The sequence below is a fragment of the Cajanus cajan genome, chromosome 4, assembly GCF_000230855.2.
Source record: "Cajanus cajan strain Asha chromosome 4, NIPB_CcT2T_4, whole genome shotgun sequence".
NCBI classification, from domain to species: Eukaryota; Viridiplantae; Streptophyta; class Magnoliopsida; order Fabales; family Fabaceae; genus Cajanus; species Cajanus cajan.
Window position 1 is genome coordinate 73,093,131 of NC_138520.1, and position 144,179 is coordinate 73,237,309.

At 32.7% G+C, this 144,179-nt stretch overlaps 9 protein-coding genes, 1 long non-coding RNA gene and 1 other non-coding gene across 15 annotated transcripts; 10 read left to right on the forward strand and 1 right to left on the reverse strand.

Annotated features, from left to right (window-relative positions):
• The first annotated feature begins 9,096 nt into the window (after positions 1-9,096).
• On the forward strand, positions 9,097-18,036 carry LOC114916499 (uncharacterized). Of its 2 annotated transcripts, XR_003804934.2 has the most exons (4): positions 9,097-12,071; positions 15,404-15,452; positions 16,761-17,169; positions 17,265-18,036. XR_003804934.2 is itself a non-coding variant. In XM_020370088.3 (2 exons), the coding sequence occupies exons 1-2, from the start codon at positions 9,188-9,190 to the stop codon at positions 12,709-12,711; spliced, it is 3,240 nt and encodes a 1,079-aa protein (XP_020225677.2). In that variant the 5' UTR covers positions 9,099-9,187; the 3' UTR covers positions 12,712-12,834. The 2 variants fall into 2 exon arrangements, 1 of the variants encoding a protein (XP_020225677.2); XM_020370088.3 differs by lacking the exons at positions 15,404-15,452; positions 16,761-17,169; positions 17,265-18,036 and adding an exon at positions 12,356-12,834 and having other exon boundaries at positions 9,099-12,071.
• Positions 18,037-22,701: 4,665 nt separating this feature from the next.
• LOC109807643 (flavanone 3-dioxygenase 3) lies at positions 22,702-25,322 on the forward strand. Its single transcript, XM_020370212.3, has 3 exons — positions 22,702-22,944; positions 23,957-24,204; positions 24,749-25,322. Exons 1-3 carry the CDS (start codon positions 22,702-22,704, stop codon positions 25,320-25,322), a joined length of 1,065 nt encoding a protein of 354 aa, XP_020225801.1.
• A 14,146-nt stretch (positions 25,323-39,468) lies between these two features.
• Positions 39,469-41,145, forward strand: LOC145957514 (uncharacterized). The gene has a single exon (XM_083073787.1). It carries the CDS (start codon positions 39,469-39,471, stop codon positions 41,143-41,145), a length of 1,677 nt encoding a protein of 558 aa, XP_082929913.1.
• Positions 41,146-50,669: 9,524 nt separating this feature from the next.
• LOC145956957 (uncharacterized) lies at positions 50,670-56,769 on the forward strand. Of its 4 annotated transcripts, none has more exons than XR_014433382.1 (2): positions 50,670-54,795; positions 54,872-56,769. XR_014433382.1 is itself a non-coding variant. In XM_083073017.1 (2 exons), exons 1-2 carry the CDS (start codon positions 54,582-54,584, stop codon positions 55,720-55,722), a joined length of 1,020 nt encoding a protein of 339 aa, XP_082929143.1. In that variant the 5' UTR covers positions 50,678-54,581; the 3' UTR covers positions 55,723-56,769. The 4 variants fall into 4 exon arrangements, 2 of the variants coding, with proteins under 2 accessions (XP_082929143.1, XP_082929142.1); XR_014433383.1 differs by having other exon boundaries at positions 50,670-54,750; XM_083073017.1 differs by having other exon boundaries at positions 50,678-54,750.
• Positions 56,770-61,250: 4,481 nt separating this feature from the next.
• Positions 61,251-61,928, forward strand: LOC109807299 (uncharacterized). Its single transcript, XM_020369820.1, has one exon. It carries the CDS (start codon positions 61,251-61,253, stop codon positions 61,926-61,928), a length of 678 nt encoding a protein of 225 aa, XP_020225409.1.
• Positions 61,929-64,975: 3,047 nt separating this feature from the next.
• Positions 64,976-65,374, forward strand: LOC145957515 (uncharacterized). Its single transcript, XM_083073788.1, has one exon. It carries the CDS (start codon positions 64,976-64,978, stop codon positions 65,372-65,374), a length of 399 nt encoding a protein of 132 aa, XP_082929914.1.
• Positions 65,375-70,698: 5,324 nt separating this feature from the next.
• LOC114916536 (uncharacterized) lies at positions 70,699-73,252 on the forward strand. Its single transcript, XR_003805077.2, has 2 exons — positions 70,699-72,982; positions 73,086-73,252. It is a non-coding gene; the product is annotated as an uncharacterized LOC114916536 (long non-coding RNA).
• A 14,929-nt stretch (positions 73,253-88,181) lies between these two features.
• On the forward strand, positions 88,182-93,110 carry LOC109807737 (ras-related protein RABD2a). The gene is made up of 8 exons (XM_020370335.3): positions 88,182-88,374; positions 89,074-89,146; positions 90,989-91,036; positions 91,117-91,164; positions 91,366-91,437; positions 91,540-91,695; positions 91,962-92,065; positions 92,799-93,110. The coding sequence occupies exons 1-8, from the start codon at positions 88,361-88,363 to the stop codon at positions 92,890-92,892; spliced, it is 609 nt and encodes a 202-aa protein (XP_020225924.1). The 5' UTR covers positions 88,182-88,360; the 3' UTR covers positions 92,893-93,110.
• A 4,456-nt stretch (positions 93,111-97,566) lies between these two features.
• Positions 97,567-102,988, reverse strand: LOC109808323 (RGG repeats nuclear RNA binding protein B). The gene is made up of 7 exons (XM_020371264.3): positions 102,551-102,988; positions 101,283-101,601; positions 101,133-101,198; positions 100,877-101,006; positions 99,865-100,020; positions 99,698-99,754; positions 97,567-98,056 (listed from the first exon to the last, which is right to left on the reverse strand). Exons 1-7 carry the CDS (start codon positions 102,735-102,737, stop codon positions 97,874-97,876), a joined length of 1,098 nt encoding a protein of 365 aa, XP_020226853.1. The 5' UTR covers positions 102,738-102,988; the 3' UTR covers positions 97,567-97,873.
• An 18,986-nt stretch (positions 102,989-121,974) lies between these two features.
• Positions 121,975-125,917, forward strand: LOC109807300 (phospholipase A(1) DAD1, chloroplastic). Its single transcript, XM_020369821.3, has one exon. The coding sequence runs from the start codon at positions 123,816-123,818 to the stop codon at positions 125,313-125,315; it is 1,500 nt and encodes a 499-aa protein (XP_020225410.2). The 5' UTR covers positions 121,975-123,815; the 3' UTR covers positions 125,316-125,917.
• Positions 125,918-132,235: 6,318 nt separating this feature from the next.
• Positions 132,236-132,307, forward strand: TRNAK-UUU (transfer RNA lysine (anticodon UUU)). The gene has a single exon. It is a non-coding gene; the product is annotated as a tRNA-Lys (tRNA).
• The last annotated feature ends 11,872 nt before the right edge of the window (positions 132,308-144,179 follow it).

Below are 144,179 nucleotides of genomic sequence, written 5' to 3' on the forward strand. Positions count from 1 at the left end.
CGGGGTCGAGTGGTGAGTCGGAGGGACGATCGGGGTACCGCCATTAGGTTTGAGCGCGGGCAGTTGTGCTCTTTAGGATTGTCAGGTTGGTGACGCGGGTCGAGTCTCCTGAAGTTGTATGTTCGTTGCTCATTTTGCTTGGGTGCTCGTCTGATACGGTTCCTGGTATGGACCGTGCGGGTAGCCGATAAGAGCTTGGTCTGATCGGCCCCACGGTGGGCGCCAGATGTTCTTACCGGAAATCTGCTGTGGAGCTGATCCGCCAGGTAAGATTAATGAGCCTCCTTCACTGGTACGCTGATGCTCCAAGATGGGGGTGGTACCTGCAAAAGAGACTCCGATGCCAAAGTTAGGGTTTGCACGAATAATAGTCTCATATATAATGCACGTACCTTGAGGTGGTTTTCGAGTTGTATTGGGCCCTGGGCCTGAGATGAGATCCCCGGGTTCGGGTGTGATCTGTCCAGGCTCCGGGCTGTTATTGTTCAGCGCGTGCCTGGTATGACTTTTGTCTCGCTAATCCAGGCTTAGAGCCCGGATGCGGGATGCGGCCAGTACACAATGTTTTTGGTAATTTTTTTTTTGAAAAAAATCATTGAAATGAAAGATTATAATCTCTCATAAATACCCTCTAATACGGGTTGTGATTCTCTACACTTTTAAGTTTAACCTCATGAAATGTCAATTTGTTTTTTATTATATCATACATTATAATTAATTAATTAATTATTTTATTTTATTTTTTACATTCTGATCCTCTAGTACTCCATCAGTCCATCTCACCATTCATTCCTGTCAATTGGTCTTTGGGATTTGTGTCAAATGAAGGATGAGAACGTGGTGGGGCCTGTACCTTAGAATGTCCCTACTCCCATAAAAGTTGTCGAATAAATACTTATATTTGTTTAATATTAATTTATATGTTTGAGTGAGTATTTATTAAATAAATATATATAAACTTTTTAATATTTATGAATATTCATGAATATATATGAATACTAATTATAATCTCTTTTGTGAAGGACGTCAATAAGTGGTATACATTATTAGATTCGTGCCACTCATGTGATCATATCAAACATCTGACCTCCCTGATTTTTTCTTTTGTTTTTTTCCTCTCTCAGAGGTACACAGCTTTTAATTATGTCCATCACTTAATTTTTTTTATTTTTATTTTATTTCATTTTTTAGTTCACAACTTTGCCCTTTGCCAAATTGACACATATTTACGGTTGATGCAATTTTCCACTTTTACCTTCTTTTTTTTTTCTTTTCATATTTTGAGTTAACAATAAAAATATACATGTCGAATAAAAGTGTCCGGAATCAAATCTGAATCCTCACCGGTCACTACCAACATTGCTGGCATAACAGATAAAGATGTGTATTTCTTCATTAAAATGTCTTAAAGTATAAATCTTGATTTTGAATATAAAATAAATTATATTAATTTTTTTATTTTATATATATTTATAATTTTTAATAGAGATTAATTATTATTTTTAATGATAAATAATATTATGATTTAAAATAAATAAATATAAATTATATTTAAAATTTATGTAAATAAATATTTTTAAATATAAATTATGTTTAAAATTTATGATAAATAATTTATATTATATCACAATAGTATTTTAAAAAAGTCATTTTTAATATATGAGATGATTTATAAACATTTTTATTATAATACTACAAAAAAATTATCAAAATATCATATTTTAAAATATATTTATCAAAATGTTATGGTTATTATTCAAATTGAGAAATTGGTGACAAATTTCTCACCTTAAATTTTTTTTAATTTTAAATTTTAAATTTTTGCATTGAAAAATTGGTTATTGAATAATCAATTTTTCAGATGCAATTTTTTTTACAATTTCATTTTTAAATTTTTTTATATAATTATATTTTCTATTTAATTTATTAACTTAAAAATTAGTTAAAATTAGTTAATATATAAATAAATTCATAATTTTTTGTTTTATAACAAAAAATTTTGTAAGAAGGGATTATAAATAATTTAAAAATGAATAAATTCATTATGGAATATAAATTAAAGAGTATGCATATACTATCGAGAGAAAAATTTTAAGAGTTCAGTTACATTGCAAAAATATAGAAAAAAAAAAAAAAAAAACTTTCACACGTACTTTGGAATCAAAATTTATATTGCACACCACTCATAAGTCAAAATAAAAATAAAAACAAATAAATAAATAAATAACTTTCACACATACTTTCAAAATCAAATTTATAGACAACAACTAATTACACCGATATCATAATGACTTGTCACAATCTCTACAGTTAACAAAATCACTTACTAGTAATGGAACAACTAAAATACATAAGATTAATATATTCACACCCTTTACATATGTGTGTGACTAGACTTACTCCATTCAATAACTCATGTTCTATATCAAATTTCAACGATCCAACCGTTAAATTTAAAGTTCTTAATGCATATATTAAATCTGCAAATTTTTAAAAAATTTAAAAAATTATTTGATACTTCATTTCCTTTTATTAATCAAACTCAAGATGAAGAGATAATGTATTTAGTTTTGATATTTACAAATATAAGCCTTTTGAAAGATAAAAGTGCAAATTGTATTTTGTGTGTTTAAGCATTGTTACTTGTATGCTTTGTGCTTTGTGCTTTGTAGGTAACTTAGTCTCGTATCTTGATCTATATGATGTTTGATGATGAAAGGAAATTTTAAAAATGATTTGAAAAGAGAATTGGCATGAAAAATTAAGATATTAAATTTTCACTTAAAAGAATCGATTATCTTGAGTATTAACAAATTATTTGCTTTGGTTTTTAATAATCTAAGAAGCTTTGCTGTAATAATATATTATTTAGCAAAATAATTAATTATTTCAGAAATAGGTTTCTGAAATAATTGATTATCACTTAAAATCACTAATACGTTTTAATTCTTTAGCAACATTTTCTTCCTTACATTTGTTAAAATGTTACTATATATTAAATAGATAATTTATTTTGTAACCTTTTTTTTTTTGAAAAATGTTATTATAGATAGAGTAACATTTTTTATTTTAATATTATTCTTTCTAATTCTTTTTAAAATTAAAGTCTCATATCGAATAAAAAAAATGTCACGTAAGTTATTTTGCAACATTTTTTTTAAAAAAAATGTTTCTACTAATAAGTAACATTTTTTTATCTTAACATTATTTTTTCTAATTACTTATAAAATCAAAGTCCCACATCGAGTAAAAAAAATATATTTCTCTCATCTCTAACTGTTATCCATAATTATAGTCTCACATCGAATAAATAATTGACTCATAAAGAGTATGTATAATCATATAGTCATACTTGAGATAAATGAACTTTGATATTTGATATATAATTAGTGATAACTAATTAAGAATATCTTTAACCTTCTCTTGAAAAACTCCTAAGAGTTTAGGAGACATAAAAATATAATAATTGATAGTAATATCTAAATTAAAATTAATTAACCACTAGGGTTAGCCTAGTAGTCGGGTAGAGAGGGGATGAGATTGTTAGAAGCATGGGAACCTAGGTTCAATCCTCATTGCAACTATTTTTGTAATCTTTCATATCTTTACAAAAAAAACAAATTATTATTTTATAAAGTTAACAAAAACATAGCAACATCATTAAAACGTTACACAAATATCACTTTGATAACATTTGAAAAATGTTGCCTACTCGTGTAAAAATGTTATTAAAAATCTTTAGCAACATGAACTATGTACAACATTTGATAATATGTTGCAAAAGAAAATTAGGTAACATTTTTCAAATATTGCTAAACATTTTTCAAATATTGCTAAAAACTCTTTGTATTGTAGTGAAGATTCGGTTAAACTGTTATTGGTTGATTTCCAAATCTACGAATAATAGAATAGTCGATTTTTCCATGTAAATAATCAATTATTTCTGTCAGAAAACTTCATATATCATTTTTCACATTCAAAACTTTATATATATCAATTATTACTTGTAAATTGAATCTTTGTGATATTGTTTTCAAAAATACTCTCTAAGAAAAATATTTCTTTTACAAGACGAGGTTTGATACCCTTTACGAGAACGTAAAAAAAAAAAGAATTAAATTGATTATCATCTTCATAGAGTTATGGACTAGGCTACATTGGTTTGATTCACCTAGTCTGATATATTATGTACATCAGATAAATTTGTTCTTTAATCTATATGACTTGTTTTCTTAAGTAGGTTTCTTAGGAAAAGAAAATCTTACAGTGGAGTGCTACAAGTAAGTGCTTATTGGGATGCAATAAGTGATTTCTTTAATGGTGTAGAAGTGTACTGCATGTGGTATTGTGATTGTAAAACTTATGACATTACAGATTAGTGAAAAATCTCATTCGAATTGATTGGGGACTGAATGTAAATCATAAGTGGATGTGGTTGAATTAATATAAATTGGTTGTTCATTTTTCTCTATTCCTACACCTGTCTTTACATTCTTCCAAATCTGATTATATGATTGATGTTGTATGATATGAAATATGAGCATTGCATATAAGACTAATCGAAATTGAATTTGCATGTAAGTTCAACATCATACCCTATATACAATTTATATATCAATATACTTCTTTGGAAAGTTTCAGAAAATTTTTTTTCAAAACCAAAAAGATTCAAAAATAAATTTTAATAACAAATTCACCCCCCTCTTGGTTAAGCCATATTTTCTAACACATGTCAACACAACAAAATACCTCAACATGACATCAACAAATTTGAAAGACAAACAACTCAAGCATATCAATGCTTACACCACACCAATGCCATTCAAAAATATAATTACCAAAGCATATGAACAACACCGACCCACATCACATCATATGCATACACCTCAACTAATGCGTCATCACACATTCACTTACAAAGATCTCTTACAATAGGATGAATAATTTAAGTGGTTTGACCCTATCAAACCAACATGACCTTTTTACACCTGCTAGGTTAGCATCCAAATTGGGATACCAATCCCTAACAACATGATTTCTCTTATGTCGTTACTTAAACTATGAAGTCTAGTATTCTTGACAAGGTAGAACAGATTAGATATGAGATTATCACAACATTAGCTTGCAAAACTATGCCTACTATGAAATTAGCCAACCAACTACCCTTCAAATAGTATGTCATTCCAATACTTAGTTAGGAACTAAGTCCCTGGCCTCATACTTTACTCATTTGGTCTCTTTATACATGTATGCATCGATCTCTCTCACATTCAGATCAATGATGGTCACTTGTAATCAGTATAGTTCGACGTTATCCATATACTATGGTCACTTATATCTGGTGTGTCTCGACCTGGCTCACATATACTGTATCAAATAAGGTCCTAGAGGAGACTTAACCTTCCATTTCAAGAGATAACACCTACTCAAGGAGGGTTTTTCAATAACTAAGCTCGTAGAACACCACAACAATATCCACATAATGAGATATCCAACTTTTGAAAATAACATTTCCTTTGGTCCTAAGTCAATCAACATGCTTAAATGCCTATAACATTCTCAGCATCACAACTAAATAATATACATATATCATCCCAAATTAATATACATAGACTATAGTTTCATATCAACCCTAATCCTTAATTATCCAACGCATAACAAAGTTTAATTTGTCATCTCAAATCCACTAAAATCACATTAGTTATCATCATACTAAAACATAAATCATATAATATCAGTTATTTCATCAAACACATACCATTACAAATCATAAGGAGGCTTAAGGATACTACTCATGCCCCTTGTACTTATGTACCCACAATATAAGACATTCTTAGTACCTTTCTTATCTCAAATGATGATCTCTAAGGCAACAAGCATGATCCTTGGAATCCAAAGTTATCTTACGCATTTCTTGGATTGTCCTCTAGAGTTTTCTTTGTGGACACTCTTTAGATTTCAGAAAAAACTTATGCATATGACTTAACACGTATTTCTCTCTCTTATTTAAAAGACTTTGGATTGGACTCTAAAGTCCAAATCTAAATGTTAACCCACAAACACATATTCTATCTCTATTTTATTTTAATTAATAAAAACATCTTTTAACTTTTATCATAAACCTAATTAATTAATTAATTAATTAAATGATATAAATATTATTTAAATGCTTTATCATATTTAATTAATTTTCAAAACAATAAGTATCATGTTAAAAAAACCTTTACAAAAGTTCTATAGTTGGATAGAAATGACTTTTTCAATGCCTTTATATTCGTTTTGCATGATATCATATATTTCTTCCACCTTTTTATAACAAGAATTCTTGTATAAACGTCTTAATTTGCTCAATCTTTGTTGAATATAGTGAAGGGTAATCATATCTTTCTTCACAATTTCTTTATATTGATTCAATTGATTCTCTTGTAAAGCCATTGGTTGTGGTTGTTATTGAGATCCTTCTTCTACAAAATCCCGAATTCTAAGAAGTTTCTTCTACAATATCCAAAAAATCTAAGTAAGCAAAATAAAAATCTTCATTTAATCACTCGAATAGTCATAGTATTCACAAAGATGCGTATTTGACTCTTGAAATATTGAAAGAGATTGGGGCCATAATTAATATTCTAATAGTCAGGACCGACTCAACATATTTTGAAGTTTAAAATGAGTTTTGAAGTTGAATCTTTTTAAAGATGAGAGAATGAAAAAAATCAATAATCACCCATAAAAAAAGAAATTTTTAACAAAAAAATTACAATATTAAAATTTATAAACTAATTATGGTCACACCACTATTAGAAATTCTAAAAGGTAAATGAAAATAGATACAAAATTTTAGAGGAAGGACACAAAAAGAAAATACCTGAAATATTTTTTTCTTCTGATTATGGAAGTATAACTCAGTTAAATAATAAATGCAGTTTATAATTTAAATATTAATCAGTGAGGTCCCCTGTTAAAAAGAATGAATTAATTGTTATAAACTTTGTTTAATTTCCACAGATAAAAAAATTAGTGAAATGCATTATTTTTATAAAATAGTGTTGTATCATCGACAACTAAACACCGGAAATTTTAAATTAATTTCTAACACCTCTCCTAAAATAACCCAAAAGGTACTTTGTATTTTTTTCTCAATAAATAATAATAATAATAATAAAATTTAAACTTAAAATCTTACACATACTATTTAAATCCAACACTACTATCATCACTCAGCTTAATTATGTCGTGGTTCATAAATTACTTGCTCTAATCATTGGTAAGCCTTGCACATATTATATCTTATGAATTTATTAACAATATTAATTAGGTCATGCAATATATCTTATGGATATGTTTTAATTTTATGTCCTATTAAAAGCATCAAATAATAACCTGCGTAAATAATATTTTTGGATGTAAGCAGGTAAGTAAAATACAGCTCGAAACAACAATTTTTTTTAAAAGAAATAATTTCAGCAACCACTAAACTGTTCTTTCAATAATATCAAACGGGTTCAAGTATATTATACAACTTTACTTTCTTTTGATGTACAAAATATAACTAGTGAAACTAAATATAAATTGAATTTAGTGCTATTTGTTGTAAGAGATCACAAATATATGTACATATTTATAGAGGGTGATTGGGAGAGATTAAATCCATTTATTTTAGCTGTTTTTTTTAATTGAAAAAAATGCTATCTGTAAAAGGAAACTGTGTTTAGAATAATAGTTTAAATTCGTAAACAACTTATGTTTTAGAAAAATAAGTTATTTTTATAAAGATGAAAATTGGAAAATTATGATTATTTCTCAAAAGTTTTTTTTAAACTAATTTACTATATCAAAAAAATGATTTTTTTTTCTGTAATCAAACAAAATTAAATATTTTAAAATTGTTTTTCATCTAACTTATCAATTTTTTTTCATTTTGATTATAATCGATTATACAAATAATCAATTATTAAAATAATTTATTTTTACATTTTTCTCAAATACACCCTATATAATAATTTGTGATTAAATGACATTGTAACAAAATTTTGGCTTAAATATGTTTATACTCTTTGCAAAATAAGCGAGTTTTGATGTTGGTTCTTGTAAATTTTTTATTTGTTTTTCATATCCTTCTAAAATCTTAAACTATGTTTTTAGTCTATATTATTAAGTGATCTTTTTTAAGTACTTATTTGTTTATTAGACAATTAAACTACCATATAAAAACTTACAATTGTCTGTAATACTTTCTTAATGTACGACTCCTTTAAAACTTTTTATAGATCTTTATAACCTTAAAATGCAATAGGGACAAAAAATATAACTTTCAATTTTAGAGGGATGAAAAATAAATTTTTTTTTTCAGAAATCAAAATCAAAATTTATTTATTTTACAAGGATTAAAAATAATATTTATAAATTTTAAAAAAATAAATTTTTTTTTACAATAATCAAAATCAAAACTCCTTCATTTTTACCGAACTTAAAATATATTTAAACAAAATATTTTACATTATCATAACAGCCTATTTTCATATGAAAATAAGTATTTTTTATAACTACTAATCCACAGGTCGGATTATACCTAACTGAAACTTCATACCTAAAAAAAATAAAAATCCACAAGTCGGATCTTTCAAACCGGTCGTGCTGTCTGTAGCCAGATCTGAACCGTTAAGTTAATCCAGCGACTAACGAAATTTACCCAGATAATTGTTGGAGTAATCCAACGGCCAAGTAGAGGGCATGACAATTGCAGAGGATCTGAGTTTATGAACAAGCTCATAATATTAAAGAGAATATAGCAATATATAGGCAAGATAGAAAGATTCACCAGAAATTAAATATATATCTCGAAATTTTGAAATAAATAAAAATTTTCAACTAAGTCTTGCCATCGTTTTGGAATTTTTTTTTGAATATTTCATTTAATAAAAGAAAAATGAATTTTTTTTATATTATGTGTATCTCTAGAATTCTATCTTTATTGGGTATTTCTTTATGGTCCGTTTTTTTGTTAATTTCTATTTTACCATTCAAATGAAACAATAATGTCATGTTCGTTGAAATTTAAAACGTGAAAAATGAGTTTAGTTGGTGAAGTACATGTTAATCACTCATAATTTCCTTCATAAGCTTAACCCAACTCAAGAATCCATATACTAAAATCTGATAGTATTGTTGATCCTTTTATTCTGGAACCATGGTATCCATCAAAATTCTAGCATTCTGGCGGTTACTTTTCTCCTTTCTCTTGGTCTTTCTAGCATATTCTTCACCCCAAGTGGCTTTTTTTCCTAGAATGGTTTCTGCTGCCAGCACAGTTACTGTAGCTGTGAACAGTGAAGCAGAGGCACTGTTGAAGTGGAAAGACAGCCTTTACATGCCCACCAATGATCTTTTGTCAACATGGAGCGGTAATAGTCCTTGCAAATGGGAAGGAATTCAGTGTGACAAATCCAACTCTGTCTCCACCATAAATCTTGCAAATTATGGACTCAAAGGTACACTCCACACTCTCAACTTCTCCTCATTCCCCAACCTCCTCACCCTAGATATCAACAACAACTCCTTTTATGGAACCATTCCCCCACAAATTGGTTACATATTCAAAGTTCACACTTTCAACTTCTCTGTAAATTCATTTAATGGTTCCATCCCTCAAGAAATGTGGACATTAAGGAGTTTACGTAGCCTAGATCTTTCCATATGTTATCTAAGTGGAGCGATTCCTAATTCCATAGCAAACTTGTCCAACCTGTTATATCTAGATTTAGGTAGCAACAGTTTTTCTTGTCACATTCCTCCAGATATTGGAAAGTTGAACAAGTTGAAGCATCTAGTTCTTGCTGATAGTAAGCTTTTCGGTTCCATTCCTAAAGAAATTGGAATGTTGACAAGCCTCCGATATATTGATCTGTCAAGAAATTCTCTCTCTGGTACTATCCCTAAAACGATAGGTAACTTGAGTAGTTTAAACATTCTTTCCCTTTCCGAAAACTCCCTGTCTGGACCAATCCCAAACTCCTTATGGAATCTGTCAAGCTTGAACTTGTTATACCTTAATATCAATAGGCTTTCTGGATCAATCTCCACTTCCATACAAAACTTGGTTAGTTTAGAAGTACTTTTACTTCGTGACAACCAACTTTCGGGATTCATTCCTTACACCATTGGAAACTTGACAAATCTCACCTATTTGTATTTAGGCTTTAACAAACTTTCAGGGTCAATTCCTCCTTCTATAGGAAATTTGGTCAATTTGCAGGCACTTAGTTTCCAAAAAAACAATCTCTCTGGAACAATTCCCGCAACAATAGGAAATTTGAAAAGCCTCACCATTTTAGAATTGTCTACCAACAAATTTTATGGAAGCATTCCACAAGTCTTGTATAACAATACCGAATGGTATTCCCTGTTACTGTCTGAGAATGATTTCACAGGCCATTTACCACCTCAAATTTGCTCTGCTGGGAACCTAAGGTACTTTAATGTTCAACACAATCGTTTCACGGGACAAGTGCCAAGTAGCTTAAAAAATTGCTCTAGTATTGCTAGACTCAGGCTGGAAGGAAACCAATTGGAAGGAGATATAGCACAAGACTTTGGTGTCTATCCAAATTTGGAATACATTGATTTGAGTGACAATAAGTTTTATGGCCAAATTTCACCAAACTGGGGGAAGTGCCCCAATCTTGGTAGCTTGATGATATCCAACAATAATCTCTCTGGTGGTATACCAATTGAGCTTTCTGAGGCAACTAAGTTAGGCAGGTTACACCTTTCTCTGAATCACTTGACTGGAAAGCTACCAAAAGAGCTAAGTAAGCTAAAATCATTAGTTGAATTGAAGATCAACAACAATCATCTTTCAGGAAACATTCCCACTGAAATAGGATTGTTGCAGAATCTTCAAATCTTGGATCTTGGGAAAAACAAGTTGAGTGGCACAATACCAAAACAAGCTATAACGTTGCCCAATTTAATAAAATTGAATTTGAGCAATAATAAAATAAATGGAAGGATTCCCCTTGAGTTTAGCCAATTACAATCACTTCAAACACTTGATCTTAGTGGGAATTTGTTGAATGGAACAATACCAGGAGTGCTCGGAGAGTTGAAGCTATTGCAATGGTTAGATCTCTCTCACAATAATCTTTCTGGAAGTATTCCTTCCAGTTTTGATCACACGTCAAGTTTGATTTCGGTGAACATATCATACAACGAGTTAGAAGGGCCACTTCCAAATAATCAAGCCTTTCTGAAGGCTTCCATTGAATCGTTGAAAAATAACAAAGGCTTATGTGGCAATGTTACTGGCTTGATGATTTGCGCAACCAACCATATTCAAAAAAGGCACAAGGTTAATCTACTGATATTATTTCTTATCTTGGGTGCTCTTATGCTATTTTTGTGTGGGGTGGCTGTTTCAATGTATATTCTTTGTCGAAAAGCAAAGAAGAAAGAAACCCATGCTAAAGAAAAAGAAGAGGCTGGAGAAGTGTTTTCCATATGGGGTCATGATGGAAAAATTATGTTCGAAAAAATCATTCAAGCTACCAATAACTTCGATGACAAAAATCTCATTGGAGTCGGAAGGCAAGGATATGTTTACAGGGCTGAGTTTCCTTTAGGTCAGGTTTATGCAGTGAAGAAACTTCATTTGGAAACAGATGGAGAGAAACCCAATTTTAAAGCTTTTGAAAATGAAATTCGAGCTTTGACTGAAATCAAGCACCGTAACATTATTAAGCTCTATGGATTTTGCTCACATCCACAGGTTTCATTTTTGATTTATAAGTTCTTGGAAGGGGGTAACTTGGATCAAATACTGAGCAATGACACAAAAGCAACTGCATTTGATTGGGAAATGAGGGTGAATGCTATTAAAGGTGTGGCCAATGCTTTATCCTATATGCATCATGGTTGTTCGCCTCCAATAATTCATCGTGACATATCAAGCAAGAATGTTCTTTTGGATTTACAATATGAAGCTTATGTTTCTGATTTTGGGACAGCTAAGATTCTAAAGCCTGGTTCACACACTTGGACCTCATTTGCAGGCACCTTTGGGTATGCAGCTCCAGGTTGGGACCCTTTTCATCATTCCTACATTCTTAGAAATATAGACAAAAATTATCACATTTTTGCGATTACTTTACACCACTTTTATATTCAATTTTCGTTTAAACACTGTTTACTTGTAGAGGAATTAGACTAATCCCTAAGTAAGAATTTGTGTGAAAAAATTGAAGTAAAAATATATATATGTGACAATACAAAATCCATTTAGAACATATAAGTTATTGAACTTGTATCTTATACAAAAACCTATAGTTTAGGTGTAACTTCAAATTTGAATTTATTGTAGAGCTTGCCCAGACTATGGAAGTGACCGAGAAATGTGATGTATTCAGTTTTGGTGTGCTTTCTCTAGAAATCATGATGGGAAAGCATCCAGGAGATCTTATTTCTTCATTGTTGTATTCATCTTCATCAACAGTAGCATATAATTTGCTACTAATTGATGTGTTAGACCAAAGACCACCTCAACCTCTAAGATCAATTTTTGGAGATATCATTTTGGTTGCAAGCATGGCATTTTCTTGCTTGAGAGAAAATCCATGTTCTCGCCCAACCATGAATCAAGTGGCGAAAAACCTAATGATGGAGAAATCACCCATAGCAAAACAGTTGCCTGTGATTAAACTTGGACAACTCCTCTAAAGCACTAAAGCACTTAAATATTTTTTATTTTCTTGTTCATAAACCATTTATCCTTTAGATTATGTTGCAAGATTGTTTGTTTTGTATTGTAACGAGATTTATATATAAATTATTTATTATTAATTAATATACATATTATATATGCAAATATATCCTTTTGAATTTCTTATAAAATAATATAGTGCTGGCACTTATGTGTTTTTGTGTCAAATGATTAATTTAATAATTAATGTAAAATAACATTTGCTAGTAAAAATGATTTTTTTATTTAGTTAAATTATACTTTTGTCCCTTTATTTTAAAATAGATATTAATTATTTTAACTTTAAAAATATAAAATTTTGACTGTTAAATTGATATTTATTAATTGTTAAATTTTAATGTTTATTCATAGTTAATTAATGTGACTTTTAAGGACATGAAAAATAAAATTAAATAAGATTTTTTTTAATAAAATAAATATTAATTATTTGTTATAATATATACAAGTAAATATTTTTTGTTATTTTTAAATTTTTAACTTTACATGTTACATCGTTAAATATACGTCACTTAAGAGGTGACATGTCACTAAATGTTAAAATTGATCTATTAAATAACATCAAATTGATTGTATAATCAAAATTTTTATTATTACAAATAAAAAGATTAAATATATCTATTTTAAAATTAAAAAAAAATTAAAATTGTGGATTAACAAAATAGAAGGACCGAATATACAATTATTATTTTTTTAAATAAGTCTTTGTCATGATAAAATATAAATTAAAAATAATTTAAATATAATTACATGGAAATAACTCTAAACTTGCTTTTTTATCAACAATTTATAGATTTTAAAAACTTTTTTTTAATCTTTTATCTCGCGCTCTTTTATTATATTCATACCTAATTCTTTATTTATTTATTTATTTTGTTGTTTATATCGAATGTAAAATAGAAAAATGAAAAGATGGATAGAAATTAAAGATAGAATATATGAAAAAGAAAAAGAGTAGTTACTAAGTGAAGTAAGTAATTGAATTTATAAATATATTATCTAAAATAATTTCTTTTATTATATGTTCTAGATGTTGTGGTTCTTATTATTTTTATCAACATCTTATAGGTCAGGATTTAGAGTTAGTGTCAGCATAAAACTTTTGCAAGGCAACTGAATTTCCATTTTTGCTGAGCTCTTCATATATTCACCAACTTAATCAAACACAATTACCATATGTTTTGATCCCTTTTTATCTTTAATGTTAGACATGATGCAACTCAACTTAAACTCTCAAGCAAAGAACTTTCACACAACACACTCAAAAAAGGATCGGTGTTTTACCTCTTTATGCAATCCAACTTGTGAGACGGGGGTTGAGCCCATTTTCCAAGCTTTTTAACTAAAGTGGGGTTGTTTTAAAACTTTATTACGTAAATGAGGCTGTTTTGAAAGTACTTACGCCTTTGAGACTGTTTACAACGGTGTCGCTATGGGCCATAGAGACACCAGTGATACGTGGCATTTTTTTTACTCCAGGTAAGTCATGAAAGTCATATTACTAATGTCGCTACAGTCTATAGTGACACAAAACGGCTCCAATAAAGCCGCTATAGCCTACACCACCCCATTTTCAATATAAAATAATAAATTTTAAAAAAAATAAGTAAACATTTTTAAAAAATACGAAATTGTTAAAGTGGCGCTGTGGCCTATAGCGACACTACGTCGCTATAGGCCATAGCACCACCGGTTAGAAAAATAAAAAACATAAAAACCAAAAAAAAATATTAAAAATAGAAATAAAATACAAAAAACATAAATATATAAATATAAATTATCAGAACTTAATAAAATAAATTAAAATCTGGAAAAAAGAAATTAAGTAAATAAAAACAAAAAAAACGTAAAAAATGGTGGCGCTATGGCCTATAGCGACATTGCTATAGGCCATAGTGCCAGTGTTATAAATATTTAAATACATATTTAATTCGTAATATAAATATTTAAAGGAAAAAAAATATATAAAGTAAACAAATTACATAAAAAATAAGTTTATAAATAGAAATTAATATTTAATTGGTAATATGAAAGAAAATATGTTTAAAAATAATTTAGTTAATATGTAAAAAAAAATAGAAAAACAAAGTAGCGCTATAGGGCATAGCGCCACTTTGATAAATAATTAAATACATATTTAATTCGTAATATAAATATTTAGAGGAAAAAAATATATATAAAGTAACCAAATTACATAAAAAATAAGTTTATAAATAGAAATTAATATTTAATTGGTAATATAAAAGAAAATATTTTTAAAAATAATTTAGTTAATATTTAAAAAAAATGAAAAACATAGTGGCGCTATGGCCTATAGCGACACAGCGTCGCTATAGCCCATAGCGACACTGGTGGTGGTTGAAAGAATTTATTAACGCTAGCCACGTGTCAAATTATCGCGGATTTACTTAATGGTAGCTTGACACGTGGCGCTTAACAGTAAAAACAAAAAAAAATTAACCTCTATATAAACCGAAAATCACCTCTGGTCCCCACTCCCCACTCTTTCACCTCTCCTTTTTCACTCAGCCACTTCCGAGAATCAAGCAGTCCCAGGTTTCAAAAATTTTTTTTTCTGTTAAATTTAATTTTAATTTATTTGTTTATTTTTAAATTGATTGTAACGTTAATTTATTTTAATTATTATTTCAGGTTATTTCTGTTTTTTTTAAGGATATTTGCGGAGGTTTTTCTGTTTGAGGTATTTTTAATTTTTTTAGTTTCAGTAGTTTAAATTGTTATATTTATTTTTCTAGTTTCTGTAATTTAATTAGTTATATTGATATAATTTTTTTTCTGTAATTATTATAAAGTCGCTATTGGCTATATCATTTTAAGTAAAATATGTAAAATCTGATTTTATTTAAATTAGACATTTTATAATTTGATTGTGTGTAATTATTTTTTTCTGTAATTATTATAAAGTCGTTATGGACTATATCATTTTAAATAAATTATGTACCAACAGATTTTATTTAAATTTTATATTTTATAATTTGATTCTGTGTAATTATTTTTTTTTGTAATTATTATAAAGTCGCTATGGACTATATCATTTTAAATAAATTATGTACCAACAACTTTTATTTAAAATTTATATTTTATAATTTGATTCTTTGTAATTATTTAAGTATATTTTTTTTCTGTAATGATTTTGAAGTTGCTGTAGCCTATACCATTATAAATAATTTATTTGAAAAAAAAAATATATTTAAATGTTAAATTTGTTTATTTTAATTTTGTGTAACTTATTTAGTTATATTTATATTTTGTTCGTGTAATAATTCGAAAATAGTTATAGAGTATATAATTTTAATTTATTTATTTAATATAAAAATTTATTTAAATTGTTTAATTTTTAATTCAATTTTTTTTGTATAATTTAGTTATATTTATATAATGTTTATAATTTTCTGTAATGATTTTAAAGTCGTTAGAAAATAATTTAATAAATAATTAAATTTTTAAAATTTATTTAAAAAAGGATTTTATTTAAAATTAAAATTTATTTAATTTAATTATGTGTAATTTATTTAGTTATATTTATATTTTTTTCGTGTAATGATTCTAAAATTGTTACAGGCTATATCATTTTAATTTATTTATTTTATATATATAATTATTTAAATTGTTTAATTATTAATTTGATTTTGTATAATTTAGTTATATTTAATTTAACAATTAATTATATTTTGAAAATATTTTGTATAATGATTTTAAAGTCGTTATAAATTAATTTAACAATTAATTATATTTTGAAAATTTATTTAAAAATGGATTTTATTTAAATTTAAATTTGATTTAATTTATTTCTGTGTAATGTAATTAGTTACATTTATATTTTTTCCTGTAATGTTTGTAAAGTTGTTATAGGGTATATCATTTTAATTTATTAGTTTAATATATAAATAAATTTAAATTATTTATTTATTAATTTCATTCTGTATAATTTAGTTTAGGTTTATTTTTTATAATGTATGAAATAATGTGTTGTTATATTTTGTTATAGATGGCATCATCTTCTACAACTATGCGTGTGACATGTGGACCCATTGAGGATGATTTATTGACATTGCAAAATTTACAAGTTTCACAACATGTTTGGAATAGAGAAGATGATAGGAGATTAATAGCACGACGTGCTGCTCCAACGCGTAATGGAATTGACGAAGTTCCATATCAAATAGTTCCGTTATTAGATCAGGCAGGATTTGGATGGATTGCTCGTTTGAGTTATATCAAAGTTAGTCCTGGTTTGTTAACTGCTTTGGTAGAACGATGGAGACTAGAGACACATACATTTCACATGCCATTTGGAGAATGCACAATTACTCTTCAAGATGTTGGTATGCTTGCTGGTCTTCCAGTTGACGATGAAGCACTGTTAAGTCGAGGCAGTGCTCATATATTGGAATTAGGTACTAAAATAACTATACTTTAAGTTTTTTTTTGTTATACTAATTGTCTTTTATAATATTAATAATCGGTAAATAATTTGTGTTATTTTATGCAGCTCATGATTTTTTAGGTGTTGTTCCACCTCAATCAGAAATTAAAGGACATCGAGTTAAGTTATCTTGGTTGGCAACAAACTTTAATGAGATTGTAGCTGACATAAATGAGCAACATCAGTTGCTTCCTTATATGCTAGAGCTTGGATACTACATTTTATAGGTGGACTTCTTTTTCCTGATAGATCTTCAAGCTATGTCTCATTAAGGTGGTTGGCGTTTTTAGGTGGACTTCTTTTGTTTAAGTTTCACATCCTTGAATCGAGTATTAAAATTACTTGCAATGTGCCTAATGCAGTACTTGTGATATGCATTTGGCGGTCTCCAACCAATTGCCTCATTGTCAATGGCTGATTTAATGCTACGATATCGATTAGATATTAAACATATCCCTTCTTTGTTTGTAACATGTAACCGCAAATGAAACAAGAATCACGACCACGCAAGTAATGTTTCTCCTTCAACCACAACAAATGCAAGAGGAAGAACGTTGTTATTACCATCTTGTGTTGTAGCAATGAGCAATGTACCTCGATACTTGCCATATAGATGAGTGCCATCAACTTGTATCAACAGTTTACAAAAATTAAAGGCATCACAACACGGCTTGAATACCAACAAAAAACTCATCATGACACAGATCATAAAATGACCCTGGAGCAATTTCTTTCATGTATTAGAGCCATCGAGGTAAATAAGCATATGATTCTTCCCAATCTCTAAAAATGTTAACAATTGCTTTTTGTTTCGCCATCCAAGCCTTTCTATAAGATATTTTGAACCCAGTTTGAGATGTTATTCTCTCTTAGATAAGGCTAATCTTGATTGATGGATCTTGGTTAACCATTCCTACATATTAAATATTAGTAATCACTAAGATAAATTATTATTAATATAAACTATAAACTTTGCAGAACTTACCTTGTATAAATGTTGCAATTAACTCAGAATCTAACTTATCATGATCTTGGGACAAAGACATGTTCAAACACGTATGACGTCCACCCCACTGAGTCACTTTCCACTTATCAGATTTCTTTGACTCAATGGCTCTCATGTACAATTCACATCCATCATGTGCATTTGGACAACTAACAACCCACTTAGTCTTTTTCGACTCAACCACATAAAAACTTTGATGCATTCTCATTGCATTTTACTTTACTGCATTTTAACCGCATCTTTATTCTCAAACTCCAACCCCACATATAAATCTTGGCCAATTGACCAAGTATTACGCAGATCCATCCTTGGGATATCTTCTTCATCGGGATGATTCCAATTGATGTTAGTGTAGTGGGGTAAATTACCCCAAAATTGACTTCCACCTATTTTAATAATAATGAATTTAGTAATTTCAATACAATCAATTTCAACAATTTATTTTAAACAAATAACAAATTATTGACAAATTTAATTTTCAGATGTTACCTTCAGTAGATGGATATATTGAAATTGGTTAACCATTGGACTATTAACAATAACATCCGACTGCACCTCATCATCAGATGGTTCACAATCATCAATTTCATCTTCATTGGATTCATCAATGCTTTCATATGATAATGAAACATGATAGTTTTCATCTGCTTCGTCATCTTCATCTTCGTCTCTTGTAATCAAAGGTGATCGTTCAATTGACAAATTTTCTAATGAAAAAGTTGAAGATTCTTGCATACTTATTTCAGCATATAATTCTATTATTGGCATCACATTCTGGCTCTGAAATGCTTTTATCATGCATTGTACATCATCATCGTCACTCAATTCCAATAAAGCATATATGTTGTTATCACCTTGTGAAACTAAAATTCTGTAACTTATAGATAATATCACTTGATTTGACTTAAGACCAAATTTGTTGTGAATCCTTCTCTTTAATATATCCAAAGTTATACCTCGTTTAATATACATTCCTTTTCTTGGTCCATCAATTGTTACACCTTCAGGACCTTCATACATTTTTCCAGTATAAATATAAGCAATGATTTGATCCATAATATCTGCAAAAAAAAAAATAGTACAAAAAGCTACAATTTATATTTTAAGAACAATAAAATTTTACTTACCAATTTCAATTAGAACAAAACGTAACTGGTAGGAGGGGTTTATAAGATTTCAAATGATGACTGAAAATGTGCACAAAACGTGACTGCCGGGAAGGGGTATATATACTGTAATTGGCGCTATGAGCCATAGCGACATAGTGACACTATGTCCCATAGCGACATCATTTTTTATTAATTTTCTAATATAAATTCTAATTAATTCAAATAAATCATTAAAACATGAAAATATATTCAATATGAAACAGTGAAAATACAATTAATAAAACATATATTATAATCAATTTATATAATATAAGTTAATAATTATTCTATAAAAAAAAAAGAGAAAATAGTGGCGCTATGGCCCATAGTGACACTGTGTCGCTATGGGCTATAAGGCCACTATTTTAACTATTTAATACATAAAAATACATTAAATTAACTGAACCATAAATATATAAAATAATATTTATATTAAACAAATATACAAATAAACTAATTTCAGAAATTTATAATAAAATGTAAATATTTATAAATTAAAAAAAAACAAAACTGGTGTCGCTGCCCATAGCGACACCAGTTTTTATTTTTTTTCTTCTATTTTTTTAATTACGTTTTTGTGGCCCAGTTTATTTTAATATTTAATTATATTATATTAAAAAATTATATATAAATACTGAATTTATTATATTTAATTATATTAAACAAATTACTGATAATTTAAATTTAATTAAATTTGTTTATTTCTACAAAAATTATATTAAAAATATATAAATTAAGTTTTTATAATTAAATGTTAATATATAACAAATAAATAATTAATAAATGGTGTCGCTGCCCATAGCGACACCTATTTTTCCATTTTTACGTTTTTATTTATTTACTTATTTTTTCCACAATTTTTTTTAAAATTTAACATAATATAATATAACTTTATTTTAATTATTTAGTTTGTTTACTTTGAATTAAAAATACAAAAATGAATAATTATAAATAAAACGTGATTATTTTGCAAAAATAAAAAATAAAAAATGCAAGGTGCTATGGCCCATAGCGACACAGTGTCGTTATGGCCCATAGCGCCTCTCTTAAAAAATACGTAAAATTTATTTTAAAATTACTTTTTTAAAGAACTTAATTTTATTTTTATAAATATATAATAAATAACTCAGTTTATTATTTTTATTTTACATTTCTATTATTTTTGTTTTTTCTTTTTTTTTCTTAGAGGGTGTCGCTATAGGTTACATCATTTTGTCCATCAACTGCGTTGACCCAGCCTATAGCGACACTGATGTGGCTCTTTCCAGCCCACCATAGACCAAAAAAAAATTTACCACGTGTCATGAATGTCGCTATGGGTCATAGCGACACTGTTATAAATGACCTCAAAGGCGTAATTAGTTACAAAACAGTCCCAATTGTGTAATAAACTTTTAAAAGGACCTCACTTTAGTCAAAAAGCCCATTTTCCATTTTTGTGACCACCCTTAAACAAACGCATAACACACTTGAAAAAAGATCTTCCATTTGTAATATTATCACCTAACTTAAACAAAAAAATTGATTAAACGAACTAACTCTTTTCACACACCACTCCTATAACCGGAACCTTGTATATAGAAATTTCCCCCTCCACAATTTGAAAATAAATTCAAGTTTGAAATTCAAAATAAGGCAAAAAATTTATAAGACATTTTGATATATGATGAAAAGTAAAGTCATAAGTCCAAAATGAAGAATATCATACCAATATAAAAATATGTCTGTGTATGTAAACCTTAAGTATCCAATAATGGTATTTGACCATTAGATCATGGTCCTTTAAAGTAGGGAAGAAATAAAGATGATTACACATCCACATTTACTCATCTTATCTACTTTAGCTTTTATCTTATTCAACAAAGGCAGAATAAAAAACTTTAGCCAACACTTGATAATTAGGTGTACCCTGTCCCTCAACACCTTCCATAAATCTAACTGCTACATATCTTACAATCCAGAATAATATACTCGCCAAAGCATATCTCCATTGACATTCACTTCGTTTGTGATCTGGTACAACAAGGAAAGCTCCAAGTTCAATATCTTAGCACTTAGCACCACTGATCAACTTGTAAATTGTCTCACCAAAGCTCATCATCACTACCTAATAACAAGATTGGCGTTTCTAATGACACTCCAATTTTGCAGTGGCTTATTAGACAATTATCTCCGGTTAAGGAAATCAAATAAATTTGTTGCAAAAATCCTTATTCTTTGTAACAGGATTAGCACATATATAACCATAATCCTTGCTAACAAATTATATATCTACATATCTCCAGTAAATCAAATAATTTAATTCAAAATTCAATTTCTTACAATAGTCCTTCTAAAAAAAAGTTGGTGTATATTAGAAACTCCACAAACATTTGTTTACAGTTTTTTAGAATGAATAAATTAGTAAGCTACATCTAGATGTATTTAAAAATGAAAAAAAAAATGTAGTTATAACTTGTATACATGAAAAAGCGAATAATGGAACAAATTAAGTAAAAAAAAATAATTAAAAAATACCATAATAATGCTTCAAAACAATATTCTATTATTCATGTACCAAAGAAATAAAAAAGCAAAATTCAAACCAGCCGCAACAACTATTATTATTTTAGTCCAACGTAGTTGTGTCATTAGTCATCAGATACGTTGTCCATGACCTCTTTTTTGGGCCAAATGGGAAGAAACTCTGAACTAGGATCGGTGTAGCTGGTTCTTGGAAAATTTCGAGGACAAATACAAGATTCAAATTCATCTCCAAATTAATATTCTTCCATATTTTAATGAACTCATCTTATGTATCTCTATGATTCAATACAAACCACAAACACTCCCCCACACTCATCGCATAAAGATTATTACACCTACACGCAGGACGCTCCACGTGGCACCTGCTGAACTGCTGATTTTTGTACAAAGTCAAAAACACTATACTATGGCGTTTGTGCCACAGGCAACTAACATGTACTTGTACTTCTTATAGCATATGAAACATTAATTTATGCAATTAAAAAAAGTCGCAAACAACCATCCCCACTAGCACCACCGGCGTAAGAATGTTGGATCAATTCAACAATTCTTTCATCACTTTATTTGCTCTTCTTTTCTTCGTCGTTTGACTTCATCATTTAATCCACACTCGTTTCTGAACGAAAATCTCTCTTTTGTACTTTCTTGCATGTACATTGTAAGTGAACAACTTAATGAACTGTGGATAGAGGACTACATCGTGCATGTAACATAAACATATCCACTAGGAATCTAGGATGCTTATAAATAGATCTGGGTGATTAGCTCAACCATCTCAAATCAACAACATTGAAGGTAAGATTGATGATAAGATTTGGCCACAATGGAGGGAAAGGGAGATAGTGTTTTTTCGTTTACTAGTGCTATGAGTCTTGACCAGCTTGGAGTGTCTTCTATACCTCAACGTTATGTTCTTCCACCATCACAACGCCCAAGCCCTCGTGATGATGTTCCCAACTCCGCCACTCTTCCCATTATAGATTTGTCTACTGTGCGAGATCAATCTCTTATATCTAGAACGATCAATCAAATTCGAATTGCCTGCAAGGAAATTGGTTGCTTTCAGGTATAACACATGTTCAATTTGCATATATCATGCAACTTTTCTAAAGTACGTGCATATATGCATGCACATTTATAATTTTTAATAAATTTTAAAAATACAAAAGTATAGATGTTAAAAATATAATATTAGCAATCTTGATTTAATCATTACTTATAGGAACTAATTAAGTTATGCATATAATTTTGTTTTTGTACATAGTTATGCACATGTATTTAGCAAGAATGTGATTTTAACACGAGTGAATCTACAATTACACTTAAATAACCAATATCAGAAATCAAAAACCACTTTAAAGAATCATAAAACTTTTAGATTTTAATCTTCGATCACATTTATAATAATAATTAATATCCATTCCTTTTACGCAAAATTAATTATTTTAGTTGATATTTATAATGAATAAGTAGTTTAGAAAAGTAACAAGAGAAATATTTTAAATAAAATATTATCTGAATCAATTAATATATATGATTCGAGTATTTTTCTTTATATGGTTTCTGGTATAACACATGCCAGATTCGCAAAAGAAAATAATTCATGGACATATACTAGATATATAAACACCTATAAAACAAAAAAAAAAAAAAAAAACAAAAAAAAAGTGAAAAAGAAGTGTAAATATAAGCGATGATACGGTGTGAGATTTATAAAAAGGAGTTTTGATATATGAGTATCTATGTCATGCGCATTTACAAATCATGTGTCTTTGTCCATGAACACCAATCATACTCATGTACGTGCATATGCACAAATACATTTAGAAATATATTTAAATCATAAGAGTTGACTGGATTTTGTGGATAAATAGTTTTTGAAAAGTAACGACAAAACCCTGCTTAGAAGTGAGCAGAATTTAGGGGAGACAATTATATTTTATTTTCCAATAAGTACTCTTCATTTTTTCTCCGAATGGAATTGTATTTGGATCTTGCTATTTACACATGTGCAGCATCAAAATTATGGTGAATTTTATTATACTCGTTAAATTTACATAATACTTAAATTTTTGTAGGTAATCAACCATGGGATTGATCAAATAGTAATGGATGAAGCCCTAGAAGTCGCATCAGAGTTCTTCAACCTCCCTAATGAGGAAAAGATGCGTTTATTTTCTGAAGATGTTCACAAACCTGTGAGGTATGGAACAAGCCTTAACCAAGCTAGGGATGAAGTTTACTGCTGGAGAGATTTCATCAAACACTACTCTCATCCAATATCGGATTGGATTCACATGTGGCCTTCAAATCCCTCCAATTACAGGTACTATCATAAAAAATGGAAAAGTATATATATATATTTCTCTCACAACCCTCTCTAAGGTTAAAAACATGAGAAATTCAACCTTCTTTTATGATAAAATGATATTTCTATAGAGCATACCTCTCCTCCTTTTCTACCATAAAAGGGAGAAGTGAAGAGATAATGTAAAAGTTAAATGGTGTGATTTGTTGAAAAATAATGCTTTCATATTCAAACTGCTATAGTTTTCTTTCATATTCAAAATGCCAAAGTGCCAAAATTTTATCCAGGAACAATAGTATTAAATCATTTTCCAAATAGATTTATCTTAATTCAAGCATTTTTGCTGCCGCCAAAGTTGTATACAGGAACAATAGTACTAAATCATTTTCCAAAGTCTTATACAGTAATATGAAAGAAACAAGTTCTACAAATTAGAAGTATGTATAAACTAATTTTAATTTTAAAAAAAATTCTTCTTATTTTTATCTCCTAGGAATATTAGCCATAGTCTCTATCATTTTCCTACAATTAAAACATACACAACACATGCATGAGTTGACAGGGAGAAGATGGAAAAGTATGTAAAAGCTGTGCAAGTTCTACAAAATCAACTATTGGAAATAATTTTCGAAAGCCTGGGGTTAAACCCTACTTACTTACATGAAGAAATCAGTGGAGGCTCTCAAACCCTTGCTGTGAACTGCTACCCTGCATGTCCACAACCTGCACTCACCTTAGGCATCCACCCTCACTCAGATTACGGGTCCATAACAGTGTTGCTCCAAACCCGTTCAGGCCTAGAAATCAAGGATAAAAACAACAACTGGGTACCTGTCCCTTTTGTTGAAGGTGCACTTGTGGTGCAGTTGGGTGACCAAATGGAAGTCATGAGCAATGGACAATACAAGAGTGTGATTCACCGTGCAACGGTTAATGGAGATGAGAAGAGGTTTTCCATTGTGAGTCTTCACAGCTTTGCGATGGATAGAAAGATGGGTCCTGCACTTGAACTTGTTGATGAACAAAACCCTAAGTCCTACAAAGAGTTCTGCTTCAGGGAGTTTCTGGACTTCATCTCCACCAATGATATTACAAAGGATAGGTTTCTTGACACTTTGAAGATGAAGAAACCTTAATTAGGTTTATATATAGGGTTTAAGGAAATGGTTTAACCTATGATGATCAATAACATGATGTTTGTGCCTGTTAGTTTTAGGAAGTGGTCTAAGAAATGGGGCACCTAGAAGTATTTTTTTTTTCTTTCCCTTTATTTCTCTACTATTAGTGTGTGTGGCTTTGGATATTATAATATGTAATTGAAATAAAGAAATGCAATAAAGTTCAGCTCTTGTCAATTGAAGACTAAGATCACACACATAAGTTTTAAAAGTCTTGTGCTTTCAACGATTGAACAATTAACTTATGACAATATTATTGCATATATTCTAAGAGCATTAATTCACTATATATTCTCATTCTAGTCACATCCCTGACATGCATACAAATTAACATAAACTAATATTATTAAAATAATAAATAAATAAAAAAACTTGAGTTTCCACTTAATTTTAAGTACTTATAACAAATTGTAACATTGAAAGGAGATCCAATTACATTATACCTATGTAGATTAATTAAAGTTCAAACCACATTGAGTATGAAAAATGATTACTTCCTACCGAAGGCATATAGCTAGTGATCAATGAAGATGATCCATGGTTCATGCCAACTTACCTGAGCCTGTCTTCAATAATTTAAAGGCGAGATTTCCATCATATGAAAGTCCTGGATCTACACTCAATAAAAATATTACCTGGATTTTCCCTTCGTTTTTACTCTTATTTTCTTGATTTCCTAAAGCCATTATCCTATGGCTTGAAAGATGAACATTCCACGAGGTTCATTATGCCTAATATATAGCATTCTTCAATACTTTACACGTGGAGAAGAAGAAAATCGTGGAGGCTCCTCTACTCGACGCGTAGGGGCCATGTTTTTTGTTCTTTTTCTTTCGTTTCTCGTGGAGACTCCTCGTCTCAACACGTAAATGTCCCTGTTCATTTTATTTTATTTTATTTTTCCAAAAGGTTTCCATATTCTCTTTCATTCTATCTACCATTGTTAATTGTTATCTTATAAGCTTTCCGGATGACTTTGCAGTAGCCCTTGAAGCCAGATCAGTCTGGTGCTTCAGGTTCCTCTAATTTAGGAGTAAACAAACAAATGCTTATCTATCTTAATTTGTTTTTGGGTAGTTTATATTAATGAGATAATTATGGGATCGGTATACATTCGTTCACGTTATAACATTTCTTTTTATAAGCCACATATTATTAATATTATTGAGATTATTACGATACTGATACATGGAGTCATATTAGTTTAGATAATTATGGGATCAGATATATTCGTTCACCTATTAAATTTTGTCACTCTAATTTTTAATATAATATTTTTTAATTATATAATTTTAAAAATTATACAATTTTAATCTAATTTATTAATTAACAGTTTTATAAGAATTATAACTTATAATCCTTACTATAAACTTTAATAAACAATTGAGTCGTTTATCTTTTTAATTTTATTATATATATTTAGATTAGTTTTTTTATAAATAAAAAAAAACTGCTTAATTAGGAACATTTTAATATTTTTTTCTCAAAAAAAAGTTAAAGCACGATTTTGTCTTATTATATATAATAACTTAATAAGATTCAAAATACGTGTAAGGTAGTACTAATTCAAGTGAAGGTATAAATATATATTGCATTATCTTTAAAATAGTAAAATATATATTGAACTTTAATTACGGCAAAGTTTAATTTTATATATTCTATTTAATGTAAATTGTAAAAAAAATTCGACAGTCAAGTTAAATGTACGAACAATAGGGTTTTAAATAGAGCTCGAAAAGTAACTCTTGTAAATTCGGTGTTAGCAGCAATCCCTACTTATATCATATAAATGCAATGGATACCGCAACAGACATGTCATACTTTAGATCAGTTGATGAGGCCTTGTAAGTTTGGAGGCCTGGAAGTGCATATCGTCCGATTTCAGAATAAAACATTACTTGGAAAGCTAATTTGGGATTTTCATAATATAATAATGAGGAGTTGTGGGTCAAGTTGGTTCAGACTAAGTATCCAGGGAGGTCCTTGTAACGACCCGCTTTAAGCCGTCACATCAACAACCAATATAACAATTAAAATGAAATAATATATTTTAAAGAGAATAGAGCAGAGACCAGCTACACTAGAGTGTAATTATGTAACAACGTACAAATTTTTTTTTGCATATAAAACAATTTTATAAAAGAGTCATCACTCATAAAGTTATACAGTCATCCAAAATATATAATAACATTAACCATCAAAAGAGACACCCTAGGTGCTGGTCAAGCTCTAAGCCTAGCCACTCTCTCAAAGCAGCTAACCAAAAAGATTCTTTGTTATCCCAAGGCCTCACACCTGATCTGCTCCCCACATAGTGAGATCATCACAATCCATATCATGCAAATATAAGGGTTAGCACGTATAAAACCAACCATAGTAAAATATAATGAAATATCATTAAACTAGATATTCATCAATAGTATATATCCATACCAAAGAAATGAACATTATAAACAGTTATTTCCATGCCAAATATAAACCAATCCAGAATCTAATGTATACACATCCATGCCAATGCATACATATTTTATGATAATCAAGAATCCATAACCAATGTATACAATCCATACCATATGTATACATATTCCACATCCAAAACAAAGTCACACCACTGTATAATCCATGATGTAACCAACACATCCAAACCAAATGTTGGCCTCAACACATCCAAACCAAGTGTTGATACGGTGAAACATGTCATCAACCCATGTCTCATGCCTAACCTCTCATGGAAAATATACAGTTGGATTACGTCGTCACGTAACCCTGGTGATCGTGGCCACCTCATCCATCGGTATGACTCGGCCTGGACCCATACCGGTAGCAAATAGAATACTTAGAGGAGTACTTCAGAATCCACCTAACATCTGAAGTGGTTTATTATATAACCTTTGGAAAAGTTCCATATTGGAATCCTCACCATGGGACTCCTAATTCCATATTTTTTCCAAAGATTATATCCTGATCTCACCAAAAGATCTCCTAATTCATACCATAACCTTACTCCTCTAAGTTCTATTAGCTTGTCCAAACCAAACAAACATAGCATATTCCATAATTACATACAAAATATTTCCATAACCATGCCAAATTACTCAATATAACAACATAAATAATTAAACACCCAAAACAACTATCAACTTAACCAAATTACCCTTTGTTAAATGACAATCTTCACATAAAATAGCATATTAAGAGTTATACTACTCCTATCATGCTCATACTTATCTCATATGAAATATAAGAAGATTTCCTACAACTCTTATGAAGACATCAAGTCCTAATTCCATTATATACTTTGTTAAAAATTCTAAAAACCGCAACAGCTATAACCAATGCTGGCAGCTTGACCCCTGTTCACTAAAACAGTCATATATGGAGTTCTAGACCTCCTTTTTGGGTGATTCCAACGCCATTGGAAAGCTAACATCCAAGGCTACAACTTTCATGAAGACCTCAAGACCAAAATACTCACGCACGCAGCACTAATATCCCGCCCGGCGCAAAACACAAACAGAGACCTCGATTTTAAATTGAGCCCGGCGCGACTAGCCTTACGCCCGGCGTGATTTGGCAATGATGGTCTCTGGTGAATTCAAGCCCGGCGCGAAGAACTGCGCCCGGCGCACTCGCTACCAGAAACCCTCGAAAACCTCAAAAATTCCTTCCAATCATGAATCTAATCCAAATTACACGAGTTTGAACCATTACAAAGCATAAACACTATCCAAAAACAACATATTAAGTGATAAAATCAAGTATTAACCATTAATCCATGGAAATCATAGGGAAACCCTACCAAAACCCTTTCCACTCAATCCAACCTTAATCATGCATAAAACATGAAATCAATGTGATATTTCAAACCCATACATACTAGGTTAAGTCTTATAAGTACTACCCTTACCTTAGAAACCTCAGAAATGCAAGATTTGGACAAAACCCTCAAATCCCAACTCAAACTTTAATCCCCCTTTTCAAGGCTTTAGAGACCAAATCTCTTGAAACTCCAGTTGTAAAGATTGATCCTGGCTTGATAAGCTTCCCAAATATGTCCTCAGCTTCCCTCCGGACCAGAGCCCCTCTCTCTACTTTCTCTCTCTAAAAACTGTCTCTGTCTGACAAATGAGACCCTCCAGTCCTAAGTCCCTATATATAGCTATTTTCCAAAATTTCCAAATTTCACCCTTAGCACCTATTCACCTCAAATATCCTATTTCTTGAAGTATTTCAACTCCTTAAGCTCTAAAATAACCTCAAATTCACTCAGAAAGACCAGATTTATCTTATGTTCCTATCCTTCAATCTCCTACCCATCCTATTCCTTTCCATGCAATACTCACAACTCACCACCATAAGAAATGCAACATGTATCAACACACAAACAAACATCACTTTCAGATACATATTCTTGGAATAATGAGTTGCGCATGCCATAATACTTCACTTGACCAAGATGAGAAGGAAGGTGATCAGTCTTCTTCCCTCTTAGTACCAGTTCAGTATAATGGTGTACAATGCATCATTCACCAAATTCATGCACACACATGCCTATACAAACTTCTCAAAACATCAACCTCTCATCTCATACTATAAAATCACTACCATGCTTAAACAACTAATCAAAACCACATCAACATACAAAATGCACAGAGGTAAGTACATTTCAAATCCACATCTTCATAATCCAATCCAAATCCATATAAACAACATATACATACATGCATACACACACACACACACACACACACACACACACACACACACACACACACACATATATATATATATATATATATATATATATATATATATATAAAGTATATCTACCAAATAGCTTTGTATTTCCATGGTGTTACAGTCCTTATGGGACAAGTTGCAGGTGAAGGGTCATTCTTTTGGACTTCTCTTTGCAAGATATATGAATCATTAAAAGAAGGTTTCCGTCTACAAGTTGGAAGATATGAAGTTCTCTTTTGGTATGACCATTGGTTGGCTGACTCACTTTTGTACTTGGAGGTGTCATATGTTCATTATCAGAATGTTGAACTTCATGTGTGTGACGTTGTGCAAGGAAACCAGTGGCAACTACACCAAATTTACACTCCCATATTGGAGGGATTGTGTAATCAAATTCATGAATACCACATAACTCCGCTCACCCTTCGTTACCGAACATAATGGTGTAGGGGACGAGCATTTGTGGTAAGTACTATGCTCGAGTAGGATACCTTTGGCTCTTGGAATGTGCAGGAAGGTATTATGGAACTTCATGGATGTGGTTATGAAAAAATAGAAAAAGAATTACAAGACCCTTTAGTTATTAAAAATATTCCAAGAAATTGAACGAGTTTTTCTAAAAGAAGTTTGTGTTGAAATTCCAAATACTTTTAGAATAGAAATTCCTTTACAATTAGTCTACCTTATGTGGAAGACTTTCATTAAAGTCAAATTCCCACCTAGGTCATACAAGTGCAAATGAATAACGAAACTCTTGAATATTGTAAAAAAAAACAAATACAAGGATTTTTAGATAATAAATTAATAAGGTCAAGCAAATCACCTTGGAGTTGTGTAGTCTTTTATGCGAGAAATGCTTTAGAAATAGAGCGAGTATGGTTATTAATTACAAACCCTTAAATAGTATTTTAAAATGGATCAGATGACCTCTTCCTAATAAACAAGATTTGATAAATAGACTTTATCATGAGATCGGCCAGGCTGTCCTCGGCCAGGGTATGCACGGCCATGGTGAGATCGACCAGGGTGTGCTCGGCCAGGGTACGGTCGGCCAAAGTCCAAGTGGGTCTCATCCTTTGGACTGGTCCGAGAATCACGGATGAAAAGCCTATCTTTGATAATCAAATATTCTCAAGGAAAATTGTTATGGAAATCCTCGCGCTCACAAGGCCCAGGTGGCCCATGAACAGAAAAGTATAAAACCTAAAACCCTATAGTTAAGACGACAGATTACACTTTTGAATGCTCTGGCTCTAAGGCTTAACCTAGGAAGAAACCCTAGTCCACCCTTTGGCCAGAACATTTTGGCGCCCACCATGGGGCTACGGTAAAACTTTTCCTACGCCCCAAGCAATACGAAAAACCTACACTCTACTATGGCGAGAGGTGGCACATCCAACCACGACCCACAACACCCTACCATGGAGGAGATGATGGAATTAATCAATGGCTTGATAGGAGCACGATCCAGAGAGAGAGGAGGCCATTCAGCGAGAGAACGAGGAGATCAGATGACGAGCCGACGAGATGCAGGCCATGATAGCGGCTAATATGAGGACAGCGAAAGAAGATAGTATGACAGAAGTTTTGAGGGACCTTAGACCGTTTTCAGAGGCGATTGAATATGAGGCCATCCTAAGAGATCATAGGATACCTCAGGTGGAATCGTTTGACGGGACATAGATCCTAGTCAACATCTAATGGACTTTCGTGCTCAAATTTTAATTTGTGGAGGAAGCTAAGGGTTCGCTGCGAGGGTTTTATGCTAAAAAGGTTTTTAATGAGGTACCATCAAATAATAAAAATCATTATTTTCAAATTGATTGACTCGCAGGAAAACTCGTGATTGATCGATAAAAATCCGACTGGGCGAGTATAAACAACTCGAAGACAAAACTCGTGATTGATCGGTTCCATTCCGACTGGGAGAGTATAAATAACTCGAAGACAAACTCGTGATTGATCGATAAAAATCTGACTGGGCGAGTATAAATAACTCGAAGACCAAAACTCGTGATTGATCGGTAAAATTCTGACTGGGCGAGTATAAATAACTCGAAGATCTAACTCGTGATTGATCGGTAAAAATCCGACTGGGCGAGTATAAATAACTCAAAGACAAACTCGTGATTGATAGGTAAAAATCCGATTGGGGAGTATAAATAATTTGAAGACCAAAACTCGTGATTGATCGGTAAAAGTCTGACTAGGCGAGTATAAATAACTCGAAGACCTAACTCTTGATTGATCGGTAAAAATCTGACTGGGCGAGTATAAATAACTCGAAGACAAACTCGTGATTGATCGGTTAAAATCCGACTGGGCGAGTATAAATAAATCTAAGACAAACTCGTGATTGATCGGTAAAAATCCGACTGGGTGAGTATAAATAACTCGAAGACCTAACTCGTGATTGATCGGTAAAAATCTGACTGGGCGAGTATAAATAACTCGAAGACAAACTCATGATTGATCGGTAAAAATCTGACTGGGCGAGTATAAATAACTCGAAGACCTAACTCGTGATTGATCGGTAAAAATTCGACTAGGCGAGTATATATAAATAACTCGAAGACCAAAACTCGTGATTGATCGGTAAAAATACGACTGGGCAAACATACATAACTCGAAGATCAAAACTCATGATTGATCGGTAAAAATATGACTGGGCGAGTATAAATAACTCAAATTATTTTCTCTCATTTTACAACAGATCAGAATCTAGACGATGTGTCTCTCCGTTTTACGCGAGGTTGGCATTTTGGAGACCTGATCTGCATTTTGGAGACCTGATCGGCATTTTGGAGACCTGATCAGCATTTGGGAGACTTGGTCGGCATTTTGGAGACCTGATCAGCATTTTGGAGACTTGATATGCATTTTGGAGACCTGATCGGCATTTTGGAGACCTGATCTGCATTTTGGAGACCTGATTGGCATTTTGGAGACCTGATCAACATTTGGGAGACTTGGTCAGCATTTTGGAGACCTGATCGGCATTTTGGAGACTTGATCTGCATTTTGGAGACCTGGTCGGCATTTTGGAGACCTGATCGACATTTTGGAGACCTGATCGGCATTTGGGAGACCTGGTTGGCATTTTGGAGACCTGATATGCATTTTGGAGACATGATCGGCATTTTGGAGACCTGATCGACATTTGGGAGACATGGTCGACATTTTGGAGACCTGATCGGTATTTTGGAGACTTGATCGGCATTTTGGAGACCTGATCGACATTTGGGAGACCTGGTCGATATTATATACTAAGAAAAAAGTTTTTAACTTGGTTTTTAATTTCTTCATACATCGTCAGGTCGGCATTTTGGAGACCTGGTGTTATATACCAAGAAAAAAGTTTTTAACTTGGTTTTATTTCTTCATTAATCATGAGGTCGGCATTTTGGAGACCTGGTCTTATATACCAAGAAAAAAGTTTTTAACTCAGTTTTATTTCTTCATTAATCATGATGTCAGCATTTTGGGGACCTGGTGTTGTATACCAAGAAAGAAGTTTTTAACTTGGTTTTAATTTCTTCATACATTGGAGGTCGGCATTTTGGAGACCTGGTCTTATATACCAAGAAAAAAGTTTTTAACTCAGTTTTATTTCTATTCATTAATCATGATGTCGGCATTTTGAGGACCTGGTGTTGTATACCAAGAAAGAAGTTTTTAACTTGGTTTTAATTTCTTCATACATTGTGAGGTCGACATTTTGGTGACATAGTTGTATATACCGAGAATGAAAGGGGATCGAATTTCAAACAGCTAGTGATTCTGTACAAAAACAAAGTTTGAACTTATATTATTTTTCCTCATATGAGATCGGAATTTGGACGAGAGGTATATTTGTTCCAAAAACATGTTTAACTTGGTCATTTTTTCTTTGCCTTGTCGTCAGAATTTGGATGAGAGACGCGTTTGCTCAAAACGTTATAATTTAAATAACCAAAAACATTCAAGTCAACAAGTAGCATTCATCTAAAAGATAAAAGTAGTGCATAGTTCATACAAAAATAAAGAGCCAACTCTGAAGGAGAATCACTCGGTTGTAATCCGACCTCACCCCCAACATAGGTGCTGATCGGATGCCTATCTAACCAAGCCCTCTAGCCTTATAGGCTTAGGGCTGAAAAGCAAGTGTACCGTAAGGTCGGTAGGATTCTGATCTCGCCCCACATCTCAGGGGAGTTCGGTCGGAATCTGATCTGGACTCGATCTCATGGACAGTTAAGCCCTTGCGCCTTATAGGCTTAGGACTGGAAGGCAAGTGTACCGTCCCAGTCGAATCCTGATCTGATACCCTTTACAGGTTTCGATCCGATGAATCTTGAATATGGGTTTTCTCGGTCGGCAGGCGATCTAACCTCTCACATGGGTAAGATCAGTCGAACCGCGATCTCACCCACCCCCTGGACGAGCTCGGCTTGGGTGAGCTCGGCCAGGGTGTGCTCGACCATGGTGAGATCGGCCAGGGTGTGCTCAGCCATGGTGAGATCGGCCAGGCTATCCTCGGCCATGGTAAGATCGGCCATGGTGATATCGGCCAGGGTGTGCTCGGCCATGGTGAGCTCGGCCAGGGTACGGTCGGCCAAAGTCCAAGTGGGTCTCACCCTTTGGACTGGTCCGAGAATCACGGATGAAAAGCTTATCTTTGATAATCAAATATTCCCAAAGAAAACCGTTATGGAAATCCTCGCGCTCACAAGGTCCATGTGGCTCATGAATAGAAAAGTATAAAACCTAAAACCCTAGAGTTAAGACGGCAGATTACACTTTTGAATGTTCTGGCTCTAAGGCTTAACCTAGGAAGAAACCTTAGTCCACCCTTTGGCCGGAACAGAATTTATTAAACGAAAAAAATAATTCAATTCCATATTTTTTTAACTACAAATTTTTACAAGGAAATGAGACCGGTCACACCACAACCATCTAAACCATCTTAGGGTTTATCCTTAGATGATTTTGCCTCATCATTCTCAAAAATTACCTCATAAACTACCCCAAAACTCATCACCTTAAAAACTAGAAAACTACTAAATACCTTAACTACCTAGGGTTCTATCATAGGAATTTCCAATAAATTCACCCTCCTCAATAATCCTTAATTATCAACCTAACATATAGCCCCAAATGAATCTCTAGTAGAATTCATTCTTAAAGAGCAATGCTAGAAAATTATATCAATAGAAAAGGAATTTGAAGGATTGGAGTCATACAAATTGATCTTTAAATTATCTCTAAAAGGATGAGGATGAATACCAAAAGACCAATCCCTAAAGAAAAATAACACACACACACACACACACACATATATATATATATATATATATATATATATATCAATTTATCTTGATAGATACCCAATTTGCAGAAAATACCCCATAATTTGATAGGAAAGACTCCAAAAAGGTTTGTTACTCTAAGCTAAAAATTTCCAAGGTTCTAACCTGGAAAGCTTGGAATTAAAACCCCTTAACTGAAAAGGAATTAAAACCCCTTATCATTCTTGGTATATTTCCTTCAAAATTGAATTACCTACAAAAATTTCAACCTAATTTCAAGATTGGTTCCATGTTAATGGACCAGTCAAAATCATTCTCCCTCCAAAAAATAGTTAAGATTTATGATATGTTCAAATAAACAACACCTAACTTGAAATTTCACCTCAAACTAATTACCTTTTGTTCAACCATGGATGTTGGTTGGTTAATGCAGTATAAGTATGAATCTCATCAGCATTTGACAGCTCTTTATCCTAAGTTCTTATGCCTTAAAGCTAAGGTATACTGATGGGGAAAAAATTAATATTTCATACTTAGAAGAAAAATTCAAGAATTGGAAGAACAAATCAATTATAAGCCCGCAACACCCAAAAAAGAAAGTCCCTAAATTATTTCCATTGAACGAATTAAAATTAAAAGGATTGTCTAAGACATAATTAAAAGCGAAACTAAAGGCAACTTTATCATCGTTAGGTTCTGATGAAGAAAAAAAATATCTCAAAGAAGAAGAAACTAGTCATCCCAACCATTATCTTCAAAATGGGGATGATTTTTTAAAATAAAGTTCATCCAAAATTTGGATGATTAAAGGTGGATCCTAAGAAATATTTAAATTTGTCTATATAATTATTGTCAAACAAATCAACCTTATAAAATATCTTTCACTATGAATAAAATACAAGCAATATTATAAAAAATAAAAAAAAATAAAAATATAAAGAAAGAGAAAAAGAAAAATGAAAAAGACAAAGAAAAGAAAAAGTGAAAGTCCTTTTGCAGCACTAATAAATACAAAGCAACAAAAACTCCACTCAAAAGAAAATAATTCAAAATTGTCGAAAGATAAAAGTCACTTTATCAAGAATTGTCTATCAATAAAAACAAAGGACATAAGATATCTTAGACAAAGGAATCTTATATCTTTATAGTGCAATTCTTGATGAAGAATTAATTTGAATTTTGTTTACTTATAATTATAAATACCCTCTTTGATGTAAAAAATAAAAATAAAAAAAATAAAAAAAATAAAAAAATAAAAACTGATCAGTTCATCTATTATCGAGTCTTTACTCTCTCTATTTCTAAAAGCTCTTCAAAAAAGAAGTAAAACTAACAAATTCACGCACGCACCCATGAAGAAATCACCCATCAAAAAAGAAAAATGAGGAAGAAACAACTTATTCCTATACACTCATACATTTAAAAATTTATATAATTTAATTTAATTTTATTAATAATTTCAAAATTAAAAAATAATATTTCATATGTGTATGCACGTGTGAAGTATTAAACATTTATTTTATCTCATCTAATTTTATATTTAAAAAATGATGTACAACTAATTTTTTTATTGTTACTTTTAAAAATACCATTCATTTTGAAATGATAAAATTATATATTTTTTACTTTATCATAAAATAAATTAATAATATAATATAACTATTTTATTTTATTTATTCCATTAAATACATCGAAACAAAAGTAGAAATTGTGTGGCAATTAATACACCCTCATCTTGTAGTAAGGGCCCACAACAATCTCCTACCTACATGGCTAAATCATAGCCCACGTTTGATGGAATCCTTGGAGGGAAATTGTCTTCTAAGTTGTCAACATCTGATCATGTCCTTGCCTCCTCAAGCAAGGAAATAGTTCTGTGGGGATCATAGCTCACTATGGCTACATTGCCTCCTTCGAGTCACTTATTCAGACTACTCGTGAGTTTTGGAAGGTGGACCATTGGCATTGGCCCCTCTTCTAGTTAGACCTTGTTTGTATGTAATTTTTTTTTAAGTTTAATATTCATTATTGTTGTTGTCATTTTTTTTACTGTTATAAAAAATCTTCCTTATATTTTGTGGCTGTAATTCTTCATTGGTCCCTCTTCCTGTTTAGACCATCATGTTTTGCAGATCCCAATTCCATCCATTAACATGTTCACCCAATCATAAATTCACGTTGTTTTGTCAATTCTAATTTTCTAGTTTTAGATTCGTAGTAAAAAAGCTATTTACCCACATAAAATATAGCTGATCAGTCTTTATCGGGTAATTTTTATTATTGGATTGATTGTGTGGAATTTCTTAAATCCTTAACAACGATGAATCAGAATCCCTTGTTTACTTATCAATTGTTATCCACATGTCTGTTATCCACATGTATAGATGTATATATGTATTTATTTTATTTAAGTATAAATTTTGATAGATTTATTTTATTTAATATATAATTTATATTTTATATTAAATTTTAACAATTTAATCTTTAAATTAAAAGTTTTTAACTTATAAATTAAGTTTATAAAATTTTTAAAAATTTATAAATTATTTAATATTTTATTTCATTAAATCAAATTAACAGGTAATTATAAAAGTATTTTAAATATTAATTTGAATTTATATAATACAGTATCATATTTTTTTCAATTTTGTTAAAAATTTGTAAACTTGATTTATACATTGAGAGAACTTTTAATTTAATGATTTGATTGTTAAAATTTAATATAAAATATGAGTTATTGGGTGAAATAAATCTATTAATACTTACTCTTAAGGTAAGTGGATGAAAACCATGAGAATTAAAAGTTTGTAGACTTGATCATATTGTTTTCAATTTTTTTAAAAATTTGTAGACTTGATTTATACATTAAAAGAGCTTTTAATTTAATGATTTGATTGTTAAAATTTAATATAAAATATGAGTTATTGGGTAAAATAAATCTATCAATACTTACTCTTAAGGTAAGTGGATAAAAATCATGAGAATTATCATCATGAACATCTACAATCAAAGAGGTACTAAGAAAATTCACACGCAATAGAAGAGTATGTATGTATTGGTTGGATATATTTATAACAATAGAGAAATGGGACACATTCCTCGATAACAATTTTTAGTCATTTTTAATGAAACCATTTTATTCTTCAAAATTTTTGTCAAATAATTGTACTAACCGTACTTCGCACCCGGGCTCCTAGCCCGGATTAGTGTTGCAAATAAGTAACCTCCGGCACGCGGTGCATGACGTCAGCCCGGCATTTGAGCGAATCATACCTGATTCCAAGGATCTCGTCCCAGACCAGATCCGCCCTTCAATTATATCATATCATATCATGATATATCTTATCTCAAGCCCAAAAGCCCAAGGCAAACCTAGATCACCTCAAGGTACGTGCATTATATATATGAGACTATTACTCATGCAAACCCTAACTTTGGCATCGGAGTCTCTTTTGCAGGTACCACCCCCATCTTGGAACATCAGCGTACCAGTGAAGGAGGCTCACCGATCTTACCCGGCGAATCAGCTCTACAGCAGATTTCCGGTAAGAACATTTGGCGCCCACCGTGGGGCCGATCAGACCAAGCTCTCATCGGCCACCTGCATGGTTTCTACCAGAAGCCACATTAGACGAGCAACATATAACACAAGCAATTCAACTACCATGGACAGCGACACCGCGACCCTGAGGCGATTGGTCGAACAAGTCGAGTAGATGCGGCGACAGCACGACGCCGACCTCCAGAATATGCGTGACCAGCATGAGAATGACCTCGTGGCGATGCGCACTGCTAACGAAGCAGACCTAGCGACGCTACGCGCCGAGAACGAGCGCATTCGCGCCCAGATCCCCCAGCATCGCCCCGGCCAACCACCGCACGACAGCGGTGACCATGAGGGGGAGGCGCATTCAGCCTCCCATTCCCAAGCAACCACCAAGGCACCACATTCACGGCCCGCCACGCACTGATCTCATGCATCAACGCACAGATCAGGACAGCGCACCAGCAAGGCCCCCACTCATGTCTCCGAGGGCCAAGAACCTTTCCGCCGTCATCCCTTTGTGGACGGCATCATGGAGACACCGTTACCCCGCGGGTGGAAGCCCCTCCACCTTGACCGCTACGACGGCACTACGGACCCCGATGAGCACGTCGACGCGTACACGACTCAGGTAAACCTTTACACTAACAGTGACATTATACTGTGCAGGGTTTTCCCGACCTCGCTTAAAGGACCCGCGCTCCATTGGTACACCCAACTGCCGGCAGGGTCCATCGACAGTTTCGCCACCCTGGTGCGGTGGTTCACGGCACAGTACGCCACCAGCCGACCTCACCACACAACCTCGGCCACCTTGGCCAACCTCAGACAGAACGACGACGAGCCCCTCCGGGCCTTCATGGAGCGCTTCTCTAACATATCAGTCCGAATCCGGAATCTAAACCCGGAAGTCGCTCTACACGCCATGCTCGTGGCACTAAAACCCGGATCGTTCGTCGACAGCCTGTGTCGCGACGCCCCCCGCGATATGGACGAACTGCGCGCCCGCGCCGCCGGCTTCATTCAAATGGAGGAGCACGCGACCTTCCGCGACCAGGTTTGCGGTAAGGGCCCCGCCAAACCAGAACAGGGCCACAAAGACAAGGTTAAAGTCAACAACGACAGCCAATTCAAGAAGTCGGCCAGGACAAACAGAGCCGGGAGGTACGACTTCTACACCCCTCTGAACGCCCCAAGAGTCCACATTCTGGAGGAAGCCAGTAACAGCAACCTGCTAGACCTCCCACCACCCGGCCACACACCAAACAGTGCTGACAAGTCCAAGCACTGCCGGTACCACAGGAACTATGGCCACACCACGGATGAGTGCCGCACGCTCCGAGACCGCATCAAAGAACTTATCCAGGCGGGCCACCTTGGCCACTACGTCCAGCGACAGCCAGGTCCCCGAGCTGGCTCTGGAGGCCGGGGACGCGGGAGAGGTCGCGTGTCAGGACCTCGCACAGACTTACCCACAAGGTCCCAACAAAATGCTAACGGCGCAGTACAGGCCGAAATAAGTCAGGAGACAGAAGCAGCCCCCTTGCGGGGAATCATTAACACAATCGCAGGCGGCTTCGACGGAGGAGGCGCTAGCAGCTCGGCCCGGAAAAGACACCTGCGAACCATCAACTGCGCCCACTCCACCGCCTCGATCTTGCACAAGAGCTCTCCACCGATCTCTTTTTCCGATGAGGACTATGCGGGAATCAGCCCTAACCAAGATGACCCCATGGTCATCGTGGTAGAGATCGCCAACTGGGAAGTACAAAAGACACTCATCGACCAAGGGAGCTCGGCCGACGTCCTGTATTGGCCAACATTCCTCAGGCTCGACGTCCCTCATTCTCTAATCCAGCCACACACCGAGCCCCTATTCGGCTTTGCCGGCGAATGGGTCCACACCCGCGGATACGTGGACCTTCTGACAACCTTTGGAACACCTCCGGATACAAGGAGGATCGTGGTCCAATACCTCCTCGTGGAGGCCAACACCTCCTACAACATCATCATCGGGAGGCCGACCCTAAACCACCTCGGTGCGGTGGTATCCACTCCGCACCTCACCATGAAGTTCCTAGGGAATGACGGAAAGATCATCTCCGTTAGAGCAAACCAGAAGACAGCTCGGCAATGCTACGTCGAAAGCCTGAGGATTTCCTCATCCGACAAGGAAAGCAAGGGGAGTCCCTCCACCGCTCCCCATTAGATTCTGTTCCCCCACTTGTACAAACGAAACCGTGCACTCTTTTCCCGCCTCAGCTCCAACTGAGAGGGTTTTTAACGAGGCACGCAAAATCATTTAATAACATTCTCCATTTTGCTCACCTATTGCTTTCTCAACTACTGCTTTCTTACCTATTGTAAAAATCGAAATTGAAACACCATCATTCGCGAAAATCCGAGGTCGAGAACGAACCCCGGTATTCTCGGTAAAGGTCGAGTACGAACCTTAATCCAATCATTCGCGCGAATCCGAGGTCGAGTACGAACCCCAGTATTCTCGTTGAAGGTCGAGTACGAACCTTAATCCAATCATTCACGCAGATCCGAGGTCGAGAACGAACCCCGGTATCCTCGTTGAAGGTCGAGTACGAACCTCAAGACAATTAAGTCACATAAATTCGAGGTCGAGAACGAACCCCGGTATTCTCGGTAAAGGTCGAGTACGAACCTTAATCCAATCATTCGCGCGAATCCGAGGTCGAGTACGAACCCCGGTATTCTCGTTGAAGGTCGAGTACGAACCTTAATCCAATCATTCACGCAGATCCGAGGTCGAGAACGAACCCCGGTATCCTCGTTGAAGGTCGAGTACGAACCTCAAGACAATTAAGTCACATAAATCCGAGGTCGAGAACGAACCCCAGTATTCTCGGTAAAGGTCGAGTACGAACCTTAATCCAATCATCCGCGCGAATCCGAGGTCGAGTACGAACCCCGGTATTCTCGTTGAAGGTCGAATACGAACCTTAATCCAATCATTCATGAAAATCCGAGGTCGAGTGCGAACCCCGATATTCTCGTTGAAGGTCGAGCACGTACCTTAATCCAATCATTCACGCGGATCCGAGGTCGGGAACGAACCCCGGTATCCTCATTGAAGGTCAAGTACGAACCTCAAGCTAATTAAGTCACATAAATCCGAGGTCGAGAACGAACTTTAGTATTCTCGTTAAAGGTTCCACCATCGAACCAGTATCCTTGGTAAAGGTCGAGAACGAACCTTAACCTAACCGAATCCGAGGTCAAGAACGAACCTCGGTATTCTCATCAAATACGAACCTTAATCTAATTATTCACACAAACCCGAGGTCGAAAACGAACCCCGGTATTCTCGTTGATGGTCGAGTTCGAACCTTAACCCAATTATTCGCATGAACCCCCAACATACAAATTCAAGGTCGAACGCAAACCTCGATATCCCCACAAGGTCGAGTTCGAACCTTAGTAACTCATTCGGAGGCCGAGTCCCGACTACATATCCGAGATCGAGTTCGATCCATGACGAAACATACATGACCCTAAACTTAAGGGCGGACATGGACCACTTATCCAATTTACTACACTCCGGCTTGAGGTCGGCTCAGAACCTCGACGCTAATAAATCAAGGTCATCGAACCTTCACAGAAACACTCACCCAAACGGAAGTTCGAGGTCGCGCCCGAACCTCCTTTAGCATATAAGGTCGAGTATGAGCCTCGATGTCCCCGCTTAAAGGTCGAGTCCGAACCTAACCAAATCGCCTAATTCAAATCCGAGGTCGAATATGAACCTCAACACAGAATACGAACCTTAATCCAATCATTCACTTAAGTAGGGCTGGGCAAAATTAATTAAACTGAACTAAAACTGTTAAATAACTGATTTATTTTAAACTAAAAAACTAAAACTGATTAAAATAAAACTGAATTAAACTATTTTTTAATTCAGTTTTAAATAACTGTACTTGTTTAAGTTACAGTTTAGTTAACTGTAAATAACTATTAATTAAAAAATAAAAGAAGGCATCGCACAGATTGGTTCTTTACGCTAGCCGCTAGGAATCCTAACTCACATCACATTCACACGACTCACACCAGCGACAGCCACAGCCCACCACAAGGTAAATGTAAAAAATCTTCCTTCACGGCTTCACGAATCACAGGCACGGGTTGAGAAGGTGAAACCAATTTGAAGATAAGGAAAGCATTCGAGAAGTATCTTCCTGGGTATCCCTTTTTCCCTAAAATTTTATGTGGGTATCCCTTTTTCCCTAAAATATTTGTTCTTTTTTATTCTTTTGTTGATTCCCAATAATTATCTCTGTTTATAGTCAATGACATTTAAATGTTCTTTTCATTAAAAATAGATTACTCTTTTTTGTTGAAGGATTTTGTTGGATAAATTGGTTATGTTTTGTTGTTTGAATGAGAGGTTTTGTGCCTTTTAGAGGACCAAAGGTGACCCTTCTCCATTTTTCATTGATCACATTCATATTTTTAACCTTTTGTTATATGGATCACTTCATATCTATATGCTACTCTGTAATTTTCTGTTGAGTGTCAACACCTCAGTTTAAGGTTTATAAACAGAAATTGGAAGGATACAGGAGTGGCCATTTGCAACTTTATCAAAATTCAGATAATGATTTCCAAAAGGATAAAGTTGAAGCGGGTAGTCGTGTACTTCGTATTTTTCAAAGTTGAGAAACTTGGTTAAGAATACACACATTTTCAAAATGGTTGTTCAATTGATTTGAAATTTATTTCTTTTAGAATTGCCATCTATTCATCAAGTTCATTGGTTAACTTTTGGAACATGACTAATTATTTGTTTTAAAGTCTGGTGACTGGTCATTATTTCTCTTATTTATTTTTTATGATTGCATTTTCCTTGTTGAATTTAGCTAACATACCAACACCTATGCTGCCAAAAAATGCAATCTTATGAGCAACAGAAATTTTTGTACTGTTCCCACTTCCCAGTACATTAACCTTGCAATTTTTATGTCAACCAAAAATTAAGAGATTGTTTTTAGTTCATTAAATGTCTCAACCGATTGTGAGAGACTACCTTAAGTAATAACGATTTTGTTCGTAAGTGAATAGTAGATGGATGTATGACTTGAATCAACGTGTATCCAACCAGGTGCTTTGAAATTGTAGTTTGTGTCTAAAAATATAAGGTGATCACATTCATATTTTTAACCTTGATTGATGGGCGTTATTTTTTGGATACCTTGATTGATGGGCTTATTTCTTAAGTCTCATTTTTTGTGCTCGTGGAAGAAATAATTTTTGTGATGGTGGAAATAGAACAGGGAAGGAAGAAACAAAAGTCTTATATCATTAAGCATGCTAAGAAATTGAGTGTGTCTTTGCAGTGAATGGGTTCTGGGCAATCGAGAGGTCCTGGTTAAGGATATTATTGCTGAATTACAACCAGAGAGTGCTGAGGTAATATTATATAATTTCAGTTTTGTTATTTGGTTTGTGCACTAAAATTTTGTTATCAGATGGAATTTACATTGCCAAACACCATAGAAACTCTCACATCAGATGTTTCTAGAATTAATGATGTACCCCCTTGTATTGATTCATCATCGACTGGGCAAAGTAAAGGTCGGTCAAACATGTGGGAACATTTTACTAAACAAAAACCTTATTCTGAGAAGAAGGCTAAATGCAATTACTGTGGAGATTTGATTAAATATTTGGCTGGGACAAGTGGCATGAGGAATCATTTGATGAGATGCAAAGAAAATCCTAATAGAGAAGTATTCAAGAGGCAAAAACTTTCATCATCAACTACAGAAGGGGTTAGTGTTGGCCCTTCGCCAACTATTTCTAAATTTGACCAAAATGCATCTCGAATGAAGTTGGTGAAGATGTTTGTGAAATCTGAACTTCCTTTTCGATTTGTGGAGGATGATGACTTTCGTGACTTTGTATGGTCCTTGCAACCACGATTTGAAGTCCCATCCCGCACCACATTGAGGCGTGAAATGTGGGAACTCTATGAAGAAGAAAAAGCAAAGTTAAAATTTTTTCTGTCAAAACAATGTGGGAGGGTTTGCTTAACTACAGACACATGGACTTCAATCCAAAATCTAAACTATATGAGTTTAACAGCGCACTTATGAGTTTAACAGCGCACTTTATTGACAATGACTGGAAGCTTCAAAAGAAAATTTTGAATTTTTCTCAAACAACAGGACATTCAGGAGAGCTCATTGCTAAACATGTTGAGGCTTGTTTGAATAATTGGGAGTTGAAGCGGGTCCTTAGTATCACTGTGGATAATGCTACAGCAAATGATGTTGGGGTTCAATATCTTAAAAGGAGGATGTTATCATGGAATTGTCTTGTCTTAAAGGGAGAATATGTCCATATGCGCTGTTGTGCACATATATTGAGTTTGATTGTGAAGGATGGTTTAAAAGAGATCAAAGATTCAATTTTGAAAATTCGAAATGCAGTTAAATATGTGAAGTCTTCTCCAGCTAGATTTGCTAGATTCAAGGCTTGTGTTGAGCAAGAGGGAATTTCTTACAAAGGTATTATTTGCCTTGATGTTGAAACCAGGTGGAATTCAACTTACTTAATGTTAGAGGCAAGCTTGAAGTACAAAGATGCCTTTGTCTTGCTAGATATGCAAGACAAGAAATTTGGTGTTGAAATGGCCAAAGGTAATGGTAGTGTGCCACTAGAAGAGGATTGGGAATATGCGAGGTCTGTTCTACCATTTTTAAAGATGTTCTATGACTCTACCATGCGCATCTCTGGTACTTCATATGTCACCAGTCATATGTACATGAAGGAGGTGTTTGGAATTGGTAAAAAGATTCGACAATATTCTGAGAGTAGTGATGTGAGCATAAGGTTGATGGCATTGAGGATGAAGGGAAAGTATGACAAATATTGGGGAAATCCTAATGGAATTAATATCTTATTATTGATTGCTGTTGTGCTTGATCCTAGGAGTAAGTTGGATTTTGTTAATTACTTCATTGACTATATATTTGAATCTGATATGGCTAGTCAATTGAAATCAAAATTGTTGTCATCTTTGAAAGCACTTTATGAACAATATCAAGGTGTAGAGGAGGGTTCTCAAAGTAGCCAACAAGAATCACAACTAGATGATGAAGATGATGATCCTCATGGCATGAGTTTCTACCTAAGAGCTACTGGACGTAGAATTGATTATATATCAGAGCTTGATAAATATTTGAGAGAAGATCCTGAACCTTATACAAAGTTAGTTGAGCTTGATGTTTTACATTGGTGGAAAGTCAACTCAACTAGATTTCCTATCCTTGCAAACATGGCTCGCGAGGTGTTAGCCATTCCCATCTCTACTGTAGCATCAGAAAGTGCATTCAGCACAGGCGGAAGGGTGATTAGTCCTTATCGTAGTTGCCTAACGCCTAAAATAGTGGAAGTACTTGTTTGCACCCAAGATTGGTTGAAAGGAACACCTTTCTCTATACTTTTTGATGAGGATCCTAAAGAGCTTGATAAATTTGAGCAAGGTGAGTCTATATTAAAAATCTATATATTTTTTAGTTTATATTTTAAATTTTTGAAAATGATAGAATATTTTATTTTTTTTGTAGAGATAACCTCTCAAGATGAAGTGGGACCTTCAAGTGTTATTCATTTGGATGATTGAAGATGTATTAATTTTTTGATTTTGTTGTTCATGGGAGAACCTACATATTTGAACATACAACTTATAGTTTTATGTTTTTTTTTTGTTGATTAGAAACCTATATTTGATTTTGTTGGTTTCATTCTGTTTAGTAGTAAAATGTCTGGTTATCATGGTTTTCAAAATTTCAATGCTACTGAGAGATTGGATTATATGTTATAATTATGATTATATGTTTTACCTCTTAAATTAAATTATGATTATATGCTATTCCTTTGACACCTTGGCAATAACCGGGGACAGTCGGTAATGATCAAGGTATCTAAAGACTTGAGATTTTCTATTCCTTTGGGCAGTGAAGCCAACCTTTTGCATTCACAAATCACTAGTTTACGAAGTGATGTGAGGTTGCCTATGCTATCCGGCAATGAAGTTAAGGCGTTGCATTCATAAAGGCATGCAATGCAACTCACGGCAGCATTGGACATGTAGTTTAGAAATGCTGATAAATAATGGTCTATCTTTTCCCCCCTTCTCAGTTTCCCACCAGCTTCTGAGTTTTGGGCAGTCAGAGATTGTAAGTTCCTCCAACGATGGAAAAAATGGTTATTATCTTTGGGGTCCAATGAGGCAGAGAACTTCATTTGCTCCAGATGCAAAATTTCCAAGTTCCCTCTAAGGTTATTGAGATCCGCGAGTTCCCTAAGACCTCCCATCTGGTAGTTCTTGCTGGCCCCAAAAAGTGACATTGTCTGTAGATGACTCAACTTGCCTATCCCACGTGGCATGAATAGTACATTGGGATAGTTTCAACGTCTACTAGTGGAAAAGCTTTGTAATTGAACTAGGAAGCTTCTCTATGTTATTATGGGACAGATCGAGATACCTCAAAAATAGTGCATGAATAGTATAGTTATTAATAAGTGGAAGTTTAGGCACAGTTTAGGCACAGTTTAGGCACAGTTTAGGTGAAGTTTAGGCACAGTTCATGAATAGTTCAGTTTAAAAATAGTGCAGTTCAAAAACAGATTAAGGTGTACAACAGTTCAGTTTAGTTTATATTATAGTTCAGTATAGTTCAGTACAGTACAGTTTAATAGAGTAAAAAACAGTTCAGTTCAGTTCGTCTGAACTAATATTTAGTTTAGTTCAGTTCATGAGAACTATTTTTAAGTTTAGTATAGTTTTTATAAGTTAAGTTCAGTTCAGTTCATTTTGCCCACCCCTACACTTAAGGTCTAGTCCAAACCACTAAACCTGAGGACAACTCTGAACCCTGGCAAAGCACACCCCACTCTCGATACCAGGGTCGAATTCGAATCCCGGCACGACCGACTTAGGGTCGAATTCTGACCTTGACTCCAGCCTAGGGTCATTTATGAACTCTCACAACAATTACTTAGTCAAAATTCGAGATCGAATACGAATCTTAACACATTCATTTACGGCCGAGTTCGAACTCCCACGAAAAACCCTACTAAGCAAAAAACTAAGGCCGACCTCGAACCTCGACTTCACCAGCTCAAGGTAGAAGTATCACCCGATACAAAAGCATATAACAGACACCAAACATGTGCCTCAAACAGCGTGAACAGCCAAAATTGAACGCAAAAACGAACAAAATAGAGCAACATACATATATGTATACAAACAAAGTTCACAAAATCCAGTACATCAATTCAAGCCAAAGAAAAAAGAAACAAAAATTACAAAGAAAGCCTAGGCGGAGGCATTTTCACTGGAACTGTCGTTAACATCGTCCTCCGAAACAATCCTCCCACGACGGACCACCTTCTCCACATGCATCGAAGAGAAGTCGAACCCGGGAGCAAGAAGTTGTGCCTGACGAGCAGCCTTCTGAAAGCCCCTCTTATGCTCCGCCACGACGGAGCGCTCCACCTCGGCAAGCCGTCCTTCCACGGCCGCCCTCCCCGCTGCCAGCTCTGCGAGCTCTACTCTCAGCGCAGCAATCTCATCCTCTCGACCGCCCAGAATGGCCTCACTGCAGAGATGCTCCTCAGCCACCGCTGCCAACTCCCCCTTTAGAGAGTCCACAGCATCCTCTAGGACCCGCACCTGGTCACGGCACTACCAGAAAAATTAATATTTGTGACGAATTTTGTGACGAAAAAAATAGAATCGCTAATAGTGACGCATTTTGTGAGGGAATTTTAAGTTTTGTGATGGACAAGAATTTATTGACTTTTGTGACGGATTTTGTGACGGAATATATTCCGTCTCTAAAAATCCGTCACAAATTTCGTCACTGAATCAAAAAAAAATATTTGTGACGGATTTTGTAACGGAAAAATTTTCGTCTCTAAAAATCCGTCACAAATTTCATCATTAAATAAAAAAAAATGTTTGTGACGGATTTTGTGACGGAATGAACTTCGTCTCTAAAAAATCCGTCACAAATTTCGTGACTAAAATGAAAAATTTTAGTGACGGATTGTTCCCTCTCAAAATTCCGTCACAAATAGGTTAAAATATTTTGTGAAAAAATTTGTGACAAATTGTTCCCTCTCAAAATATTAAATTTTATTTATGAAACTTTTATATTTAAGAATTATGCATAATTAAAGAAAATATGTTAAATTTTTTTTAAAAAATAATAAAATTAAATATATTTTATTTCATTAAAGGACTGAAAAAATTATGAAATTCATTTAATTAAATAAAAAATTGTCAATTTTGAACATAAGAAACTAAGACATTCATTAAAAATATTTTAAAAAAACTTGTGAAATTAAAAAAAATATATATTAATTTAATTTTGGCTTAATTACATTTTTGATCCCTCAAGTATTGTAATTGTGCAATTTTGATCCCTAAGATTTTAATTGAATAATTTTAGTCCCTAAAGAATTGTAATTGTGCAATTTTAGTCTTTTAATTTTTAATTGAACAATTTTAGTCTCTCAAAAATCATAATTGTGCAATTTGAATCTCTCCCATTAAAAATTTAATAATTTTAAAATTTTAATATATATATATATAATAATTTAAAATTATACCATTATTTTCTTATTTAAGTTAACATATACTATAATTTTTATTAATGTAACAAATGATATATATTTATTATTACTAAATAAATAAAATTTATATATTATTAATAATTTAATATTGCTAATAAATTAATATCAATAATATTTTTAGTATATTTATAGATAAATTGATAATTTGATAAATATAACTTAGTATATATTAATATACTTTTACAAAAATATAAATATAGTAGATAAGATATGTATATTTATATTTTTGTAAAAGTATATTAATATATAATAAGTTATATTTATCAAATTATTAGTTTATGTATAAATATACTAATAATATTATTGATATTAATTTATGAATAATATTATAAAAATATAATATATATATATATATATATATATATATATATATTTTATGTATTTATTAATAATAAATATATATCATTTGTAACACCCCAGTTTTCAAAAAGGTTATTGTTATTATTATTATTATATGGTATTTAATCATAATTATTTTAATAATTATATAGAAATATTATTTTGTACGTTTTAAATAATTATTATTTTGGACAATTATTTTGTACGTATTAAATAAGTATTTTTATTAGTATTTTTAAATAAATATTTATATGTTTTAAGAGAAGGTTGATTTTATATGATATTTTGTTATTGAAATTTATTATTATATTTTGGGTCAGAAATATATTATTATTATAGAGGAAATATTTTATAATATACATGCATTTATTTTATTTAATTATTTTGAGGAGAAAGAGAAGTGGGTTAAAAGAGAAGGAAAATGGGTTGGGTTGACCCAACCCAATAGATTAATTTTAAGAAAGGAATCATGTTAACCTGATCTGCCTCATTTGCATTCTGAGGGGTTAGGAAAAAAAAGAGAGGAGAAACAAAGAGCTCTAAGGAAGAGTACTCAGAAACGATCTTAGATCACACCAAGACCATCCGTCTTCTGCTCATCCAGGTAAGGGGGGAGTGAGAAATCTCGCTCTGGGTGTGGGATTGTATGCTGGGTAGTGGGATTGGCCCCCAATCCTGTGTTTGTTGCATTTTTTGTGTGCTTATGTATGAGGGGTTTTTCCCAATTGTATCTGTTTTGCCTATTGTTTTCTTATATGTAATTAATCGTATGAATTGAGATTTCTATGGGTTCCTATGGGAAACCCTAAGGGAATGCATTGATAATTGTAAGAGGCAAATTTTAAAGGTTTTCTGTTTTACCTTCTGAGTTTTCTGTTGTATTTCTTGATATTTGCTGAGTGTAAATATGTATATAATCTTGAAAATAAACAAGTTTTGATATGAATTAGAGTGCTCTGTGGGTTCCTGTGGAAACCCTATGAGAAACCGGCAAAATATGAATATTTTCTGTTTTGCTTTCTGATTGTTCTGATGTATTCCTTGTTGAATGAGATGTATAAATATGTGTTTATTTTTGAAAATAGATCAGTTTTGATATGATTTTGAGTGCTCTGTAGACACTATGTGAATATGATGAGATGATGTGAAAATGATGATTATGTGAATATGATGAGATGATGTGAAAAGTGATGACTATGTGAATATGATGAGATGATGTGAAAAGTGATAATGAGACATGATAATGTGATATGGGAATGAGAAATGATAATGAGATATGAGAATGCATAGAGTCTTGAATGACATGCATCATTTGCATAAGTGTTTTAAGGGTACGATATGGAATACACCGCCAGAGAAGGCCCCCTAGTGTAAAAGTTTTGGGGATTAGTCCTTGGGGATAGCTTGGTTTGGAAGTCCCAGTCTCGCCCATTGTGTGCATGGGATGTATCTTGCGCGGCTTAGCTATCCCGACGAGACTCTGGTAGTATATCCTTCTAGTGAGAGTGCGCAGAGGGTGTGACCCGGCATGTACTCCTAGACTACTCTTCGTGTATTGCTAGCGGCAATATGCCATGTGATGTTTTACTGGCGCCACATGCATGATAATATGTAGTCCGTGTCCATGCATATGCATTCTTAATGTTATATGATAAAGTGATGGTTTATGTCTTGGATGAGTGTGATGTTATTATTAATTTATCTATGTTATACTTATTTTGTTTGTGTTTGGCTATTCGGCGTATATTTCTACACTGTGAGCCAGAGTGAGATGTTTCTCACTCCCTTTTCTCGTGTTGTTCTGTTTTGATTGTTATACAGGTGATCATTAGTGTGAGGCTGAGGATGTTGGTGATGAAGCTTAGGCTTCTATGTTGGGTTTTGCTCTGATAGGACATGTGACATCGGGACATAGATAGAATTAGTTTAAAGATGTTCTTATTAAATTATTTTAGAAAATTCAGTTTTATTTCTTTGTAATTTTACCGGCATGTTATTTGGATTAAGTTTATGAATGTGAACTCTTTACCCTTACGTGGCTGGAAATTTGATTTTTAATGATGAAAATTTTTTTATATTTTTTTTTATAATTACTGTATATGTATGTTGGGGTAGAGGGTGTCACATCATTTGTGTGACACCCTCTACCCCACATACCATAACACAAATAACAAAAATTGAATAACATAATCTTTTTCATATTTGAAATACCAAACATGTTTAATTCAAATCAAAACTCATGTATTTGTGAAATTAAATAGATATTCATACATCTCACGCAACAAGGAATACAACAGAACAATCAAAAAGCAAAATATAAACTTGCATAGTTTATTTGTTTCTCTCAGGGTTCTCTTAAGAACCCACAGAGTACTCTAATCTATACAATAAACATCTTACTCATATAATTGTCTCTTACAATTGCATTCCCTTATGGTGTGTTTGGATGAGTAATTTTACAAATTCAAGGGTTAAAGCCTATTGGAGATAGGTTTTATCCTGACGCCTTTGAAGAGGAAATTTCGATCAAGGATACTTCAATTTCTTGGGATAAGAAGACCTATTTGGCCTTTATTAACGCGCATATGGGACAACCTGACACGCCTGTCTCACCTTCAGAGCATATTGCCTTTCTTATGTACTGGTTGTCAGCCTGTGTCTTTTGCACCCCTTCGCTTCAAGTCCCAAAATATTATTACAATTTAGCTCAAGCCCTTCATTTGCAAAGGAAAATCTGCTTAAGCAAATTACTTCTGGCCTCTCTTTATACTTGTCTTGATGAAGCTTCCGAAAGTCTTGCTCGAGAATCTGGGCCTCGAAATCTCTCTGGCCCGTTATGGCTACTTCAACTTTGGCTCAACGCGCTATTGGAGAAGAAACTTCATTTGCCCTCAAAACCCATTCCCATATGTGAACTCGAAGGAGCTCGTTTAACAACCCTTACCCCTCGAAAGCGTCTGGTAGACAATTTCGAGAAATATATTAGAGCCATCCTTAGCTTTACTGACTTCACTGAAGACTTAGCCCCTTTCATTCGACAGAATTTGATAGGTCCTACATGGTTGCGCCAAAATAACCAAGTTGGTAGCATAAGTCCAGCTTCAACTGACCTGTGGTTTGGATTCTTGTCTTGGGATGTGATCATGTCGGGTATGAGGCAAAAAGATGTCAGACTTTATCCTTATCAGCCCCAACTTTTTGCTCGACAGTTTGGGCTTTGCCAAATGAAACCTCTTCCCCTTCGATGTAAAGAAGGCATTGATGCAGATATTTGTGTCGAAAAAGGGAATTATGAAGAAGTCCTTAACTTCATCCTTCGCCCTGATAAAGAACTTAGGCTTACACCGACCACCTTTTCTCCTTTCTTCTTAGTCTCAAAATGCTACCTTCGATGGTGGTGTTACTATATTGTAGATAAACTCACCGATTTTGATGGCTTTCTGAAAAAGCTGATTAGTTCTCCTCTTTCTTGTTCGCAGGGGCCTAAACAACCAGGTACTTTCAAGAATCAACTTATCATTTATCAATTCGAACAATTTTTTAAGGTTTGTTATCGACCTGACAATGCGCACCGAACCATTTTTGACGCTTCTGTCTCATTATCGAAAATGGTACAACGGAACATTCGCTCAAAAAAGGTAATAAATCCTCAAGGTAAAACTGATTTCGAAAAATTTTGTCCAAAGCATATACCTCCTCTTCCAAATGCCCTTTTTGGTCTAGTTAAACATGTATCTCATCCTCCTTGGGTGAAAACACTCGACCCGTTTTACCTTGAGCGCAAAGAAGTTCCTGTAAAGAATAAAGTTACCTACGCGAGATGTTCCGTGTACGATTTTCCTCGAAACAAATGGTGGCCATTATGTTGGGTCAATAACATTAACCCTCCTCCTGGTAAATATTTTTCACCTCCTTCTTCTTCGCGTATACCTTAAACTTGTCTCACTTCTTTGCTCGAACCTTGTAGCTGCCATCCCTCAGCGTGTTCCCCGACATGTTGATCCAATTCCTGATTGGGAGAGTGACGATGACGAGGATAAAGAGACATCTAAAAAGGGTCGAAAGAGAAAGACCGCTGCTGACAAGGTTTCTTTACGTTCTAAGGTATACCTTGTTTGGATTGCAGTTTTTCTCGAAACTAATATTTTATCTTACCTTCTCGAAATTCTACTCTACAGAGTATTGGAAACTCGAAGAAACAAAGAATAGGTTCAGACAGTACCAAAACTGTTAAGTATCTTAACTCAAATATTAAGATTATTTTCTTGCTCGTGTTTCATACCTAATCAATTATTTTCCAATTCAGGTCTCGACCACAAAAAAGCAAGACAAGGGGAAAGGTAAGATGGTCTTGCCTCTTCCCAAGAAACCTCAACAATCCTCTGGCGAGAAGTTGCTTAAAGACGCCATGAAGTTCGTTCCTAAGGTATCTCAATTTCGACGTCTTTCTTCATTTATATTTCTCTTATGCCTTTAACCGTTCTAAAATCCTATTAATAGGATATTGCGATTATCCCACTGGATTCTTCTCAAGGGGTGTCTCAAGAGGTGCAGAAAAGCGTACCCTTTGCCACTGAGGTAACCCAACATGTTCATCTTGTTATACCTTGTGACTCAAATTTCCTCTTGATGTTTAGCCTGACTTCTTCATTTCCTCAGTTGTCTACTCCTCAAGTGGATGTTGCGGCGCTTGCCTCTGCCATGGCTTCGATAGAAGTTCCCCCTCCTGTCGAAGAGGGTAAGATTCCCCAACCCGAACCTTTGACTAATATGGAGACGCGGCAAGACTCCGCTCAAGGTGAACCTTCTTTCGAACTACAACCTCCCTTGGATCCGAACCAGGGTATATTTCTTTCGACTTTAATCTTCGATATGATACCTTGTTAACGGAAGTTTCTTATGTATTTACTTTTGTGCAGGTTCAACTGAGTCCCCTAGACCTTTTACCACTTCTCCTTCAACCCAGGGCGGTGCTACTTCTTCTGTCCAAGGCCTCTCCTTGATTCCCTCTCCAGATTTGGATTTGATGAGTTTCTTTAATGACGAGGACGAAGATATCAATACTATCTTCGAGGTGTTGGACAACTGGACGAGTGGTCCCTCTGAGTCAGAGAAAGACAAATTGAAGGTTGTTGAGCCAGCTTCTGACACACCTTCTTACCAACCCCTACTCGACTCTTTTCGCTCGAAGGCATACGTTAAAGATCTCGATCAAGCCTTCCTCATTCCTGAATTCAAAACGGAAGTGCAACAAATGATTGATGAGTTGCTCAGTTATTCGGACCTTCCTTCTGATATTTCTTTAGAGCTTCAAGCATTTATCAAGCCCTTTAGCCGCGCCTGGGAACTTCGAACTCAGTGGTCTACTGCATATCAAGAAGTGACCCAAATTGAGGTCGAAACTAAAGGAGACCGTGCTAAGGTTGAGAAACTCCGAGACGAGTTGGTTTCTATCAAGAAATCAACGGAAGAAATGATTTCTGCTTTACAAGCATTGCAAAAGGAGGAGGCTGATATCGAACGTACTATCGAAGCCTTAAACCACGAGCTTGACAAAACTCGCTCGAAGAAGGATGGAGTGAAAATTAAGAGTCAAGAGATCAAGCAACATCAAACAGGGCTTAAGGAAGAGGGCAAAGCCATTTCTTCTCGATTAGCAAAGACTTTGGAGCAGAAGAGGCATTTAGAAGCTCAATGTGCGTCTCGCAAAAAGAATCTGGACGAGGCTTACAAAGCTTTCGAGGATTTCAAGAAGCAATTTTTGCAATAATTCATTCTTCTTATCTATTTTTCCAACCTTTCAGTTTATATTTGCCTTGTATTGAACAATTATTCTTCTGCTCTTTTATGGAAATGTTTTAAATATTTCCCATTTATGACTTTGCTTGCACTTGAATTATTTATCTCCTTAATTACATATGCGTTCTTTGAATATACTTGCTCGACTAGAAATGGGCCTTCCCAATTATATGACCACTTCCCCAAACATCGAGATTTTTGATCCATGGGAAGTATAACTTTTAATACCAATTCTCCGACTCGAAAACGTTGCATATTCACTCTCTTATTATAAGTTTTCTCGACTCTTTCTTTCTGTCGAACAATATTCTGTAACGCAATTAATCTTTCTTCCTCTAAAGAGATCAACTCATCATACATCAAGTTCCAATAATCCTCCACGGGTAATTCATTTTGTTTTTGTATATGAATTGATTGTAAGTTAATATCGATAGGAAGAATAGCCTCATGGCCATATACTAATTTATATGGGGTTGTTTTCGTGGCATCTCGAGGTGAGTTCCTATATGCCCATAGTATTTGGACGAGAGTTTCATGCCAATTTCGAGGTTTATTTGATATGTGTTTTTTGATTAAACCAATTACCACTTTATTAGCAGCCTCAACTTGACCATTAGCTTGGGCATAATATGGTGTTGAAGTTACCAACTTAATTCCTCTTGATTCTGCATATCGAGCAATGTTTCGACCCGTGAAAACCGTACCCTGATCAGTAGTAATTGTTTGAGGAATTCCAAACCTTGTAATAATATGGTCTTCGATAAAATCAATTATATCTTTTTGCTCGACTTCTTTTAAAGGAATAGCTTCAACCCATTTTGTAAAATAGTCTATGGCAACTAGTATATACCTGTGGTTCTTCGAGGAAGGTGGGTGTATTTGTCCGATTAAATCCATTGCCCAACCCCGAAATGGCCAAGGTTTGATGATCGAATGCAACTCACTTGCCGGTACCTTTTGTATTGGTCCATGCTTTTGACACTCCACACAACTTTTTGCGAATTCGATACAATCTTTAATCATAGTAGGCCAATATAAGCCTTTCCTTGACAAAACCCATTTCATCTTCTTTCCAGCTTGATGTGCTCCACAAATGCCTTCATGAATTTCTGCCATTGCTATATAACCTTCATGGTCTCCCAAACATTTGAACAAAACTCCGTCGAAGCCTCTTTTGTACAATTCATCGTTCAGTAAGAGATAATTAAGAGCTTGGAGTTTAATCTTCCTTTCGACCTTTATGTTAGGATTTCGCAAGTATTCGATCAATTCGCTCCTCCAATCTTGTTGACCTGCTGAACTTATACTTAGAATTGCTCGATAGTCTAACACTTCACTCTCTGTATGAATCAGATATTCAAGATACTCTTTACTGATTTTATATCCAGAGGCTATTTGGGCCAATTTATTTGCAATATGATTTGAGTCCCGAGGAATGTGTTGTAACTCTACTTCATCAAACGTGTCAAGTAATTGTGTAGCTCGAGTTTTGAATTCAATTAATTTTTCATTTAAACACTTATACTCTCGAGTTAATTGTTTGATGACCAGTTGTGAATCTCCTCGAATTACCACATTTTTAGCGCCTAATTCTTTAAGAATCTCAAGTCCAGTAATCAGTGCTTGGTATTCAGTTTCATTATTCGAGCATCCTGTATTTGTTTTGACTGATAACTTCGTCGGGACCCCTTTGGGAGAGATGATTAAAAGACCTATTCCGGCGCCTAACTCGTGTTTCGAGCCATCGAAATATAATTGCCAAGGCTTGGTGGTTTTGTAATTAACTTCTTCAGTTCCATTCGAATGTTCTGCAAGAAAATCTGCAATTATTTGTCCTTTAGTTGCTTTTAGCGGCTCGAAAGTTAATGGGTATTCGGTTAAGGCAAGTGCCCATTTGCCGACTCGAGAATGTAACACAGGTTTACACAACATATATTTTATCACATTACTTCGACAAAGTATTACAACATTACGAGTCCTAATATAGTACTTCAACTTAGTACACGCAACATAAAGACTTAAACATAATTTCTCTAAAGGGGTGTATCTAAGTTCTGCTCCTACTAACATTCGACTTAAATAGTAAATGACTCTTTCGATGCCATTTTCATCATCTTGCGCCAGCATGCCCGCAATAGTCGAATCATTAGCTGAAATGTACAACTTCAGTTGCTTCCCTTCAGAGATTGGTGCAAGCACTGGAGGATGAGCCAAGTAAGCTTTAATTTCTTCGAATGCTCTCTGGTGCTCTTCATCCCATCGAAATTCTTGCTCCTTTTTTAAACGCAACAAAGGAGAGAATGCTTTAGTTTTACCAGACAAATTCGAAATAAATCTCCTCAAAAAATTTACCTTACCTAAGAGAGATTGAAGCTCTTTCTTGTTCGATGGAGGCTTGGTCTCCATGATAGCCTTGGTTTTGTTCTTGTCTACCTCGATCCCCCTCTGGTGTATAATAAATCCCAGAAATTCGCCTGCTATGACACCAAAAGCACATTTCAGTGGATTCATTTTCAAACCATATTTCCTCATTCTCTCGAAGGCTAGTTTCAAATGATATAAATGGTCTTTCTTTTGTTTTGAGCCAACAATTATGTCATCAATATAAACTTGCACGAACTTACCAATCAAATCATGAAAGATTAAATTCATCGCTCTTTGATAAGTCCCACCAGGCGTGCCAATTTGTTTACGGTGGAATTAACCATCAAATCTTGGGTTCTTTTTATTTAGACTAGCATACGAACGTATTTCAATTTAGGTGTCTTACTATGTGTTATCGTGTTACCGAGAATGGAGAGTAGGATGAAAAAGTCTTAGCAACTACTTGTTTCGAAATGTTCTTCTATTACTACTAACAAGCAATGCTCATGCAAACAAATAATAATATGAACAGAGTGAACAATATATATATTAGCAATGCAAATCATAGTTCATTTCGTACAATGATCAAATTACGTTACACATGCGAACATATTGATCCAAGTATATGAATACACTACGTAATTAAACAAAGAACAAGAAGACTATTCTACTTCTACTCCTAAAAAGAGAAAAAAGTGGCCGAGAGTCAGTCATACCCAAAAACGATCTTGTGCACGAAAGCCATATGTGTGTGTAGGCAGAGAGTGCTTCAGAGTCCAATTCTAGTATGAGTTTTTCGACCCCAGTAAAGGTCCGTACTCCTTGTATTTATAGAGCAATCAAGGGCGGTTAATTCTGTACATGTACGCTTTTGACTCATAACCGCTATCCACTATATTTGCTACGTGGTCTTGACTCAACTTCCTTTAACCGCTCTTCCCACGTTCCTTGTTTTCTCGATTGATTTTTTAGTAACCGTTTTGGCTTAACCTCCATGTTCTGACAGTCTCAACTTTTCAACTATTTTCGAGCAACACTTGTTTTTTCGAGTCCCATAATTTCATCATGTGTTGATTTTACTTCTCAGGCAGCGCTATCAATCTTTTCGAGTCACATGATTTTCGAGTATGCCTAACATTTATATAAGAGATTGTATCCATTTAAAAAGATCTTAAAGGAAGTTTTCACTATAAATATATAAGTAAATAACCTTAGTTTTTTTATTCAAATAAATTACAATAATAACAACATGTTTGTGCATATTATTTCATTATTTTTTCTGTAGATTAACTCTGGTGATTCGGTAGCTTAAACATTTAACCTCTCATACTTCTTTTGTTATTTTCTTTCGGTTGACTTTTTTTTTCAAATTATGAAATTGAATTACTTTAACTTTGTGAGTAAAGACTTTTGTTTTTTTATTCAAATAAATTACAATAATAACAACATGTTTGTGCATATTATTTCATTATTTTTTCTGTAGATTAACTCTGGTGATTCGGTAGCTTAAACATTTAACCTCTCATACTTCTTTTGTTATTTTCTTTCGGCTGACTTTTTTTTTTTCAAATTATGAAATTGAATTACTTTAACTTTGTGAGTAAAGACTTTTGTTTGGATTTATGAAAATCATATATTTTAAGTTATTGTTTACCTTTTTATTATTTTAATATTTAAACAAAAGTAATATTAAATACAAGTTTAAAATTAACGTCAATTATTTATTTTTAATATTACAATAAAATTACCATTAAATATAAGTTCTAAACAATTTTCAACATATATTTTTAATTTAATAAAAAATTATAAATATTTATAAATATCTATAAAAAAAATATGAGTATTAATAAAATTTATGAATATCCACTTAATTAATCCACACAAGTATAAGACAAAATTTTGTTTGATAGACAAGGGATGGAGATCTACTACTCACTCTTAGGTAACTCCATTGTCACTCCTAATTTGAAAATTTAGAGGGTTTTTAAAGATGATTCGGTAGGGTAAGCATGTTTTATTTTACCTGAAATTTGAACATGTTTTTATAATAGAGCTTTTATTATGATATATCTTATTGATAGTTTTCTGTTTTGTTGTTTCTATTATTATGCGATGAAGACTTTATTAATGTACCTATTATTCTAGGTAGCGGGAGATTTTCAAAATTAGTGTACGGGATGACCGACCAGGCCGATAACATTAGTATGACCGACTAGACCGAACCAACCCAGTGCAACTAACCCGGCCGACCCGGTCGTATTGGGGTCGGCCAATTAGGTTCTCATACTCGAGGACACGGAGTTAAGCCAGGTGAATTAGGACGAGATTAATTTACTTGATACACCGATTTATCCCCCTAATTTTTCGGGGCACATTCCCTAATCACGGCCCAACAACAACTAGTATAAATAGACCTTCAACGAGGAACGTAACCAACTTTGAACTACCGCATTTATTACGCCGATCACTTACCTGAGCGTCGGAGTGTCTTTGCAGGCACCCCCCTTTCGGACTACATAGAACGAAACGAGAAGACCTAGACCCAAGACCTAGACTACAATGACTCGGATAACAACATGTGTCTCCTAATACAGGAACATTTGGCGCCCATCGTGGGGCCGAAGACTTTTTCAGCCCCTATAGACTTTACCGACCGAGACAAAGAGATGGTAGTTACGCGCAAAGGACCGTCAACATCAACTCAACCAATCCCTAACCCTGAGCACAATCCCGGCATGACCGGGCAACAACGATACCCATACGGAATGCCTCAAACACAACCGGAGCCTATAACACAAGAGGGTCGACCGAACGTCGAAGCCCAGCCTAACCTCCATGATGACGTGCATATTGCGTGAGGAGATGGCAGCTATATGTAGATAGAGAGAAGCCGACGCCAGGGAGTTGGCCAAGCTTCGTCGACAGAACGTCGAACTCTGGAGTTTGAACCAAACCTATGTGCTGTCCACCCCCACGCTTCTGGAAGAATCCGCCTATCACGCCCTAACCGACCAGGTCAACTGAACACCTATTACCTCCTTGATAAGCGGCAAGGCCGACACCGCTGCCAATTCCTTAAGGCACCCATTCTCCCGGAGGATAATGGAAGCCACCCTTTTGGACCACTAGAAGAGCATGCCAATCGAGAAATATGACGGGTCGACTGACCCAGAGGAGCACCTGAATGTTTTCCTGATGCAAGTCACCCTCTCAACTCAAGATGACTCCACGTTGTGTCGAATATTCCCTACGTCGTTGAAAGGAAGGGCTTTGAGTTGGTTCACGCGATTACCAAACTCCTCCATCGACTTGTTCAGTGAGTTGGTGTCGCAATTCACCCTACAATTTGCAACGAGCAAGCCATACAAGACGACCTCCCTAGCACTGGCAAGGATTCGACAAGAGAAGAAGGAAAGTTTAAGAAGCTTTATGGACCGGTTCAACAAAATCATCATGGAGATCGGTGACCTCAACCCAGCCGTGGCGATGGACCGACCGAATACTTCACTGAGACCGAGACCGTTTGTGAATAGCCTATGCAAGAAATCAGCTGGAGATATGAACGATCTCCAACGTCGAGCCGAAAAGTACATGCAAATGAAAGAATTGGTCGAGACCAGAAATCAGGCCAGGGCCGAAGAGGGTTACAATCGAAGAGAATCTGGTCGAGAGCCGATGAAAAAGGGGAATACTGAGCAGTCGAGCACTCAGCCCCCGAGAGGACCGCGTTATGCGGCGTACACCCCCCTCAACGCGAGTAGGGCCAAGGTAATGGAACAGGCCCTCGCTTCTGAGATCCTCATTATGCCGTAAAGGGCGAACACTCCTCCCAAAGCAGACAAGGCCAAGACGTGCCGATTCCACCGAAATAGAGGGTACTCAACTGAAGAATGCTCAGCACTGAGAGACAAGTTGGAGGACCTCATCAAGCATGGTCACCTCAAGAGCTTCGTCACCCTCCAAGACCACAACCCGACGACCGACTACCACTAAGCAACAAAGGAGAGGTACCATCACTCTCGCGAAGCCCCACAGGCGAGAGATCACCGACGCCGATCCCGCTCAGCCGAGCGAAGGGACCATTCAAGTCGCTCCCTGGAAGATAATGACCAACGAAGGAAAGTGATAAACACTATAGTCGGATGCTTCGCTAGGGGAGGATCCACCTCTTCAACACGAAAAAGACACCTTCGGGCCGTACGATCGGTGAACATTGTGAATCACCCGAAGGCACCCCGAATGCTGCCAATAAAATTTTCTAACTGGGACTTTCGCGGCTCGATTCCATTCAGGATGATCCAATGGTAATTTTTGTTGAAGTGCACAATTGTATTATGATGAAAACCCTAGTCGACCAAGGGAGCTCAGCAGACATCCTATACTAGAACACCTTTGTGCAAATGGGGATTTCGGAGGAGAGCCTAGAACCATATCATGAACCCCTGGTAGGATTCTCAGGGGAAAGAGTGATGACGAGAGGATGCATCGAGTTATACACCCGTTTTGGGTTTGACCAAAAGACATTCCGAGATGTCAAGATCCGCTATATTGTGGTGCACGCCAACACATCCTACAATATCCTGCTAGGGCGACCATCCATCAACGCCCTCAGAGCCATTGTCTCGACCCCTCACCTATGCATGAAGTTCCCATCGAGGGATGGACAAGTGATAACCGTTCACGCCAATCAAAAGACAGCTAGGGAGTGTTAATTCTCTAGTCTGAAGATGTGGCCCATTTCTGACCTCCCTGCATCAAAAGGTGTTAATGTAGTAAGGCAAGAAATGGCCGATGACATCGACCTCGACCCTCGGGTTGGTGAAGAGAAGAGAGTCAAGCCAGTAGAGTACCTTGTTCCATTTCAGCTCGGACGAAAACCCGAACAAGTTACCCACACAGGATCCCAACTGAATCAAACCAAAACAAACTTAATAAAGAGTTTCGTTCGTAACAACAAAGACCTATTTGCATGGACGGCATCTGACATGCCCGGCATAGACCCGAGATTCCTATGCCACCGACTTGTGGTGTGCCGAGATGCCCGACCAGTTGCTCAAAAGAAGTAGAAGATGGGCGACGAGAAGAGAAAGTTCGTGGAAGTGGAAGTTCAAAAGTTGTTACGAGCTAATGTCATAAGGGAAATCACATACACCACGTGGTTGGCCAACATAGTTTTGGTTAAGAAGGCGAATGGGAAATGCAGTATGTGTACCAACTACACCGACCTTAACAAGGCTTTCCCCAAGGACGCCTATCCGCTCCCTTGCATCGACCGCCTCGTTAACGGGGCATCTGAGCACTCAATCTTCAGTTTCCTTGATGCCTACTTCGGCTACAACCAAATCAAGATGCACTCAAGCGATGAAGAGAAAATGGCGTTCATCACCGAGACCGCCAACTTCTGCTACAAGGTCATGCCATTCGGGCAGAAGAATGTCGGGGCAACCTACCAAAGGTTAATGAATAAAGTATTTCAGAGGTAGATTGGAAGAAACATCGAGATTTATGTTAACGACATGGTGGTCAAGTCTAATTCGATGACCGAGCACATGGCCGACCTAGGTGAAATCTTTGGCAAGTTGCGTAAGCATAATATGAGGCTCAACCCCGAGAAGTGTACTTTTAGGGTCAAAGTGGGAAAATTTCTAGGATTCATGCTATCCTCTAGAGGAATTGAAGCTAACCAAGACAAATGCAAAGATATCCTAGATATGAGGAGTCCGACCAACCTCAAGGAGTTGCAACGGTTGTCCGGCAAGTTGGTCGCCCTATCCCGATTCCTCCCCCGTTTGGCTGACAAGATTAGCCCCATGATGAAGCTCTTGCGGAAAAGCTCCACCTTCCTGTGGAATGAATCATGTGAAGTCGCGTTTGTGGCGCTGAAGTCGACCCTGTCGTCGCCACCTATCCTTATGAGACCCGAGCCCTCGAGCCCGCTGGAATTGTACCTAGCTGTTTTCGAGGAGGCAATCAGTTCGGTCTTAGTCTAAGAGAGAGAAGGCAGCCAAATGCCTATATACTTTGTCAGCCGACTGCTACAAGACCCTGAGACCCGATACTAGTTTATAGAAAAGGTTGCACTCGACCTAGTACATACATCGCGACGCCTCCGGCATTATTTTCATAGCCATAAGATCGTTGTACACACCAATTGCCCGATCTCCAAGGTGTTGGGTAAGCCCGAGCTGGCAGGAAGACTGATGAATTGGTCAATCGAGCTATCTCAATTTGATATCGTCTTCAAGCCGAGAGGTCCGATCAAAGCTCAATGTCTCGCAGACTTCGTAAATGAGCTTCATTTACATGGCACGATCGAAGAGCATTGGTAGACCTTTCATGTGGATGACTCTTCGAATAGCTAAGGGAGTGGAGCGGGAGTAATCCTAGAGGGGACGAGAGGGATAATCTTGGAACAATCCTTATGATTCCGGTTCAAGGCTTCGAACAATCAGGCCGAGTATGAAGCTCTGCTGGCAGGATTGAGGCTAGCCGAGGACATGGGTGTTACGAAAGTTAAGTGCTTAATCGACTCCAAAGTAGTAGCCGAGCAAGTGGGTGGTACCTTCCAAGTCAAGGATCACAACATGATGAAATATTACCACGCCTACCAAAAGATAAAGGAGACCTTCCAAGAAGTCTCAGTCGAGCACATCCCGCGTGAGAATAATGCTCGAGCGGCTCAATTGGCCAGATTAGCCGCGAGCAAAAAACTGGGCCAACTGCGAACCATCATTCAGCAAGAGATCGACCACCCTAGCATTGAAGTAGAGACAGTCGGAAGCGTCGAAGTAGATCACACCGGTCCCACCGACTCCCCAGACTGGTGATCCAAGATCAAGTCATTTATCACCCATGGGGTCATGCCGGACGACCCGGTGGAGGCGAAGCGACTAAGAACACAAGCTAGTAGATATGCCATCATTGTAGGTCATTTGTATAGAAGTGGTTTCTCTACCCCACTACTCGAGTGTTTAGACCCCACAGAGGTCAATTATGTAATGCGTGAAGTGCACGAGGGCATTTGTGGAATGCATTCCAGAGCACGAACGACCGTCTCCAAACTCTTGCGCGCTGGGTACTATTGGTCGACCATGAACACCGATTGCTCGACTTTTGTGAAGAAGTGTCAACCATGTCATAAATACGGCAACTTGATTCACCAACCTGCCAAACAACTACATTGCATCCCCCAGCATGGCCTTTCATCACATGGGGGTGGACATACTCGGACATTTCCCGGTTGCCAAAGGCTAATGTAAATTTCTCACTATGGCCATGGATTTATTCACTAAATGGATCGAAGCTGAACCCCTAGCGAACATCTCGGCCCACCAAGTTCAGAAGTTCCTCTAGAAGAACATCATCACACGATTCAGCATCCCATCAACTCTGGTGACCGACAACGGCCTCCAATTCACGGATCAAAAACTGAACGAGTTCTTAGCCGGCCTAGGGATACAACACAAGGTCACCTCTATCGAGCACCCGCAAATGAATGGTCAAGTCGAGTTAGCCAACAAGGTCATCCTAACCGAGTTGAAGAAGCGGCTTGGTGAGGTGAAAGGCGTCTGGGCCGAACAATTACCGAGGTGCTCTGGGCCTACAGATGCATACCTCAATCGACCACACAAGAAACCCCTTTTCGCTTAGTGTATGGATCTTATGCGATGCTTCCGGTGGAAATCGGCGAACCATCTTTTCGCCGAGCCCACATTGTTGAGTGCAACAATAAGGATGAACTCCGCGCAAACCTAGATGTCGTGGAAGAGATTTGAGACCGAGCCCTTATCACAGCCGAAGCATGCAAACAACGTTACAAGAGGAAATTTGATACCAAGGTTAAGCCAAGAGAGTTTCAAGAAGGCGACCTCGTCTGGAGGGTCACAAGTGAGGCAAGAAAAGACCCAAGACATGGAAAGCTCGTCCCAAACTAGGACGGACCCTTTCGCATACAACACAACTTGCAAAACGGAGCGTACAAGCTAGAACACTTATCAGGAGAACCCATTCCTAGAACTTGGAACTCTACTCATTTAAAGATGTATTATAGCTGATGTATAACCATGCACTCTTTTCCTTGACTGACTTTTTTTCCCTAAAGAGGGTTTTGGGTCGGCAAGGTTTTTAATGAGGCACTCAAATTAATATACAAAACTTTACATTTTAATTCGTTTTGTGATATCGTTGCTAACTTCATATATATACTACTGCCCAGATAGGCCCGATCCATAACTATGCATGTTAAGCACTAAACCGAACACTCTAATCGGTCGAGCACTCCATCGCTAAGAACACACGCCGAGCACTCTCCTCGAGCGCGAAACTCGCGCCTATCAGGTTTCCCTCCCGAGTACCCTCCTCGGCTAAGGATGTACTTGGGCCGAGAACTCCCCCGACCACAACACGACAAAACTCGCGCCTAACAGGTTTCCCTCTCGAGTACCCTCCTCGGCTAAGGATGCACCTGGGTCGAACCCCCTACAGGTTTCCCTCCTGAGTACCCTCCTCGGCTAAGGATGTACCTGGGTCAAAGACTCCCTCGACCACAACACGATGAAACTCGCGCCTAACAGGTTTCCCTCCCGAGTACCCTCCTCGGCTAAGGATGCACCTGGGTCGAATCCCCCCACAGGTTTCCCTCCCGAGTACCCTCCTCGGCTAAGGATGCACCTGGGTTGAACCCTCCTACAGGTTTCCCTCCCGAGTACCCTTCCTTGGCTAAGGATGTACCTAGGTTGAACATTAACAGGTCTCCTTGTCGAGCACTATCCTCAGCCGAACACTCCATTCGGAGGTCATTATCCGAGCACTCTCCTCTTCCCTCCCGATTAACCTTCCTCGACTAAGGATGTACCTGGGTCAAACATTAACATGTCTCTTTGCCGAGCACTATCCTCGGCTAAACACTCCGTTTGGAGGTCACTATCTGAGCACTCTCCTCTTCCCTCCCGAGTAACCTACCCCGGCCAAGGATTCTCCTGGGTCGAACACCAAAAAGTCTCCTTATCGAGCACTATACTCGGCCGAGCACTCCGTTTGGAGGTCACTATCCGAGCACTCTCCTTTTCCCTCCCGAGTAAACCTCCCCCGGCCAAGGATTCTCCTGGGTCGAACACCAACAAGTCTCCTAACCGAGCACTATCCTCGGCCGAACACTCCGTTGCCAAACACACACACCGAGCACTCCCATCAATCATGAACCCGAGTCAAACAGGTTTCCTTCCAAACACCCTCCTCAGCTAAGGATGCACCTGAACTTATCACTTTTTGGCCGAGCATACCCTCATCGAAGAGACCCACTAAGCGCCTCGTTCGGTTAGAGGCCCACATATTTCATAATCGCGTCATGCAACCCAATACAAATAATTTACAAGGAAGATAAAGGTAAAATGAACACTTCATTTAGTAAGGGCCGACTAGGTACGACTAATTACAAAAAGTTTTGGTTAATCGACATTAAATGCCGAGACAATTAACAAAATGGCGCTACCGGCCAACATGACAAACATAAATCCTAATCCCTACGGAGCAGCCGAGCCATCAACATTTTTGTTAACGGCCGCCTCGACACTTGCATCTTCATCTCGGCCAATGTCGTCGTCTCGGCCAGTGTTATCTTCGACCTGGGTTAAAATTCCCCGAGTAGGGGCATGGTCGTCAGGCTTTGCCCCGTGAGGGAATTCGACATAACTTATGAACTTTCCACCCAGGAAGTCCCTACGACGTCGAACTCGAATTCGTCCGTAACGTTGCAGAAGTAGAAGGCCTGACGAACGGCAAGTTGAAAGTCAGCGTCATGCTGAGCAAGGATCTTTTCGGTGGCATCGAATTTCAGCTTTGTAGCCGCCTCCTTCAACCGATCAACCTCACCCCCGCCGTAACTGCCTCGGTCTGAAGCTTCTGGACGGCCAACTTCAAGTTGTCCGCTTCTCTTCGGTACGAATCAGCGACCTTCTTCAAGTCCTCAGCTGAAGTGCTGATCCTAGCATTAACAGCCAAGGCCTCCTGCAAATTGCTCTTAGCCTTCTTCAGTCGGCCTTCTAGTCGACCCTCCCTGATTGTCGACCTCATCATTATATGCTTGGCAACCAGCGAGATCCGAGCATCAAACTCACAGAATAGCTTGTACTCGGCCTCCTTAGACATCCCTTCCAAGTACTGAAGCCCACCACTCGAGGTTACATCTAGGCTAACCAGATTCTCTGCCTGAGTAGTGGGCACCAAGAAGTTGGACCCGGCCACCATCGCGAGCATGGTAAAGGCACCGCACCCAGACTGGTCCAAAGTTTGCTACTTCACACGCTTAGTAGACGAGCTTGGACGTTCTGTCTCGGTAACCAGCTCAGCAAATTTCACCCTAGACGAGCTGACTTTCTTCTTCTTTTGCTCGACCGCAAGTATACCTACATCAGTCGGCTTCTCTCTCAAGATCTTCAAAGCGGATCGAAGAGGCGAAACCTTCCCACTCACTTTCGCCTCTTTAGCTCGGTTGGCGAGCATGGCAGTAACATCCATTAGTCCTACAACAAAACGAAGTTTAACATCAATTTAAAACTCTGAAATATAACCGAGGTAGGAAGACATACCTAGCAGTGCTAACTCAAAGTTTGAAGTTTCAAAAATATCCAAAAGGCCTCGGACAGGCAAAACCCTTCGGCAATCTGCCAAGGAAAGCAACAATGTCTTGATCCTCGGCAGGAAGCCCAGACGCGGCCATGGCCTCAAAACGTGTCAGGGTCTTTGTTCAGTAGAAAGGGAACAGCTTCGACCCCTCGCGGTCGAAGAAGCAACTAGTTAAGTCCGACCCCCAGTGGATTTTAAAGAAACCACTCTTAAAACCCTTGTAGGAGGACGTGAACACCCTCAAGAAACCACGCTTCGGCACTCGAGCCAAGGAAACCCATTTGGTCAGCTTGCTCGGACGATAAATGTAATAGTAGAGGAATGACAGAGGTCGAGGAGTGATACCCAGGCAAAGGCATAAGTTTCTGAAGGCTTGCATCGCTGCCCAAGCGTTTGGATGTAGTTAGGTCGGTGCCACATTTAGGGTTTGGAGCACTCCCATCTGAAAATCATCGAAAGGCAGCTTTATGCCCAAATCTTGGAACCAACACATGTCAGCGTTGAAGAAGTAGCTCTCCTCGGCTCCACGGTCCAAGAACACAAAATCGGTGTTCGGGCCCTCGTTGTTGCACGCCTCGGCGATCAAAGGCAACTCACCCTCCCCACTCCCGAAACACTTCTCCAACTTCACGAACTTGTCTAGCAAACCTTGATCCGAGAAGGAGGAAAAGTAGATACCGACTTCCCCATCTACCCACTCGTACTCAGGCATCTCCACTGTCCCATAATCGATCTTGGCTCGAGACACCGCGTGACCCCACACCTCGTCGTTCGCCGCATCGTCGCGACCCGCACCTTTGCCGCTTACCCTAACTTGATCGGCCCTGTCATCCCTCGCCACCGAGAACACACCGAACCCCTCATCTCCACGGACCGCTACGGTCACGGGGGGAGGTAGCACCTCCACTACCTCGTCCCCATCGTCTTCTTGATCGGCGAAGTCCGAAGGAAAGACGACTTCGCAATGCAAGGACGACAACCTTGACACCTCGCTCGAGCCCAATCCCTCTCCCGTAGGCGAAGACCCCGACGCCTCTGACGATGTCTAACTCCTAGCCGAGGAATACCCACTACCCATCTAGTACTAGGGCAAAGCAATAGAAATTCTCACCTTACTCAATTGCCTCGGTTGTCTCGGTCGTTCTCTGATGAACAATGAATCAAAAATTTTACAGCGTGTAAAAGTCTCAAACACTCCACCTATTTATAGGCAAGGGTAAATGAGAAGGTGAAAAGACACCTCGGATCTCCAGCCGTTGGATCCCAATCGTTGAACGGTCCAGATCTCACGACCGTTAGACTTTCAACCGCTCTCACCACGTGCCGCGTGACGTCATATATGATATGCTCGGCCAAGTGTACTCAACAAAGGCCTATGGTGTGTAGCATGACATCATCCTTGCCATAACCAGTCATTAGTTCTTAGCAAATACCCGACCCCCTCTAACAGCACACCTGTTTCTACGATTAGACAACACGCTTGGAGGGACTCGGAGTTTTGCCATGGTTGGCTGAAGCTTACTTTAATAATCGCCTTCGTCCTCATAGTCCTCGACACTGTGGGGGCTATATACCGGATGGCTGACCAGGCCGAAAACATTAGTATGACCGACCAGACTGAACCAACCTAGTGCAACCGACCCGGCCGACCCGGTCGTATTGGGGTCGGCCAATTAGGTTCTCATACTCGAGGACACGGAGTTAAGCCAGGTGAATTAGGACGAGATTAATTTACTTGATACACCTGTTTATCCCCCTAATTTTCCGAGAGTCATTCCCTAATCACGGCCCAACAACAACTAGTATAAATAGACCTTCAACGAGGTACGTAACTAACTTTGAACTACCGCATTTATTACACCGATCACTTTCTTGAACGTTAGAGTGTCGTTGCAGGCACTCCCCCCTTTTCGGACTACACAGAGCGAAATGAAAAATTACCCGAGGTGCTATGGGCCTACAGATGACTTTATTTTATTTCTCTGCTCACCTTCCACATTAAGGAAAGGTTTTTACCTTAAATATCTTTAGATGTCTTTATTTTATTTCTCTACTCACCGCAAAATATGTTATGATAATTTTGTTTTGTTTCAATATTTTTTTATAAATATAACTCAATTTCGCCGAGTCAACCCTATAATAAGTAAAATAATATCTTCATAGTTCATAATTTCATATAAAAAGTGAAAATCGAATCCGAGTTCATGATTAAGAAAACAAATTACTCCAGTTTTCTATGCACTTTGACACTTTGTTACTGGTGCTTATATAAACAGCGTCAATCTGCTTGATATATATGTTGGTAGTTGAGATTGTACAAGTAATTAAGTTGCGAGAGAGATGTGAAGTAAGTAGTTTACACTTATCACTGTGCGTACGTGTGTTGGTGGAAGAATGGTTGTTGGAGTGAATAAAACCTTGCGAGTGAATTTAAATAGCCATCATAATAAATAATAATTAGGAAAATTCGGACTCTTACGTGAATTAGTGATAATGTTAAAATAATATATATAAATAAAAAAAAACAACATTCGTCTCATAAATTGATTTACTAAGATTGTGTTTGGTTGAAAGTCGTATTCTAAAAATCTATACTAATATATAAAAAAGATATCATTTTTGGCTAACTACCTTGATCTCTACTTTTTTTTACCATTATATCCTTTTAATTTAAAAAATTAGAAAAAAATATTTTTTAATCAAATTTAAGAATTTCAAACTAATAAATCTATGAGGAGGGTTCAAACGACACCGGTGTAACTTTTACTAAGTGTTACACCGCTCAATAATTTTATATTAAATGTGAATTTTGTAAATCCAACCGTTAGATGGAAAGTTCATATCTCTTAGATCATATATGTCAAATTTTGTTAAAATTGAACAACAACTTGAAGGTAATCAAAGTGTTCATATTTTAGTATATTTTGAAATGTATATATTACGTCAATTTTGTTTTATGAGAATGAAGTATCAAATCATCTTATATTAATATAAAATTTGATATATATGATCTAAGAGATATGAACTTTCAATCTAACGGTTGGATTTACAAAATTCACATTTAATATAAAGTTATTGAACGGTGTAACACTTAGTTAAAGTTACACCGGTGTCATTTGAACCCTCCTCTAAATCTATACTAATATATAAAAGGAATACTACTTTCAATAATTATTTTTATTTTTATTTTTATATGAACTATTTTATCCTTTATTTATTTGTCAATAACTACTTTTTTTATGAATAACATTTTATTTTATTTTTTTTTATTATTTTTTTTTTTTAAAATATAATACAGGCACGAAGTGCCTTTTTCTTGCTAGTAATTGTAATGCAAGAATTATTATAACCATGTACACCTTGCATCGAAATTAAAATCTCTTACTCTATAACTCTATCTATAAATTGTGTGATGTTAAACAATTCATAAGCCACAGCCAGCCATCGAAAGCTATACCTTTAGATATCTCTTTAACTTATTCACCATATTCCGATTATTTTTGTGGCTTTCAGTCTCTTGAGGATTATGTGATATGCAATGGTGATCCCTTCTAGTGTATCAAACAATTTGTATTCCAGAGGACCAGGTTTATGAGCATGGAAAGTTTTCGTTGTAGTTTTATGATGAAATGATCGTTGATAATCTGTTCATGTCTTTTTAGTCTCTCTTTTTTTATATACATTTTTTATGAGTATACTCTTCTAGGGATACAATCTTAATTTTTTAGAAACACAGACAGTATGTTTTTCCCAACGGCCAGGTTTTGAGAACTATCTTCCCCTAAACCCAACTCGTGTAGCTATGTTCTTGTTTATTGCATCATATAAATAAAAGAATTATTGAAGCATATATCATTCATATTTTATTATGTTATATATCTTTGATAAGTTGGAAATTATCATATATTCATAAGCTTTCGTGAAATCCCACACAATCTTCTTTCTTTTTTAACATTTACGTACGGTAATCTCCTTTACAGACCCTTTATATATAGTCTTGCGAAACCTGAATAATAACCACTCGATTTGCTCTGTAATTTACTAGCTTCTCCAAAAAGCCCTACCAAACATTTGTTATGGGAGTATTTGATACACTAGTATGGATCACTTTTGTGAGTCACATCACAAAGCATGGTGTTATTATTGTGTTAATTGGTAGTTGGAGAGGGAGTTAATCACTTGCAGTTGGAAAAAGCTTTTGTAAGAAAAGGAAGACAACAGAACCAACATCTAAGAAAAAGCAGGTATCTTTCAGAAATACAATATTTTGTTACGTATTCGAATGCATAGATGGAAGGACTAATTTACGTAGTGGTTAAGCACTAATTTACATCTTTCTTTTTTCAGGAGGTGGATGTAAGAAAGATACAACAGAGGCCAGACCATATCATATATCACTCGCACTAAAATATATGTACAGGGGATTTTCTTACAGAGAAAATCCATCTAGATTTATTTTATGTAATAATTTATATTTTATATTAAATTTTAATGATTCAATTATTTAATTAAAAGTTTTTAATATATATATATATATATCAAGTCTATAAATTTTTTAAAATTTTAAAAATTATTCTATACTTTGTGTTAGAGCATCTATAATGGGAGTTGCTTATAAGCAACTTCCAACCACTTTAAATGGGTCCCACTGTGCCACGTCACTCATAAGCAACTCATACTATATTTTTACAACTTTTGCTCCAATAGAAATTGCTTATAAGCACCTCAACTTTTTTACAACTCATATTACACTTTTTGACACCTCAATTTTTTTACAACTCATATTTCAATAATAAAAGAAATTACATAATAAAAAATATATCAAAAATTTTAATAATAAAAAGAAATTACATAATAAAAAAATACAAAAAATTACAATAATAAAAATAAATTTATTAATAAAAAGAAATACCAAAAATTACAATAATAAAAAAAATTACACAATAAAACTAGTCTAATTTACATAAATTAAAATCACAATAATATTTAATCTCCTAATTTGGGCCTAATAAAATTACAAGTCAATTCATAATCTTTGAGCTGCTTCTTAGTCATTCCAGATGTGTCCTTCATGAGAATTTCATACATTGCACTAATGTTTAGCTGTTTCCTTCACTTCAGCCAATTTCTTTACTGCAGCACTTCTTTATTACATTTATAACTTGTTGATTGTATATGTACACCTTACCTAATATTGACAATTAATACCTAACATTGTTTGTGTATGAAATTATATTATTAAAGAAATATTTATTTTATGTATATTTACAATTACAGTGAAGTATTAATACCATTATTATTAAAAAAATATTAAATGAACTATTAAAATTAGTCTAATAAAAAGAATTGGAATAATAAGTATTCACTCTTAAGTTTAAACTCTAATATTGAAATGGTATTGTAATTCTAATAGATAAAAAGAATTATTTTGAGTAATTAATTATTAATTTATTAGAAATTAAATTAATGTAAATTTTACACTTCTTTATGAATTAATTATACCCGAAAAAAAAAAGCTTAACAAAATCATCTATCTTATATATATAATCTAAAAAAAATGCTATTCTAAATAAGTGAATTTGTTTGTGCATTTTTTTAAGCACGAGTTTGGGGCTATATTCGTTTTTGTGCGGTGAGCATTGACGCACGCGCCAATAGGCAAGAAAGAGTGCCCTCGCCGCACGCAGAGGGGTTCTGGGTCGCACGCGGAGGTGGTCTGGGCTGAGGGGTCGCGCGCGGAGGGGCACGCGGAGGGGTTCTGGGTCGCACGCGGAGGGGTTCTGGGCGGGGGGTTCTGGGTCGCACGCGGGGGGTTCTGGCGCTCGCGGTGGTTGCGGTGGTTCTGGCTACCGTTCTGGTCACGCGGTGGTCGTCGGCTGCCGTTCTGGTCATGCGCGGAGGGTGTCGGAGGAGACGAAAATGAGCTAAGCACATTCTTTTCAATTTTTTTTATTTTCTTAAATCTGAACCATTTTCCAGGTAGATGCATTTTAGCCAATCAGATTTCTCTCCTCAATGCTAAGCAACGTACCTTGTACAAGCAACACTGAAAATTTTTTAAGCAATTCAAGTGCCATGTAGGATCACTCCAACGGGAGTTTCCTATAAGAACTGTTGCTTAACAATAAGCAACCCACTAAGCACCTCCCATTGGAGGTGCTCTTAGTCAAGTAGCCTCGTGTAACTTAAGAGGGGGGGTGAATTAAGTTATTTAATTTTTCTTCTCTTTATAAGTTTTTCTAACTTCTTTCTTATAAAATCAATATCATAAACAAATTGTATGTAATGATGCAAAAACTTCACAACAAAATTAAAAGTATAGGGAAAGAGAATTGCAAACTTGATTTTATACTGGTTCGGCCAACCTTGCCTACATCCAGTCCTCAAGTCTCCCACTTGAGATTTTTCACTATGCTTGTAACTTTTACAAGACTTAAATTCTCCAACACCTAGGAATTCCCTTTTCTTGTGTTGAGAATCACAGACCACCAAGGAGAACAACACTTTCTCCTTTACAGATCAATAGATGAGATGAATGAAGTAGAACAACTCTCTTTGAAGAGTGGATTTTACACTTTGTTGATCTAGTAGAACTCTTTAGATAATATTTGCAAATGATTTTGGCCAAGTGATTATAAAGATAATTTTTCACAATTGAGTTCGTAACCTTTTTCTGAAAAATTATTGGTATTTATAGATGATTGTTTCATAGGTCATGACTTTTCATGAAGAGTTGTGACTTTCTAAAATTTTTCAGAAAATAGGCTCTGGTAATCGATTACAAGAATTGGTAATCGATTACAACGGTTTAATTTCAAACAGTTTGGAACGTTGTAAACTTTAAATTCAAATTTTGAATTTTTTATCTTCTGGTAATCGATTACAGGGAATGGGTAATCGATTACCAGAGCACGTTTTAATAAGTGAATTTTGAACATATGAGTTTCATCCTCTGGTAATCGATTACATGTACCGGTAATCGATTACCAGACTGTTAAAACTTAAGATATAAAAAAACTTCTATTTTCAAAACCTTTTTAAAAAATTATATTTGGGTTTTCTTTGAAATTCTTTATTTTAAATGGCCAAGAACCTTATGCAATATTTCTAAAGATTTCTTTTTACATATAAAGCTAGGTTGACAAGACTTATCGAAAATACATTGAGATTTTTGTTTTTGATCACCTTGCTTTAACTTGACTTCTTGTTTTCTACAATTGTTTTGGCATCATCAAAATCTTTTACATACGTTCTTCCACACTTTGTTTCATTAATTTAAATTGATAGGCAATCATAAAATATTTTATACATTAATTTGAATTAATGAAATAGAGTATTAAATAATTTTTAAATTTTTAAAAAATTTATAGATTTAATGTATATATTAAAAACTTTTAATTTAATGATTAGATCATTAAAATTTTATGTAAACTAAATTTTGAGTAGAATAAATCTAAATAGACATACTCTTAGAATAACTCTAAATAGACTTATATATATGTGTGTGTGTGAGAGAGAGAGAGAGAGAAAGAGAGAAAGAGAACGGATCCACTTACTCTAAAAGTAAGTCTTGGTAAACTTATTTCACTTAATAACTAATGTTTTATATCAAATTTTAATGGTTCAGTCGTTGAATTAAAAGTTCTTAATGTATAGATCAAGTTTGCAAATTTTATGATTATCCATCAATTTGAATTAATGAAATAAAGTATCAAATAGTTTTCAAGTTTTTTTAAAAAATTTATAGACGATGATGGAAACCTTAGGAAAAACTTGATTGATATAGTTTCTCCTTAAAACTTCTTGAATAGATCTTTAACTTTTTGGTTTCTTAGGTAACGCCACACTCTTGAAGTGTGATAAGTCTATTCAAATTTTCACCATACTCAAGAAAAGGATAAGAGAAAAAGAAGAATTTCAAAGAGAGAAATAAGCTTTGAAAGAGAATTTGGAGAAGAATTTCATCCAAATCATGTATAATACTCAAAACTAGTACAAAATGGGTTAAAACTACAATATATAGAGTTTAGTTGACTTATAGTGCAAGCTAGACTAACCATGATTAAGTGTAATCATGATTAATTATCTTGTACTTAAGCTAACAAACTCTAATTTTTATAAGTCTAGTTAATTATCTAGAAACTTATGGAACAAATTAAGTTAATCCTACTTTAAGAATAACCTAAGTTAGCTTAAGTTAACTCCATCTAACTAACCTAATCATTACAACTACTAAACTAATGATTACTTTTAACAAGTTGTTGAGATGTCATTATCAAAGCTATGTGACTTAATTTATAACTTGGATGGCAAGCTTGACTTAGTTTGGACGTCCAAACTACTTGCATAAGTAAGTGGACGTCCAAACCTGTGGGACAAAGAGATTTGGATCATCCAAACCCAAATAAGTCTAACAAAATTTAGCTAATTACACCTCCCCTAATCTATTAATTATATGATCAAGTAAAAATAATCCAAGGACATAATTACCTACACTACTTGACCCAAAATACAAGGTCAAAATAAAAGAAAATATTTACAAGAAAAATATGCAAAAAGAAGAATGAACCATGAAATAAGCTTATAGCTCAACAGAAGCATAAGTCTTTTACATTTACCTTGAACTCACTCTTCCTACATTTTTCTTAACATTGTTCTTGCCAAAGGTCCTATGGCCTTCAAGAATGGTGTTCCATCATTTGATTTATATATTAATAATTTTTAATTTAACAGTTAAATCATTAAAATTTGATGTATAATATGAATTATTATAACGAAATATATCAAGATAAACTTACTCTTAAAATAAGTAGATCTCATATATATATATATATATATATATATAATTGTTAGCATATTCTTACATATGTCTTAATTAGAATATATTAGTAACTTATATCAAAATTTAAAAATAAAATCACTCTTTTTTTTATTTAATTAGTTTGAATAAAAGTTATTATAATAATTTAAATTTTATTTTTTTAAAAAAAATATTTTCTCACTTCTATTAAATTCATTTTTCAACTCATTTCTCTCTCCTCCCCTCATCTCTCATCTCTCACTGTATCCGTCTTTTCCTTTTCGGATTAGGATCACCGCAGTTAAGAAAAAAAAAATGTAAAGTTGCATCCAATGGATGAATGAAATTTTAAAATGTATTTTTAAATTAAAATTATATAAAAATAATATTGTTTTTTGCCTACATTTTGTGCAGTTGTTTATACAACCGTAAAGAGACCTGATCCTTTCTTTTCCAACTGAATCCTCTTATTCATGTTTTTGTCAAAAACTCAGAATCGAGTGAAAGGAGAATTGGGCTAATGGTATCACTCAATTTTTTTTTTTTTGTAAACAACAAAGAAACAACTTATATGATGAAATGGTATAAGGGGCACCAATCTCAAATACAAGGTTGAGGAGGGAGGGGAGGACACAATAAATTTGGGCCTAATTTGAATTATCCAAATTAGCCTCCAACTCAGAATTCTAAAATCTAAAATTTGCGTTCCATATTATTTACATAATAATTTGAATTATTCTCGTTATGATAGTATTATTTTTTTATTGTTATTTCTCTTGGTCATATTACTTGGTTTTACTAACCGTGTGATAGTCATGTTGAGTTTTACGCATATTTCAGCGTTATTATTTGTATGAGCAGAGTTGAGGCATTTTATGTCTCTATTAAAAATAAAAAAAATTAAATAAAAGTATATTAATTTAATTAGTGTTTTAATTAATTTCTTAATTTTAAATTTTTAAATTTAATAAATAAAAAAATATTTTAAATTTTTTTAAAATAGAAGGGTAAAATAATCAATAGATAATATGAAAATTAGGATAATTATTGAAAAAAGTATCCTTTTTATATATTAGTATAGATATAAAAAATCAATAAATGATGCGTTAATATGAGAAAATTGGGTCCTACAGTTTATATTTTGACTTATTTTAATGTTTTTCGACCAAATTGTTTTCTGTGCCTTTAGCAACACTACATTCCATGACTGCTACCGGTGTTGGTTGAGAAAAGGCAATTTATTTATTTAAGAGGGAGACAGATGAAGGGAGAAGAGAAAAATGAGATGGGAGAGAATTTAATAGGAGAGAGAAATTTTTTTTTTATTTTTTAAAAATAAATTTTAAATTATTATAAGAATCTTTTCTAATCAAAAAAAGTGAGGAATGTTTTTTTCTTAAAATTTTAGTATAAGCTGTTAACATACTCCAATTAAAAAATAGGTGATAATATGTTAATAATCTCATGTATATGAATATATATAATAAAAAAGGATTCACTTATTTCAAGAATAGATTTATATTGACTTATTCTACTAAATAATTCATATTTTACATCAATTTCTTATAATTCAATTGTTAAATTAAAAGTTCTTAATAAATAAATTAAGTCTGTAAATTTTTAGAAAAATTGAACATTATTTGATATTTCAATATATAAATTCAAATTAGTGTATTAAATGCTTTTGTAATTAAATTTAAAGGATACTGATAAGATCATAAATTTATTTATACATATCTAAGATAATAATATTATAATAATTATTATGTATACATATCAAATTAATTTATCTTTTATTCATAATTTATTTAAAAAAAATAAAAAAGAAAATTACTTATAACTTTGAAGGAGAATGAATTGAGAGAAAAAATGTATTAATTTTGAAATAAATTAAGTTTTAATGAGTATTGGTAAGTGTCATTTTTACTTAAAGGATTTATCTTTTTTTTACATTTATTTAACTAGTTTTAAAAGGAAATATAGTTTTAAAGTTCCAAAATACTGTGAAAATAAAATTAAAAAAAAAAAAAAAAAAAAAAAGATGTGTAAATTACTTAGTTTTGAAGAGATAATGAACTTTTTTTCTCTACGGAATTCATGAATTTCCAAGACCTCCAAAAATTTATAAAACTGCTTAGTGATTTGGAATTCGCTCAACAAATTAAAAAAAAAAACAGAAAAACAAAAAAAAAAAGCCCTACCATGATTTGGCTCAGCCAAATAGAAGGGCTAAGCGAATTTAAGCTAAAGAGGAAAGGAGTGCAACAAAAAAATCCACCCAACCAAATTAAAAGAGCGTAGCATATTTGGCCCAAAAGCAAGAAATTTTCATTTTAGAAAGGACTTAACAAATTGGAAAAGGCTCAGGGAATTGAGTTTCCTTCATCGTGAAGAATTCAAAATTTGCCCAATCATTTGGAAATGACTTAGCAGAATGAACGGTACTGTGGACACATTGTCAAGCACGCTTAAGCGTGTTAATCTTATTTTTTAAGTGAGTCAACACGAAATAAAAACTCATTTCAAACATCATAAAATTAAGACGTGAGAGAATAGAAAGACACTTAATATATATATATATATATATATATATATATATATATAAAGAGAATTATAATAACATCGATATAACTTTTACTAAGTATTACATTACTCAATAATTTCATATTAAATATGAATTTTATAAATTCAACCGTTAGATTGAAAGTTCATATCACTTTATATGTTTATATCAAATTTTGTTAAAATTGAACAATTTAAAGGCAATTGAAATGTTCATATTTTAGTATATTTTGAAATGTATATATTACGTCAATTTTATTTTATAAAAATGAAATATCAAATCATCTTGGATTAATATAAAATTTTGTGTATATATATATATATATATAGAGGAGGGTTCAAACGACACCGGTGTAACTTTTACTAAGTGTTACACCGCTCAATAACTTTATATTAAATGTGAATTTTAAAAGTCCAACCGTTAGATTGAAAGTTCATATATCTTAGATCATATATACCAAATTTTGTTAAAATTGAACAACAACTTGAAGGTAATCAAAGTGTTCATATTTTAGTATATTTTGAAATGTATATATTACGTTAATTTTATTTTATGAGAATGAAGTATCAAATCATCTTAGATTAATGTAAAATTTGGTATATATGATCTAAGAGATATGAACTTTCAATCTAACGGTTGGATTTTTAAAATTCACATTTAATATAAAGTTATTGAGTGGTGTAACACTTAGTAAAAGTTACACCGGTGTCGTTTGAACCCTCCTCATATATATATATATATATATATATATATGTGTGTGTGTGTGTGTGTGTGTGTGTGTGTGTGTGTGTGTGTGTGAGTTAATCATCTATACACTGTCAGTGTAAAGTTTTTTACACTGGCAACCAATCATATCTTTTAAATTATTTTATTTTATTATTATTTCATTAAATAAGCCATTGACATGACACTATTAAAAGATATGATTGGTTGTCAGTGTAAAAAAACTTTATATTGACAGTGTATAGGTGATTAACTATATATATATATATATATATATATATATATATATATAACTATATATATATATGAGGAGGTTATAATAATACTAGTTGTTAGCACAAAAAAAGGTAATTTGGGAATGCTCGAAATGCGAGGCTCTCGAGATCGTGGGTGATCAAAAAATAGTATAAGAGAAGTTCTAGAAATGAAAACATACGAAGCACAAGGAGAATCAGGAAATACTCAAATACATCTTTTGTGAAGCACTCAAAATCCTTGAAGCTGCCACCCACGAAAAGGCTTCACAGTTTCGCAACCTCTCGAAGTACAGGAAGAATCAGGAAACACTCAAGTATATTTTTCATGAATATTACTCGAAATCTCAGGGATCCGGACATTCATGAGCATACTTTGCAACCTCTCAAAATGAAGAACTTAGGGCAGACACGATTAAGGGAGGTCGAAGTAAATCGAAGAGATAAGTATCAAACTGTTGAGCGGTTTGGGGGGTTATAAGCGGTTCTGGAATTTACTAAAAGACATGCATGAAGTGACCCACGATGTGGAGGTTCAAAACGGTTACATATTCGTGACACGCTAGATACAGTTATTTATGATCCCTCAAATCTCTATAAATTGACGAGTCATGCTCGTAGAAAAGGGTCAGAAATCTCACACACAACACCTCACACACACTTTTCGCCTGCGCATATGGCTCGCGTGCACAAGAAGGCTGGGTACAATTTCTCGACCACCATTTCTTTTTCCTTTTTAGCGTAGCATAGCATAGCTTAGTGTAGCGTAGTGTAGTCTTCTGAATCCTTTTCATTATCCTTACGAATTGTAATTCTGTTAACATCGAATGAAGGATATGATTTCTGCAGTCAATATACATGTTGTTTATTCGATGCACATCAACGTTCACATGCATCAAATTGATTGTATGATTAGCATAGATATTCTGTTATGCTAAAATTGCACCCTAATTAATTAACTCCATATGTTGTTTGTATGATTCATCACTGACAAGTCGCGAAATCTGTTGTGTCACACACGCCTAAAATTGAAATCGTGCTAGTTCGAATAAAAAGAAACTACAAACGAAATTCTCCACAAACACTAGTGTAACTTTTACTAAGCATTACACTGCTCGATAACTTTATATTAAATGTGAATTTTGTAAATTCAACTATTAGATTGAAAGTTCTATACTCTTAGATCACAAAATTTTATATTAATTCAAAATGATTTAATACTTTATTCTTGTAAAACAAAATTAACGTAATATATACATTTCAAAATATACTAAAATATGAACACTTTGATTACTTTCAAGTTGTTGTTCAATTTTAATAAATTTTGACATAAACATATAAAATAATATGAACTTTCGATCTAAACATTGGATTTATGAAATTTATATTTAATATAAAGTTATTGAGTTGTGTGATACTTAATAAAAGTTATACTAGTGTTATTATAATCCTTCTCTTTCTCTCTTTATCTATATATATATATATATATATATATATATATATATATATATATATATATATATATATATATATATATATATATATATATATATATATTAGGGGGATTTGAAAGAATATATAGAGTGAATAGAATTAGCCATCATGGAGTTCTTGAAAATCTGTCGATGTTTTTTTGTGAGATTTCATAAGTCATGAGTGGTTAATTCACTAGTTGTTGGGAATTAATGTGGTTATTTTACTCCATGCAATTCTTCATGTTTTTATTTAATTAGTTATTGTTCTTTTTCTCTTGTTGTGTGTGTTTGGCTTGGTCACCATCTATATTATCTCATAGAATTATTTGAGATTAAAAAATCATTTTGAAACTACAATTTAAAGAATAAAATGAATAACGCTTATTACTTGGAATAACATAAGTTTTATTAGTCAAATTTTAGGCCTCCGAGCTTAATGCAGATTATTTAATAAACTTTGTTAAGGAATTGAGATTTTTCTTAAAAAATCAATAATTTCTCACCTAAGAGATTATGGTTAAAATATTTTTTTTGGTTATTCTATTAACTTAATAATTACTAAAATTGAACAATAATTAGAAAGGATGCATGTGAGGAATGTCAATAAAATCAACCTAGCATCTCTTATTATAAATTTTCTATTATTTATTTTTAATTTTTCTTCTTATTTTTGTAATCCTAAAATACGTTTTTTTATTATTTTTATGTGTCCTTCAAACAATCTTTCTTTATATTTTTTCTAATTAACATTAAATTAGATTAATTAATCATAGTACAAGTCTATGTAAATTTGATATTTGAACTTCTAACCACTTTATTACTTGTGACAATTGGTACATTTGCCTTAACAAATCATAATAAAATTGATATAATTATATTTTGAATTTTTATAGTAAATCAAAATACATGGAGAAAAAAAAAACTTTTTGTACTATTTTTTAATTTATTTATATCATTCTTCTTTTCTTGTTTTACTTTTTATCATTTTTTATAGTTTTTTATTTACGCAAGACAAAATTAGTATTTAGATAAAGAGAGATTGTGGAATAATTGATTGAATAAGTAACCTAATAGTCTAGCCAAGTCATACAACTGGATGAATTTTAAAAGTTAAGAGTTTTTTTTTTCTCTCCAGAAGTACAATGAAGAAATTTAAACATAATATTTTGTGCACACTATCTCAACCAGCACCACTAGCTAGTTCACGTGTGTTCAGAAAACTGTTAGAAACACATTAAACAAAAATTCAACGCCAATGATACGATTTTCCCTTTCCCGAATAATTGTTTGCAGCATTCCAAATTGGTTCAAAACATGTCCTAAAACATTGTCAATACCAGCTTCCCAAAACATTGTCCACTGGATAGGTAGCCAATGGATGTCAATATGCAATAGGAAAAAAATTGGTAGAGAATTTACGGCTCTCATACTTTTGTAATCCCCGTGGCACCTGTTAGAATAGTGGATTAAGCCTAACTCAACCCTACAAAACCGGCTTGTAAGGTGAGGGTTGCTCTCCACTTATATACTATTTAATTGTCTAATCTCTAGTCGATGTGGGACTTGGGTTTTTCCCAATACACCCCCCTCACGTCCAGCACTATTGGGCTTGGTACGTGGATAAATGGTAGGTGACCCTTTTTAATGATCTAGGATTGGCGGGACTTGAATACACCCCCTCATGTCCATGGTGCATGTAGCAATGAATGGTAGGTGGGACTTGAATACACCCCCTCATGTCCATGGTGCATGTAGCAATGAATGGTAGGTGGCCCTTTTCTAATTGACGGGACTTGAAATACACCTCCTCATGCCCATGGTGCATGTATCAATGAATGGTGGGTGGCCCATTTTTAAAGTGGATCTAAATGGCTCTGATACCATGTTAGAATAGTGGATTAAGCCTAACTCAACCCTACAAAACCGGCTTGTAAGGTGAGGGTTGCTCTCCACTTATATACTATTTAATTGCCTAATCTCTAGTCGATGTGGGACTTGGGTTTTTCCCAATAAAATATCAATTTTAATATAATTGTTTAATGATAATAAATTAATTATTTATAATTTATTACTTAATTAAAAACTTTTCTGACTAATAAATAATTACCAGTAAAAATATATATTAAAAGAAAAACGACAGCACCCAACACTTTCTACGAACAATTCTTGTATGCACACAGACGTAGCTACAATTTTTTTAACAATGAGACAATGCTTGTAAAGATCCTTACTCGTTAATGTTATCGGCATGTAATGAATTAAGGCTATCTTGCATTGTGTCCAACATTTAATGTTGTGTTTTCATCATCGAAAGTGATTGTTGACAATGTCTCTTCTTTCTCTTTGGACATGTCCCTACAATGTGACTATAATTAAAGACCACAACGCTGAAAACTAAATGGAAACCCTCATGCTCCACGTTAAACTGGTGATTTATGAACTAAAAGTGCCCTACAACAAGAAGGCTTTAGTTGATTTCCAAACACATTCTTGCAAACCATCACCTATCTACATTCATAGTCACCAAATCCACTTTCATTGGTCTCTCATCGCTAATGCCAACACTAATTGAACATTTTTGTCCTACCATGCCCTAACAAGGAAACCTTTTCCAAATTAATGTGCTATTATTTTTTGCATCTAGAGAGAAACAAAATTTAGAGTCCATGGCCTTTCAGTAAGATAGTGATCACAGATCGTGTTTGGGACACCACTAATGAATTTTTCTTGATCCATTGCAAGATCAAACTTAACCACATGAAGATCCCACGTCCAAAACGTTTACCATATCTATGTTGCTAGAGATTTCTAAATTTACTTTAGTCTATCTCTCATGATGAGGACCCAATGTTTTTCCTAAGCAGGTTGATGATCATTATATATCGTCATGGCATCCATAAGTCCTACAAGATGTTTTCACTTTTCATATATAAAATTATATTTTGGCTTCAACCGATCATTGCCCTCTTATTTAATTCTAGGGAGATTTCTCTCAATCAAATCAAACTAGTCCCATTCTTAAGAAAGATTGTTGTAAGCCTATCAATTTATGACAAAAAGAAGCATGTCTGTCTCATTTCGATCCACCACACATGCAACGCAAATCTCCAACTGTAGTCTCCTGTAGAGGTGTTGGCAGAGAGCAGCAGTGCAGTTTCCTTGTCCAAGAGAAACCTTAGATGATGAAGCAGTGTCCTTGTCGTAATTGGAAAACCAATGTTCTTTGGTGACTTCGGATGTGCTGTGTTTGGAATCGGTGGAGAACCAATGTCCTTCACGTAAGTGACGGTGACAGTATTGTCAAGATGGCGTAATGGAGATTAAGTGGGGCAATGGCGATTGGGTGGGAGACTGGGAGTTGAATTGCATATATCATCATTCAAGTTGACTGCAACTCAATGTACCTCAACTTTTTAAAATTTTTAGTTCAAATTTCATTCGATTTAAGTTTGTTAGCAATTCAGTTCAACTGCTTAGTTTGAATCATGAGTCAAGATTTTTTTTTAATTTAATACATTTCAAAATTTTAATTTAATAATATATTTTAGATAAAATAATTGTTTATTTTTTTAAAAAAATTAAATATTATTTTATTAGTTTTTGTAAGATTACAATGTACAATTCTAAAGAAATATGATTATAAATAAGTCTGTATAAACTAAAACTACTCCTGTATAAAACAATAGAAAACTTAATTTATAATTATAAAATTCTAAAATGTTCACTTATTTTATTATTATTATTAGCGAAAAAGGCATTTCATACCTTATTAACGTTATGAGATATAGATGTTACAAAATGATTATGTTAGCAATTTATTTTTGAAAAATAATAAATTTTATTTAAATTAATTAAGTGAAATTACTGAATTATCATCCACTAAAAAAAAAAATAATTGTACAAATCATAATAAATAAAGGATAAAAATATCTTAAAATTTGTGTACATGAAAATGGTGAATCCCCTTTATATATTTTATAGATTAACTTATGACTAAGTTTTGAAAATTTTTTCAAATTTTAATAAACTAAAATTAAATAAAAAGTTAATTATATAAATTATATATTTATATGTCAAGTTGTGAACTAAACCAATTGAACTATACACAATTCAAATTCGGTTCATTTATTTATCAAGTTTAATCTTTAGTTAAAATTTAACTCACTTAATTCATAAATGAAGTTTAACAAATTAATTATTAAATCAAATTTTAAATTATTTTTAAGTTAGTTCGGTTCATTATCACCTCTAATTACACGTATATGTTGTAGGAAAAGGTACATTGAAAAAGATAAAAAAAATATTAAAAGAAAAACAAAAGATAAAAGATTAAAAAAATTAAAAATTAAAAAAAAATTCTCATTCGTATATTTAAAACTCAATACATCTAATTGTGAAAAATTATCTTCCATAATGGTGGAGATATATTTGGGTTGTCCACCATAACCGGTGCATATAATCTAGGGTTAACCAAGTGTTTTTGTCCCAAAACTTTTTGAAATTTGGTTTTTAGTTCTTAAACAAAAGTTTGACTAATTAAAGTTCTTTAACTTTATTTTTGTTAAGATTTTTAGTCTCTAAACAAAAGTTCGACTGGTCATGCATGGTTCCTAAAACTCCATTAAAACATATAAAAAATAATGGAGTTCAAATTATTGTTTAAAGACTATAAATTAAAATTTTAAAAAGTTTAGGGAACTCGGCAAAACTTTTATTCAAGTATAGAAATCTTAATAAAAAATTTGAAGGATCTTGATGGATAAAATTTTTGTTTAAGAACTAAAAATTAAATTTTGAAAAGTGTAAAGACTTAAAAACTTAATTAACCCTATAATTGATAATATCATATATGATAATTTATAATTAAATAATATTATAAAAAAAAAGTAAATTATATTGACACCTATGAAGTTTTGTCAAATTACATTCACACACTTTACTTTTTTATGTCTATATATACTATCTCTTTAATTTTACACTATCACAACTTAGACATTATATAAATATTTTTTAATTATTTTATAAAATCTTATATTATACACTCTATAAGAGAGGTCGGTGTAAATATTAAAAAAAAAGGAAAATTATGTACAATTTCACAAAACATGAGATAATATCAATCTATAAAAGAATTATATAGTTGTCTATAAAATAATTATATAATTGATGTATAAAATATTTTATTTTTTTTAATAGACCGTTATATATTTAATATAAATGATTATTTTGTACGAAAATATTTTTAGTGATTATTTTGATAAAAGTGCTTGAGAAAATGTTTTTATTTTTTTATCTAATTAAATTTTTAATTATTATATTTTATTTATAAATTAAATTTTAATATTTTAAAAATAGTTTTTTTGTTATAATATAAATTATTTATCATAAATTTAAAGTATAATTTATATATTTAAAAACAATTATATATATAATTTATAATAAATTTTGACTATATATATAATAAATATTTGTCCTCTGAAATACACAAAATACTAGTTTTGTTAAAATTTATTCACCTAAGTCGTAAACTAAATAAATACATGCTGGACAATTTAATTGATTCTACCACCCACATCGTCCACACGCTATAACCATTTCTATTACAAATACGTCACCGTATTTGTCACGTCTCCACGCGATTTTCATACAAAAGAAAAGCACAAGTGAACCCAACCAACGAGGCTGTCTTTCGATTCCTTCGTGCGATTCTTCTGATATTCCGAGGTAAAGCACCGACACCGGACCTATCTCCAGCGACATCTCACCAATCTCCGGCGAATCCCCGGTCCCCACTTTCTTCCCTCGAAATGAATCCCGAGTAGTACGTTTCTCTATTCCTTTTCCTTCCAATCGTCTCTGATTTCACCGAAGTTTGTTCCTTTTTCGCTTTTTTGATGTTCCCAGCCAAAAGGGTAGGCGGGGTTGCAATTGAATTTTTGAACATGGGTTGGGTCATGTTAGCATCAAATCTTGTTGGTGTGTAACCCTAGATTGATTGGTTTTCACAAATTTTGACCCGCTTTGTTTTTTATTTATTGGGGGATTGAAATCTTTCGTTTTCCAATCACGGTTCACCAGTGATCGTTGTGTTTGTGAGATTTTATGGTTGATTTTGAAGTGAAAGTTACCCTGATCTTGTCCCTTGTTGATTCCAAGGAATCATTTGAGTTTGTATGATCCGTTTTTCCTTTTCCCTTTATCTTCTCGTTGATCAATACCAGTAGTCACAAACTGGATTGAAAATTGAACTGCACATAGTGTATGGTAGTTTGATTTGTGGTTTGCATGATTTGAGTAACTGTTCATCGGGAGGATCATCAAACAATGCTAAATATGTGTAATTAGGGAAACATGAGAGGTTGTCTGCAAGGTTGTTACGTTGATTTATAGATCTTCATGAATCAAGACTTTGCGATTGGATTTCAATTTAACTGTTATCTTAATGTGTGTGTGAAAGACAAATGATTACTTCTGAATACTATAAGGAACAAGGTTGATATGCTGTGGTTATCCTTTGCAGTGATTATCTGTTCAAGCTCCTTCTTATTGGAGACTCTGGTGTTGGCAAATCATGTCTTCTTCTTAGATTCGCTGTAAGCTTTCAACTGCTTTTTCTTATAGTTATTGTTGTAACTACTACTTGGTTTTGTTTCCTAGAATATAATGTGATGTTTTTTTACATATTACGGGTTTTTTCTACTCTTAGTTACATCCAAGGTTTTAAATTGTTGTCATGTTAAGGTTCTCACGATTACAGGTATTGCAGACTTTGCAATTGCAGTGTGAATTGCCCACAACTTACCACAAAACTATAGGCAATTTTCTATTCTATATTATTATATAATATATGCATAATAACTTGTAATTAATATTTTTATTATGATATATCTTTGATAAAAAAAATAATTTAAAATATTAAAATGTGGCCAAGTATTAGTCATGATAAGTACTCAACCATGGAATAAATTAACTAAATACCCCCAACGGCCAACAATTCCATGTGCCCACACAACCACACACAAAATCAAACCCCCTAATTCCTAAATTCCCACCCTTACAAACAATCCCTCTACCCCTACACATGCACACAATCAATCTCCCTCACCTCCACAAGACTGATGAATAAAATATCTTCTCTTTGGTAACTCCTCCCAAGTCTCCTCTCTATTCTCACCTTTCTTGCTAGCAGCCTGCCTGTGGTCAGTGGTCACAACCTCATAACCACCAAATTTAGTTGCCAACAGCCACAAGGCTGTATTCAGAGGAATCAGCAAATCACAGTCTTATGAAGTACTTGAGTGGCTTAGTAGGGATTTCGAAACAGTGAACTGTTGTAGCCTGATGGGTTAATGCTGAAACTGTACATCTTTTGAATTCTGCATTTGAAACAGGTTTTTTTTGGGGAAAACGTCTGTGGCGGATAAAACAGTGTTTTTTAACCCTATTGCAGCTGAGACATGTAATTTTTGTCGAACCCAAAATATCGTTTCATTTCAGTATCATTGTGCACCAAAACCATTTTATTGAAGCCCTTTTTTGTGTATCAGAACAAATTTTAAAACCTTTATTACATCTCTTGTCCTAAAGAATAATACCATCATTTGGGTGTACTGTGATTATACATGGTAATCGGTAACTGCAACATTTTAATTGATGATGGCTACGTGTTTTATTCTTTGTTTGAGGTTTTAGTTGTTTTGGAGTTCTGTAATTTGGAAAATTAAAGTGACATAATGAATTAGTAAACTTGCCTCTTCTCTTCAGATCATTTCCCCTCCCTCCCTATATGTGTAACAAAATATGCTTTCACCACACGTAGAATGGTTGCAAATTTGCAGGATTATCATTTAGCTGTTCAATACATGCTACAGTTATTTAAGAATATAATATATAATACACTTTTACTAGGTATTTTGATAGGATATTGATGTTAGAGTAGAAAAATAGGGAGATCAAACTCCTTACAAGCAGAAGTAGCGACTGCAAATGCAGGGAAAAAAAAAAAGATTGCAAAGAAATTTAGCATTGCAGAATGCAGATGCACTGAATTTCCCCATTTATTCTTCTTCCTGCTGAAAGTGATGAGGCTGTGTCTCCTGTTGTTGGTTATGGTGTGATTTGAACAAGTGAGTTTGACTTTTGGAGAAGGTACAATTAAAAAATAAGGGTGGGAAAATGGGACTATTAGCCTGTTTTTTTTATTAAATGATCATGTGAATTTCATTAAACTGGAAAGAAAGGAAACCCACGGCCTGTGTCATATTTCTCTTGGTTATGTAGCTACTTTTAGAGATTGTGATAAGTCACTTTCTAACCTAGGTGGCTTCACTCTGCATTTTGATTGATCTTGGTTATTGGAGATGGTACATTGTGGCTTAATGTTGTAATTTGGAATCTTGGATTAACTTTATGATAATCTCTATATTATGCTACAGGATGATTCATATATCGAGAGCTACATAAGCACTATTGGAGTTGATTTTGTGAGTACAACAATGCAGATTTTTAACTTGAACTGTTTGAAGCAATGTCTAAACTCATCATTTCATGTAAATTTGTGTAGAAAATACGGACCGTTGAGCAGGATGGAAAGACAATTAAGCTCCAGATTGTATGTATCTGATTGACTTTGTCCTTTATCTATAAATATTAAATCTTCAGTGAGCTTGATCTATCCCTTTTAATCTTTTTGTTGGACAAATATTTTGCTCAAAATGATTGTTTCTAGGCTAGACCATGTGGATCACCAAACTTCATGGCTGTATTGATAGATTGTTCTCTTTCCTTGGTTTATGATCTGTTTAATATGCAGTGGGACACAGCCGGGCAAGAACGATTTAGGACAATCACCAGTAGCTACTATCGTGGGGCCCATGGGATCATTGTGGGTGATGATTTTCTTGGCATGTGCTTTTAGATATTGATTTCCCCTGTGTAGGTGGATCCTTGCATGCTTTACTAACTAGTTCCTCACTTCCTCCGGTAGATTGTTTATGATGTGACAGATGAAGAGAGCTTCAATAATGTGAAGCAGTGGCTCAGTGAAATTGACCGCTATGCAAGTGATAATGTTAACAAGCTTTTGGTTGGCAACAAGTGTGATCTGGCAGATAATAGAGCTGTGTCATATGACACTGCTAAAGTATGGCTTTGTTGCATATCCTTTGAATTTTTATCTTTTCATATTAAGAGCATGTTTGGACTTCAGATACAAGTTTACAAGAACTTTTAAGAGTTTCTCTATTAGAAAATACTCTTTATTTTTAGTATAGAAACCTTCTAGACTGTATCCAACCAGATTAAAGTTTCAAGCTTTTGTTCATGCAAAGTGCCATTGTTGAGTTATTACTCTTATATTCCTATTCAGCTACCCTTACACTAGCTTTAATATTCTTTTTTCTTTGACAGGCATTTGCAGATGAAATAGGCATACCTTTTATGGAAACAAGTGCAAAAGATTCTACAAATGTCGAACAGGCTTTCATGGCAATGGCTGCTTCAATCAAGAATAGGTATACATGCCTGTTTATAACTTAACAGTAGATATTCATGGAGATTACAAAAATTTAATGCAGCCTGACCTTAGAAGAAGCCCAGGAAATAATGTGTTACCGATTTACTCGATGAATAATTATACTGTATAGCTCATATTCATTAGCTCCAGTGTATCTGATGGTGTCAATTTCCATAGCTGAGAATGTTAGATTTCATCTTAAAACTAATTGGCGTTAAGTGAAGTTGTTCATAAGATATATAAGTTACATCCTAAGAATCGAGGCAAGTAATGTGGGACCTTCCAACACCCTCCTCCCCCACCCCAACTCCATAGATGTCAGCCAGAATAAGTAAGCATACTAAAATAGGCAATTTACCATAATGGACTCTGATATCATATCAGATTTCATCTTAGAACTAATAGGGCACTAAGCAAAGTTGTCCAACAAATATATAGACTGCACTCCAAGAATTGAGTTAGGTGATGTAGGACCTTCCAACATAGGAAAATCAATTGCAAAAAAGAGTTACATATGTCAATTTTTATTATTTTTCTTATGTGCTTTTTTTATTAGAGTCCAGAATACAAGCAAAACTCAATGCACATATAATGATTTGGCATATATATAGTTTTTATGTATTGCAATTCTTTAAGTTCATTAAAGATGTTTTTATGTATACGTTCATTGACTTTTTCTTGTCTGGCAACTATTCCTTCTAAGCTAATCTGATGGTAACTTGTGAATGTAGAATGGCAAGTCAACCTGCAAATAATACAAGGCCTCCAACTGTGCAGATCAGGGGACAGCCAGTTCAACAGAAAGGTGGGTGCTGCTCATCCTAACCACAAGATCCATTTCATTTGGTTATCTATTTCATGTAAGATTTTATTTTATTTTTTTTTTGTTTTATTTCACTAAGTAGTGGACCCATGTCAGAATTTGTATGGTGGTTTGAAACTGACCTAGATGATCCCATTCTTTGAATATACTTAATGATGTGGCTTGTGCAAAGTATAATACTCATCAATGCTAAATATATATTCCTACTCTTATCTTTCAAGTTGCGACTGCTACTACTTTTTGTTTATTTGATTGCTACGAAATGTGCTGTCATAGAAACAGCATAACCAATCCCTTTCCATAAAAGTATGACAAAATGGACTTTTCAAAAATATATTTTCTATTTTCTTTTATTTTTTATTTTATAAAACTAATCTAAACGAACAGTGAAAGTTAAGGAATAAAGAGGTTGTCAGTTCATATTCTGGCTTCTCCATTTGTGCCAATTTCGGTTGTATTGTAGTTGTAGCCAAGCATTTTGCTCTTGAAAAATGTAGTGAAAGTAGAAACCAACACCTCTTTTGGAGAAAATAATTAACTTTGCCCTTAAAAGATGTTGATCATCAGTTTAATAAATTTTAGTATAATAATAACTTATGAATCAAATTGGTGGGGTTTTACAGCAATGAATCAAATTGACGTTGAAAAGACTTAATTTGAGGCTCATTTTATTGAGGTTAATTTAATATTCAATTTTTTTTATGAACTGGCATGTTATCCTGTGCATCTTCAAAATCAATTTTAATTTTTTTGATTCCAAACTCAAACGTATGATTTTATGCAATTTTCCCGTGAAGATTGTTGCAGAACAACATTGCGAGAAAATTTGACCTGGGGAAATTTATGGAATGTAATTAGAATTAATCCTTCAACAATGAGAAAACAGGCCTATGCCCTATGGTGTGTTTTAGTGTGAGAAAGTCTCTAGAACAGATAAATTCATTTGCCTAGTATGGGCAAATAGAATAAGTTATTTTGTATAACTTGAATGGGAGGTAGTTTGGCAAATATATTTAAGGATTACAAAACAATTCCTACTTGCAGAAATCTATCGGTAAAATTTGCTATAAATTTTAAATAGATACTCGTTTAATGAAAGGGCTAGTATTTGTACTTTAAAAACATTAAAATACTCTTAAGTATAAGTAAAACAATTTAATTTAACTTATTTTTAAGCTAAATATATCTATCATAATTATTCTTTTTATAAATATATATCACAAAATTATTTTTTTATATAAATATCATGTTTTAAAATTATTTATTTTAGTTTTATTCATTTCTTACGTTTTATATTTTATCAAATATTCACATATTCATGTGCCAAAAAATTCATAGATATTCGATAAATGAATACTCACAATAAAGGGAAGGTGATGAAGGTGATGAGGGGTTATTATCCTGTCACGTCAATTGACATCCCATGTCCTTTATATGAGTGAGAAAAAGTTGGTATTCTTTGATATACATACTATACTAGTGAGAAAAATTTGGTATTCTTTGATATAAATGTTGATATAAATTGGATTTTTGAATTAATTATAGAACTAGACCCGTTTGCAAAGTAGGGTGAGCTGCAATTGAGTTTATAGAAGAGGTTTGCATTGCAAGTTTTTTTAACTCAATTCTATAAATATCCTGAAGAAAATCTTTTAAATAAATTATTTTTTATTATTTGAGCATAAGCAAACTCTCATTCGCTAGAAGTTTTTTAATCAAGGAACTAATTGAGCTTTTTGTTTTATTTTTTCACATAGATGTTGAGAATCATTAAAAAAAATATAATTGAATTATTTTATTCAATCTTATTCTGTAAACTATTTTTTTCTTGTTTAAACGTCATTTCAAAATACACAAGATTTGAATTAACTTAAAATGTATAAACTAAAGTCCTCTTTTGGAATTCATTAGAAGTGAACTAATTCATTTTATATATTGGTAGTTTTTTTTATTATCCGTACATACAAAAAGTTGAATGACCGAATCAAATAATTCAAACAAAAAGTAACATAAAATATAGGAGATCATGAACCGACCAAGTAATATTATTTTCTTATATTGTAAGTTAAACCAATTACGCATGGCCATTTTATATGCCCTTTGCTAGCTGTAGCCACAACACAAGTGTGTCGTCCAATCACAGTTTGAAGTTGGACCAAAAAAAAAGATCATAAATTGAAGACAGCATTTCACCACAATCCAATTAAAGTTTCATCAACCTATTCTCCACTGCCTTAGTTTTTGTTTTTGTTTTATTCCTATCTTTCTTAATCTTTTATTTGTCACCGTAAAAGAGAATCGTTTTCTCTCACAATTTGGAAGGTTTAAAGGTGAAGAGACAAGAGCAGAGGAGAGGGGGAAGGGAAGAATTGTGCAATGGAAAATGCCATATAATACAAATAGAGAATTAACATGACAAAGTTGAAGGAATAGAAAAATATTTGTCAAACTATTCAGTAGATTGGACTGCTCGAATATGGTACATAAATGTTAATTCTTTTTTTTTTTAACATTAATGCTCTACGATTTCTTTTTTATGTGAAAATGATAAAGATGAAAAAAATTATATTGTTTTCCCTTCTTGTCAGAGTAGAAGTATAGAATATGTAGTGTAACAATAACGTTCATTTCATTGCTTCAAATGAGAAGTTGTTTATAGCATTGTATTAGTGAAGCCACGAAAGCATGTTTTTGTGGTCTACTTATAGACATTTTGATTGTGTATTTGAGTTCCATAAACAACAAAAACATGTCGTTGTATACATGTTTTTTACATAATAGAAACATTTCTGATTTGTATCAAACCCCACTACACAATGAAAACGTCTTTGTTGTTTGAGTTTGTTACACAATAAAAACATTATTGTTGTTATAATTATTGTTGTAAATTTAACTTATAAACTTTTAGTTCTATTTGTTTTACTCCCCTCAATTTTTATTTGTTTTCATTTTGGTTGTCTCAAATTTTAATTGTTTATCAATCTATGTAACTTTCTGATTCTACATTAAATTTAACGATCACTTTGACGACAAGAATATAAGATTGAAACAAAAAAATATTACAAAGGCAGAATTCAAAATAAATAAATAAAGACTAAAAGCTAAAATTCCTTACTTTTATAGAGATGAAAGGGTTATTTAAGCCAAAAAAAAAAAAAAAAAAAAAAAAACTAGGATGTTAGAATAATATTGGCCCCCTTAAGATTGGGACTAAATGTTTTACTGAAAGCCCACAAACCATCAAAGTTACAAATATAATTTTTTTAATAAAAAAAAACAGTATGAAACTATTTACTGATCTAAGGTGATTCTTACCATGCAAATATAAATTTTTAAACCTCTACCACTGGTGGAACAAATTTGTGCTACTTGCAAAGGCACAAGACAACAAAGTTGCAACATATAACCGTCAGTTGCACTTCTTGAAAAAGTACTTCTCCATATGCTGTCACGTGACAATATATGAATATCAATTAGAGTGAAGAAATAAAGTTATGTAAATAATTTTGCAATCAATTTGGATTTGAGAAAGTTTTGCTAGTGCATTAAAGTTCAAACCCTAACTTAAAACCATTGGGAAAATTTTTGCAATCTATTTCAAGAAAGTCGTTAGGAGAGGTAGTACAGAATTACAAGGTAATGTTAATCTCTTAGGATGAAATGTCTATGAAAATAAAGTTGCTAAAGCAATCTTGGGTGAATCATAACGTTTTACGCTAAGATAAGGAATCTTAGTAGAGGAATGAAACTGTTCAAGGTAAGAAACAAATGATAATGATTTAAAACGTGGCATGGGTGCAACAAAATTATCTTGAATAATGCTAGGAATGACGATAAAAAAAATGGTATTAAGCATGAAAAATGGAAAATGTATAATATTGTGAAAAGATAAAAAGATTTGGATCAAGAATGATACATTAAATATGAAGGAAACAGAAGTAGGAGATCAAAGATAAAAAGATTTGGATCATGAAATCTAATTTTTTTTAAACAAGCTAAATGACATTATATGTATATCTATATATCTTAAACGCAAAATTGTATGATTAAACTGTTAATTCAAGGATAATATTTTTTAAATTTAATTTGTCTTGAAAACTTTAAATATTATAGAATATACATTTAAATACAAAAAATAATCACATATTTTTCGATATTCTAGGGTAGTAAAAAATCTTGGCATACATTATTTTCTTTACAACAATGAAATCAAATACAAAATACACACCAACTACGTCGATGACTAATCTTCAAAAGACTTAGGACCACATTTTGTAAAATATCCTCTCCCAACAATATATTTTTCCGTACACAACCTTACTTAGGTACCGACAAACTAGATTATATTTATAATGCTATATGTTTAGAATGTATTCATAAAAGATTAGCAAACAGGATGACGAAGGCAACATTTTTTATCAAATAAAAAATGTAGCACTTTGGCTCCACTAATGGGCACAACACCAAAGAACACCGAATAGGACAAATTGCTCAATTCTGTGCTACACGTGTCAAACGCTACCAAGCTAACCTTTACGTAGTGCATAGCAAGCACTTGCAGTAGATAGCACCATTTCTCCAAATAGAGACTAGACCCATAAAAGAAATAGAAACATGGGTACCTTCCACCAGTATTTAACTTATTTTTTACTAGAATTTAGGAAAGAAACCAAAAATTGAAGCAAAACTGAGATGTCTTGTCTATCTATGAAGAAAAGGAAGCTCAACAACATTTATGTCTTACCCGCCACCATATACCCCAAAATGTCAAACGCAGTAAAAGCAAAGCATAAGGGGGAACAGGCTACAAGGGATACAGGACCGTATGAAGAACAACCTAAATTTACATTTTAAGGCATAAAATTAAATGAACCTTCTAATCCAGGAAATTCAATAACCATAGTTCTTTTCCTGCTTAAGTTCAAATAAGAGAACCCAAAATTGAAAATAGGACCAGGATATGTCAAACGGGTTCTGGAAACCTCACTTGCCACCCAAGGTTGGGAAATGCCCGGGATCTTCAATGGATGGAGCAGGTGCATTGTTGATGGCACTTCCACGGTAACCACCTCGGGAGCCACGCCCACCACGCCCCCTACCACGCCCACCTGGGCTATAGTATGTTTCCCCCTCAGCAGGCTTCAGAAATTCGGTGATTGGGACAGACTAAGAATACAAGTAAACGAAAACAGAATGAGTCTACAAAAACAGATAGAAATGTTGGGTTCCAAAACAAACAAGGATCATGGAAATCAACAATTTACTGTTTAAAAAACTCCTAAAAGGAAAGCATATTGGCAGTCAAACAGCCAACCTGAAAATTTGATACAACACGAGCAAGAAATTTTGTGGACAAGAGATTATAAATTAATGGAGCATCCAAAACAAACATAGCATCCGTTTCAATTAAATGTCCAAGATATATTCACACAAATATAATCAGAGACAATATCAACACAAAATACACTCATAAAAAATGAACAGAAACCTATAAAAAAATGTTTTACTGACAGCATAAGAACTCAGAACTTACTCCAAAGAGCAATAAATATAGGGGAAATTGCACTCACATAAAGTCTGTATAAATGACACACCTCCCCTCTAGTTTTAAAAAATCACTTCCCTCCATAAGAATAAAGTCATTAGTTAAATTGAGGAAAAAAAAAAAAAGACTATTCATATTCTATGAATCATATACACGGCTATCCTTTACCCTTTACCTTTATTTTTGAATTACGTACAATGCTACATCTTTTTTATAAAAATTTCCATTATTCTTCAATTTTGAAAAGAATAATTTCTCAACCAGTTCTATGGAATTGTTTCTTGATGTTGGTATATTCTTTGAATCACAACACTTATGATATATAGGATATAATTTAGGAGTTAAAATTGAGGAAAAGATCAAGTCTAATTCAATTGTTAGCACTTGCATTAATAATTTTTTCTCTCTTAACAAAGCACAAATATTATCTTATATAAGGGATTGTATGTATCACTCAGATAAATAAATAAGAGAAGAAGTTAGTATTCACTTAAAAACTAGAGGAGAGGTGTGTATCATTTAAAAAGCCTGAGAGGTTGGTGAAATTTTCCCATAAATATAAAGAAATGGAACATCTGCATCATCACACACACGACCACAAATAACCCACACAAGTGCACATGAGCACTCGTGTGCATGTGTCGGTATATCATCCCATAAGAATTAGAATTTATGGAAAAATCTTGATGTACTTGAGTCAAAACAACCGGCAGTTTAGTTTAATTAAATAAAAATAGAATTACTTAAAGTCGGATAATTAGCATAAAAACCTATTCATTGTCACAAAAGGACTAAATGACGAGTCACAACAAAAACAAAAAAGAAATTAGAATCAGAGTCATATCATTCTCAAATTGTAATGTGTCATGATATTTTTATCACATCAAAACAATTTTTCCGCTTTGATGTTATTGAGTCGAGACTTGATTTCCTTCATCATTTGAATTAACACACAAGTCTCTTCGATCATCATCAAATATAAAGATATTAACTAATTGCATTAAAATAATGTTTCCTTAAATTAAAATAACTAAAGTTTTCAAATTAAAAAAAATGTTTACATTTATTTTTATAAAAAAAATGTCAATATCTTTTGAAATTATAATTTTTTATACATCAAATATTTATAACCTATGCAAAGTGTGCAATATTATTTTGTAATCTTTCAAAATAATATGCGAGTAACACTCAAAAATTGAGCTGAAGAAAATGACAAACATGGAACTATTACTACCAAAGACATGCAAATTCAAAAACCAAACCTTCTTGGATTTCTCTTCCTTCTCAAAAGCCTCTTTTCGCTTATCTTTATCAGATCCCTGGAGAGAAAATAAATGTGTCGAAACATATTAGCAGGTAATTACCAACATAAAATGAACAAGAAAACAACAGATAGTTTATAGGCGCATATAGTCAAAAATGTACTCACCAGTTTAATAAATATGTCATGATTGTCTTTCTTGCTTGACAAGGGCTGCATGGATTCAAACACTTTAGTGTCTACCTTTCTCCCTTCAGTCTTGAGTGCCTGGAATGCCTTCCTTCTCTCTTCCAACACTTTCTCATATTCCTCCAGAGTCATCTCCTGACAAATGAAAAGAACAACAGCTTGCTTATTAATAAATTTCAAACACAAACACTAAAATCGCAAAGAACGTAATTTTTCCACAATTTAGATCCTCTAAATCTAGAGATGTACTTTTAGATGGTAGAATGCAAGTGGCAACCACCAATGAGAAAATCAAGGGAGTATATATAAATATAAATATATTAACAAGTATATAATTTGTTAATGATGAGTCTCTGATATAATAAACTGTTGACATTTTATTTATTAACAAGTATATAATTTGTTAAACCATGAGTCTGTGGTATCATAAACTGTTGACATTATAATCAGATGTATCAACTATGAATCATAATCAAGGAAAAGAGAAAGTATCTTACAACTGAATCAGAACAAGATTAGTAATTATAAAAAAGAATCACAAACAAAAATAATAAGCAAACTAACAAATAAAAAATCAATTTGGTGAAATGCAATACGCAGAAAATCCAAGAAGGAACATAATCTACTGTTGGTATTTTGATTATCAAAAGGTTTAATTACACTTTTCATCCTTTAAGTTTCATGAACTTTACCTTTCAGTCCCTATAATTACAAAAAATCCATTTTAGGCCCTATACATATTGTTTTTGTTTCTTTTTAGTCCCTATAATTTCATAAACTTTACCTTCTAGTCCCTCTAGCAAAAGAAATTGAGAACAAAAGGGAATAAAAATAGTATGTATAGGGACTAAAACGAAACATTTTTAACTAAAAGGTAAAGTTTATGAAACTAGAGGGATCAAAAGGGTAATTAAACCAAATCAAAATACAGAAATATCAGAGGATACAGCAACAAGGTTATGTAAATGCTTTAAATAGGCTTGACATTCACCTTATCTTCAGGCTCTTTTTCTTCGGTTTCATTAGCAGGACTGTCCTTGTTTCCATCAGTTACATCTTCAACTGCAGGCTTCTCATCACCCACATTCTTTTCAGTTTCAATTCCAACTTCATCAGTTGCCCTAATATAAACCAGGAGGAAAGAAATTATAAACAACAGCAAAAAATAAAAACAAAATTTCCACTGAAACAATGTAAACATTATTACAATTAAGGTTATAGAAAACTAGATTGAGAAAAATGCTTACTGAGAAATTTCATCAGTTTGTGTTCCCCAGTTACCACGCCCAGCACCTTCACGTTTGAATTCATTTCTGCAAATAGACAAAAGGGACATCAATATTTACAGGAACAGACATGCAACTCAATTAAGAAACATTCATGAACGATAACATCACCCTCTTCCAGTCCCACTGCGACGATCATATGTTCTTCGAGGACGTCCTTCTTCACCTTCACCGGTTTCACCATTACTGAAACCTCCACGACGACCTCCACGGTAAGGAGCTCGTGGTCCACCATAACTGCGTCTTTCAGAAGACTTCGCAGCATCTCCTTCTTCAAAAGAACCCTGATTAAAAGGAGCTCCAGTGGCAGGGAATGAATTCTCATCATTAGAAGAGTCACGACCAAACCCACGACCACGCCCATATCCACGCCCACCACCTCGTCCACCCCCACGGCCTCCACGAACAGGCTCATTTCTGGACTCCCTCACTATCAAATAACAGAAGCAGAAAACATCAATAAACAATAATAGGATGACCATCAATAAACATTCAGAATCATAGAGAACAAATGCAACACAAACTCGGCAACAAAAAAAAAACACAGAGACATTAATATTTTAATTTATATGATGTCACACCCGAATTACAAATAATAACAAGGGGTCAAATCGAAAATGTATTACCAATACACACATTCTAATGGACTTGTGAGTTATCACAGAATGTGTTACAAACTAGAACTCCAATCAAATTACTCCCGACACAACTTGCAATTCATTGTGCATTGAAAACCCAATAACTTACAAGAAAACTTACAACACAGTTACCACTTAATACTATTTCCTTTCGCTAAACACAACCAACGTCAAACATGCAAGTGTTTGGTGAGTGTTCGCAAAATTGATTGCGTAATAATGTGATATATGTCTGGATGTTTTTATTACAAACCCATGTTCGTAATAAAACACTACAAACTTTTTTATCCAACATGAAAGCAACTGGCTTTAAATCTAAACCAATTCTAGACCCATAATCAAATTCCTCAAAGTGGAACCAACACACTAGCTGGTATTTCAACATGATTCTAAATCATCTATCGTGTAGACAAAAATAAAATATTAACAATGTGTATACATATATCAAACACACATAAAACATCAAATCCATGATCAACTACAAATGTAAACACACAATACTTCCAAAAATCGCTCATAAACAACAACATATTAGAAAAAATATAAAACACAACATGTTTTACCTAAAAAAGCCCATCGAACCAAACAACACAACTGTTACAAAATCCCATACATAAAGCGCACTAGCAAACAAACAAAATCAAAACAGCAAAATATTCCAAGACAAACATCAATCAGAAACTAAGAAACCACAAAACCCAGAAACAAAACATAAAAAAACCAAAGAGCAGAGAAACTCACCAGCCTGAGCCGGGGGAGGTGGCTTGGTAGGCAGCTGAGCCGGCTTGTTGGTCTGACCGGCGCGCTGCTGAGCGGGCGGCTTCTTGGTCGGCACCGCGGCGGCCGCCTTGAGCTGCTCGGCGGCGATGAGCTGAGAAGGGTCCTCAGCGTCATCACCCAACAAATCAAAGGGGTTCATAGTCGCCATCTCTCAGAATATTGCCAACTTTAAAACTCGAAACGCAGTTTCCGAAACGCAAGGGCTTAACCAGCGTTAGTAAACCTGCATGGTGTTCTCCATCGTGGACAGAAACGAAGATCAGAGAGAAGAAGGGAGAGGGTGAATAACAAAAACCCTAGCCGCAATAGGAGAGAGAAATGAGAAATGAGAAATGAGAAATGAGTGAGTGAAAGAGAGTGAATGGGAATAGAATAGAATAGACACCGCAACCTAATCTTCAATGTCTCTTCTAATTTATTTGAGACTACGAATGTATGTATGCGCTGCTGCAACCTAATCTTTGTTTTACCCGACATTATTATTATTATTATTATTATTGTTTCATTATTTAATACTACCTTAAAATAATAATATTATGTTATAATTTTAAAATATTAATATGTATTCAGTTGTTAATTAAAAATATTATTATGATTTTTGCTAAATTTAATTGTATATTAAAAATATATTTAATTATTATTTTAACAAGATATATTTTAAATAATCAATTAAATAATACTTTATATAAGAAAATAAAATTAAACACAACATTAAGGTAGCGTTTATTTAATTGATGTTCTCAATATCGTGTTTTTATAAATATTTAAATACAATACTATTTTTCTTATAGTATTAATTATTGTGTTGACTAGGAGTAACGTATAAATATTAAAATATTATTTAATTGATATTATCTACAGTTATACATATTCTATGATATTAATTAAATAGGCATCCTCTTTTGACTTTTGGTGCATACAAATTTTGCACTATCTCTAAAACTATTAAAATTTACTTATCTACATTTATTATAAATTTATATCTATATCTATTATAAAATATAAATTAAAAAAAATATATATATATATATAGTGTGTTTGTTTCCATTTTTTAATAAGAGGAAAAAAAAAAACTTACCTTTCATATTTTGTAAATAACGTTCATAATCATTCATTAAATATCTTTCGATAATTTTTTTAAAAATTTTAAAATTAAAAACTTTTTTTCTTGTAAGAGGAGAGAAGGAATTCTAAAATCAAATTACTTTTATATTCTTATAATTTTAAATTTAACAACATAAATAAAAAAAAATATTTTTAATATTATATTAAAATATTTTAAAATCTCTCTCCTCTTCTAAATTCCTCCATAATTGGAGAGAGGGTAAAAATTGAACTAAAAAAGAAATTAAAAATTTTCCCTCCTTTATTCTCCTCCAACTAAATATTAAAGATAAAGATGTTGTTGTGATCGTAGAAACCTTTTGGTGAACACAAGTGGCTATGGATCAACATGTCACACAAGCCCAATTAACATTGACAACTTGTAGAAAGCCCAATTCTTGTTAACCCTATCCAGTTAGCGAGTTTGTGGATCGAGTATTGGTCCTCTTACAAATCGGACACGCTATTTGGTTTTTGTCTCTTCGACTTTTTCCACCTTTGTTTTTTTTTTCTAGGATGGCAAAGTGGGCTGTGGCCCGCGGGCCGGCCCGTTAACCCGCTAAAAATTGGCGGGCCGGGCCCATCATTTTAACTCGCCAACCCGCCAAGTCTGTCCCGCCAACCCGCCAAGCCAAATAGCGAGCCAGCCCGCCACAACCTGCCGGCCCGCATATATATTTTTTAAAATTTAATTATTTTTATGTTTATTTTATTTTGATGTAGAAGATGAGGATGAAGATGATCAAGAAAAAAAGTAGAGACATCTTCTTCTAAAGAGAGTTTCTAATATTCTTAAAATAAAAATTTAAAGTTAATTAATTGTATTTAAACTTGTTTTGTGAACTATCAAAAAATTTAGTTGTGTAAATTTATAATTTGATTTTGATTTTGGTATAAATTGACTAATTTCTATTTGATTTTGTTCTAAGTTTGTAATTTGTTTTTGTTGAGCATATATTATGTACAATATGTATACATTTTTAATTTCATATGGTTATATTTATTTATTTGTAACAAATTATTTTTATTTGAACATAAAATTATTTTTTTTTCCATTTTTTTTTATTTTATTTTTGTATGCGGGTTGGCCCGCCAACTCGCCAGCCCGTCCTTAGGCGGGGCGGGCCAACATCTCCAGCCCGTTTTATGTTGACGGACCGGCCCGGCTCAGCCCATTTTTGGCGGGTCAATGGCGGGCCGGGCCAAAATGGGCCGGGCTGGCCCGTTTTGCCATCCCTATTTTTTTTCTTTTCTAGAAGGCTATTAACGTTACATGAATTCAAATAATTAGTTTTTTTTCTTTTGTTAGTTTGTCTTGCAGAATTTGAATTACGTAACTTTATAAAATATCTGGATTCCGGATTTAAATTTCTACAAGGTACATATTTTAATATTTTATTTTCTAAGCCAACAAGTTATTGTTTCAAGTAGTAATATGATATTAGATTTATTCTCCTTAAACAAAATCTCAAATTTAAATCTCATATATTAAAGAAAAAGTAATTAAAAGAAAGATCTACTAAAAATTCTCACTTACTAGCCAGATTTCTTGACCGAGATTAATCATCCATAAAGTTTCTAGATATTAAGCATCAATAACATGGTTATCCAAAATTAAACTTTCACATTTTCATTTTTTTTTTCTATAAAAATTAGATTTAAAAATAAAAAACAAACAAACAACCACCTAAAACAAGGCCTTATTTGTTGCATATTGTGAAATTGAATTTTCAAATACTTATTTGATATATATTATAGAAATAAATTTGCATATGTATTTGATGCACATTAGGAGTGAAATCAAACTATGTTAGTCTTTGTTTTAAAAAAAAAAATAGGGTTTATTTAGTTATCATTGATTTTATTTAAAGATTCTTTTATATACATTACAAGAATATTATCATTTGGTGTAAGGTAAAAACTCACACCAAGACGAAAATGTCAAAACAAATATCAATTGTAGCATCACATAAGCGTCAGTCACGATGTAACACTAAAACATTTGTTGCTAGTCAATTTTTGTCATCTAGCACACACCAACTCTATTTAAAGTCAATATAATTGGCATAATTATGATAAAGTTGTACTCATAAATATATACCAACTAGTTTGTGTACCCATATGATGTATTGGATGAGTTAAACGTCGATAAGTAATACTTATCATTATTTTAAAAATTAAAGTAATAAAAAAAATAGCTAAATATATAATATTTTAGCTTTTCTTATAACAATTTTTAAGTTGTCAATATGTTAAATAATGACTCATAGTTCCTAAATTTTCAAATATATAGTTGAAAATTACAACTAGAGTCGAATGTGATAATATTTGCTTAAACAGAGTTTTAGTTGTAGGTAAAAAATAATATATATTAATAACGCGTTATTTTGAGTAATACTAAATTCAATCCTCTTAAGCAAGGTTTTGAGTTCAAGTTTTATATATGTAAAAAGCGTGGTTGGCAAGAGAGACTCCTTTAAAGGTGGCTAGCCAAGGTTATCAACTAGGGATGGCATGGGGCGGGGTGGGTACGGGTTTCATGATACCCGTCCCCGTCCCCGCGACTCAAATTCATACTCGTCCCCGTCTCCATACCCGTCAGGTATGTAAATTTGTCCCGTCCCTGTCCCCGTCGGGTATTGGGTATACCCGTACCCGTACCCGTACCCGTAAAAAAATTATTTTTTTTTACAAAAAAAAATATTTTTAACTTATCTTTATGTTTTCAAGGTATTATTAATTGTGAACAAAAAGTGAATCTCTAGCAAAGTTAAAGGGACAAGGCTGAAAGTAAGGATGCATCAAACTCAAAACAAGCACCTTTTTGGGTGAACTCAAAACATCCGCATATCGTGTAATTGTTGTTCTTAAAGTACAGGGTGGGAATGGAGGTGGCAAGGAACTTCCACTAAGTGGTTTCCCATCTTCGTCATCATTATGGATTGAGAAATAGGTATCTGGTGACAAACCTATTAACCTTATTGCCTCTTCCACAGTTTCGGACAAATTCTCACAGTAAACACCAACATGGTCTCCTGTTTCATATCTGAAAAATAAAACAGCCATAAGGACAAGGAAAACGAAGAAACAATAGCGAGTGGACTGTGAGGGAAGGAAGAAAGAAGATTGAGCGAGAGAGAGACGTACCAGTCGTGGTGAGGGAGCCGCTCGGAAGGAGAAAGTAGAGGCTGAAGTGGCTGGTGCGGTGGCTCCGTGGCTGGTGCGGTGGCTCAGAGGGAGAAAGTAGAGTGCTTGGTCGGAGGCTGGAGTGGGAATGGGATTTGAAAATTGAAACCCTAAGTTTGCGTTGCTCAGCGTGGCCTTTAGATTTTAGAACAATATTTGAAATGTTAATTATTTTAAAATAATTAAACCGGGGATGGGGATGGGAACGGGGACGGGGACGGGGACAGGGCGGGTAAGTATATACCCATCCCCATACCCGTACCCAATTTCATTTATCGGGTTTTACCCGTACCCGTACCCATACCCGATCAAAGCGGATATTCCCCGTCAAAGTCGGGACGGGTTCGGGTATTACCTACGGGTACGAGTTTATTTGTCATCCTTATTATCAACTAAGACATGTATCTTCACCACATGTCTAATAACTTAATCAATTACAATATCATACAAATTTACAACTTATTCATCCATTTATTCACAACTTAACAACAAAAAAATCACTATACATTATCTTAATGCACAACGAACTACCTTCATACAACATCCATCATATAAACAACTCATCACCTTTCAATTATTAAAACAACTCCAAACATCTCACATAAATGATATAACTCACACTCGACACCATCCTTAGGTGCCCAAAGCTATTAAGATAGGAGGCCTCCTATCTCCCCCACTCTTGTGTCACTCAACCATTGCCCAACGTGAATGAGGCTCACAACTGACATGGTGAAACTCCAAGTCTGACCTCGATCAAGTAGAAAGCTCCTGCCCAAGTCACGTTCAACGTCACTCCATTGATGCCCAACGAAAACTCAAGTAGATATGATTATCTTTCCTCATACTTGACGCCATTCAAACCCAGATTTGGTGTGACCAAGTTAGAGAGGATTCTCTCTTCTCACACCTAGGGCTACCAATCCTGCACTCAGGACTAATGAGGCAAAACATCCTTGACTCAAGTCACGCTTGGTGCCATGACGGTTTGCTCGACATGATGATGAGTTATACATTTGATAGAAGCTCAATCTGTCCAAATCCATCTTAAACTTATAAATTTACCAACATGCAACACATAATTTGTAGGCATCATAGACAACTAAAAAACAACATGCAACCATTACACTCCAAAATCACCAAATTCTACTCTCAAACAACTTAAGGAAAAAAAAACCCAACTTCATAACTCATCTCATCATGAATTCATACACTCAACTATATAAAAGAAAAAGATTATAAGCACTCATAACACTCAAGCATCAATAATTCCAATTTAACAAACTTTTCTTATCTCTAGTCGATCCAAGAAAAGGAGAAGAAAAGGGAAGAAAACCACATGACTCAAACTTAGGATTTCCAATTATGGGAGCTTGATTTTTCAACTTAGTCAAGTGGATTAGTTATGGGTAGATAAGAAATAAAGAATCTCAGTCTAGAAAGATGGAGAAAAATACTTGAGCTTTAAAAAACCCATCACTAACTTTTTATAAATTTTCTTAAAACATTAACTCGTGAGATTCACATCTTACCATTTTTTTAAGTTGAACCAACTTAATTTAGTCTTAAACTATTTCAAAGATAATCTAACTCTCACGCCCCCTAAACTCTTATAACTCTAAAACAACATCAATAACATCATAACAACATTTAATCATATTTAACATATTTTTGAATTAAAACATCTAAAATACACAATATTACAATTAGCATAACATGAATACAAAAAAAAATGATAACTACATTGTATAATATATATTTATAATTTTCTAAAAAATAAATCAATTTTTGCAATGCTAATTTGGAGAATAATTTAATATAATGAAATTAATCATTATTTATAATCAATTTTATAATAAAATAAATCTTATCAATAATCAAATTTGAAGTATTATTTTGAACTAGCAAAATTTTCCTTAATTATTTTTAATATGGACGAAATTTTTTTGAAGAATATTACTCCAAATATAAATAACTTTATATAATAAGACAAGATGTCTAATTTAAATTAACTATTTTTAAACTAATTTTACGATGAAATTAATCTTATTACTATTAGTAATCAATTTTAGGTTTTATTTTGAGTTAACAAAATTTTCCTTCATTATTCTTAATTTTGACGATATTTTCGGAAGAAAATCATTTCATTGTTAACAATTTCATATGATAAAATACAGATTATTCTCAATTTGCACGAAAATTTTTTTTATTTTTAAAATGACTTCAACTATTAAAAAATGTATATAATACGGGCAATAATTAGAGAACTAACAAAAATTTCGTTAATCATTATTAATTTGAACGAAAATTTTTGAGAAAAAAAATAGTTTAAGTGTTAACAACTTTATATAATTAAAATACTTTATCTATTCCTTTTTATTCGTTCTCTAGAGTATAGCCTAAAAACATATTTTAGTAAGGACAATTATTGAATTATTTTAAAACTTAGCATCTCTTAGACGTTATTGAATTCATAAAGCTTTGCAAATAACTCACTTGTGCACTTCTTTTGATGCAACTAAAAGTTTTCATTAAAGAGGTTGCATTTCAGGAAGCAGTAAAAATCCCCGTGACATAAATGTATGGCTTATTATATACTCCAATACAACAAAATGAATATGTGCGTTATTTGTATATTATTTAATATTTAATATTAATATTACTTTAGATTTTTTTTATTTATTATGCGACTATAAAAGTATGGACTAAGATATATAATATATTTTAGCACATACCTTAGATCATATTAAAAAAAAATATTAAGCATCTTTCATGACTTTATACAATAATAAATATTATAAATAAAATTTTACTATTTTAAATCCTTATCATATACGCATTTATGTTTATGGATACATAAAAGACAATTTTCTTAAATATATATTTTTCTAATAGTGACCACAAATGTCTTTCACAAAAGGTATTTTTATATTCAAATAAAATATAATTATAAATAACAAAATATTCCTTTTAAATATTTAACATAATTACTTATTTATATATAAAAAAAATATAATTACATATTTAAAGCTCACACAAATTTATATGTATGCATCCACTTTAAATGTGTATTTTGATACATATAATTTTAATACGTTTTTTTTAAGATAAGAAACATTACAACGATAGTTATAATAAAAATTAAATCTAAGTCATCATGCTTTTAACTATCTCGATCTTTCTCCTCTCAACCAGTAAACTAACCGCAGTGATCTAACATGATTTGATAATAGTTAATAAAAATCAAAACAACACTGAATTAAGTAAATTTACTACGTATTATTTACGTATATGTTTATACGGAATATATGATTGACGATACGAAAATAAAGGTTTAAAAGTTTCATTTTTATTCTTCCGTTCCATTTAATTTCTCTACTTTTACAAGAAAAATTGCTACTGTTTATTTATCTACTTAAAATTTTAAAATAATTTAATTATTAAATTATATTTGTAGTTATATTATTATTTTTATTTAATTTTTAAATACTCTAAATATTTATTATAAATAAGAGAAAAAATAATAATAAATATTAGTTATTAGATTGAGACATTTAAAGTAAATTTAACGTATAGAAAATACTAATTATTTTTTAATTTATATATTATAAAATAAAAATTAATAAAAATACGCATATGATATGATATGGACATTGGTTACACTGCTTTAATCATCACACTGTTCTATTTTCGGCGTGGGAGGTGTCACACTGCTTTAATGTGTCACACTTCTGCACCTCATTTTCTATCTATACACACATCTTTTGATTCTTCATTAATTTTTGTGGAAACGTACCTAGATGAGAAGTGATCATTTATTATATATATTCTGCGTATCTAATTAATTCGGTTTTGACATTTGTAATGCACAAATTATTATTTGTATCTTCTTTGCGATAAATTAAGTAATTAATACAAGACCAAACATGTATTTAATTTATCTCATCCACAATATATTAATTAATAGCATTAAATATTTATTTTATTTTTTCTTTAATCTTTGTCCTCATCCAATTCTTTATACAAAAATCGTTGATTTAAATCAATAGTCACTTTGATTGCTGAGGTTGGAATAATACATGCAAAATGTTTTCAAATTTAAATCTTATTATTTTTTGGTTGTAATATCTACTTGGTATTATTAGAACTGATTTTTGTCGATATTAAAATAATATTTAGTAAAAAAATATGTTTTAGTTTTACCAATATAAATTAATATTTAATTATTAATTTTAAAATAATGCCTGAATTGGGTTTATTATATAAAAAAAATCATAGCCAATTGCTTAATAAATATCCCCACATGTAAACAACTGTACCTTTTGACTTTAAATGCTTTACTCAGTGTTGTGTAGTGGTTGCATTAACTCACAATTATTGATATAGGTTCTGGCTTGCCCAAGAACTTAAGTTTTAGATTTCAACGATGTTCCAAAAAATAATAATTGATTTTCTATGACTTGACCGCGTGGTTCAAATCAAGCTAAGTTTCCATTTCTTTACCAAATTCTTGACCTATTTTTTCTTGTAGTCTTGTTGAGTGTATATCACAGCCCAACTCAACAATGTGACTGACTGCGTACGGTTGAAAATGGCATGGCTTGCTTAGATAAATTCAAACTAAATAATGAAAGCTTATTTCTAATTTCTCAAAATCCGAGATACGGTTTGCTCCTAATGGTATGACTTCCCTTTTTATGGCTTATGAGAAATATTTTTAGATATTTTTTACCATGGTATTACTTTTAATGTATAAATTAATTTTTAATTATCAATTTTAAAATATTATATAAACCATCTTCATAGACAAAAAAGAATAATTATATTCAAAACATGATTATATATTAAATATAAATATCTTTCAATAAAAATTCAACTCTTAATTCGTTACATTGTAAGGGATTAATCCTTCCCTTACACTCAACTCTTTTGGTTATTGTTGGATGGTTTGATATCTATGCATCTATGCTAAAAAAGATTTTAGGAAAATTACTATAAGGTTAAATTTTTTGAATTTTACTTAACTAAGGTTGCAATATTTATAGAGTTCAAGGTGTTTGGAGGTCATAATTGGGTGATCTTGGTCAAGATATGTCATTACGAAAAGTTTTACATTAAGGACAATTATATGATGATAATAAATTAATTAGTAAAACTTAATTATAATAAACTATAATTTTGTGACAAATGAATGTTGATCAATAGAAAAGTTGGTTTATAATAGGCAAAAGTTAGAAGTATTTTGTTTTTTTTTTCCTAGTAACAAAATAAGATTTTACTACTTGTTGCTATAATTATTGATAATATCGTTATCAAATCTTGTATACATGGATCAAAATCTAATATCTAGTTCTAGTAGTCATTTATTTGAAACTTAATGTAGTGAGCATCACTTGGTGTAGGGGTAATGGTTTGAGTTAAAGCATTTTCATCCTTTTAAGAATGTTAAGGCATATAAGACGACTTGAACCAAGTCATACATTGGGACTTGATGTTTTAGGTTGATATAAACTTGTTATCTCAATATTTATGTATGTCTCTCTTTAATGAGATGGGAAACAAGAAGTATGTTATGTGGAGTGAGTTGCCAACTAACTCCATGTATTTACACTTTTAAAAGTATACTTATTCCTCCCTCAAACAAGAAGTATGGTTATTACATAATCTTCTTGACAAACTCCTCTACTTCAATTATAAATTCATTATCTAAACCCTTTTTAATTAAGAATAATCATATCATACATCTAGCTACAATTCATTTTCTATGTTGCAAACAAAAAATTCATTCCTTAACCTATCTAGTGACATTGCGCAAACTTATAAACAATCCGATAGCACAACCACTAGTACAAAAAGCACTTATTACATCAGGGTTTTAAAATCGGTCAATAAGAGACCAATTTTAAAAGCGACATGGTGACATTTTTGTAAATAATGTCACTACTTTTAAAATTAGTTAAATTTTGACTGATTTTAAAAGGTTTTTAAAATTAGTTAAAATTTCAACTGATTTTATAAAACTTTTTAAAACCGATTATAATTTGGGAAATTTGACATATTTTATTGGCTTGGAATTTGTACATTCTCCAAAGGGAATTCAACAAAAGTATGCCATTAAGATGTTGAAGAGATTCAACATTGAAGATTGTAATCCTGTAAATACTTCAATAGAGGTAAATTTGAAATCGAAAGGTGAAAAGGATGAAGAAGTTACAGATTTAACCATGTACAAGCAATTGGTTGGTTCATTAAGATGTATTGCAATAATAGACCTGATTTGGTATTAATTTGTTGTTGTAAAAACTTGGACACACCAAAATGTGAGAGATCTATAAATTGTACATGTGTGAATTTGTGCAGTTGATGATAACTTAAATGAATTGACTTGTATTACTTATACCAAAATGATGCATTTATTATTTTGGTAGCTTATCACATAAGAATTCCATAATTAAACGTACTTGACTTGGAGTGGTTTAGGGATGGGTGACCTTTTAAAATTTTTTCCAAAAAGTATGCAAGTGAGGAAAAAGCATGTTGAAAAACCTTGTATTGATTTATGGGGTTAGTTGTTGATCCTAAAAGTGGACAAACATCTCAAAAAGGGTTACCCACAGAGGGTTTTAACTAGTGAAAGGTTTTGACCAACGAAGAGTTGTATGAAGTGTCATTATGTGAAGTGTCATGGAGTAGAGTCATTGAGACATCAACACTACAAGAAAAATTGTTATTATCTACGAAATTTTTTTTTGTAGATAATATTTAGTTATTTAAGGAATATTACCCACAAAATTTTTGTCGTATCTACGAAATATTACGTACTGAATTTTCTCCATAGATAATCCACGAAAGGTGTTATCTACGGAATTTTCCGTAGATAACATTACCTATGGAATTTTTCGTAGATAACCCACGAAAGTTGTTATTTATTGAATTTTTTGTAGGTAACGTTACCTACGAAATTTTCTGTAGATAACCCACGAATAATAATAATAATAATAATAATAATAATAAGTTTCGTTAGTTATCTACGAAAAATTCCGTAGAGAACGTTACCTACGAAATTTTTCATAAATAACCCACGAATAATAATAATAATAATAATAATAATAATAATAATAATAAGTTTCGTGGGTTATCTACGAAAAATTTCGTAGGTAACGTTACCTATGGAATTTTTTGTAGATAACCCACGAACGGTGTTATCTACAAAAATTTTCATAGGTAATGTTACCTACGGAATTTTTCGTAGATAACTCACAAAAGTTGTTATCTATGGAATTTTTCGTAGGTAATTACCTACAGAATTTTTCGTAGATAACCCACGAATAATAATAATAATAATAATAATATAAATATGAGATTGTATAGTTGAGGATGACTTAAATGAATTAATTTGTGCTACTTATACTAATAACATGCATTTGCTTTTTGATAGTTTATCTCATCAGAACTTTACAGTTAAGCGTGCTTGACTTATAGTAATATATGGATAGGTGACCTTCTGGGAAGTTTCTCAAAAAATGTGCAGTAAGGACAAAACACGTTGAGAAGTAAAGTGTCATGAAATAACATCCTTGAGAGGCTAAATATGAAGATTGTTACATTAATAAATTTATTAAAATTAAACAAATTTTTTTTGAAAGTTATCTACGGATAAAATCCGTAAATAACAACTTTCGTGGGTTATCTACGGAAAATTTCGTAAGTAACATTATCTATGAAAAATTCCGTAGGTAACGTTACCTACAAAAAATTCCGTAGGTAATGTTACCTATGAAATTTTTCGTAAATAATGTTATCTATTAGAGCTGTCAAAACGGGCCAGCCTGGCCCATATGGGTCAGCCCACTTTGGCCCACCTTAAAAACGAGTCAACCCAACCCGGCCCACTTTTTATTTTGTCAGACATTTTATGGCCCGGCCCGGCCCACCACAGGTTGGTGGGTCAAACGGGCCAGCCCACCAACCCACCAAAAAATTAAAAAAAAAAATTACAAACGTGCTTGGAAGCCGTGCGCGGGTGTCTTGGTCTTCATTTATGACCTATGAGGCTAAGACCCTGTGCTAGTGTCTTGGTCTTCGTCAACGATAGTGGGGACATGCTCCCACGAAATTATTGACCTCTTTTATTATTCAATCAATTGTTGATGCTCAACACTGTTCACTTCTTCTTCACTACTTTCCCTTGAAATATGTTTTCTGATTTTGAGGAAAAACTCAGAGGCGCCTCCACGATCTCATCGAACTCAGAGGCGCTAAGAGCCACGGGCTTCTCGAGCAACACGTGCTTCTTGCTGCGCGCGGCGAGCACGACCCAACGCACGTGCAGGCTGGTGGGGAGCGGCACGTAGACGGCGTCGACATCGACGGGGTCCTGGAGGACAGCCTCGTAGGAGCCGTAGACCTTGGCAGCGGCGGGGAAGCCGTTGGCGACGGCGAAGGCGCGCACCTTGTCGAGGGAGCGGCTGCCGACGGCGTGCAGGGCGGCGTTAGGGGCGAGGGTGACGGCGCGTGAGACCTTGCGCGCGATGTCGGCGTAGCTAGGGGTGGGTATACGGACCGGTCCGGCCCGTTTAAGGCCCGGTCCGTAAAACCCGCATTTTATACGGGCCGGATAAGTCCGGTCCGTAAAATAAATGGACTTATTTTTTAAGTCCGTATCCGGCCCGCCAAAATCCGCGGATAACGGGACCGGTCCGCGGGCCTAAATAATGGTTCAAAAAAATAAATTTTTAAAAATAAAAATGCATAAAATTAGAAGAAAAAAATATTTTTTATTTATAAGCTAAATTTTATCATACTAAAATTTATCAATAGTTAAAATAGTTTAAAATATTAAATATTAAAATATTAAAATAAAAATAATTACAAATACTTAAATAATAGTAGCAAACTTTCAATAATAAAAGCATCAAAATGTCATAAAAATCATTCAAATGACTAATATATACCAACTAAACATAATTTTAATGTCATAATAATTTTAAAAAATTAAATACACAACTTAATATTAAAATCATAATATTTAAAAATATTAAATGTGAAGTCCGCGGACTAGCCCGCGAGCCCGCGGATTAAATCCGCCAAGTCCGCGGACTTAACGGACCGGGCTAAAAAATTAGACATAATCATACGGATTTGAAAAAACGAGTCCGTTATCCGCGAAATCCGCGGGCTTACGGACCGGTTCGCGGACCCGGGTCCATCTACCCACCCCTAGGCGTAGCCGATGACGCCGAAGCGAATGGTGGGTGTTTCGGCCATTGAAGTGAGTGAGTTGACGTGGCTCGCAAGGATAAGTTTGGAAGTGGAAGAGGGGATTGTGGAATGGTTCCTATTGGGTTGGCTGTTGCAATAAAAGAAATAAGTGGGCTGGTGGGCTGGGTAAAAGTGGGCCGGGTTTATATTTACCCACTTATCATAAAATTGTTATTTATTTTGGCCTGACCGTCTCGTTTTTAAGGTGGGCCGGTTTAGCCCACGGGCCACAGCCCATTTTGACAGCTCTATTATCTATGACCTTATTTCCAATAGATATTTTTCGTAGATAATTGACAGTTACCTACGAATTTTTATGAGATTATCTATGAAAATTTTTGTAAGTAATGCTGATTTTTCTTGTAGTGCAAATCCAAGTGTGTTGTAGTTCATTGTGTAGTTAATCATTTCTTTAAAAATTTTATATTAGTTGTATTTGCTTTTATTTCTGGTTAACACTATATTTTTTAATGCTAAACATTTAATAAAATGAGTATTCTCATATTTTGTTCATTTGTTTTTTATTCTTCTTCTCCTTAACAACCTGCATGTGTGTGAGAGAAAGTCTAAAAAAAGATATTCCTCTAATAAAAATAAAGTTTGTTGTTTGGACATTCTCCAAAAATTGTCTGTGGGTAAATTTTTGTTTTTATTTTATAACATTGTTTTTAATTATTACAAGAATTTACTTAAAAATTAGTTTGTCATATAATATACATCAATTAGTAAATTGCAAATGGTATGCATTATTTACTTTACTCATTTCGAAGATATTTATATTTTATTGATTTCGAAACCTTTAATTAATTTATTTGTTGAAAATTATTATACACTTTATTTTTTTAAGTTGACCCTTTCTTCTCAAAGGATACAGATCTTTTCTTGTTAGGGACAAATTTTGTAAAGGCAAATAGTAAAATAACATGGCTTTGTATCTACATCGATCGGCTACCGAGGACAACATGGGTCCAAACTCCAAACGACAGAACAAGATTGTATGATTGGCGAAATCATTTAAGTTAGTTCCATCTCTCACAAGACAAGGGTACTATATATTTGAGTGTGGTTTGAGTTTGGCATAAGATAAGAGTAATTGGCAATAAATAAAACGTGAAAAGGCCTAATTTGAGTTGAATGAAATAAAATATCTTAAAAGAGAATCAATCATAAGTCCAGAAAAAGGAAATTACATGCACTCCATGTTTTATTTTCTTATTCAGAAATTTCAATTTAAACTCTATCTGGATAAATTGATTTTATTGGCCATTATCATCATCATGATCATCATAGTATCATAGGTTTCGTTATGCGTGTGATATATGTTGACGGCTTGTTACCTAAGAAAATAAAGCCATAATGATTTATACATGTTAATCTAGTTAATTAACAGCTTATTTTTTAATTTAGTTTAACTTTATTACGTTGCTTTTCATTTTTAATTATTGCTACGTATTTTACCACTTATAACTTTGTATCATTTATATATATATATATATATATATATATATATATATATATATATATATATATATATATATATATATATATATATATATAGTGACACATGCTTGTTTTAAAGCTTTTTAATACTTGACTTCCTAGATAGGACTGTTTGACTGAGCTTCAAGTTTTCGTACATTAGGATTTTCACCTTGTTAATTGTTATGCTACAATTTTAGGTGATAAATATGAGATAAACTAAAATTGGATGGATATATATATATATATATATATATATATATATATATATATATATATATATATATATATATATATATCCAATTCAGGATTTGTATCTAAAAAGTAAGGTATTGATCAAAATTATAGATCTGAAATTAAATTTTATTTCAAATTCATTTGACTTTGGATTTCTGCTAGAAAAACACATTTTATACCGTTATTTTACACCGATTGGTTAGAATTTGATATAAAATATAAAAAATGAAACTTTTGTAAAATTGGAATTACCAATTTACATCATACAACCAATTTATCAATATATATATATATATATATATATATATATATATATATATATATATTAACTATAGGTCTTATTTAAAATAAGTAAATAATTTTAAACAAGTGATTTTTAAATTTTAAAAGTAATCTTTTAAAAAGAATTTGAAATTTACTTCTTTAACAAAATAGAAAACTACTTTAAAAAATAGTTTAAAAATACATAAAAAGTAACATATTGCTTATTTTATTAAATAAAAATAAAAAATAAACCAACAGATTCTCTATATATTAATTAAGAAACAATGTAAATAATTTCTATATTATTTGTACTAAGATAATTGATGTAGAAAATATTTTCTAGATGAGACATTTTTGCAAGAAAAAATTTGTTGTATTAAGAATCAGTATAAAAAGTATTTTTTTCACATCAATTATAAGCATAACTAATGGAATGTAAAATATTGAAACCTTATATAGTAGAATGCACGCATAATCATATTTTCGCTTCCACATTAAATTTCTAACTCATTCTCTACGGGACTTTTTTTTATTATCTTTTTATTTACGAAAATATGAAATTGAGAATATTTATGCTCACATTTGTTGGGAGGTTATCTAACAATATTTTTGGATATCTTTTACTTTTAGGAAAGTGATATTCTTCTGAGTATAAAAGTTTAATTCTTATAGTAAAGAGGTAAGTGATATTCTTATGAGAATATTAGAAGTTATTTTCTATACTCTTGTAACTTCTATTTTTTATTTAAATTATTTTAAATTTTAGAAAGTATTTCTAAGAACATTAAAATAAACCAAATATATATATTTTTATATTCCTAGAAATAACATTTGTAGGAATATAATTCTCAAAAATATAATATTATTTTGTTAAATAAACATCCCCTAATTCAAAAACACCTCAAGTAAAAGATAATCAAAATGATATACTTATGGATATAGATGATAATAATGATGTCCTAAACTCTAAATCCTAAATAATATTATTCCGTGAAATACATGTCCGGTAGTTTCAAGACATCTTAAGCAAAAAATAATTAAAATGATATACTTGTGGTAGTGATGACAATGGGGTTCTATGGAGGTAAATAGTAGGACACCCTTCTCTATCCTACCAAATAAAAATATGCTCCATATATATAAAATTATATTCACTCTATATCCACAATAACCATAAATTTTTTAAACACCTTCAAATATTCATGAATATTTTTAGATGTTTGTGAATTTTTTAAAAATTAAAAAAATATTACAAATAATGTAAAACTTGTATTTAATATTATTTATTAAAATATTAAAGATAAATAATAGACATTAAATTTTAAACTTATTCTTGTGTTAATCTTTTCTCTATCTAGTAATAAAAATTCAATATTCTCCTCTTTAATTATACTATAAATAAATTTAAATAATAATTTTTTATTAAAAAATATTTTGTTAAAGGGATTCGAACCTTATGTCTTTATAGTAAGATAAAATACTATCACCACTTTACTAGACAACCACTGTGTGTTTATATTTGTTTTATGCAACTTTGGATGGAGATTATATATAGGTTTAAGTTAAGGACTTTTATCTAAACTGACCATTGATGTAAAAAATTATTTACTGAAAAAATAGTAAGCATTATAAATTTATAATTGCCTCTGTGTATAATTTTCGTGGAAATCAAATTATTACTATTTACTTGTTAAAGCAATAGAATTATCTTTTTCGATTTTTTAGATAAATTCATAGAATTATCAATTAATATAATATATCATAATATTGATATAAAAACTTGCAATGTCAATATAACAATAGTTTAAGTTTTGCTTAAAAAAATATAATAATATTATTTTTAGTTCTTAAAAAATATTTTTATTATAATAAAATGAGTAAATTAGTTTTGATCCTGTAAAATATATTTTTTTATTTCTCTAAAATCTAAAATTACTATTTTTAGTCATAATTAATTGATTTTAAGGTATATAAATAATATTTATTTTAAGAGTCTATAATCTATTTCTAGAAATATCACATATTAATATGATATTGTTAACAATTGTAATTGATACCTGAAAGAGTCACTAAATATTTTCAATCAATAAACATGTAATTTAAAATGATTAAATAATAATAAGGATTAAAAATAATAATTTTAAATTAAAAAAAAACAAAAATAGTTTTTCTTTTTACAAAGATCAAAATGAGAACTTATTCTTGAGACAATACATGTTTAAGTCTTTTCTAATACGATTATTATATAACATACATATTTAATTTGACATTCTATAAGCTTCTTAAATTTTTTACTCGCAAAAAGAATATTACAATATATAGCAAACCTAATTTCTCATGTATTTTGTCTGATCCCACTTTATTGATTTTTTTCTGCTCTTAGTTTACCAAAACGGGTAAATTTCTGACCAAGATATATATGTTGCGTACGTGGCCCCATTAATTATGCACTGACAAAAATCTTTAAACTCCATTTAAAAATACATTGTAGGATATCTGACAAATATCATACAGTTTTCAAATACTGCGTGGGGTACACGAACACAACTTTGGAATTTGGCAAGACTTGTGATGGTTGTCCTCCACGCAAGTACACTGCCCCCCATATCTAAATTCCAATAAGTTACCCAGTTCATGGTAAGTTCCATTTATCTGCCTGTTTATTATTCTAAATGCCATTTGATATAAAAATGATGTTAGATACACGAGATTATAATCACGAAAGTTTAGTATATTAGTCACTATTTTCTGATAGATATTTTTAAAATTATGATTATAAAAAAAGTATAATATGTGTCTAAAATATTTATATTTATAATATATGAGGTATTTATATTATAGGAATGTTTGTAAGGGTTAGGGAGTTAGTAAATAGAAGGATAATACAAAAAAAAGTAAAAAAAGAAGAAGGGAATCCAACATAAATATTGTGATATGTGAGTTATCTTTAATATATATATTAATTACTTTATTTATTTTATTAAATTATTGATTTTAATATATTATTTACATAAAAATTTAGACGTTCAAATTAAACAATATCTTAAATCCTAAAAAAGAACTTGTCTAAATATTGTTTTCTATTCGTAGGTTTGAAAAACAGAGAAAAATAAAACTTTAAAAAAAAGAATTGTTTGATTTAACCTCAACGACATAGAAAATACATATTTAATGTCGAGTGGGATCATAATTGACATAAAAGTGCGCACAATTTATATCGGGTGAGACTAAATTTGTCACTCATATTAAAATAAGTATTAACACTCAATATAAAAGAGACGCATCTATGTTAAGTGTTTAATCTACATTGAATATATTTGAATATTTTATATCGTTTGAGTCTATGACACATTCAAGACTAACATAGAATGTCGATTTCATCCAATGTCAAGAATCTCTTGCACAATAATGATTTATAATAATAACTTTATTTTTTTTACATTATTTAATAAAAATTATTTTTCAAAGATTTAAATATATTTTTATTCTTTTAAATTTAAAATTCATTTTTTTAGTCTATGTAATTCCAAAAATCCTTTCTAGTCCATATAATATTTTTTATATAAAAATAATCAAATATTATCGCATAAAATTTATCTATAGATTTCTTTATTAGTGAAAATATCATATTGAATTTAGTCAATGATGCATAGCTTTTTCAATATGCAGTTTTTGATATGTTATTAGTGACATGTGAGAGATTAATTAAAATAAAACTTTTGAAAATTATAAACACGAAAAATAATAATTTTAAATTTGAAAGATAAAAAATAAATTTATCTTAAATTTAAGAAACTAAAAACATATTTATGCTTTTTTTTTAAAATAACTTATTTTTTTTAAATGTCACCAATTAAAAGATATTAATTAACTTAGTTAATTAGTATGAATTAGTTTGTTGTTTGTTTATATGCTAAATTATACTTTTGGTTATTTATTTTATTTTTTAGATTCATTTTGGTCCTTTAATTATTCAAATGTTTATTTTGGTATTTTATTTTTAACATTTAGATAAATTTAATCCTTTTTAAACAATGAGCATTTTTAATTTTGCTGTACAATTTTGTATCAATTTGACCGATTAAATGCGTAAAACTTGTAACATTAGATTCATTTATATGAAAATCATGAAATGCAATTGACATTTGAATCTAAAAAATTATAAACGTAGAAAATCGTGTGAAAAATATATTTCATGAACTATTAGAAAATAAGAGTTAATCACCTATACACTACCAGTGTAAAAAAATTTTTACACCGACAATCAATTATATATTTTAATAGTGTCATGTCAGTTGCTTATTTAATGAAATAATAATAAAATAAGTAACTTTAAAAGATATGATTGGTTGCTAGTGTAAAATTTTTTATACTGACAATGTATAGATGATTAAATCAGAAAATAATATGAAATTATTTTTTTTTAATTTTAATTTTTACTATGTATATAACACTTTTAATTAAAACTTTAATCACATTTAATAATTTACATATAAGTGAATTTAATGCAATAAATTTTAAATATTAAATCAGTCAAAATATTTTAAAAAAACTAAATTAACTTAAATGTGTGACGTAAAGAACCAAAATAAATTAAAAAAATAAAATATATGACAAAAGTATAATTTAACCTTATTTATATTAAAGTCCGGAAATAATAGTGTAAAAAGCTCCCTCCCTCTAGTAAAAATAAAATAAAAAAGAAAAAGAAAGAAAGAAGAAGAAAGTTTACCAACAATTCTATAATCCATAGACTGTAACTCATTTAAAACGGGAAATTTTGCAGACTAAGTTATTAATTCGCATTTAAACAGACATATTTTTTATATTATTTCTTAATCGTTCAAATTATAGATGATGATTATTTGAGTAGGTCTTCAGACTTGAGCTCGCACACTCAGCTGTAACTATAATTCCATCATTTTCGTTATACGTTAACCACGTAAAAGGAATAAATGACGATGTTTGATGAATGTGGAGGGCAATGAATGATTTGCGCATTTTGGAATGTTTCCACGTTCATTTAAAGCAAAAATAAACGTCCTATACAGAAATTAAAATTTTAACCCATAAAGTTATGTGTGCATGTGTGTACAAGTAGCTAGCTGTATTCTTTTCTCTGTAATCTGAAGTTCTAGATCTTGTTGTAAAGGCAACTGGAGTGAGATTGTTATTGATATTTTAAAGCTAAGAGACAGGTAAAAGACAAGATCTCATTTCTACGATAGTAGAAATAGGGAGAGAGAGAAGAGTCAGATCCATGAGCTAGTGCCAAAGTTTCTTTTTTCGTGAAAATTTACTGTATTCAAATGACATTAACCTAGCATTTAGTGTGTCCAAAAATTGAACCTAAATGTGAGTTAATCATAGTCAATAGTTGCAGTCAATAAATAGAAATTAATTCAAGCATATAGTATCCGCCAACACTCAATAATAATTAAAAGTTATATATATATATATATTTTATCTCTAGTTGAGACATTTGCTATTAATTTCCTTAGCTGAACATGGCTGGAGCTTTTGCAAACGTGTCCGCACACAAATGGCTCTACGTAACGAGGATCTATCAGGTTTTCTCGATATAATAAAAAAATAGTAAAAGAGAAAAAAAAATTCACGTAGCATCAAGCACACACACTTTCTATATCTACGCAAACTTGCACTCATCATAAAGGCAACCCACTCTATACGGTAAATGCAGTTATCCACCATTTCCATTCTCAACGCTTCTTTCACCTATAAATTTGCCTCGCAATTCCCCTTCCAAACCACACCAACAACACACACAACCTCATTCTCTTCCACCTCTCACTCACTCTCTCACTCCCACTTTTTCTTTCATCTAGTTCCTGTTCCAAACATGTCATCATTCATTGGAGCCAATCCTCTTCGAAACATAATAGTTACTAAATGTGATCTCTTTAACCCCACAATGAGAACTCTTCACCACACTCCAACCCTCACTAGACCACAGTGCATATCCTTCATTCAACCAACCAAATCCAACACTCTTAAAAAGATGGAGGGCATGCCACACTCTCGATCACCATCATCACTGTTACCATCCTCGTTGTCGCTGAAATTGGGAAAGAAATGGAAGGAGTACCAAGGAATGAGCAATTGGAATGGTTTATTAGACCCATTGGACGAGAACCTTCGCGCCGAAATTCTCCGCTATGGCCACTTCGTCGAGGCTGCATATAAATCCTTCGAATTCGATCATTCTTCCCCAAACTACGCAACATGCAAGTTCCCGAAGAGCACGCTCTTCGAACGTTGCGGGTTACACAACACCGGTTACAAGGTAACCAAACATTTACGTGCGACCTCGGGAATCAAACTACCTAGTTGGGTAGACAAAGCACCAAGTTGGGTAGCAAGAAAATCAAGCTACGTGGGATACGTAGCTGTGTGTAACAACAAGGAAGAGATAAAACGACTGGGTCGAAGAGACATTGTAGTGGCGTTTAGAGGTACCACTACGTGTCTAGAGTGGTTCGAGAATCTTCGAGCCACTCTGACACATGTTTCATCTGTCACAGCCGCGGAAGAAAATGGAGCAATGGTGGAAAGTGGGTTTTTGAGTTTGTACACGTCAGCAATCAGTGACAACCCATCGTTTATGAGTTTGCAAGAAATGGTGAGGGAAGAGATTGGTCGGATTCTGAAAAGTTACGAAGGAGAAAATTTGAGTTTGACCATTACGGGGCATAGTTTGGGAGCGGCATTGGCGACTCTCACGGCATATGATGTGAGGAATTATTTTCTCCGGGCGCCGCCGGTGACGGTGATCTCCTTCGGCGGCCCCCGCGTAGGCAACCGGAGATTCCGGCAGCGGCTGGAGAGGCAAGGGACAAAGGTGTTGCGGATAGTGAACTCCGATGATGTTATAACGAAGGTGCCGGGTTTTGTGTTTGATGACGTGGAGAAAAGTGGTGGTGACGTGGCGGACAGTGGGAGTGTCCACGTGGCGAGTTTCCAGAGATGGGTTCAAAAGAGAGTGGAAGAGGTACAGTGGTTGTTGTACTCTGAGGTTGGGGAGGAGCTGCGTCTTTGTAGCAGGGATTCTCCGTACCTCAGGGGTGTCAACATTGCCACGTGTCACGATTTGAACACCTACCTGCATCTTGTTGACGGCTTTGTCAGTTCCACATGTCCCTTTAGATCCACTGCCAGGAGGTTCCTTCAGCACTGATTTTGATCAATTTTGATTCAACAACCAAAAAAAAAAGTTTTTTTTGTTGGTTTAAATCAACGATAAGATTTTCCATTTCCAAAGAGTTTGTAAATAGCAGCACAAATCTTAACATGGAAAGAGACACGAGAAAAAGAGAAAGTTCGCGGGAAATTTGTTACATGTAATTATCTCAAAATCAGTGTCTGATGTACAGTTCTCATATTCCATGACTATTTTTTGGAATGTACGATTCAATGACTTGATTTTATATATATATATATTTTGTGCTTTTGTCATTTAATATTGTATAGTCACGGAGCTCGATCAGTTTGGTGCCGTAGAAGGGTGATGAATTATTATTTCTCACACATATATATGATGGATTTGCATAATTTGAATATGTAGTGTAATAAAAGAGTAAGGTCCAAAAATATCAAAGAGTAGTGTGCAACAAATTGGCTGAAAAAAGAAAAGCCGGTATGGGCAACTAATACAATAGTTTTCTAAACCAAAGTTGTAAGTGAGTGCAAAATGGGTAACGAAGGACCCATTTAGATGGCCCCATTTGGTCTATTTTTGAGTTCCAAGTAGAGTGTATGCGTGCTTTTCCACCATTGAGGTTCGCAATGTCCACATCAAGTTGCTAACGAAAGCTACTTCCAATATGTGAAGGTTAATAATGCAAACATGTTTCCGTGTAAGGAATACATTTGAATAATCTTTGCTAAGAAAAACAAGTGCTCTTACCTATAAGGAAAGCAAGCGCACAAGAAACATTCCCTAAAGTTTTACAAAATTGTGTATTTTTCAATCCACATACTTCTTCAACCCTACATATTTGAGATAGATACTCTTTTATATTTTCGTCCAATGCCAATATCTTTGTTCACGATCATGTCATTGCCGTCCTTAGTCTCAACTCTCAATCATCACCAAGAAGAGGGAAAACGGTGTTGCCATTTGCATACTTCTAATTTTGGTTGAGTGCGTCATTTTTGGTAAGTCCCGTTTCCATACTAAACGATGAATATATGGAAATAAAAACCTAGGATTAGTCATTTCGTGTAGTTCAAATCATTCTTCTCCAAAGGAATGGAATGAAAGCATATATCACTCCTAGGCAATCTATGGGCCTAAAAGATTAATGGGTCAATTTAAGCGGTCAAAACGATATGAATGGAATCCTAGCTTCAGCAATATGTATATGTTATGCTAAGTCAATGATCACATACATTGCATATATATTAAGAACTTGAAGTCAAAAAGTGGTTGAAAATTTAGTTACCAAGGAAAAGTAGTTTTCGTTTGTTAACAAACAGATAGATCGGTCGGTCCCTTTCGTTTTGATAATAACTTGTCAAACCTCATCTTATTAGGTTAAGGCGAAAAGATGTGATTGTGACATATATAATTATAAAAAGCAAGTTAAATCATTTTCGTATTTGTGATACAAATTAAATTATTTTTTGTAGTTGTGATTGTAAATATAAGAGGGATATGATAAAAAGAATAATGAAGGAGAATAATAATAGATATCATGAATGATATGATAACAAAAATAGAAAAAAAATGAATATAAAAATCAAAATGAGAAAAGTCTTGGTAACAAAAGAATTAAACTATACTTATATGCGCTTCCTGGTGTAAACAATATCAATACACGGTTAATTAAGATATATCTTGCAAACTTTTGAATATCTATGCAGTTTGAAAAAGTCAACACCTAAGTAATCAATCTCATGTTTTGTGCAAATAAACTAAGCATATAAGTAATACGTGTCTGTGGCATTTGTAGAAGACACCATGAGAGAAAGCCAAGAAAAATCATCGGTCACCGAAATTGAAGAAAGTCAAAAATTTGTACATTATAGATATTAAAAAAATAACTCAGCGTATGTAGACTTCGATATCAAGGAATCAATGGGACTCGATGCATTTTCTTAAATACAAATTACTTACTATTGACCAACAACTTAAAGTACATGGATTCACTTACACTTATCCAAATATATAATTATGTTAAATGCTTGAAGAAGAAAAAAAAATTCATAATAGTCCTACACAATTCTATCAAGATGGTCTCTTCATAGAGATACATATAGTTTACAAAAAAAAAAAAAAGAGTTAATCACCTATACACTGTTAGTGTAAAAAAATTTTACACTGCCAACCAATTATATCTATTAATCGTGTCATGTTACCGTTAAAAGTAAATGTGTTTACAGTAACATAATACAATTAAGAGATATAATTGGTTACCAGTGTAAAAAAATTTTTATACTAGCAGTGTATAGATGATTAACTAAAAAAAAATTTATCTAATTCTTTAAATCCTCCTATTCGTTGACCGTTTCGTCTTTTTCCAAGTTCAGACTCTTTGATATATGTACTCTAGCATGTTAAATTTGAACATACATGCAAGAGTGTTAGGCTGTTGCGCACAATGATATATAATCAGGTTTTGGTATACATCTAGCTATTCTTCCTAACCACTATCATTATTTCTTTATTTTCTACGACGTGGTTCTTTCATATATAGCCCTTGAAGCAATGATGAGGAATCCCTAAGTGATTCCGTGTAGGGGCATGATTCACACTTCTTATTTAATTTGGATATTCCAATAACACTATTTTCCCACTTTTTGACATACGACATCGACATATATATGAGAATCATAATAAGTAGCCATTCTTGGTAGCTAGACAACGACTCAAACGAATAGAAAGTACATAGATAAATGTAAAATAACTGTTCACAATTACTACCTAGGCTTTTTAATTAACTTACTTTGATCATGCAGTTGTGATCTTCAAACCTGAGATTGCCTAATCAGATCCATTTGAATTGTTTGTCTTCCAATTTTTAATCACAGCCTTGCCAGCTATGATTTACATGTTTTCTTGTGGCATTATTATTGACATCTCTTGATATTAAAACTACACCAGATATACCCTTCCTGTTTTACATTATTTTGACATATTTGGATTAATATGATTACATAAAAAAAAAAAACAAAAGAAAAATATCTACATTAACAAGAAAGATATGCATAAAAAAAAAAAAAAAACTAATTATGAAAGAGTTATGTTTCTCTAGTGGTTGCATTATCTTGGATAAATTATCCACTAAAATTAAATTATGATAATATAAGAATATTGTCTCAAGCATAAGATGTATTCTATTAAAAAGTGTTTTGAATACTAATTCAATTTTATAAAATTGACTTATAAGATAAGACTTGTCCTCCATTATTTTTTATTTATTGTATCTCTAGTTGATATTGAGTCTTGAAAATTTTTCAATATACTACTCATGTCCAACATTATTGGATTTCATAAATGAATGAATAGTTAATGACCCTTTTTTTTAATGATCTAAGCGGGGTAAAATTTTTACTTTTTTTTTTCAATACACACTTTTTCACCCTACACTATTAAACTTAATATGTGTATAAATGATGAATTACTCTTTTGACAATTATATATAGGATAACTTTGATACTATCTTAATTTATTCAAATAAATCATACTAAGACGATTTGTTTGTCCTTCGAAAAGGATTGTCTTCATCAACTTCTATCTTGATCGATCATAAACCATGTTTGAAATATAGTTTATGCATGAATTAGTTATTTGCTCTAATGTTATTTTTGTTCTTTATGTCTAAATTAACTATCTTAAAAAGGGGAATAATGCATTTTTTTTGACATCTCATTTGCTATGCCGTGATATGATCTATTTGGATCATGCATAATAATATTGTATGACAAGATGTTTCTTTTAACTTTTGTGGTACTACTTTAGGTTAGATTGTTGACATGATTTAAGGGTGAGATATTTAGTGCTTGATGCTGATCATTTTCTAATTGTTGTACCGAGTATTGGCCTTGTTGCTTGTGTATCTTCATACTTCTAATTTAGCCATGTAATAAATTATAGATTAGAATACATAAATCAAGAGAATCAAGTAAAATTTGGCAGTGTAAATATAATTTAGCTGAATAATAAGAATATGGCACTGTTTGGTCTCGTGCTTCGGCTTTAGACCATGAACTATGATAGACACTCGTTCGTGGTTGAAATCTCTGCCTCTCTTGTAAGGCCTAAAACTGAAAAAGGATAAAAAAAGGTGCATATGAGATGGTCTAGTAAAGTTATTTTTTAATATCTAAAATGGGTCCCATAAGAAATATCACAGCTGTATGATTGGCTAAATGACTCAAGATGTGGGTCCCATCTCATTTATCTTCACTAGACAAGGTCTTCAAAATGGGACCCAAGAGACAGATGATTGGCTAACTCATCCAACAAAGACCCTTCCATCTCATATATCTTCACTAGACAAATTGGGTGTGGGTTTTGGCATGAGAGTGTTTGTCAGCAAGTTAAACGTGAAACGGCCTAATTTGAAGTGAGTGAAATGAAGTCTTATGTTGAGCTTCTGCAAAAGCCGATGAAAGGGAAATTCCATGCTATTCATGTTTTCGTCATTTATTTTGGTATTAATTACTTTTGACACAATGTAATATACCCCGGGTATCATATGAGTTGGGTGGAATTCAAATATATCACTTGTTTTCTACTTTCTTTTTTCTTTTCCTTCCACACCTTGTGCTTAATATTGGTATAATCCGGTCTAAGGATAAGGATACTAAAACTTTAAGTTTACTAAAAAAAAATTAAATTATTTGTTATTAGTTTTTATAAAGTAAAAAGTTACATATATTTTTAAAATAGTCTCATATATTTGTAAAAGTTGTCTTTATATACTTAAAGAAGACTCAATATATATGTTTTTTTATTTAGAGAAGAATTTATTTCTTAAAATTTGTTTTAAGTCTTATATATGGTTAAGCCGCACTTGAGTAGAATCTTAATAAACATTTCTTTCCTAGTAAAAAAAATTGTATCAGCTAAAGATTATATCAAAAAAGATTCTTCGCTTAATTACCATGGACTACTACAATCAATATTTCTATTTGTACAAGTAAAGGTGTTCGGCCACCAAATAGCCGAAATCCTATCGGTTACCGAATGGTCGAATCTGGTGGCCGACACCCAATCGGCCACCAGGATCGGCCTATACTCAAAGTATTGCTCTTAATCAATAATTAGGGGTTAATTATACCGATAAACCAATTATGACGTATTACCTAATATGGTAAGCATATGGCAGGGCCCATGGGGATCATGGCCCATAAATGTCAGTATAAATAGCTCAGGTCATAAGGTAACGCTATGGTTCATTAATTGTTATCGATATCTGTGTTTGTCCTGACTTGAGCGTTGGAGTGCCTTTTGCAAGTAACCTCCCCCTCATCGGAACATTGGATCGGAACACTCGTTCGACCCTCAGAATACAAGAAGATTACTAGCGTGTCCTCCAGACAGGTACACTATTCAAAGAAAACAATTGATTTCAAATTTATTGAGTATTCACAAAATTACTCATAATATATGAAATTTATTTTTGGTATTTTTTATTCCTTTAATATATATTAGAAGACAAAATATGAAGAAATAATTATTTATTTGAAAATTAATTGTTAAAATTTTAATAACTTCACTATTTATTTACATGTTCATGTATACAATCAAGATATTCACCATTCAATTTATAATCATAAATTACTACTAAACTTTATCTTTCTAACATATTCTTCACTTTAAAATAGTTAGCTAGAATTACTCATTAAATAAGCTTGGGAAAATAATTATAGATTTAATTTGACCACAATTCGTCATTAAAATATTAATTAATTAAAAAAAACATGTTTAAAAATTAATGTGAACCTAAACAATCTAATATTTTGTTCAAACTTTGTTATTATATATATATTTTATTTGTCTCGAAATACACATGACACACGTGCAAAGCTGCAGATTTTCATTTCTTCCCGAAGCAAATAAACTTTATGATTTTAATTGTAACAATTTTAAAGAACCTTTTATAGATTGACTGATTAGATTGAAAGACATCAATATAATGTGTTATGCCCATTATGTATACGCTAAAATATTGTATAGTGTACATTTCTTATCATGTTTCACATCCGAATAAAAGCATTCCAGTTAAGATCATATTTTGAGAATTGATAAGTGCATATTGGGTAAGTAATTACGTATAATTTTTTTATAATTAAAATTTTTTGAATTAACTTATTTTTATATAAATGTTAAGTTATTCTCATAAGTTATTATGATGTTTTTTTTAAATAAGTTGAAAATATTTTATGGATGTAACACCTTAAATAATATAAATATAATATAAATAACAATGTGAAACACTTGCGCAATATCTATTTTATACTCGAAAATACAAAATATATTTTTTTTAAAATTTTTTTATCGAGAGTGATATATACATAAAGGTTCAAAAAATAGAATTACAAATTTTTGGGTCATACTTAAGTCTTATTTAAGTGTACTTGTCTATAAGTATTCTTTAGAGAAATTTAAAAAAAAATGAAATGAGTTTCTCCTATTAGTTAAAATCATTTTTAAAGAAGTTAAATGAAAAATCTTTTACAATTATATATGAGTTAATTTCATTTTACAGAAGAAGGTTATTTAACTTTTTTTTTTCTCTATTTCATTTAAATAATTTTTTTCTAGAAATACTTTTAGGTGATAAAAATATAAGGAAAAACTAAGATAAATATAAATTTTTTTTTTAGGCAAGAGCACTTTATGGAGTACTAAATAGCGATTTGCACTTTGATTTTTCTTTGGTCCATTGAGTGACTTAATGCATGGGCTTAAAATTTGTAAAATGGGTTATCATAAATAATTCAACAGATGAATTTATATACGTGGAGAAGATACTGCCAAATGAATTGGATGAGCCCAACCTTCGAAACTCTTTAAAAAAAAATAAGGAACATGAAATAAATACAAGTTATTATGATCATAATATATAAGTGCTTATAACTATCAACGCCGTCTTAGCTCAGCGGTAGAGCGCGTGGCTTTTAACCACGTGGTCGTGGGTTCGATCCCCACAGACGGCGGTTTTTTGTTTATTTCTCTGAACAAACTTATTCTAATACAATTATATATAATTCTGCAAGAAATATAACAAAGCCTATTATTTCAATCAAATCAAATATACATAATTATAATATAAAATATTTTTAGTATTTATTTTTAGATATTAAAAAAGTGTAATTTATAATTTATATTACATAAAGTCCCTAAAGGTTTTTTCTTTGGTCCCAACATTATACGTATCTTTCTTTTATAAAGTATTTTTTTTAAGTACTCACTGTATTCATTTTTCAACAGATAATTTGCTTAAATATTTTTTTATTCATTGCTTAATTAGTATTCAAACGTTTATTAATTTTAATTAATTATTGTTGTATAAATCTATTTTGTTTTTTATTCATTGTGTCGCATCACAAATACAACAAAATTATTCAATTTAATGGGGAGAAAATTAAAATAGGAAAAATTGATAATACAACAACATTTCCAATAACTAAATTAAACCATATTTAAATTTATTTATTTTCCATTTAAAATTCCTACATAAAAATTATTTTCAAATGATATGAATATATAATTGTTTCAAAACATGTATATATAAGCTATTTAATTTGAATACTTTGTAGGATATTTATTTATTTCACATATTATTAATGTAAAATGCGAATTAATTTAGTTGATGATTAATTTTTATATTTATTTATTTTTGGTGTGATTTATTTTGTTAATTATTTTTTCTATATATAAAACACGAAGATAATACCTTGTGTAAGAGATTCTGAATATATTATGTATCCATCAAATTAAAAAAACATGATATTTTAAACATGATATATATATATATATATATATATATATATATTTTTTTTTTGGCGGGAACAATATAAAATACACTTTTAAACTCTAAAAATGAATAAGATTTAATTTTAGTCTTTATGATTTTTTTTCTATTTTTTATCTTTCAAAAATATATAAAAAAATTATTTTTATCTTTGTAAAATAAATGAATTTTGACTTTAGTTATTGTGAAAAAATTATTTAATTTTTATTTCTATGAAATTTAAAATTATCATTTTTAATCTTGAATGTTTATCTTAAGATAAATAAATAATGTAACACTATACATTTTTACTAATAATTGTTTGTTTGGTTGATTTATATTTTGAGGTACATTGTTATTCATTTGTCGAGAATTATGAGAATTTTTAAATTTTTAAAGAGTTTTAGTTGTTTATGAGTGTTTTTGAGCATATGTCAAGTTTAATTTATAAGAGAAGGTATATAAGTTATTTCTAAAGAAGTGAACTTCACAAATTCATTTTTTTGAGAAAGTTAGAGAAAATCTAGTGAGAAAAACTCTTGTAACTAAGGAAGATCATTTTCTCTTCCAACTTCTCAGATCTCTTCCTTTTCTATTCCTTGAGATTGATTTTGGTGGTTGTCTTGTGATTCAAGCCCGTAGAGCCAATAATCAGAGTATTTGATGGTGGTGGTGGTGCAGAGTAGCTTGGAGTATCCATCTGCTTGCTTCTACCTTGTTTCTAATCAATTTTGAGGTAATGGAAGCTATAAATTGATTTTGTTGATTGATGAAGTTGTATATTGTAGTATATTCTTTCTACTACAGTAAATTATTCAATATTTTAATTAAAGATTATTGTATCTTTTAAATCGAAACAATTATAAGTTAATTGATTGACATGTTCGGTGATTTGAGTGAAGTTTATTTAATAGAGTATTTCTTGAAATTTAATGTTTTTACTAGTTAAATTCCAATTTTATTCTTTTTATAATATCAATTTTATAATTTTAATTTTCTAATTTTTAAATTTGTAATTTTAGTTTTTCAATTTTATAAAATTTTTAATTTTGGTTAACTTGTTAAGTATTTATCTATTGATCATCAAAATTATAACGTTAGTTATAATCTAACATTAAGTAAATGATAAAAAAATTTATTTAATAAAATTTGGACTAAAATTTATTTTTGGTTCACTTTTTTTATCTCATAAAAGTTGTAAAATGAGATAAAAATAAGATAAGAAAAAAATAAAATCACAATTTAATCTAAATATTATTAAATATGAATTATTATATCATCTATTTAATGTTAAATTATAATTAACATTGTAATTTTTCGATAAAAAGATTAAAGTTGTAAATTTTAAAAAATTAAAAGATTAAAATTACAAATTAAATATTATAAAAGATTAAAATCGTAATTTAGCTTTCTTTATTTTATTTTGACAGCAACTCGATTAAAACTTTTAAAACTCATTTAAACCTTGTTTGACTTGTTGGTTCAGAAACGCATGCGAGGTTGGTTCCCTTTATTTGGAAGCAGCACGTGAAGTTATTTTATTTTATTTTCTACTATTGTTAAAGTCTCATATGTTTTAGATGAAAAATAGACCTAATTTGAATTTTGAGATAGGCTCAAAGTTTGAATCGATTGTGCCTGGGCTGGTCCAAGTCAAAGAGTTGAATTCAATTTGTGGCCCAAAATAGAATGTATGGTCCATAAAACAAATACGGCTCCAACTCTATGGGAATATCATACACTACACGCATCAAATTTTAGGGATAGAGAAATTGCAATTTAGAACATATTTTTCTAATCAACTTTTATGAACTATTCATTTTAGAAAATTCAAATCTCAAATTTTAAACGTGTGCCCTTCCAAATACCCAGCGATATTTTTGCAACTAACAGAAGTTTATAGTGTGACTGTGTGAATTATTAACAATTGTCAAATTTTAGGCGTATAAGGCACAGCTGTTCTCAATTCTTATAGTAAGTAATATTGCACTTCAAGCGAGCAAACAAAAAATTGCAGTAGTAAGATAATTAAGTGAAATGATATCTATCATTATACTTGTAATTTTTCTTAAAACCTAATCACTTTTTTTTTCCTCTCTAAATTTTTAATTTGTTTACGTTTTTCTTTATATTTACCGTTTCAAATGATGCACAAAGTTTGTTAGTTTTATATATAGGGTTGCCTCCAATGTAACAAAATTGAAGGGGACCCAATAACATTGGCCCATGAATTTTAAACTCTTGAAACACATGAATCCTATTCATAAGAAATGAAAAACATCAAACAACAAAAAGGTTAAAATCCTAGTTGGTACATGCCACAAAATCCGTTTTATTGTTACTGATGCTGGTACACACCTCTGTAGTAGACAATATAATGTTTGTCTCCATAGCCACAATTAATGTTAGAAAAATTGTACAAAGAAACAAAACATGCTGAGGAAAAACCACGCATTGCATGCATAAAACTCGCTCATATAAGACTATATATGAGTCCCATAATACGAACAGCCTTTGTCCATATTCAATGCATAGATAGGTCAACAAGCGTGTAAGATGCTGAATGAATACCAAATTCATGTTTATCATACTCGTGAAAGAGTGTATGACCCATTAATCTACATAAGTTGAATCCTTAATACAATTTTAATATCCATTTGTACAAATATTTTCCGACAAATATCATTAAAATTAAAGGACTTTATTCAAAATAATTAATAGAAATTAGAATCTAAAGGAATTGCATATACTATGGACTATTCACGGGTTTGCGCGGTAGTATATGGTTAAAATTCATTGTTATATATTACCATAAACGATGTCTAGGTTTAAGCTTGCATATATCATGCATGCAAAACACGTTGTTTCTTTCACGCCGTAAAATTTCACCAATGGTTATATATGTAACGAAACATATACCTAACAGTACTCATGAAAGGACGATAAACATAGGAAAAGGTAACGATCGAGAAGATAGAGCTTATAATAATAGAATCTCATATATGACATTGATGCATGCGTAGTGGATTGGGACAATAGCAGAGAGAGGGACGGTGCAGACCACACGTGGTTTTAGGAAACAAAGGTGGTCGGTCGGTGGTGTTCTAACTTCTAAGCAAAGCATAACTATTCAGTTCTAATTATTGATCATAGTGTTCATATTTATGTTAGTTAATAATTACTAACATCAATTAAAATCTCATCCACTTTCAATCACAATATCTAGTTTTCTTGTGTCCACGATAAGGCTCCATACATAGTGTAGCATTGTGAACCTGTCATGATGAGATGAAGAAGTGAATAGTGATTTGGACGGAAGCAATAGTTTATACTTATAAAGTGGTGGGGTGGTCATGTCGAAGCAATCCTTTTCAGAAATTTGCAACATTTTATAGAATACAAAAAAATAAAATGCGAGGATTACTTGATAACGATAGTAGAAGCGTTGAAAGAGTCTATTAGTTGACGCAGTTTTTTTTGTCATACACGAGTTTTCCCCTTTTACTCTTTGAATTGAATTTAAAACAAATGCACGCACTGCATGTTACATAAAATGAATTTAAAACAAACATAGGTATGCACCACTAACATATAAAAATTGATATATATATATATATATATATATATATATATATATATATATATATATTTAACATATACTTATACAACTTTAATATTAATTTAAAATGAGATTTAACAATATTTTATGTGTCACTATAATTTAAATATATATATTTTTAATAATATGTTAATTAGTTAATATTACTATAAAATTATTAAATTATTACAATTTCGTAATCCAAGTCTCCAACTATATATAAAGTTAATTGAAAATTTTAAATAATCCCACACCTTAATTATTTTTTTTTTGACACTTTAATCATCCCAACAACACTTCTCGTATCTCTCATATATCTTATTTATTTATTTCTATTACATTTAATTATTTATAGTACTTGCACCTTTTTCCTTCTTTCACTAGATCACTAGTACTAAATAACATTTGGCGTGTCTAAAATATATTTTCTTATTATTTTTCCTTTGTATCTCTTTTCATTTTCATGTATTTTTTCCTTTGTATCTCTCTTCTTTTCATGCCTCTCTAAGTTATCAATCTTTTTGTTTGATACAGACCATAGAGAGGTTGTCTTATTGTTTTATCTAAGAATATATGCAATATATAGTGTAAAAAGAAACGGCATGAAAGCATTACGAACCATCATGGCCCTTTTCATTTGGTGAGAAGACAAATGAAGAAATGAAGGGAAAGTTAACCGCTTACATACATAAATCAAGCCATGCCACTTTTTCTACAACATTTTTTTTTTGTGACAACTTTTTCTAAAATTTTACACACACACATATACACATATACACATATATATATAAAATATATATATATATATATATATATATATATATATATATATAAAAGATTTACTTATTCCAAGAGTAAGTTTATTTATATTTACTTTATTCAATAATTTATGTTCTACATTAAATTTAAACGATCTAACCGTTGAATTAAAAATTCTTAACGCATAAATCAAATTTGCAAAATTTTAAAAATTGTTTGATACCCTATTTCATTAATTTAAATTGATGAATAATCATAAAAATATTTTATACATTGATTTGAATTAATGAAACGAAATATCAAATAATTTTTAAATTTCTTAAAATTTTGCGAACTTAATATATATATATATATATATATATATATATATATATATATATATATATATATATATATATATATTAAGAACTTTTAATTCAACGGTTGGATGGTTGAAACTTGGGCTGATTGATCATTGTAGGGTAATTTTAAAACTAATTACGTAAATGAGGCTGTTTTGAAACTATTTACGCCTTTGGGGTACTTTACTACAGTGTCGCTATGGCCCATAACGACACCAGTGCCACGTGTAATTTTTTTTTTGAAGTAATGAACGCCATATTATTAAAGTCGCTACAACTGGTAGCGCTTCATATAAAGTCGCTATAGCCTATAGCAACACAAAACGACTTCATATAAAGTCGTTATAGCCTATAGTGACACCAATTAATTTCATTTTATTAAAAAATTGATTTAAAATTTTAGTATATAATATGTTTAAAAAAATATGATTTATTTAATTTTTTTATAGTGTATAATTATAATTTAAAAAAATGATAAAATAAATGTGGATAAAAATACATGTGGAAAGAAAAAAAAGGAAAAAGATAAAAGATAAAATTAAATGAAGGAAAAAATGTAAGAAAAACGAAAAAAAGAAGTGTAAAATAAAAATATTTAAAATAAATATAGAAAAAGTAAAATAAAAAAAAGGGTTTAAAAGGTATATAAAATTGATTTAAAAAGTATATAAAATATAAAAGAAAAAAATAAGTGAAGACAAAAACGTAAAAAGAAAATGAAGAAAAAAGAAGAAGTATATAATAAAAATTTAAAAAATGATACATTACATGTTGAAAAAGTATAAGAAAAAGGATGTCGCTATGATCTATAGCAACCTCCGTTTTTTTTAATTTAAAATTTTCATTTTTTTGTCTACCTAGAGTCGCTATGGGCTATAGTGACAAAAAATCATTATGGCCCATAGCGACCTCAGTTTTTTTTTAATATTTTTTTTAAGAATTTTATTTTTTTTGAGTCATTGGATTGTTTTTTTTTCTCCAGATTTATTTTCCCATTTTTTTAAAAAAGTTTATTTTATAATTTTTTTTTCTTCTACCTTTTTTCTTACATATTTCTTTTTTTGTGTGTTTTTTTTATTATTTTTTTTCCTTCAATTAATTAAAATACATCTGGAAAAGGATAAAAAAGGAAAAATACAGAATATCAAATTAACTGAACAAACAAAAATGAAAAAAACGTAGAAAAAAATAAATATAAAATAAATTTTAAAAATAATATATAAAATAAATATAAAAAAACTTAAAAAATAAAATAAAATAAAAAGAGAGGTCGCTATGGCCCATAGCGGCATTGTGTTGCTATGGGCCCTAGCGCCTCCAATAAATATATAAATTTTATTTTAAAAAATATTGTTTTGTTGTAAAAAAATTATTAATATATTTTTAAACATCAAGTTTTAAAAGAAATATTTTAAATTATATTTTTTCCTATTAAAAAATATTTTTTTATTATAAAATTGAGCCATTTTAAATGATTAGCGACACTACCTAAGTCATTACAGCCGGTAGCGACTTCTACATGACTAAATTTAAGCCGTTTTTAATTTAAAAAAAAAAATAACACGTGGTACTGGTGTTGCTATGGACCATAGCGATACTGTAAAAAAGAACCCCAAAAGCGTAAATAGTTTTAAAAGAGCATCATTTAAGTAATTTGTTTTAAAAATTACCTTAAAATGGTCAATCAACCTGAAACTTATTGTAGAACATGAATTATTGAATGGAGTAAATATAAATAAATTTACTTTTAAACTAAGTGGATCATTCCCTTATTTATATATATATATATATATATATATATATATATATATATTTTCGTAAGGATTACAATAATAGTAGCAAAATTTGAATATAAAACCATATACATATTATTTCAGTTTGTTATGATTAGGTCAATTCTAATAGTTTAATTAATGAGTATTTAATTAACAATATAATTTCCAAAGTAATTTTTATTTGACTGACAATATTAAAATATTTATACTATTTTTTTTACTTTATTATTTGAGAGTGATAAATATTAAGTATATCAGTTTTTAAGTGACAAACATTAGCAATAGTTCATGAAATGATATAATTGTCTTTTATGAAAGATTAATTTTATGTTCTTAAAAGTCAAAGATATCTTCATCTCTGTTTTTTTTTTTCTAACTCTAAGGAATTACAATGACAATAAAATTTGAACTTAAGATTATCTTTTGTCATTATATCAACTTTAGTGATATATAAATATAAGATGTAATGAAAAAGATAGAAGAAAATAACAATATATTATAGAAACCCATGCAAAATATAATAAGAGTGTTTTATGGTTTCTCTATAAAAAATCAAGAGCTTGTTTTGGTAGAAAAACTTTTAAAAGAACTCCTTAACAGTCACTAAATCTAATTCTCATGCTGGAGAAACACTAAAATTTCTTGATATTAATAATTACAACCACATGAAATTGGATTGCATGAACTGCGGTTGAGCTCCAGGATCGTGTCAAAAGAGCACGTACGGCACTCACCGGACATTTGACGAATACTCTTGTTTGGTGCTGAACTCCATTTGTTTTGGATAATAAGCCTTGTAAATTAACATGCTTTTTCACTTATGAATTTAATTACAAGCCTGAATGATATTTTTTATATTCCATGACTTGTCTCAGTTGGGGATATTAATTTGAGCTTGATCGATGAACCACTGAAATAGAGTTATTACTAGCGTATTTTTTTTTTCTCTTCAATTTAATTCTTGATTTGTCGCAATTAAGAATTAATGAGCTTGGTTGATGAATGTTTGATATCTATGTACGTTGTAGTTAAAGCTCTTTCTCAACATTGAGGCAATATAGTGGTCATGTTAATTTGAAACTTAATGGATACTATCTCAGATATCCACATTAATTAACATATAGCAGCTCAGTTACCTTAAACCTTTAGTTGATTAACTAGTCAGAATCTATGAAAAGAAATAAAAGATCGATGAAATCCGCTAAGGCTAAAGATGTGATGAAATTTCTTTTTATCAGATATCTTTCGGTTAGAAACCATATATGCATCCACTCTAGTCTCGAGAACAACCATGTCTTTTACTACTATTACTCATTGTTTATTCTGCTTAATTCAAGCATGCACAATTTATTACATTGAAGCACTCATTGTATATTAGAATATGTAATGAGCTTATTCATTGAAAAAATTGCAAAATAATCAAATAATTACGCAGCTAACCTAGAGTAGCTGGGTGTATTACATTCCTTTTTTTTTTTTCCTGTCAAAAGTATTTTGTAATTTATCAGATTAAAGATTAATTTCATTCGCGTACGTGTAATAGTTTTTTAATACGATGAGATTGAACATGAATTTGTCATTAAATAAATTATTTTCACATGTTAATACATAGTGGCTAATAACTGAGTTAATCCATCATATTTAGGTTTTACATTCCCGTACAACATTGCATTACCATACCGAAAAACTTAATAAGATAATAAGTGAAAAATGGCTTCAATATCTACAATTTTTTTTGAACAGCTAAGAAAAATTTCATTGAAAGGTACCAGTGGTACCAAAAGAGAAAAGACAAGTTTACAAATAGAACCAAACATCTGTAACCCATGAAGAGAAAATAAAAAAATAAAAAAGAAGATTACCCACTTCAGTAGTTGTTACAGTGAACCCTTCACAACTCGCTACTCCAGCCTTATTATGAGCAACTCTACCCCACCCACCCTCCCTCTCTAACTGATCGAATTAAACTATAATTTATCCTACCCAGTTTTGAGAACAACCTATCAATTATACACCCACTTGCATCTTAGTTATCTTCCACCTACCTAGACACCTCAGACCTTCATCTAGTTAAACATAGACCAGGATTGCAGCACCATTGTGAAAAACTATACCGGAAAGACTTTGTGAAGGATGACAACCACCTCCAACTGTGAACCTGAATCTCTTTCACCATACTATCAAAACAGAAGCTGCTATCCTTGAACCTACATAGATTCCTTGTCCTCCACACTATCCAAGTAGTTACCAGCCACACCGTACGCCAATAAACAGCTTGTGTACTTTGGTGAAAAGGTCCAGGAATGAAGTTGAAATGGTCCAAAATGCACCTAGGAAGGGGAGCGGGACAATTAATCCACGACAGACATACCTTCCATACCTTGTCAACCACCGGGCAGGTGCAGAACAAATGATAATCAGTTTCAATATCACTCTTACAAAAAACACATAGTGCATCATTTTCTGATAAGACAATACTCCTGCTAGCCAGATTATCCACCGTAGGGAGGCCCCTACTCATCATTCTCCAAGCAAAAATTTTAGCTTTTGGTGGTGCCGGGATGGACCAAACACTGCTAGGTGCACCAATATTGGATCCTACATCAGCTTCAGAGGTGATGGCACTATATGCAGACCTGACTGTATAAGTTCCAGACGGTTCACCCAACCACCACCATGAGTCAACCTGCCTCGCCCTAGGATTACACTCCAAGAGTCGTTGCATTAATTGCTGCTCCAGCGGTATCTCCCATTCGAACCTTTCCCGTCTCCAATGTAGCTGCCATGCCCACCTATGGCCTGTCCAATAGCCCATATCTTGAATAAACTGGTTTTGCTGTTCAGAAATAGTGGATAACCTCGGAAAAAGACTTGCTAGACAGATTGGGCCTATCCACTTATCCAACCAAAACCTCACTCTTGATCCTGATCCAATACTCCACTTAACCTTCCTATCAAACCAATTGTCTTGTTCTAGTCCGCCACATACCACAACTAGATCCCTCCACCATAAGGAATCTCTTCGGGAACTACTTTGAGCACAAAGGTTTGTCCCCCCACCATATCTCGAATATAATACTCTGGCCCATAGAGAATCATTTTGGTGAAACAACGACCACCTCCACTTGGCCAGCAAAGCCATATTAAACCTGATAATATTTTTGACTCCTAATCCCCCCATCTTCTTTGGCAACGTCACCCTATCCCAGCTTATCCAGCAAATCTTGCGTTGATCTTCCTTACATCCCCACAAAAAGTTTCTTTGTAGACTAACAATTTCTTTGCTGACACTAGGTGGAATTCTGAAAAAAGAGAGAAATAATAATGGTAGCGAGGTTAAAACTGAGTTCAGTAAGCACACTCTACCAGCCATTGATAGGACCTTGCATTTCCATGATGACAACTTTTTCTGAATTTTGATAACAATGGGCCTCCACGTGTCTTTCTTTCTTGGATTGGCGCCAATGGGAATCCCTAGATATGTGAAAGGAAAGGATAAAATTTTGCAATTCAATAAGTGCGCATAGCTTTCCACCAAACCAGATTCAATTCCCAAAGCTCCGAAGTTGCTCTTGCAGAAATTGACTTTCAAACCCGAGACCATCTCGAAGCATCTCATCATACTTTTAATTGTCATTACATTCTGTAAGTTTGCCTCACCAATAAACATAGTATCATCAGCGTATTGGATAATACTGACAGGCACCTGTTGAGAGCCAACCTTCACCCCACCAAAACTATTTTGACTCACAGCTTCCCTCATCATTCCCGTTAACCCTTCCGCTACCACTATGAATAGGAACGGGGACAGTGGATCACCTTGTCTGAGCCCCTTTTTGGGACCGAATTCCTCTGACGGGCTTCCGTTCACCAGCACAGACACTCTGGAAGACATGAGGCATTCACTGATCCAACTAACCCATAGGTTATTGAAACCAAGACGTCTTAGCATATACAGAAGATAGGTCCAACACACAGAGTCATACGCCTTTTCGAAATCCACCTTAAAAAATAGGGTCGGCTTATTCAATCTCTTAGCCTCGTCCACAACTTCGTTTACCACCAGTGCACTATGAAGGATATTCCTACCCCCAATGAAGGCACTTTGCCTCTCATCAATAATACTAGGCAAGACAGACTTCAATCTATTTGCAAGCACCTTGGACAAGATCTTGTACATACACCCTACCAGAGAAATAGGCCTGTAATCACTAAGGCACCGAGGATCATCTCTCTTAGGTATTAAAGTGATGAATGCCGGATTTGTACCCCTGGGTAAAGTTCCCTTGTTATGGAATTCTCTTATAAAGCAACAAATATCCTGACCCAAAGTACCCCAAAATTCTTTTATGAATCTAAAATTGAACCCATCCGGGCCAGGGCACTTCGAACTACCACATTCCCATACTGCAGACCGAATCTCCACTTCAGTGAAAGGAGCAATAAGCACTTCATTTTGTTCTGAGGATAAGACCTTGAAGCTTACACCATCCAACACGGGTCTAGGTTGGCACTGTTCTTAGAATCTTTGTTGGAAAAAGTCTTTTACATGGGATTTGACCACCTTGGGCTCATCCGACCACACCCCATTTATGTATAGTC

Coding starts and splice junctions, on each gene's coding strand:
- LOC114916499 (XM_020370088.3), top strand. CDS start 9,188: ATGGTATCCATCAAAATTCTAGCATTCTGGCGGTTACTTTTCTCCTTT. Junction 12,072..12,355: donor CTTTGGGTATGCAGCTCCAG/GTTGGGACCCTT, acceptor AATTTATTGTAG/AGCTTGCCCAGACTATGGAA.
- LOC109807643 (XM_020370212.3), top strand. CDS start 22,702: ATGGAGGGAAAGGGAGATAGTGTTTTTTCGTTTACTAGTGCTATGAGT. Junction 22,945..23,956: donor AGGAAATTGGTTGCTTTCAG/GTATAACACATG, acceptor AAATTTTTGTAG/GTAATCAACCATGGGATTGA. Junction 24,205..24,748: donor TCAAATCCCTCCAATTACAG/GTACTATCATAA, acceptor ATGAGTTGACAG/GGAGAAGATGGAAAAGTATG.
- LOC145957514 (XM_083073787.1), top strand. CDS start 39,469: ATGGAGACACCGTTACCCCGCGGGTGGAAGCCCCTCCACCTTGACCGC.
- LOC145956957 (XM_083073016.1), top strand. CDS start 54,582: ATGTTTAGCCTGACTTCTTCATTTCCTCAGTTGTCTACTCCTCAAGTG. Junction 54,796..54,871: donor TCCCTTGGATCCGAACCAGG/GTATATTTCTTT, acceptor ACTTTTGTGCAG/GTTCAACTGAGTCCCCTAGA.
- LOC109807299 (XM_020369820.1), top strand. CDS start 61,251: ATGCCAATCGAGAAATATGACGGGTCGACTGACCCAGAGGAGCACCTG.
- LOC145957515 (XM_083073788.1), top strand. CDS start 64,976: ATGCCGGACGACCCGGTGGAGGCGAAGCGACTAAGAACACAAGCTAGT.
- LOC109807737 (XM_020370335.3), top strand. Junction 91,438..91,539: donor GTGGGGCCCATGGGATCATT/GTGGGTGATGAT, acceptor TTCCTCCGGTAG/ATTGTTTATGATGTGACAGA. Junction 91,696..91,961: donor TGTCATATGACACTGCTAAA/GTATGGCTTTGT, acceptor TTTCTTTGACAG/GCATTTGCAGATGAAATAGG.
- LOC109808323 (XM_020371264.3), bottom strand. CDS start 102,737: ATGGCGACTATGAACCCCTTTGATTTGTTGGGTGATGACGCTGAGGAC. Junction 101,602..102,550: donor ACCTCCCCCGGCTCAGGCTG/GTGAGTTTCTCT, acceptor GTTATTTGATAG/TGAGGGAGTCCAGAAATGAG. Junction 98,057..99,697: donor AGGAAGAGAAATCCAAGAAG/GTTTGGTTTTTG, acceptor TTGTATTCTTAG/TCTGTCCCAATCACCGAATT.
- LOC109807300 (XM_020369821.3), top strand. CDS start 123,816: ATGCAGTTATCCACCATTTCCATTCTCAACGCTTCTTTCACCTATAAA.